The sequence below is a fragment of the Staurois parvus genome, unplaced genomic scaffold, assembly GCF_062004578.1.
Source record: "Staurois parvus isolate SC_StPar_1 unplaced genomic scaffold, SC_StPar_1.0 ptg000308l, whole genome shotgun sequence".
NCBI classification, from domain to species: domain Eukaryota; kingdom Metazoa; phylum Chordata; class Amphibia; order Anura; family Ranidae; genus Staurois; species Staurois parvus.
This window is the reverse complement of record NW_028318104.1, coordinates 650,861-795,039: the sequence shown is the minus strand read 5'-3', so window position 1 is coordinate 795,039 and position 144,179 is coordinate 650,861. Positions and strand designations below refer to the sequence as shown.

The 144,179-nt window shown below is 47.9% G+C and overlaps 1 protein-coding gene across 1 annotated transcript; it reads left to right on the top strand.

Moving 5' to 3' along the window:
* The first annotated feature begins 72,197 nt into the window (after positions 1-72,197).
* Positions 72,198-108,045, top strand: LOC149457649 (vomeronasal type-2 receptor 26-like). The gene is made up of 3 exons (XM_089683414.1): positions 72,198-72,263; positions 88,036-88,159; positions 106,640-108,045. The coding sequence occupies exons 1-3, from the start codon at positions 72,210-72,212 to the stop codon at positions 107,530-107,532; spliced, it is 1,071 nt and encodes a 356-aa protein (XP_089539540.1). The 5' UTR covers positions 72,198-72,209; the 3' UTR covers positions 107,533-108,045.
* The last annotated feature ends 36,134 nt before the right edge of the window (positions 108,046-144,179 follow it).

Sequence of the window (144,179 nt, the reverse complement as noted above, 5' to 3'; positions counted from 1 at the left end):
TCATTGGTATCAGTGGGGAGAACAGTGCCTCATCGTTGGTGTCAGTGGGGGAGGAACAGTGCCTCATCGTTGGTGTCAGGGTGGAGGAGGAATAGTGCCCCATCGTTAGTGTCAGTGGGGGAGAGGAGCGGCTGCTCCTTCTTCCAGTTTGGCCGCTCGATTTTCGCGAGGCCGCTCGGCTCCACCTCCTCACCGGTGATTGGTCGCCTGTGTGCCTTTCCAGTGCTGGCGCCCAATCACCGGTGAGGAGGCGGAGCCGAGCGGCCGCGTGACCATTGAGCGGCCAAACTGAAAGAAGGAGCAGCTGCGCTTCCTGGACCGGATCGTCGTGGGACCAGAGCCAGGCAAGGTACAGCAGCCCCTCTGCCCACCCCTGTACTTAGTGTCCATTGGAGGAGGAGGGGGGGGGGGCGGCGCCGCGCCGCCCCTCGAAAAAGTACCGCCCTGACACCGGCTCGCACCGGCGTATAAGACGACCCCCGACTTTTCAGAAGATTTTCAGGGGTTGAAAAGTCGTCTTATACGCCGGAAAATACGGTAATTACTGAAACAAATGGCAATGATATTAACTGTTAGCGATAAAGCAGTTTACATCGATTTCGATGTTATGCCCAGAAGGGTATAGGGTGCCCAACTCATATATCCATCTTGTCTCTGCCTGAGATACCGCACGTGTTTTATCCCCACCCCTCCAGTGGGAGGTAACTACATCAATTGCCGTGAATTTGAGGGAGGTGGGATCCTTATTGTGATGTATTCTATAATGGTTTGATAGGGTATGTTCCTTATATCCTTTTTTGATGTTTGCTACTATACTATACTGGTATAGACCAGTGAAGTGCCTCTATCCCCTTGTGGGATGAAGTTTCCTTTTGTTTGTTCCCGTCACCACAGATACCAGTTATGCCATTTTGGATCCTGGGCTGTGGAGCACAGAGGAGGGGCCACAGGGTGAGGGTTTAAATCTGACTCATTCTGACTCTACCTCCTCAGTAGCTGTGGCTGGCGGCACTGAGTTTCCAGAGGCTGTTACATTCAATGCCAGCCCAGAGGAACTCGGGTGTGCCAACAGACACTCTGCTGAGCAGCGGTATATTTTGGTTTTGTGCTGCCCTAGGCAAGACTAAAATTGGGCACCCCCTACATCAAAATTTGTCCCACCCTTTCATCTGCAAACCCCACCCCTTCCCCTTTAGGCTCCACCTCTTCATATTAGAGCTCTGCCCACTGACACCAATGAGGCGCTATTCCTCCCACTGACTCCAATGATGGGGTACGATTCCTCCCACTGGCACTAATGATGGGGCACTATTCATCCCACTGACACCAATGATGGGGCACTATTCCTCCCCCTGACACCAATGATGGGGCACTATTCCTCCCACTGGCACTAATGATGGGGCACTATTCATCCCACTGGCACCAATGATGGGGCACTATTCCTCCCCCTGACACCAATGATGGTGTCCCATCATTAGTGTAAGTGTGTGAGGAATCGTGCCCCATAATTGGTGTCAGTGAGAGGAATAGTGCCCCATGATTGGAGTCCGTGGGAGGAATAGTGCCCCATCATTGGTGTCAGTGAGAGGAATAGTGCCCCATCATTGGTGTCAGTGGGAGGAATAGTGCCCCATCATTGGTGTCAGTGAGAGGAATAGTGCCCCATCATTGGTGTCAGTAAGAGGAATAGTGCCCCATCATTGGTGTCAGTGGGAGGAATAGTGCCCCATCATTGGTGTCAGTGGGAGGAATAGTTCCCCATCATTGGCATCAATGGGAGAAAGTGCCCCATTATTAGTGTCAGTAAGAGGAATAGTGCCCCATCATTGGTGTCAGTGGGAGGAATAGTGCCCCATCATTGGTATCAGTGGGAGGAATAGTGTCCCATCATTGGTATCAGTGGGAGGAATAGTGTCCCATCATTGGTATCAGTGGGAGGAATAGTGCCCCATCATTGGTGTCAGTGGGAGGAATAGTGCCCCATCTTTGGTATCAGTGGGAGGAATAGTGTCCCATAATTGGTGTCAGTGGGAGGAAAAGTGGCCCCTCATTGGTGTCAGTGACACCAATGAGGGGGCACTATTCCTCCTACACTGACAATAATGATGGGGCAATGTTACTCCCACTGACACCAATTATACTTACATCGCCGTGCCGCCCCCCTGAAAAGTACCGCCCTAGGAAAATTACTTGTTTGCCTTGTGGCAAATATGCCCCTGGGACAAGTGAGGGGCAGTGGGACAAGAGGAGCACAGTGGGATAGGTGAGGGGCAGTGGGACAGGAGGAGCGCAGAGGGACAGGTGGGGAGCAGTGGGACAGGAGGAGCGCAGAGGGACAGGTGGGGGCCAGCATGACGGTGGGGCATGGGACAGGATCGGTGCAGCGAGCCAGGAGAAGCGCAGTGGGACAGGAGAAGCACAGAAGGATAGGTGAGGGTTAGTGGGACAGGAGGATCACAGTGGGACAGGTGGGGGGCAGTGGGACAGGAGGAGCGCAGAGGGACAGGTGGGGGGCAGCGTGACGGGGGGGCATGGGACAGGATCGGGGCATTTAGACAGGAGAAGTGCAGTGGAACAGGAGAAGCACAGAAGGATAGGTGAGGGTCAGTGGGACAGGAGGAGCGCAGAGGGACAGGTGGGGGGCAGCGTGACAGGAGGCATGGGACAGTATCGGGGCAGCTGGACAGGAGGAGCGCAGAGGGACAGGTAGGGGGCAGCATGACGGGGGGCATGGGACAGGATCGGGGCAGTGGGACAGGAGAAGTGCAGAGGGACAGGTGCGGGGCAGCGTGACAGGGGGCATGGGACAGTATCGGGGTAGCAGGAAAGGAGGAGCACAAAGGGACAGGTGAGGGGCAGTGGGACAGGAGGAGCGCAGTGGGACAGGTTAGGGGCAGTGGGACAGGAGGAGCGCAGTGGGACAGTTGAGGGGCAATGGGACAGGAGGAGCGCAAAGGGACAGGTGAAGGGCAGTAGGACAGGAGAAGGAGCACAGAGGGACTGGAGGGGCACAGAAGGATAGGTGAGGTGCAGTGGGACAGGTGAGGGGCAGTGGGACAGGAGGAGCGCAGAAGGATAGGTGGGGGGCAGTGGGACAGGTGAGGGGTAGTAGGACAGGAGGAGCACAGTGGGACAGGTGAGGGGCAGTGGGACAGGAGGAGTGCAGTGGGACAGGTGAGGGGCAGTGGGACAGAAGGAGTGCAGAGGGACAGATCGGGGCAGCGTGATGGGGGGCCATGGGACAAGATCAGGGCAGCGGGACAGGAGTAGCACAGTGGGACAGGTGAGGGGCAGTGGGACAGGAGGAGTGCAGTGGGACAGGTGAGGGGCAGGGGGACAGGAGGAGCCAAGTAAGACAGGTGAGGGGCAGGGGGACAGGAGGATCGCAGTGGGAATGGAGGAGCACAGTGGGACAGATGAGAGGCAGTGGGACAGGAGGAGTCAAGTATGACAAGTGAGGGGCAGTGGGACAGGAGGAGTGCAGTGGGACAGGAGGAGTGCAGTGGGACAGGAGGAGTGCAGTGGGACAGGTGAGGGGCAGTGGGAAAGGAGGAGTGCAGTGGGACAGGTGAGGGGCAATGGGAAAGGAGGAGCGTAGTGGGACAGGAGGAGTGCAGTGGGACAGGTGAGGGGCAGTGGGAAAGGAGGAGCGCAGCATTCTTAGATCCGGGCCGATACATGATGTGCAGACCTTGAGAAGAACAATGCCCACCTGGCCTGACGCGGCCTGAGGCGTTTTGCTGTCCTCAGATATTCTAGGTTTTTATGGTCAGTATAGACCAGGATGGGATGCAATGCCCCTTCCAATAGATATCTCCATTCCTCCAGTGCTGTGTTAATCGCTAACAACTCCCGATCCCCGATATCATAATTTTTTTCTGGTGGGGAGAGTTTTCTGGAAAAGACAGCCACTGGGTGCATCAGCTCCTTCACTCCTATTCTTTGTGACAGAATAGCTCCTAACGCATTTTCCGAAGCATCTACCTCCAGAATGTAAGGTAATGAAGCGTCGGGAAGACTAAAAAGAGTGTCTGTCGTGAATAGTTTTTTCAAGGCTTCAAAGGCGGTGTGTGCCTCAGGTGTCCATTGGAAACGCACCCCCACCTTAGTGAGCTGAATGATGGGAGTTACCAGGCCCGAGAAATTTTTAATAAATTACCTGTAAAAATTGTCGAAGCCAATAAATCGCTGGACCCCCTTTTTATCTGTGGGAACTGGCCATTCTAAAACTGCAGATACTTTTGGGGGATCCATCGCAACCCCGTTGGTTGAAATGATCAACCCCAAAAAGGGAATGCTGCTCTGCTCAAAGCTGCATTTTTCAGCTTTAGCATACAGCCCATGCTTGCACAGCCGCTCCAGTACACTCCTGACGTGATCTCTATGTGTCTCCAGGAAAAAATCAGGATGTCATCCAGATACACAATCACATAGATGTCCAGGATGTCCCTAAAAATGTCATTCACAAAGTGTTGGAATGTAGCTGGTGCATTACAGAGCCAGAATGGCATAACAAGGTACTCAAAGTGCCCAAAGCGAGTGCGGAAGGCGGTCTTCCACTCATCTCCCTCCCGAATGCGCACCAGATTATAGGCTCCTCTGAGGTCTAGTTTGGTAAAGATGGAGGCCGTCTTTAGTCTCTGAAATAATTTGGGGACTAAGGGAAGGGGGTACCGGTTCTTCACGGTGATCTTATTCAGGTCCCTATAGTCTACGCAGGGCCTCAGGGACTGGTCCTTCTTCTCTATGAAAAAGATTCCCGCCCCGGCTGGTGAAGTGGAGGGGCGAATAAATCCCTTCCGCAGACTGTCATCAATGTATTCTTTTAGGGCGCCCAACTCTCGTTCAGACAGCGGGAAGATTCGGCCGAAGGGAATCTCGGATCCCGGGAGCAGGTCAATAGGGCAGTCATAGGCCTGGAGTGGAGGGAGAATCTCTGCACCTCACGGGCTGAACACGCCAAGGAAATGATGGTATGCGGAGGGCACAGTCTGTGCTAGATCTGTATCTGTATCCACACACAACAAGGTTGGGGGCCCTGGTGATGACTTTAGGAGACAGTGCTTCTGGCTGTATAGTGAGTGAAATTGAACAGATCCAGTCTTCCAGTTAATTTGGGAAATCATGAGCCCGTAACCACGGGAGCCCCAAAATCACTGGAAATAGAGGGGACACAATAGCGTCCAAGCGGAGGAGTTCCTGGTGGTGGCCTGCTACTGTGGTGCACAAAGGAGGGGTCTCTCGATCTACCAACCCTGATTTCATTTGTGAACCATCAGCCAGAAAAATATTCAAACCTCGTTCTTTGTATAATAACGGAATTCGTTGCTGAGCTGCAAAGTTAAGGTCCACAAAGCAACTGCAGGCCCCAGAATCAATAATAGCCATTACCTGCATCATTCTTCCTGGGAGCTGGAACGAGATGGGCATGACTACATGAGTAGGGTCATCTACACAGGATGGAGACATAGAAAAAATGGTAGAGTACTTACAGAGCTTCTCAGGACAGGAACGCACCATGTGACCTGCTGCTCAACAGTATAGGCATAGATTATTCACTCTGCGTCTGTGGCGTTCCTCAGCCGTGAGAGATGGCCGCATTAACCCAAGTTGCATAGGCTCTGTTCTGTCCACAGGTTCAGGACTCAGATTGCTGACTGCAGGATGTGATGGGATTGGGACCCGTGGTAACATCCATGTAGGCCTTGACCCTTGAACAGACCTTTCCTGCCTTCGTTCCCGTAAACCTACTGTCAATCTGAATTGCCAGGGTGATTAATTTCTCCAAAGAATCAGGCACACCTACCCTGGCCAATTCATCCTTTAGGGGTTTGGATAATCCTAGGCGGAACTGATGGCGCAGTGTTGCATCATTCCATTGCGTATCTCCAGACCAATGCCTGAATTCCGAGGCTGCCTGGTGTCCCTGCTACAGAGAATATAAGGCTGCTTCGGCCAAAGCAGCTCGCTGAGGATCGTCATATAATTGTGCCATCGCCTTGAAAAATTCTGCCACAGAGTTCACATGCGGATGGCGAGCCTCCAATAGACGATGTGCTCAGGCCTGGGGTCCACCCTGCAGCAAGGATATCACGAATCCCACCTTCACAGATTCGGATGCAAATGTTCGAGGTTGGAGGTCGAAGTAGAGTTGGCAGGAATTCAGGAAGGCCTGAAACTTCCCACAATCTCCATGGAACAACTAGGGCATTGGGACTCAAGGCTCCGGCAGGGGAATGGAGAATACTGCTCCAGAGGAGGGTTCTGCAGGGCTACTGGTAGGAGGTGAACCGACCGGGTCTGATGCCGTAACAGTAGGAGCGACTAGGGCCTGGACGCATCCCTCCAAATGTTTATAACCCTCTTCCAGCATCTTGACAGCTTGGGTAAGCGCAGACAGATGGTGGCACATCTCTTCCCAGGGAGAGGGTCCTCCTCCAGACTCCGTCATGGCCGTATGGTTCTGTTAGGGACCAGCCGGTGGTAGCCTCTGGCGTTCCACAGACTAGAATTCTCCAGGGCGTGGAATCTAAGTTCCGACCTGCTTGTTCACCAGAGCCCCTGATGGTGGGGATGGACTTGGAGCAAGCCGAGACCAGGTCGCAACCCCTGGGTGCAACCAGCTGTGGTAGAGGCACCTGTCAGTGGTACACAACAGGTGAGAGTCTGATGTGAGGAGGTAGAGTAAGCGAGGTCAGACAGGCCCGGTCAGTAACAGCGGAGCAGGTCGGTACAAACAGCAGGCAGAAGAATAAACGGGTCACGGTCCGGGTTTAGCAACTGGAGATCAAAAGTGCAGGAGCAGGCAGGAGAATGGTCAGGCAAGCTTGGGGTCAGAGCAGAAGAAGTCAGCAGATCAGGATCAGGCAGGGTCAGCAGCAAAGTAAACTCACAGAACACAGGAAAGACCATACGGCACTTGAGCATTGCAAGAGCCGGGTTTAACCATTTCCATACCGGGCAATTTTACCTCTTCCTGCCCAGGCCATTTTTCAGGTTTCAGCGCTCTCACACTTTGAATGAAAATTTTTGCGGTCATACAATATTATACCCAAACTAAAATTTTATCATTTTCTTCACAACACTAGAGCTTTCTTTTGGTGGTATTTAATCACCGCCGAGGTTTTTATTTTTTGCTAAATTAACAAAAAAAGACTGAAAATTTAAAAAAAACACGTTTTTCTTTGTTTCTGTTATAAAAGTTTGCAAATAAACAATTGTTCTTCATAAATTTAGGCCGAGATGTATTCTGCTCCATGTCTTTGGTGAAAATAACCCAAATTAGGATGTATTATTCATCTGTAGGAAAGTTATAGAGTTCACAAACTATGGGATAGATCTGAAAATTGATCAATCCTGAAGTACTGACAGCCAATCTAGTTTCTTGAGGTCCAAGAATATCAGAACAGTACAGATATCCCCCAAATGTCAGGACAGTACAGATATCCCCCAAATGTCAGGACAGTACAGATATCCCCCAATTGTCAGGATGGTACAGATATCCCCCAAATGTCAGGACAGTACAGATATCCCCCCAAATGTCAGGACAGTACAGATATCCCTCAAATGTCAGGACAGTACAGATATCCCCCAAATGTCAGGACAGTACAGATATCACCCAAATGTCAGGACAGTACAGATATCCCCCCAAATGTCAGGACAGTACAGATATCCCTCAAATGTCAGGACAGTACAGATATCCCCCAAATGTCAGGACAGTACAGATATCACCCAAATGTCAGGACAGGACAGATATCCCCCAAATGTCAGAACGGTACAGATATCCCCCAAATGTCAGAACAGTACAGATATCCCCCAAATGTCAGAACAGTACAGATATCCCCCAAATGTCAGAACAGTACAGATATCCCCCAAATGTCAGAACAGAACAGATATCCTCCAAATGACCCCTTTTTGACAGTCCGACGTACTTCATAACAGGCATAGCGAGTTTTTTGAAGTTGTATTTTTTTGTCATAATTGTTCGGAAAATGAAAAAATGAAAAAATTATTTTCACAATTTTTTTAACTTACTGTCACCGGTGCAGTACAGCGTCATCATATAACTGGCATGGCGGTGATCAGGGACACTGACTGGTGACAGTGTGAAAAAATATATATATATTTTTTTATTTTTTTATTTTTAATTTTTTATTACATTTTTTTCTTTTTTTAAGATTTTTTTTTTCATATTTCACTATGTCCACAGTAGTACAATGTTACCATAGTTACCAACTTTTTTTTTTACACAATTTGCTTATAGCAAAGAATTACTTTGCTATAAGCAAGCATTTACCTGAATGACATCGATTCATTCAGGTTTTTTTTTTTTTGTGCTTAGCTGTGATTTGGCCACAGCTAATCACATGACATGTGCATGTGACCTGCTGTGACCATTCACAGCTAGACACTAGTATACAATGGATGGCATGAATGAAGCCATCCATTGTATACAACTGTCATGTGACCTGCTGTGATTGGTGACAGCAGGTCACATGGTACCGGCAATGGGGCAGATACTCAGATCTGTCCTCGGCCGTGTCCGAGGTACATGGCCGTTGACAGATCGCGCCGCTGCGTGGCTCTGCAAGTGCGAGAACTGCCCATGCCCGGGAGTATGCCAAATGGCGTCCACCTGGAAAGGTAAAGCATTTTGCCGGCTGCCAAACGGCTATTGGCCGGGCGGCAAATGGTTAAATAGCCCGACCGACTCCTGACAGGCACTCCTGTGTCCTAGTGCTTGCCTGGCACCGTTATTGGTGACAGGCGCGCCTGGGTCCTAGTGCCCGCCTGCCTGTACGTTTTGTCAGGATTCTACGCATGTGAAGATTCGATCGCCGTGATGATCTTCCCATTCCCTGACACACACACAGACTTGACACCCACAGACTCAACACATGGTAAGGGTACGGATACAACAGGGGGAACACTTGGGGATAAAGTGGCTTCAGCAGCCACTGCGGTGGCCACTGCCACTGCAGTGGACAGTACCTGAGGGGCTGCATCCACAGCTGCCTCCTCCGCCTCTATCCTAGCAAGCTCAGTTACTAGTTCTGACTGATTATGCAGTGCCTCAGGGCACTTGCTGTAGGCATGACCCAGATTTAGGCAAAGATTGCCCCTAATTTGATTGCAATCCCTTGCCAAATGCCCCACCTCCTGGCATAATGAACATTTCAACACCAAGCATGACGCTGAAAAGTGTCCCTTACTGCCACAACGATGGCAGAGCTTGGGCTGCTCTGCATAGAATGCCACCAGGCGGTCCCTTCCCAAAAAGGCTGAAGAGGGAAGATGCTGTATTATGTTTCCCACCAACTTCAGCTTCACTGTGGCCGTCCAACCTCCCGTCCATATCCCCGTCATCCAGAATCTTACGTAGGGGTTCCAAGACCTCTCCATACCTCCCCAATCATATCATTATGTCTGCCGCTGGTGTGGACTCATTCCTGATTAAGATGGTAACATTCTTTATCGGGCTGGTGAGAAATGACCTTAGAGAGAAGTCCTGCCCACCTAGGGGACGCTTTACAAAAAGCCTCATATCTTTGCCAGAATATGTCCAGGCTGTCTGCCCTAACAAAGGAGATGTCCTACTCCCCTGTACTCACAGGGGCAATAAACGCAAAGAAATCTGCCGCCTGAAAGCCCATCTCAATGACCCTATCTACAACTTCCTTCCTGCTTGGTGGGGGGCCCTCACCCATCCACCTTAGTTGCACCACATTCCTTCTGCTGATTGCAGTAGGTGACCCCCCACACGCATCTCAGCAGGCTTACCAACACCCTGACCTCCTCTCAGGGCTGCTGAATAGCTCAATGTACCAGCTGCGGGAGCCGAGGCTGGTCTTAACACCGGGATGGAAGGAGGAGATAGCAGGTGCAGGCGGGATAGAAGCAGCAGGAGGGACAGAGGCTGCAGGAGGGATGGGATCCATAGGAGGGATGAGAGCAGCGGGAGGGAAGGGAGCCGCAGGATGCATAGGAGCCGCAAAAGGGATGGCAACTGTGGGAAGGGCCAGAGCCATGGGGGGGACTGGAGCCACAGGGGGGACCGGAGCCACTGGGGACACCATAGCAGCAGGATCAGTAACACCGGGGGTACCTGTACACATAGGGACACAATCATCAGACAGCACAATGTCTTTAGAGTCCATACTCACTGCACACGCCGGTGCACGAGGCTCCATCCTGCCCACTTGCAGATCCATGTCAGTAATCACAGGCTCACTGACAGGTAACCTCACCCCACCCTCCAGCTCACTGGAGAGCCTGTGCAGCTGTACATACAATACTCTCTCCCTCTCCTTCGGCTTCGGGACTCACTCTCAGAATCCTCTGATGTGAAACGGAACTGCCGCCCCTGCAGAGGGGACTCCATTTCAGCCACAAAATCCAGGGAACCAGCACACTCAGCCTCCTGCACTTGAGACCCCCAATCGTGGCTCCTCTGCGGCTGCCATGGGGGGATAGGGACAGATTCCTCCACTCCCTGGGGGACTCTTAACCCGCTGAATAGATCCCACAGATACAGTAGACTCCTGCACTCCCTTACTACTCTTCTTCTTAGCTAGGCCATCCGACAGGTTTTCCAAGGATGATGACCCCACCTCCACATGGCCGCTCGCAGCAGCCAGGGACTTGCTCCTGGCAAGCTTAAACCGCTTCTCATGCTGATATTTTTCTTTAAGCAGGCCACTGGTGGCTTTCAGAGAGGCTACCAACTGGCTCTGGTTGTGTGCTTTGTGCTCAAGTGCCTCCAGCTTAGGCTTCATAGCCTGCCTTTGGTGCACCATACACGGTCATAGGAACATCTAAAATGCTTCAGCTCCAACCTCCACGCATTCAGCTTCTCCTCCTCACACCCAAGCTGGCCAATATGAGCTGCCACACGGTCTCTGTACATGCTGTAACTTTTTCCCTTCTTTGGGCCTATTCCCAGGTCCTCAACAGGTGTTGGTATGAGGCCGGTACTAGGACCCTCAGGGGGTCTCCCTCCACCGGGATCCTGCCCAGGACCGCACATCCTCCCTGGGCAGGCAAAGCAAATCTAGCCCCTGGCTTTCTCAGGCCTCTGGAAGAACTGCAGAGCTCACCACCATACGACCACACCTGAGCTGAGTAGGATAGCTGGAGATATTTTATTGAAATAAAATCTTGCAACCAGCTTGCATTTTATACAAAAATACAAAAAGAATAAATAAATACATACAGTATTCCTTTATGACCTCCATCCCAACAATATTTGTATATAAGGTCTTCCTGACCTTGCATCTTCATATTTTGGTTATGGCCTTTATGGCCTCCTTCAACCATCAAAAAAATTACATAAAGCAGAAAAAAAAGTAAAAAACATCACCAAGACCTTTATGGCCTACTTATCAGGCATTAAATGTATCCTCCTCTTGCAGGGGAAGCAACTTCCACTGAATAATAACAACCTTTATGGCTTTAAAAACACTACTTATCTACTCAACCAAAGCTAAGGAACCTAGACTTTCAGGTGCACATAACCTTTCTTCAAAAAGACTTGTAACCAAAATCTAGGGGATTGAATGAAGAGGAAAAACAGGAAAGCAACCTCACCAAGAGATCAACAGATTGCAGCTACAGGCCTGATGTTCCTCCACGCTTCTATCCAGGCCTTTCGCTGCAACCTGTCTTTCTCTAGACCCCGAATCTTCCCTACCTCACCAAGGATGTCACACACCACCACCTGAACAGGAAGGACCTTCTGCCGCAGGGAAACATGACACCGTGCATTCCATGTGTAGCAACGGGTCACTAGACAAACTAAAAAAAGAGTGTTCAAATCAAAACCAGTCTGACTTTGCAATGCCCCATATACCCACTCTGCGTAAGACATGCAGTGCAGGAAGGGGATGTCTAGAGCCCTCCCCACCTCTTTATACACCTCTATGTTGAAGGGACACTGAAGCAAGAAGTGGTCCATAGATTCCACCTCACCCCCACACTCCGTCCTCGGACAACCACGGTTATCCAGAGAACGGTACTTCAAGCTTCCCCTCGCATAGAGCCTGCCATGGAACGCAAGCCAGGCCTGATCCCTAAACTTCAAAGGAATCCTTTCCATATCGATCAAACGTAGCCCCACAAAATATGGCTTGGGCAATCCTTCAAGGCCAATGCGGCATGAAACGCAGAGGCCACGACCCTCTCCTTCAGGAGTCTCCCAGGGAGTGATCTGAACTCTTCCGCAGTCACACACCACCGCCTCGGTATCTTCAAGCACGGAGCGACATAAGCCGGGAGCTTACCATGCCTGACTCTCAAGCTTCTCACTGGCCCACCTCTCTCCCAGCAGTTCAGAAAAGGCTTAAACCAGACTTGGAAAAGGCCTACACATGCAGGCGGTCTCTCTTTGAACATGCTACCAAGATTAAGTTTAATAAACATCAGAGAGAAGAAAACAACTGGGTTGACCATACCTAGGCCACCCTCCTGCCTGGATCGATAAGTCACATCCTGCTTCACAAGGTTCAGTCTGTTCCCTCATAACAGCTGGAAGAAGCAGCTGTAAACCCTTGTGTAGAGAGACTCTGGCAAGAGGCAAACAAAACTGACGTATAAGAAAACAAGGACCGGGGCGTGTCCAAGATGGCGACCGGAGCGGCCGCATAATCCGGAGCTCCGGTGCCGAGCTTTTAGATCCGCTGCCATCCGTGCGGCGGCGGGTCACGGAGTGCCGGCGGAGGGCCCGGGTAGTATCCCTGATCCCGGGGAGTCGGAACCCAGGTGATATTTCCGCCCCTTGTGGCGGCTGACGTCCGCGGCCTGGTGTGGCCGCGCGAGCCGGGGCTCCGGTGCCGCCCATCAGCTCTCCCATCCGCACCTGCTGCCATCCGGTGCCGAGCTTTTGAGTCCGCTGCCATCCGTGCGGCGGCGGATCGCGAAGTGCCGGCGGAGGACCCGGGTGGTGTCCCTGATCCCGGGGAGTCGGAGCCCGGGTGATATTTCCGCCCCTCGTGGCGGCTGACGTCCGCGGCCTGGTGCGGCCGCGCGGGCCGGGGCTCCGGCGCCGCCCATCGGCTCTCCTATCCGCACCTGCTGCCATCCGGGCTGTGGGAGATCGCCTGGGGACATCCGCGGCGCCCTCTGCATTGCTGGGACTGGGGGAGAGACGCCACTGAGCCTTGCTGCTTCCCGCGGCCTACATCACCGGTCTGGAGCCTCCATCTGGTCACAGTGAGTGGGGGATGCGGGTGCCCTCTTATTATTAGCTCCCCCCGCAGTGACCTGGGAGTGGGCCTCACGTGCTGACCCCGGAGCCTGCCATCTCCTGTAACCACAGCCCCTGTTGGGCTCAGAGGCCTACTGGGGCCTTGATATTGCCCCGTGGAGTGTCTCCCTGGAGGGCCCTGTGCTTGGTGTTGGAGGTCCTCTGCTTCCCACTTGTCCCTCTTGTGTCCTAGATTGGGATCTGGTGCCATCATCCTGCTCCGGTGTGCTATATCTGCGTGTTACTGTGATCTATGTCCTCTCTACCCTTCCATGACTTGCTAATTATCCTTACAATATAATGTTCTCGCAGATGAATCTAACCGCATTCATGTAACTACAACCCTAAACCTATTTTGGGCATTATAGGTCCCCTGGGGTTATAATCTCCATTCATTATCCTATTTTCAGTTGATCACCCCCAGGAGACTTCCTGTATGCCGTCCACAAAGAAAAAAAAGGGACAAGCCCAGAAGTCCCTCACAACATACCTACTTAAGGCACACGAGCTTTGTAATATGTCTCCAGTCAATACAGAGCGAGCATCCCTGTCCGATCCCACGCAGGATACCACCGCTCCCTTATCGGCCTTGGTCAGTGAAAATACACAGCAACTTACAAAAGGAGACTTGGAGTCCTGCTTGGAATCTATGTACGCCAATCAGAATTGCATAAAAGCACTAATGTTCTCTCTCAGGAAATAGCCACATTGGGCTCCAGGACAGACCGCTTAGAAACCAAACACGATGAACTTAGCCTGGCCTATGGTGAACTTTCCAGAGAGCATGATCATTTACAAACGGCCTTTTTTCAACTACAGGCGCAGGTGGAGGACCTTGATAATCGCAATCGCAGGAATAATCTGCGAATCAGGGGAATCCCGGAGTCTATGTCTGACCTCTCCTTAATCGTGACCAAATTATTTCAATCACTCCTCCCGGATCGTGACCCTGGGTCTTTTGCCTGTGACCGCATCCATAGAGCCCTGCGCCCTAAACCTCCTACTGACAAGCCACCTAGGGATATTGTCCTGTGCATGAGGAACTTTTTGACCAAAGAGGAAATACTCAGAGCTGCTCGCAATACCCCTACGATCTCCTTTGAAGGCTCGGTCTTACAAATCTTTCCGGATGTTTCCCCAGCCACGTTGGAGAAGCGTAGAAAAATGAAAGAAGTCACAACGGTCCTGTTCTCAGCTCGTATTCGCTACAAATGGGGCTTTCCCTTTAAGTTGATTGTTCCACATAATGGGAGCACATATATAGCTACATCTCCTTCTGAAGGTAGAGCAATCTTGGCCAAACTGGGCCTAGCGGATGCCCCATCACCTCAACGTCCACCCTCCACCCCTCGTGTCTCTCCCATTTGGCATACCCCATCTCCACGGAGAGATAGAAGGAGAGTCAGACAGGATCCGGGTTGATAGGTCCATTCTCACTTGCCTATTACCTATTGTTTGACAGTCCTTGGTCTTGCCTATTGTCTTTTATGACTTTACCGAGAATTGAGACACAGGGATTTTGTTTCTTATATCTTACGCTGTCAGGATGTGTATTTCTATGGTTACTATTATGTTAATTTTATAATCCTGAGTAATATGTGTGTGCCTTGCATTGATAGCTGGACGAGTTAAGGTATAACAAGGGTCTTTGGTCCCTCTTAATTGCGCCCATTGGTTTATGGTTCCACAACTCTTTGACACGTTACCCCACCCTGCCTCCTGACATGGCCGGAAGTGTCGCCGCCCGATTGAGGGGTGGCAGTTCCGTTTTCCATGTTTTAGGGAGACAGGGTTTGGGCCCATTTGGCCCCTTAATATTTGAACTTTTTGTTTTATCAGGTATGACAAATTTTCATCCTGATCCATGTTCTTTAGTTACCTTATTTGTAGGAGCTCTTCAAATCTCCTCTCTATTGTTTTTTGTCTTCTCTTTTTTCAACACTTTAGTGCATGAGGATTGTGTTGTGTCGGTCTGTGGACATCATGGCCCCCATCTTGGGGCCGGGGGGTCCCCTGGGCTGGTTCTGCCACCTGTACGTCTGTCTGCTATAGACCTGCGGATCTCTATGTCTAGCCAATTAATTTTAGGGGATATCTTTGTAATGTATACTTTTATGATGATAGTAATAAGCTCTGTTTACTATGGTAATTCAATGTATTTCGCATAATGTCCAGGGTTTCAATTCGCCAAACAAGCGCAAAACGGCCTTTCTTCAATATAAACGACTGGGAGCCAAGATTATCTTATTACAGGAAACACATTTTGCAGCTGCAAAACACCCGACATATTTTCATAGATCTTATAGGCAGGGGTATTATACCCTGCATTCCTCCAAGAGTAGGGGCGTAGCCATCTTTCTACATAATTCATTCCCCTTTGAGGTTCAACATGTGTATCGTGATGCGGACAGTAGGTTTATCATTCTTAAAGGCACCCTTTCAGGTCGAGAACTTACTATTGCTAATGTATATGCACCGAATTCAGCTCAAGCTACCTTTTTTTCAAAATTTTTTGGTACTCTGGATAGGTTTTTGTCCCCTCATCTCTTGGTGGGTGGGGATTTTAATCTGGTGGCAAATCCTCTTTTGGACCGTAGTTCCCCCTCGCATTCTTCCCAGGCTTTCCCAAAATCCCTTACTAAGAAATTAGATACCCTCCAGTTGGTAGATGCCTGGAGAGCGCACAACACCGGAGCCAGGGATTACACATTTTATTCCCACCCACATGACTCTTATGCTAGATTAGACTATATATATTGTGCCCCAATTTTACTAGCTAATTCTAAGGTAGCTTGCATTCATTTGAGCCCCTGGTCGGATCACAGTATTGTGGCCTTATCTATCACATTTGTGGGATTGGCACCTACTCCTTTCTCTTGGAGACTTAATGATTCTATGCTAACCGATATCGACTCTCGCCAGGAAGTGGTTACATCTATTCAGGAATATTTTCAATCTAATTTAACCCCTGATATTTCCCCAGCCACACTCTGGGTAGCCCACAAGGCGGTCCTACGAGGCCGACTTATCTCCATGGCCTCATCCAGAAATAGAAAACGTTGGCAGCAAATACTACTTCTAACCCGAGAATTAGAAGCACACTATAGAAGCCATGTCGCTAATCCATCTCTGCTTAATAAACAGCTACTGTCCCAAAAGCGCTTGGAACTGAATGCCCTGCTTTCCCAAAAAACTGAAAAGGCCCTTCGCTGGTCAAAGGCCTCATTCCTATTACATAGTAACTCGGCATCTACCATGTTCGCAAGGAAGTTGAACCACACTCTGCGCCCCCCACACGTGTATAAATTACGCACAAATTCGGGTGCTATCTCATCTCTACCTCAGGAAGTCTTGGGTATTTTCGAACATTTTTATTCAAAACTACTAGCTTCTCCGCAGTCGGATTCTGTCCCTCTGTCTGACTCTTGGCTGGACTCTATACCCCTCCCTGCCCTTACACCCTCTCAGATTGTCACTCTTAATGCCCCCTGTACTTTAGAGGAAATAACATGTGCAATAGGTGCGCTCAAGCGCTCTACTGCGCCGGGTCCTGACGGATTTACCGCTAGCTATTATAAACATTTTGCCTCTACATTGGCTCCATACTTGATAACTTTATTTAATGATGTTTTGCAGGGGGGTAAGTTCCCTGAGGAGATGTTATTGGCTAACATGTCTCTAATACCCAAGCCACAGAAGGACCACTGTTTGCCACAAAACTATAGACCAATCTCAGTCATGAATAATGATCTAAAGATATTTAGCCGTATTTTGGCGGACCGGTTGGCCCCTGTCATCTCCTCTTTGGTCTCTCCAGACCAGTCGGGTTTTATTCCCGACAGATTTATTACTGATAACATTCGTCTCACTCTAAATGTTATTCAAGACGCCAATTTACATTCCAAAGAGGTTCTGTTGATGAGTTTGGATATAAACAAGGCCTTTGATAGTGTTCTTTGGCCCTACTTGTTCTCCTTGCTACAGAAAATGGGCTTTAGTGAGGGGTTTTTGGCAGGCATACATGCCCTGTATGACTCTCCTAAAACGAGAATTAGGCTTCCTGGCTGTAACTCTGACTTCTTTACATTGGGTAGAGGTACCCGCCAGGGCTGTCCTCTTTCACCCCTTTTATTTGCGCTGGTGCTGGAACCTTTGGCATTGGCGATTAAATCACATTCGGATATTTCTGGCTATTCATTATTAGTTTCACAGTTTAAATTGAGCATGTATGCTGATGATGTTATGCTTTTTATTACTAACCCGTTGACTTCTTTACCTAACTTGTGTGCTGTATTGAACGATTTTGCCAAAGTGTCAGGTCTCACCGTTAATTTTACCAAATCTGTGGTCATGCCTGTTAATGTTCCTGACTCCCTAAGTGCATCTCTCCGTAGTTCTTTCCCATTTCGCTGGGTCAAGGACAGGATATCCTATCTGGGGATTAACCTCACTCCCAGATACTCGGATATATTTGCGGCTAATTATCCACCATGTGTATCGCGTCTCTCTACTCTACTGAAGATCTGGCACGGTTATCATATCTCCTTTCTGGGTAGAGTCACGGCGGTTAAAATGAATATTTTGCCCAAATTGCTTTATCTCTTTAGAGCACTTCCAGTTCCGGTCTCAAAAACCTTTTTGGATCATTTTCAGCGGACTATTAATAATTTTATTTGGGGAAATAAGCATCCACGTTTTGCCTCATCCATTTTGTATCGCTCACAACGGTCGGGAGGTCTCGGTCTTCCTAACTTTTGGCTATATTACCTCTCGGCTCGCTTTGCGCAATTGTCACAATGGGCTACTATTAACTCTCAAATCCCGTGGATCAAGTTTGAGTCTCAGTCGATACGCCCTTTTTATTTACCGGGAATTTTATGGTCTACCATCTCCCCCCGATCGACTGTTTTTCATAACTCCATAGTGACTCACTCACTGACGCTTTGGTCCAAACACAAATCTAAATTGGGTTTAGTCTCTTCTATTCCCCCAGGTGTGTCATTTTTTGGGGATCCTACTTTTGTTGTAGCCTTTTCTTCCCCTCATATGTTTCGTTGGTGGTATGATCGATCTTTTATCAGATTGTCTGATTTCCAAAGAGGAGGATCTTATATTACCTTTGATATGCTGCGCGTGTTGTTTGATGTTCCTCTTCGCGAGTACCTTCGTTATAGACAGATTAGGCACTTTTTTAAAGCGCACTTTGGCCTTGCCCCATCCTCTCCGATTTCCTTTTTTGAACGTGTCAGCCGTGACTCTCCCAGGGGTAGGGGTCTTATCTCAAATCTTTATCACCAATTTTTGATCTGTCTTTTTCATGCCCCCCCTTTGTACAGACGAAAATGGGAGGAGGATTGTGGCGTCACTTTTTCGGATGAGGATTGGGATTCCATGGTGGATAATATATGCAAGAGCTCTAGATCTCTTTCGGTTCGTGAGACGGCCCTTAAAGTTCTAACCAGATGGTATTATACCCCGTCAAGACTACATGTACTGTTTCCACAAACATCCCCTCTATGTTTTCGGGGCTGTGACTGCACGGGTACTTTGGTTCATATATTTTGGGATTGCCCGACCATATCTTTGATCTGGCGTAGGATTTCTGAGGTCGCTACCTTATTGTCGGGCGCCCCGATACGATTGTCCATGCAGACCTGTTTGTTGGGGGCCCATATCCCAGGGGTCTCTGATGCCAATCTGAGATTGATACACACATTATGTATTGCCACTTTATGGTCTATTGCCCTACATTGGAGGTCTAATGTTGTACCCTTAGACTCCGTTTTACACAGAATTGACACTGTAATGCTTATGGAACGCATTCATTATACCCTACTGGATAAGCTGCACTTATACGATAAAAAATGGGAGTCATGGAGAGATTGCAGACACTTATTACATGCTTAATAACATCCCCAGTAAAAGTTGGCTGGCATGTACTATTGACAGGTGTATCACCTAACCTATTTTGTCGTTTACGTACTTCATGCACTTGTAACTTCCTCTTTTTTTTCTTATCTTCTTTGTTATGTTAATATACCTTTATGTATTGTACTTTTCAAAAGTGCCTTGTTTTTGCTGACAATATCACTTTTAAAGTGTGCTGTTGTTCTACTGTCTACTCTTGTACAATAAAATCGTTTGTAAACAAAAAAAGAAAACAAGGACCAAGTAAGTCTTGATTAGGTCAACCCTTTCCCTTAGGGACAGCCGCCACCCCTTCCAGCATCTCACTTTAAAATCAGCATCTGACAACCTGAACTCCCAATTTGTTTTGCTGTGGTCGTCAGGGCCAAATTCAATGCCTAGCACTTTTACCTTCTGTCAGGGCTCAGGGAAGGCATCCGGAAGCTCGAAGCCTTCACCTTCCCTGCCCATCCAGAAAATTTCACACTTGTCATGATTAATCTAGGAGCCTGATGCCTCCGCATACTGCTCCATCACCGAGACCATCTCCTGCGCCTCAACGGTCCCAGAGATGAATACGGATACGTCATCGGCATAAGCCACGACCCTCAAAGGTGGCTCACCAGTAGTGCCCACCGACACCCCGCCCAACACCCCGCCATCTAGCCTTCTAATGAAGGGGTCAATTGCAAAGGCATAGAGCAGAGGGCTCAGCGGACACCCCTGGCGCACCCCCAAGCCGACTTCAAAGGGCCGCCCAATCCAACCATTGATCAACATGAAGCTCTCAGCCCCTCTGTACAAAGCCTGAAGCCATCCAATGAACCTCCACTCCAGGCCATACCTGTCAAGGAGAAGCCAGAGGTACTTGTGGTTGCCCCCCGATCAAAAGCCTTAGCTTGATCCAATGCCAGCAAGTGCTTCCCACATCCATCAGCCCTGCACTGCTCCAGAGCCTTCCGGACAGCTAACACCGCTGAAAAAGTACTCCTGCCCTGGACCGAGTAGTGCTGCTGCTGTGATAGTAGACCATCTGCCACTGACGACAAGCACCAGAAAAGGATCTTGGCCAGGATCTTTCTACTGACATTGAACAGGCTAATTCTCCATCGTCGTAGGGTCCTTACCTTTTGACAGCAAGATCACAGCTGACTTCCTCATGGAGGGAGGGAGTGAACCCTCATGCAGACAGCAGTTAAACACCTCCGCTAGGTGAGGTGCCAAGCTAGATTTGAAAGTCTTAAAAAACTCCACTGTCAACCCATCTGGCCCTGGTGTCTTTTTAATGGCCAGACTGTCTATCGCTTTGGCAACCTCTTCAGCTGTGATCTCACTTGTCAAACTTGTGGATGGGGTGTTATTCTCCTAACCTGGTGTAGAGTTCAGGAAGCTTGACATCTCTGCCCGGTCAAGGTGCTTCTCTTTCAAAAGATCCTCAAAAAAAGCCCTTGAGACCTCCAAGATCCCTGACCTGGATTTTGTCAGGGATCCTGTACTATCCCTCAGACCGCTGATTGTCTTAATTGCTATGCTCCGTTTACAATTCTGGTAAGGGTCGGGTGAATGGTACTTCCCGTAGTCCCTCTCCAGAACCAAAGAGGCATGCCGATCATACTGATACTTCTTCAAGAGAAGCTTAACCTCTGAGATTGCCCCAGAATCTCCACCCTCTGAGACAAGGCGGTCAAGCTTTCTCCGTAACTACTGATAGGCAATGTATTTATCTTGTTGTTTCCTCTTACCTAGGGCCTTGAAAAACCTGCCAATCCGCACTTTGGTAAGCTCCCACCACTCCGACTTACTGCTGCAGAAATCCAGGATGGTCTCCTGAGCCTGAAGAAACTTCTCAAAGGATCGTCTCACCTCTTCATCCTGCAGCAGAGCAGAATTCATCCTCCAGACACCCCTTCCCTTCAGCGGCGTATATGAGGCATTCAAAATTACAGTTAACAAAAGGTGGTCCGAAAACTCCACCGCCTGACACTCAGGTGCTGAGAAAGTCCCCCTTCAAAAAAAACCTATATATTCTACTCTCACTTCTACCTCGCCTAAAAGTGAATCCTGTGCTTTCCGGGCTGTGCTTAATTAAGGCATCCGCCAGACCTGCCTCCCTAACTATCGCATTTAAAAAAATGCTGTCATACTCCAGCCTGTCATTGGAGCCCTTCCTGTCCTTAACCCCTTAATGCCGATGTCACACAAATATGCGGCCTCAATGATCTGGGCTTTTTTCCATGGGAGCGCATATTTGCATGCCTGTCTTTGTGCTGGGAGCGCATTGTTAGACTTCCAGGTCACATGATCACTGTGATAGCCTCTGATTGGCTATCACATTAATCAGTCACTGTGAAGCCAGCCTCTGTTGGGTTTTTTTCTCTCCGAATGGAGGAGAGAGAAACATGGTATCTTTCTCTCTCCTTGCAGAGAGAAAAATAAAACAAATCTTTGTAAACAAAAAAAAATATAAAGAAATAAATATTAATTAAAAGAAAAGAAAAAAATTAAGAAAATTACCTAAATCAAGGTTTGCTCTAGTTCAGTGCTAGGGTTAGTGTTTGGGTAAAGGTCAGGGTCAAATCCAAGGTCAAAGGTCCGGGCCAAAGGTCCAGATTTCAGAAAAAATGGTATCAGTGTCAATTTGTGTGTCAGTGTGTTTTTGGTAAAAAAAAATGTGCACTATTGTTTCTGGGCTGTAGTACAGGTACAAACAACAAATAACATGCACATATATGGTATCACTGTGATCGATAAGAGATGGAAAATTTATTTTGGGTTGTTCTTTGGTGGTAGGTTAGTAGTTAGTTAGGTAGTAACAAGAAACACACAGCTGAATTAAAATAATGATTTTTGTTTTTACTATTTTGGGCCAGTTTTCTGTTGATAATAAAAACAAATCAGGAGATATCCATTACCATTTACCACCAAATGAAAGGCCAATTTGTCCTGAAAAAACAAGGTATAATTCACCTGGATGTACAAAGTAATTGTGATATGTATGTTTTTACTAACACGTCAAAGTTGTAAAATATTACTTAGGCTTTAAGATTTGTTTTACCTTAGGCATGAAGGGGTTAAGCCTAGTGACAGTATTAAAGTCTCCTCCAAAGACAACTTGCCGGGACGTAAAAAGGAAAGGCTTAATCCTTGTAAAGAGGCATTTCCTATCCCACGTAGACTGGGGACTGTAGATGTTAATGAGCCTTAGCTCTTGCCCCTTCACAAGGATGTCCAAGACCATACACCTTCCAATCTCTACCTCAATAACCTGCCAACACGTTACCATGCCAGAAAAAAGTCCTGCAACTCCGCTGTAAGGCTCAGCCGCAAGAGACCAAAAGGACCACACCTCCACTCCCTTTTGCTAGATGGACATCAGCTAGGCTGTTAATCCTGGTCTCTTGCAAAAATAAAATGTCAGCTCCAATATTGCTGAGCAAAAATAAGGCCGTACTTCTTGCACTTACAGAACATTAATGGTTGCCACCTTTATCGGAGCGGGAACTGCCATTAAGGTAGTTGAGATGAGCGTTTCTTAACTTAGGTTTTCTCAGCTTTAGCTGGGGGTCTAGTCCTTTTAAGGGACCCTCCAGCCTCTTCCTCCTCCATGGGGGAAGAGACTCTCCAGTGTCTCCCTCTTCCCCTGAAAGAACCCCAAACTTATTCTCAAGAGATATAACCTCAACCTCCAGTCAGGAAACTGAAGAAGGGGACAGCACTGCCCTATTTCTGCTTCCCTTCCCCATTAAAGACCACACACCCTCCTTACTCTTTTTAGCTGTTCCTTCCTCTCCAAGGACTAAGCTCTCCTGCCCAGCCTTCACCTGACCCTTAGATGCCGCTGAGCCCCCTGTCCGACCTCTGCGACACTGCGGGAGCAAAACTGGTGGGGGGACTACAAATAGTTTACACACCCCTGCCCCCTTAGCTGCTTCACCCAACTTGGAACTAACAGGGGGACACACACGAGGAGGGGCAGACAACACCTGGGGGGACACAGAGACAGGGGAAGACACCACAACAGGGGGGGTTACAGGCACACTAGGGGTTACACATGGTGCACCTGGCACCAGGGCATCTGGAGCAGTTGCCCCATCAGGAGTTGGGCCCGCACCCGCCTCCTCTGCATCCATCCTGGCTAACTCCTCAGCAATACCTGATAGATTATGTAGTGCCTCAGGGCACTGGTTGTAGGAATGCCCCAAAACCTGACAGAGGTTACATTACATTACATCGAGTTTATATAGCGCCAAAGGGTTTGCTCAGCGCTGTACAATAGAGGGGGGGGGGGACAATACATGAAACAGTACAGCAACTACAAACAGCACATGAGGGGTTAGAGGGCCCTACTCTTTCGAGCTTACAATCTAGGAGGGAGGGGGTAGTGGTACAGGAGGAAGTGGCTGTGGGGGATGAAGTAGTAGGAGGAATGAAGGAGAGCGGCAGTTAGGTGAGGGTGGGGTAGGCTTCCCTAAAAAGGTGGGTTTTCAGGGAGCGCCTGAAGATGAGGAGGGAAGGTGACAGTCTGATGGATTGGGGTAGTGAGTTCCAGAGGATGGGGGAGGACCTGGAGAAGTCTTGCAGACGTGTGTGGGAGGAGGAGACCAGGGGGCAAGATAGAAGGAGGTCCTGTGAGGAGCGAAGGGTACGGGTAGGGTGGTACTTGGGAATCAGGTTGGTGAGGTAGTCAGGGGCAGTGTTGTGAATGGCTTTGTAGGTCAGAGTGAGTAGTTTGAATTTGATGCATTGGGCGATAGGGAGCCAGTGGAGGGATAGGCAGAGGGGGGTGACAGAGGTGGAGGTTGCACCGAATTTGGTTACAATCATGGGCTACGTGACCAATACCCTGACATAATGAGCATTTCAAGACCTCACAACTTGAGGTGAAGTGCCCCTTGTTGCCACACCGGTGGCAGACTTTCGGCTGCCCAGCGTAAAAGACTATTAGTCTATCCTTCCCAAGGAAGGTCGAAGATGGGAGATGCTTTACCATGTTATTCTCCACCTGCAGCTTTACAGTCGCTGTCCATCCCCCAGTCCAGATCCCACGATCGTCCAAGATTTTCAAAAGGGGGGCTAACACTTCCCCAAACCACTTTAGCCATACTATAATGTCTGCAGAGGGGATCTACTCATTCCTGACCAGGATTGTAACGGTTTTTAACAAGGGGCTGCCTAGAAACAACTTTTGGAGTAAGGCCCTCCCACCTGGGGGTCCCCTTCCACTCGTTTTCATATTTTTGCCAAAACAAGTCTAGGCACTCCGGGTTCACAAATGATACGTCATATTCCCCGGTCCCCACCGGGGCTATAAAAGCAAAATTGTCTACTGCTTTGAAGCCCATATCCAGAATTCTGTCAACAACCTCCCTTCTATTGGGGGGGGGGGGGGGGCTTCCTCCTTCCCATGGTCTTGCTACCCCCTGTTTATTTTTTAAAGCCGCTGAATAGCTCAGGGCTCCCTTGGCAACCAGGGCTGAGATGGGGCCTGCAGCTGGGGCCGAGACGGGGCCTGCAGCTGGGGCTGAGACGGGGCCTGCAGCTGGGGCTGAGACGGGCCTGCAGCCGGGGCTGAGACGGGGCCTGCAGCTGGGGCTGAGAAGGGGCTGAGACTGGGCCTGGAGCTGGGGCTGAGACTGGGCCTGCAGTTGGGGCTGAGACGGGGCCTGCAGTTGGGGCTGAGACGGGGCCTGCAGTTGGGGCTGAGACTGGGCCTGCAGTTGGGGCTGAGACTGGGCCTGGAGCTGGGGCTGAGACTGGGCCTGGAGCTGGGGCTGAGACTGGGCCTGGAGCTGGGGCTGAGACTGGGCCTGGAGCTGGGGCTGAGACTGGGCCTGGAGCTGGGGCTGAGACTGGGCCTGGAGCTGGGGCTGAGACAGGGCCTGGAGCTGGGGCTGAGACAGGGCCTGGAGCTGGGGCTGAGACAGGGCCTGGAGCTGGGGCTGAGACGGGGCCTGCAGTTGGGGCTGAGACGGGGCCTGGAGCTGGGGCTGAGACGGGGCCTGGAGCTGGGGCTGAGACGGGGCCTTGAGCTGGGATGGGGCTATGTTGGCCGAAGCAGACACTGCACCAACCAAATTGGCCTCACATGAAGAACCCATATTATTCACATTTGCATTTGCTGCAGATATGTCACAAACAACCAAGCAAATGTCCGACACATCACTTACAGTCCTCGCAGCTGGAGAGGCTGTCAACTGCGGCTTCACCGCCTTCCCCTCCTGCGATTTGCAATTGTTTTCCAGCTTGCTGGGAAGTTTTTCCCGCTTTAAAAAAAAACGATTTCTCAGTCTTTTTTGGCTTCAATGGCCTAGGGCACTTGTCTGCCTCATCACCAGTGTCATCAGATGAATATGCAAACTGCCGTCCATGCAGGGGGGATTCTAATGCAGTCATGAATTCCATGGCACCAACCTCCTCCTCCTGCTCCACCTGGGATCCCCAATCTAGCCGCTGTTGCTGAGGGGGGATGGGTTCCAACTCACCCTCCACTTTCAAACATTCTCCAGCACGCTGAGAAGTAACTTTGCTCACTTCCCCTGATCTGTCACGAGACTGCCTGAAACACTCCTCGTTCATGTATTTCTCCCGCATGAACCCGCTGGATGCTTTCAGGGCCTCCACTAGATCACATTGCTGGCGCACTGCCTGCTCCATACACTCCAGCTCCGGCTTCATAGACTGTCGCTTTGTGCTCCACACACGATCATATGATGACTTGAACTTCCGGAGGTCATTTCTCATTCTGACCAGCTTGTCTTCCTCCTTCCTGATCCTTGCCACATGGGCGGCCACAGGGCCCGATAAGCCGCATACGATTCCCCTCCTTTAGGGCCTTTTCCCAGGTCTTCAATGGCTGACAGGTCAGCCCCAGAGGTCCCTCCTCCTCCTCCTCCTCCTCCCAGATCATGGCCAGGCTCCGCCATTCTCTCCTGGGTGGTGCCAGAAATTTAGTCCCTGGCTCAGATTGAGGCCTAGCAGGACCTCACAGAGCACACACTACCTGAACAGCAGCTCCGCCCACTTCCTCCACCACAGGCTGCTGGGATAGCTGTAGGGATCCTAGAAGGGTGTGTGATTGCTAAGCTGCTCCTCAACAATTAGTGCACCAGATTGTATGTAAGATTTGTATCTGCCAGTGTGTGGTCAGCCATCTGGATTGGAGTCTCCCTCTAGTGGTGGCCAAGAGGTAGTGAGGGCTGTGAAAGTATATCTTATATACGGTTTTATATAATCAAAGTTCAGTCTTCCTTATTCCTTCTTACTCCCAGTCACGGCCGCACGTGTGCGTCTTGGTTAGCTAGTCACTATGGGCATGGCGTGGGTGAACCCATGACAGAGAGACTGATCTTTTTTCTCAACAAAGAAAATACCTGCCCCAGCACGTGAGGAAGAGGGACAGATGAACCCCTTGGTGAGGTTCTCGTTGATATATTGCTGGAGGGCTTCCAGTTCTAGTTCGGACAATGGGAAGATTTGCCCAAACGGTATTTCTTCCACTGGAAGCAGCTCAATAGGGCAGTCATATGATCGATATGGTAAAGTTCCGGCCTTCTTCTTATCGAAATGGTGGTAGGCAGGGGGAACGGATTGACTGGCATCTGAAGTAGGCTGAACTGAGCGGCACACAGGAGAATTGGTGGGTGTGGAGGTGCCGCAGTACTGAAGGCAGTAAATTAATGGAAAGGTGACTTCTTTCTTGAGCCAGTTGATTTGTGGGTTGTGAGCTTGCAACCAAGGTATTCCTAGGATGGCTAGGAAAACATAGATCTAAGGACATCGAAGCGGATGAATTCCTGATGGCCAGAGTCAGTTGTTGCTAGGATGGGAATGGTTTCTTGGGTACCAAGAGTAGTGCCATCTGCTAGTAGTACATCGAGCCTTTGTGTTTTAGGAAGAAGAGGAATACCTACGTTTTTGGAAAGGTTGATGTCCATGAAAAAACTACAGGCTCCCGAATCAACGATTGCCTGCAACTTGACTTACTTTCCAGCTACCTGCAATGACATGGGTAGAATAACATGGGTGTTTAAGGTTCCGGATAACTGGAGATATGAAGGATGAGGCTGGCTGCACTTACTTGGTCGCACTGGGCAGTTGCACAAGAAATGGCCCATGGCCCCGCAGTAAAGGCATAGGTTGCCTTGTCGTCTGCGTAATCTTTCCACTGGAGTTAAAGCAGGTCAGAGAAGGCCAATTTGCATGGATTCTACTTCAGAAGTGCAGATGAGCAGAGGAATAGGGGCAGAAGCCACTGGTCTTGGAACCCTCGGCAGAATCCACGTAGGACGAAAGGTTTGGGTACGTTCCAAACGTCTCTCCCGTAGCCATAGATCTAATTGGGTAGAGAGCTGCATTAGGTTCTCCAAGGAGAAGGGAGCTTCCACCCTAGCTAATTCATCCTTAAGGGACTTGGACAGGCCTAGACAGAACTGGTATTTTAGGGCTGCATCGTTCCACCCGGTATCAGCTGACCATTTGTGGAATTCCACAATGTAGTCCTCCACAGGCTGTTGGCCTTGTTGTAGAGCATGAAGGGTGGATTCAACAGTGGAGGTCCTCTGGGGGTCATCATAGAGAGCCGCCATAAGTTAAAAAAATGTGATCACTGAATTGAGTGCTGGTTTCTTTTGATCTAGTAGGCTGTGTGCCCCTGGTTGAGGTTTGCCAGATAGAAGGGAAATGATGAACCCCACTTTACCTGCCTCAAGTGAAAAGTCCTTGGTTGCAGTGCAAAATACAGCTCACAAGAGTTCTTGAAGGCTCCAAATTTACATTGGTCCCCAAGAAAGCATTCAGGAGTGGGAACCCTTGGCTCTGGAAGTGGTAGCACCACAGCGGGTGTAGCAGTGGAAGACGAACTGCCTGGTGCAACTGTAGGGATAGGACTAGCCAACGGATTCTGGTCTGCAGAAGTCGCAGCGGTAGTGAAGACGCCCTTCTAGCTGAAAATATCTTTCCTGCAGATCCTTAACTGCTTGCGTAGGTGCCATCATCTGTGCCTTCCTCTAATGCGGAAGCACCTCTCTTGGCCTCAGACATAATGGCTGGTTGATACTATCACATACCTGATGTTAGAGGCCAATGGAGAGAGGGCTTCCCTAGTGGCTAAGTTCCAGACTCCCCTGAAAGTGGGACAGCAGGAGTCAGGCCCAAAGTGGCACAGATCGCCTGTAGGAGTGCTCATTGGTGGTCCACCCTGGAGCACAGCTGATGCACTGAGATGGGGTCTGCAGGCAGATGGTGCCTGTACAAGATATACAAGCCTTCCAGGAAACAGAGGATCACAGGATAGCCAGTTCAAATCCAAGGTCATTTACCAGGTGGAGATCAGAGCAGACATAATCATATGGGATAGCCGAGGTAATACACAGAAGAGCAAGAGAGAATATCCATTAGCCAAGCTGAGGTCAGATCAGGGGTTATGCAGAGAAGACAGGGCCAAGAGCAAGCCAAGTCAGTATCAGGAAATCACAGATCACAATAGCACAGGAACAAGGTACTGGGAAGCCAGAGATTAACCAGCACCTGAGAGTAGGACAGGGCTTCCTTATAAAAGCCGTTTGTCACCAAATTTGAGCCAATGTGAACTTCTCCAGCCATGCAAGGTACTGACAGGGGTGTCAAGTCTCCTAACAACTGCCGAGGACAGAGCCCTGACAGCAGCTATCCACCAAAAACAACCCAAGCCTCTGATTTTCGCAAAATGGGACTTGCCAATGGTGTTGGACTTCCTCTCATCAGACACCTTCAGTCATCCTGTTTCACTATGGCATCTTACTCTGAAAACAGCATTTGTCGTGGCGATAAAATCAGCCAGAAGAGTCTCAGAATTGGCAGCCTTAGGGTTTAGAACCCTTTATGTCATTCTTTCTGGATGGGGTCGTGCTTAGACCTATGCTAGGATTCGTACCCAAAGTTGCCTCCAGGTTTCACATAACGCAAGACATTACACTCTCGATGCTCCTTTCGGAAAATTCTCAGGAACCAAGTCCATTGGCTGTCGGGCACTCATTGAGAGACTATGTGGATGCTACTTCTGTGCTCAGGAAGTCAGAGCATCTTTTCACCATCCCTAATGGTGAACAAAAAGGAAGTGAGGGCTTCTAGTAGAGTAATCGTTGCTTGGATGGTCCAGACCATCTCTTTAGCTTACAGAACGAGAGGGTTGCCTGTGCCTTAGGGGGTCACAGCACATTCCACTAGAGAGGTTTCAACCTCATGGGCAGCAGTGGGATGAGTTTCCCCGAAAACAATATGGAAAGTGGCTACATGGTCTTCTGTCCATACCTTCATGACTCATTATTGTATAGAACCTGCGGCTTTGACTACTGCTGATTTTGGCAGGGTGTCTTGGCATCTGCTTCCAGGTGAAATTAAATTGTATATGCATTACCATCCTGTGTGTGGCTAGTTAAATCCCAGCTGTGCTGACATGGAGCCATCAGGAAAATGGAAAATTGAATTCAAATACTTCCCGTAATTTTCCTTTCCTGATGAGCTCCATGGCAGCATAAATCCCACCCAGTTTAGTAGTACGCATTACGGAACGCCTAGGCTGAGGTGGGTCAAAAATTTATTGAGTTACATCCTGATCAGGCAGAGGGTGGGCAGGGCTTCACCCAGCTGTGCTGCCATGGAGCTTGTCAGGAAAGGAAAATTACGGGAAGTATTTGAATTCAATTTTCCGTTTTTCAGCTTTCAGCACTGTCACACTTTGAATGACAATTACTCAGTCATGCAACGGTGTACCCATATGAAATTTGTATCATTCTTTTTTTCACACAAATAGAGCTTTCTTTTGGTGGTATTTCATAACTGTTTTTTAGATTTTTGTTTTTAATTGTTTTGCTGAACAACCGAAAAAAAAAAATTGGCGGCCTCCGTACAGGGCTCCCCAGCCCGAAAAGTTGGGCAAACCTAAAATGTATGTACCAAAGTACCGGTAAGGCCGCAGCCGCGGAAACATAAGGGGGACGTCTGTGGGTACAGGATGTGTAGTCTTGATGGGGTATAATACAATCTGGTTAATACCTTGAGGGCAGTCTCACGGACAGAAAGGGATCTGGAGCTCTTACATATGGTATCCACCATGGAGTCCCAATCCTCATCCGAAAAGGCGACACCACTATCCGCTTCCCATTTTTGTCTATATGAAGGAGGTGTGGGAGAGGAACTGACCAGGAATTGGTGATACAAATCAGAGATAAGACCTTTGCCCCTAGGAGAGTTATGACTAATACGTTCAAAGAACGAAATCGGAGATGAAGGTATGAGGCCAAAATGTGAATTAAAAAATGTCTAATCTGTCGAAAACGATGATATTCCCGGAGTGGAACATCAAAAAGTACGTGCAGCATCTCAAAGGTAATATAAGATCCTCCTCTTTGAAAGTCAGACAACCTGATAAAGGATCTATGGTATCACCAACGAAACGCCTGTGGAAAAGAAAATGCTGTAATGACATTAGGGTCACCAAAAACGATGCACCTGGGGAAACAGAAGAGACCAGATTTAATTTAAGTTTATATCGGGACCAAAGTGTCAATGAATGGGCCACAATAGAGTTATAAATAATTAACGATCGAGGGGGCATTTTGGACCACAAGATATCCGGCAAATAAAATGGACGTATAAATTGAGATTCAAATCTGATCCATGGGATCTGGGAATTAACAGTCGCCCATTGTGATAATTGTGTAAAATGGGCTTACAGGTAGTAGAGCCAAAAATTGGGACGACCAAGGCCTCCTGTCCATTGCGACCGGTACAGAACCGATGAGGTAAAACGGGGACGTTTGTTAGGCCAAATAAAATTATTAATCAGCCGCTGAAAGCGATCTAGGAACGTTTTCGGGACAGGGACTGGGAGTGCTCTAAATAGATAAAGTAGTTTAGGCAGAATATTCATTTTGACTGCCGTGACTCTGCCCAGGAATGAGCCATATTTTCAATAGAGTAGAGAGGCACGACACACATGGTGGGTAATTAGCAGCAAACATATTTGAGTATCTGGGAGTAAGATTGATACCTAAATAGGAAATCCGATCCGTGGCCCAACGAGATGGAAAATAATTACGGAGAGATGCTCTCAGGGAATCAGGAACATTGACAGGCATAATCACTGATTTGGTAAAATTTACAGTAAGACCTGACACCATAGCAAAGTCATTCAATATTGTGCATAAATTAGGCAATGAGGTCACGGGTTGGTAAGGAAAAGCATAACATCATCAGCATACATGCAAATTTTGAAATGCGAAACCAATAATGGGTAACCAGAGATATCCGAGTGATTTTATTGCAGTTGCCAAGGGTTCCAACACTAGCGCCAATAGTAAGGGTGAAAGAGGACAGCCCTGACGGGTACTTCTGCCCAATGTAACAAATTCAGAGTTACAGCTGGGAAGCCTTATCCTTGTTTTAGGAGAGTCGTATAAGGCATGAATACCAGATAGAAACTCCTCACTAAAGCCCATTCCATGCAGCAATGAAAACAAGGCCAAAGACCACTATCGAAGGCCTTGTTAGTGTCCAGACTCAGTAACAAAACTTCTTTAGAGTGCAAATTGGCATCCTGAATGACGTTTAATGTGAGGCGAATGTTGTCTGTGATTAGTCTGTCTGGGATAAAACCCGATTGGTCTGGAGAGACCAAAGAGGAGATAATGGGGGCCAACCTATCTGCCAGAATACGGCTGAATATTTTCAAATCATTGTTCATCACTGAGATTGGCCTATAGTTTTGGGGCAGATGGTGGTCTTTTAGTGGTTTGGGTAATAAAGACATGTTAGCCAATAGCATCTCCTCAGGGAACCTGCCTCCCTGCAAAACATCATTAAATAAAGTCATCAAAAAGGGAGCCAATGTTGGGGCAAAGTGTTTATAATAATTGGCACTAAATCCATCAGGGCCTGGTTGCGGTGGAACTTTTTAGTGCGCTAATCACATGGGATATTTCCTCCAAGGTGCGGGGGGCATTGAGAGAGGTCATCTGAGAGGGTGTGAGAGAAGGGAGGGGTATAGAATCCAGCCATGAGTCGGATGGTGGAACAGAATTTGATTGTGGAGAAGCTAATAGGTTGGAATAAAATGTTTTAAAAATACCCAGAACTTCTTGAGGAAGAGAGGAAAGAGCGCCAGATTTAGTGCGTAACTTCTAGATATGTGGGGGTCGCAGAGAATGGTTCAATTTCCATGCAAACACGTCTTCAATTTCTCTTTGATACTGAGGAACGATTAAGGAGGAGAAAGCAAGTGATCTTTTGCAGCTGAAGGAGGGAGCAATCCCTGCAGGGATATCCAGCACACAAGGGGAAAGCATTGTCATTCATAGGAAGTACCCAACATCCATTCCATTTTGGCACGTTCCAGGAAATGTGAACCACAAGTGTTTATAGCCTATTTTATAGGCATAGAAGGAAGTGAGCGCACATCCTAATTGGTTGAAGGATTCACGGAAAGTCACTATTTGATGATTTCTGATCACGATATCACTATTATTGGACTATTAATTGATTGATGGAACTATTATTCTGATTATTATTTTGTCTTCAATCACATTTACAGTTTTTGATTTTAAATCGCTGTTTTGCGTTTATTTGGTGAATTGAAACCCTGGACGTTATGTGAAATACACTGGATTACCATGGTAAACAAAAATGATATCTATCAGCAGTAAAGTATACAGTGGAAAGACATCCCTTAATATTATTTGTCTAGACAGTAGAACATGCAGATCCGCAACAGACAAGGCTGCAGCCTTCAGTATCAATTTATGAAGCATCCAGGCCCCATTATGGGTGCCGGGACATCCACAAACCAGTGCAAAAACAATATCGTTGTCACAGCTGCCCCCCCTCTCAGCCCCTTGCTCTGTCCCTGGTCTCTCTGCTGTCTCTCATCCGTGCCCCTCCCCCCTTCTGCTGAGATGAAACGCATTCCTAAGACAAGCTAGAGCCACCCTACCTCCGGGCCCCCTACACCTCCCCCCGGTTGCCTAGGTGACTGGGGGGGTCCGACCAGTTTTAAGAAGCTGATGCTAGACTCCCGAGGTATTCACTTCTGTGTAGCTGATGGAAGGAGCCTGGAAGGAGCCTGAGCTGCGGCCAGGACCTTTTCCGTGGCCAGGCTCGTCAGAGACCCAAGGTTTGCTAGGACCCCCCCTTCTCTCAGAGCTGGGAAAGACTGTCTGCTAGACTCCAGGGATCCGTGAGTACAAGCCCTCTGCCTGCTTCACTTGAACTGTTCTTGTGCTGACCTCACACCAACCCCCCCTGTTGGATTACTTGCTACAGAGACTCTCCCTTGGCTCTCGGTGCTGGACTTTAATTGGGTTGGTCCTTATGTGTGGCCCTGGACTGGCGTATTCACCCTCCCTGCAAACTCCCCTATTCGGTGACTGTCATCAGTTTGCCTCAATAAAGCTTTGTGCATTTGTCACCATGTACAGTACATAAGGGGGGATATGATCTCCATGTATAATACATAAGGGGGGATATGATCTCCATGTATAATACATAAGGGGGTATATGATCACCATGTATAATACATCAGGGGGGATATGATCACCATGTATAATACATAAGGGGGGATATGATCTCCATGTATAATACATAAGGGGGGGATATGATCTCCATGTATAATACATAAGGGGGATGTGATCTCCATGTGTAATACATAAGGGGGGATATGATCTCCATGTATAATACATAAGGGGGGATATGATCTCCATGTATAATACATAAGGGGGGATATGATCACCATGTATAATACATCAGGGGGGATATGATCACCATGTATAATACATAAGGGGGGATATGATCTCCATGTATAATACATAAGGGGGGGATATGATCTCCATGTATAATACATAAGGGGGATGTGATCTCCATGTGCAATACATAAGGGGGGATATGATCTCCATGTATAATACATAAGGGGGATATGATCTCCATGTATAATACATAAGGGGGAATATGATCTCCATGTATAATACATAAGGGGGGATATGATCTCCATGTATAATACATAAGGGGGGATATGATCTCCATGTATAATACATAAGGGGGGGATATGATCTCCACGTATATTACATAAGGGGGGATATGATCTCCATGTATAATACATAAGGGGGGATATGATCTCCACATATAATACATAAGGGGGGATATGATCTCCACATATAATACATAAGGGGGGATATGATCTCCATGTATAATACATAACGGGGATATGATCTCCATGTATAATACATAAGGGGGGATATGATCACCATGTATAATACATAAGGGGGATATGATCTTCATGTATAATACATAAGGGGGGGATATGATCTCCATGTATAATACCTAAGGGGGATATGATCTCCATGTATAATACATAAGGGGGGATATGATCTCCATGTATAATACATAAGGGGGGATATGATCTCCATGTATAATACATAAGGGGGGATATGATCTCCATGTATAATACATAAGGGGGGATATGATCTCCATGTATAATACATAAGGGGGGATATGATCACCATGTATAATACATAAGGGGGGATATGATCTCCATGTATAATACATAAAGGGGGATATGATCTCCATGTATAATACATAAGGGGGATATGATCTCCATGTATAATACATAAGGGGGGATATGATCTCCATGTATAATACATAAGGGGGGGATATGATCTCCACGTATAATACATAAGGGGGGATATGATCTCCACATATAATACATAAGGGGGGATATGATCTCCATGTATAATACATAAGGGGGGATATGATCACCATGTATAATACATAAGGGGGGATATGATCTCCATGTATAATACATAAGGGGGGATATGATCTCCATGTATAATACATAAGGGGGGATATGATCTCCATGTATAATACGTAAGGGGGGATATGATCACCATGTATAATACATAAGGGGGATATGATCTCCATGTATAATACGTAAGGGGGGATATGATCTCCATGTATTATACATAAGGGGGGATATGATCTCCATGTATAATACATAAGGGGGGATATGATCTCCATGTATAATACATAAGGGGGGGTATGATCTCCATGTATAATACATAAGGGGGATATGATCTCCATGTATAATACATAAGGGGGAATATGATCTCCATGTATAATACATAAGGGGGGATATGATCTCCATGTATAATACATAAGGGGGGATATGATCTCCATGTATAATACATAAGGGGGGGATATGATCTCCACGTATATTACATAAGGGGGGATATGATCTCCATGTATAATACATAAGGGGGGGATATGATCTCCACGTATAATACATAAGGGGGATATGATCTCCACATATAATACATAAGGGGGGATATGATCTCCATGTATAATACATAACGGGGATATGATCTCCACGTATAATACATAAGGGGGGGATATGATCTCCATGTATAATACATAAGGGGGGGGATATGATCTCCATGTATAATACATAAGGGGGATATGATCTCCATGTATAATACATAAGGGGGGATACGATCTCCATGTATAATACATAAGGGGGGGATATGATCTCCATGTATAATACATAAGGGGATATATGATCTCCATGTATAATACATAAGGGGGGGATATGATCTCCATGTATAATACATAAGGGCGATATGATCTCCATGTATAATACATAAGGGGGGATATGATCTCCATGTATAATACATAAGGGGGGATATGATCTCCATGTATAATACATAAGGGGGGATATGATCTCCATGTATAATACATAAGGGGGGATATGATCTCCATGTATAATACATAAGGGGGGATATGATCACCATGTATAATACATAAGGGGGGATATGATCTCCATGTATAATACATAAGGGGGGATATGATCTCCATGTATAATACATAAGGGGGATATGATCTCCATGTATAATACATAAGGGGGATATGATCTCCATGTATAATACATAAGGGGGGGATATGATCTCCACGTATAATACATAAGGGGGGATATGATCTCCACATATAATACATAAGGGGGGATATGATCTCCATGTATAATACATAAGGGGGGATATGATCTCCATGTATAATACATAAGGGGGGATATGATCTCCATGTATAATACATAAGGGGGGATATGATCTCCATGTATAATACATAAGGGGGGATATGATCTCCATGTATAATACATAAGGGGGGATATGATCACCATGTATAATACATAAGGGGGATATGATCTCCATGTATAATACGTAAGGGGGGATATGATCTCCATGTATTATACATAAGGGGGGGATATGATCTCCATGTATAATACATAAGGGGGGATATGATCTCCATGTATAATACATAAGGAGGGATATGATCTCCATGTATAATACATAAGGGGGGATATGATCTCCATGTATAATACATAAGTGGGATATGATCTCCATGTATAATACATAAGGGGGATATGATCTCCATGTATAATACATAAGGGGGATATGATCTCCATGTATAATACATAAGGGGGATATGATCTCCATGTATAATACATAAGGGGGATATGATCTCCATGTATAATACATAAGTGGGATATGATCTCCATGTATAATACATCAGTGGTTCCTATAGTGACACTGTACTAGTAATGGGGGAGATCAGTGACCTATAGTGTGCGGGCAATCTAACACTGGCTGACCCTGGCTGGGAGGGGCGCTAACTGACCCTGATATCATCTGATGTCACTGGTGGCAGGAATACAGTGAACAGTGAAAAATTCTATATACTGACACTGTACTAATGCCAGTGGCTGGGTGACGGGGTGATCAAAGGGTTAACCTCCCTAGCAGTCTGATTATGTCCATATTTCTGTGCTCAAAGTAGTACTTTTTTTTCACGGAAATATGTATTTTTTTTATTGTAGGCCTGTAATTTTTAGGAATAACTCACTGAAATCTGTCCGAACAAGAGTCTAGTAAACATCCCGGGTAGGATAAAATTTGAAACACGAAATCATAAATTATAATTTAATAAATAATCCTAAAAAATAATAATATAATAATAATAAATTTAATTCAATAATATAATAAAACCAAAAACACTGAAATGTGAAATATAGCACCAAGTTCGCACATCGCTGAGCTCAGTCGCAGAATCGTTTTCAGTGTCTGATGAGGAATTTCCCCCACCAATCATTATCACTCAATTCTGCAAGTGGTTCTGATTTACTATCGCTGTTCTCTAGCCGGTCTAAAACCGCATCTGACCTAAAGGGACGCTTTTTGGACGCCATGGACGTTTCTCAGTTTCCAGGCAGAAAGAACAGTAAAAATGCAGGCAGGGCGCCGGACAAAGCACTCGGGACAAAATGTATGTGAAATGGTTTGATACAGGAATGTTATACTATGTGATTTTAGTGAATTTAGTGAATGTCACTTTTTGACATTTTCAAATTTCCCGCCAGTTCCGTCCCCCGTACGTCCTGACGCTCGTAGGGGACGGAACCCAGATGAGAGATGCCGGCATCCTCCGGAGGACATTGCCGGGGACACTGCAGGAGGGACATCGCGGGAGCGCAGGACAAGGTAAGTGAAGAACAGATCCCAGAGCAGCACCGCATGGTAAGCCCGAGTGTAGCTCGGGGGGGGTCACCGCTTGTGGTACTGAAACTTTACCCTGAAATAAACTCGGGAATACCGCCAGGGGAGTTAATGTGCTAATCCACCGTGTGTGTGTAAATTGTAGCGCTTTTACTCACAGTGCGGTGTTCTCTCTTCTCTCCCTGGACTGACGGGGGGACAGTGGGGGTGCAGATACACCCCAAAATAGAAAGTGCCGTAAGGATACATCGCTTTGCCCAGACCCACCACTCGCCCGCAGATTGTAGGCAGGCAGTTGGCAAGCTGTTAAAAAAAAAACCTAAAAAAAAATTAAAATTCTCAGGGCAGTATTTTTTATTTTATTTTTACATTTTTAAATATTTTTTTAAATGCAGTTGGTAACATTGTACTACTCTGGGGGGGTGATTAGTAATCTTTTTTTTTTTTTTACACTTTGCTTTGCAGGAGCAATAACAATTATTGAGTCCCTCTAATGCTCTGCACAGCCAGGCAACACGCATTTTCTTCCACATTCTGCACACTGGAGTCAGAAAACTTTCTTTGATCTTGGTTTTGTAATTTTATTTAGGGGTTTAGAACTCGGAGGGGTTGAGGGGTGTATGGGATGCCCAAGGGAACTGTGAACTTGAGGACAAACTCCTTAGCAACTATGTACATATGGGGACAAAATAGTTTCTCCTTTAAGAGTACTCCAGCTCTCTCTCCAGCTTTCCAAAAAAGGGGTCATTGGGGGGGGGGTATTAGTACTGTCCTGGAATTTTAGGGCCTCAAGAATTGAGACAGGCAGTCAACTGGACTGATCATTTTCAATGCTACATAGTATAGCTGGTAGACTCTTTCTTTCCGACTTCCTCCGGATCAACTGTGGGTGTAGGATTATAACTCTTTTTTTTTCTATGGTTGAACTGGATGGACTTTTGTCTTTTTTCTGCCAGACTAATTATGTAACTATGTAGCCTTAGAATGAGGAGTTGTAGGTGAATTAAGGGCTGAATGTGAGGGTGTAGAAGGTAAGTAGGCATTGTGTGCCGTCATCTACTTAGATCTCTTGGATATAAATTCTGGCAAGTACTTCTTTTTATTAGAACAGAGAAAATAAATATAGTTACATAGTTAGTCTGGCTGAAAAAAGACAAAAGTCCATCCAGTTCAACCATTAAAATATGATAGAGATCTTTGTGTGTCATTTATATATTTTCTTTGTTTGAATGATAATAATACCATCCCATGAAAATATCTCCCAACGTATCATCCAGCTTAGTTATCGAATCTCTCACCCTCCCCGGAGTGATGGAAGAATGTATCCAACTTTATTCCATATGACACCGGACAATCAGGCCTATTATACGGCTGTTGTACATTTCTTGAAGCATTTTGGGTGGAACTGGGTTGGAATAATATCATCATGGGATGGCAGCAGTGATGATGAGGCCCAAGAACTGAGCAGGATGATGAGCCAACACGGGATCTGCACACATTATATCTTTAAAAGCACTTCACATCTTGAAGATCATTATCGGAACGTAAAGATGATGAATGAATCAACAGCTAAAGTCGTGGTAATGTGTGGAACTTTCACAGCGTACTTTTCTCATTTTGTTTCTATTATACCCTCTACTATAGAAACTATCACATATATTTTCCCGCCGTCGTGGAGTAAATTCTTAAATGCCTTCTATGCTAAGTTTAAATCAGTCAGCTGCACCTTCATATTTCAGTGGCCACAAATGAAACGCGTGAACTTCAATCATCATGATGTTGGTGTCAACTTCTCCAGCTGCTTAACTGACCCAATACTGCAAGATATTGGGATTTCTTCGCTTTTGTGCCTTTCCCCAAATCCGGACAAAAATAAATGTTTACAACGTTACACTTCTCGCCCTCTCAGACATTGTACAGATGTAAATATTTCTATAATATTTTTTAATTATACATCTATACCCTCCTATGCATACAGGGCTGTGTATGTTCTGGCCCACGCTCTACACGGAATGTACACCAAGAAAATTCAATCTGAACAAACTGGATTCCAGCACAGAGTGAGTTGGATAATAAGTGCTTATGTTACTCGGGGGCGTATTTACCACAAGATAAACAAGGCATTTGCCTAGGGCGGAATTTTTTTAGATGGGCAGCACTGGCCCCTGGAGGAGGGACATGGGGACCAGGTGGGATCTGAGAAAGGCTGTGGGCTGCTTGATGGTGTATGCAGAGTCCCACTGTCATTCCTGGGGATAGCCAGACCTGTGAAGGTGAGTGTCTTTTTTTCTGTCGGGGGGTGTTAGTGGAAGGCTCTCGTGGGTGGGGGTGGAGCAGGGGTGTTGTTGGTCACCATCAGACTCTCTCCATGGGGGGGATGTCCAGAGTTGTGAAGGTCAGTGTCTTTTTTTCTGTTGGTGGGGTGTTAGTGGAAGGCTCTCCTGGGTGTGTGTGGAGCAGGGGTGTTGTTGGTCACCATCAGGCTCTCTCCGTGGGGGGAGGATGTCCAGAGCTGTGAAGGTGAGTGTCTTTTTTTCTGTCAGGGGTTGGGGTGGGGTGTTATTGGAAGGCTCTCTCGGGTGGGGGTGGAGCAGGAGTGTTGTTGGTCACCTTTAGTCTCTCTCCGTTGGGGGGGGGGTGTCCAGAGCTGTGAAGGTGAGTGTCTTTTTTTCTGTCGGGGGTGGGGCATTAGTGGAAGGCTCTCTCGGGTGGGGGTGGGGCAGGGGTGTTGTTATTAGTCACTGTCAGGCTCTCTCCGAGGGGGGGGTCTGGTGTTGGTTGGTGGCAAGCTCTCTTCGCCGGGAGGGGGGGTGTCCAATGTTTGTATTACCTAGGGCAGCACAAAACCTAAGTACACCTCTGATGTTACTACGATCCTATCATAGATTACATAGTAATTGTGTGACCAAAGTGAGATGGACCGCGATCTCCGACCTCCCTCTCACTGTCCGCAAAATTGCCGGCAATACAATGTTTGTTTCTCCTATACAGTATTTAAATATACACCGTATTCCAAATTATTCTGCAGATGATATTTCCTCATTTCCCTCAATAATTGATGTAAATAACAGTCGGCAGAATTCTCAGGTGACAACTAGAAGAGGACAATTCACATTTTATTGCACAAACCTCCTAATGATAACAGGATTTTTGTTCCGGATTATTCCGCACAGGAAGTTTCCATACACTTTCTAGGTTGTAAAGAACTGAAAATTGTCATTTGTTGTGTTTGCAGCAGATTTACTGAAATCAAAAGCAATTTCAATCAAACTTTTCCCAACATTGTAACTTTGTAAACATTTGAAGCGGTCACGTTACATTGTAACATAGGAGCCCTTATCTGATAGCAGATCACAAGTCTGGCATCCATTGAACTTGGGAGTTTTTGGACAGTTTCTGCTTGAATTTGTTGGCAAGATGTCAGAATAGCCTCCCAGAGCTGCTCTTTGGATGTAAACTGCCTCCCACCCTCATAGATCTTTTGCTTGAGGATGCTCCAAAGGTTCTCAATAGGATTGAGGTCAGGGGAGGATGGAGGCCACACCATGACTTTCTCTCCTTTTATCCCCATAGCAGCCATTGATGCACAGGTATTCTTTGCAGCATGAGATGGTGCATTGTCATGCATGAAGATGATTTTATTACGGAAAGCATAGTTCTTCCTTCTGTACCAGGGAAGAGAGTGGTCAGTCATTGCGCTCCCCACAACCTCACTAACACCCCCTTCCCTCTCTCTGACCACAACCTGATCACCTTCTCTATCTCCTCGTCCTCCAATGCCTACCCCTCCAAATGTCACACTACTACCAGCCGTAACCTCCGCAACCTTAACCCTGCCTCCCTCCACTCTGCAGCTGACCAACTCCATGACCACATCCTCCCCCTGTCCTGCCCCGACTTGGCTTTGACCGCCTACAACAATGCGCTCTCAACAGCCCTTGACTCACTAGCGCCTTTAACCACACGCAACATCAGACCCCGACCGCTCCAGCCCTGGCAGACTGATCACACCAAAACCCTCAAACGACAAAGTCGTGCCCTGGAGCGACTATGGCACAAAACCAAATCCCAACAAGCCTTCACCCGCTATAAATCTGCCTTCCGCACCTACACCTCCTCCCTCCATGCTGCCAAACAGGCCTACTTCTTGACCCTCATCAAGGCCCTCTCCTCCAATCCTCGCCGACTCTTCTCTGCCTTCAACTCTCTACTCTCTCCACCCCCACCTCCACCCAGCACCTCACTCACTGCCCTTGAGATTGCCAATCACTTCAAAAACAAGATTGACACAATTCGCAAGGACATTGCCGCAACTCACATGCCCTCTCAACCCGTCCCCTCTCACACAGCTACCCCCTTGTCCCCCCTCCCCCTCGACATAACCCGCAGGGACTTCGTCGCTGCTCAAACTCTCTCCAACCCCCTTCACCCTCACTCAGTTACCCCCTCATCACCCCTCTCCCACGGCCCCACCACTGCTCTGACCTCCTCTTCCACCCCACCCTACATTCCTCATACTGAAGCTCCCCCCACACTCCGCACCTTTGACCTTACTACCATCGAGGAAGTCTCCAAGATCCTCTCTGATGCCCGCCTCACCACCTGCCCCCTCGACCCTATCCCCTCACAACTCCTACGACCTTCCTCCTCCTCCATCCTACGCTCCCTCACCCACATCTTCAATCTCTCCCTCTCCTCAGGCACTTTCCCCTCCCCTCTGAAACATGCACACATCACCCCCATACTTAAAAAGCCCTCCCTGGACCCCAATGACCCGAACAACCTCAGACCCATCTCCCTGCTCCCATTTACATCTAAACTCCTCGAGCGCCTAGTCTACACCCGCCTATGCTCTCACCTCAACGACAACAACCTCCTCGATCCCCTACAGTCCGGTTTCCGTCCCCTACACTCCACCGAAACTGCCTTACTCAAACTCTCCAACGACCTGCTAACCGCCAAAGCTAATGGCCACTATTCAGTGCTCCTACTCCTTGACCTCTCTGCGGCCTTCGACACAGTCGACCACCCCCTCCTCCTCAAAAAACTACACTCCCTCGGCCTCAGAGACTCTGCTCTCTCCTGGCTCTCATCCTACCTGTCACAACGCTCCTTCAGCGTTACCTATAATGCTACCACCTCCCCTTCACTCCCCCTCTCTGTTGGGGTCCCTCAAGGCTCTGTCCTCGGGCCCCTTCTCTTCTCCATCTACATCTCCTCCCTTGGCCAACTCATACACTCTCACGGCTTCAACTACCACCTTTATGCTTACGACACACAAATCTATCTCTCAACCCCCCACCTCACCCCCTTGGTCTCAGCCCGAATCACACACCTACTGAGCGACATATCAGACTGGATGTCGCTCCACTTCCTTAAATTGAACCTCTCCAAAACCGAATTTCTTGTCTTCCCCCCAGCCCGGACACCACCCCCCATTGATTTCTCAGTCACATCCAACAACGCTACCATCAAACCTGCCCTGCAGGCCAGAGTACTGGGTGTCACTCTGGACTCCAACCTATCCTTCCAGCCCCAAGTCCAATCTTTAACAAACTCGTGCAGACTCCACCTCCGCAACATCGCCAAAATCCGCACGTTCCTAACCCCAGAAACCACTAAACAGCTCATCCACTCCCTCATCATATCACGACTCGACTACTGCAACTCCCTCCTCACTGGCCTGCCTCGCCGCTGGCTATCCCCGCTTCAGTCCATCCTGAATACGGCTGCCAGACTCATTCACCTTTCCAACCGCTCTGTCTCCGCCACCCCCCTCTGCCAATCCCTCCACTGGCTTCCGATTGAGCAAAGGAACAAATTCAAAATCCTAACACTGACGTACAAAGCTGTCCACCATACTGCCCCGAACTACATCACTGACCTAATATCCAAGTACCGCCCAACACGCACATTCCGCTCCTCACGAGACCTCCTTCTCTCTAGTTCCCTGGTCTCCTCCTCCCATGCCCGCCTCCAGGACTTCTCCAGGGTGTCACCCATCCTCTGGAACTCCCTGCCCCAACCCATCAGATTATCACCTACTCTCCTCTCCTTTAGGCGCACCCTGAAAACCCATCTCTTCAGGGAAGCCTACCCCACTCCCTGCTAACTTGCCGACCTCCTCCACTCTTCCTACCACTCCATCCCCCACAGCTATCTCCTCCTGTGCCACCACCCCCTCCCTCCTAGATTGTAAGCTCGAAAGAGCAGGGCCCTCGATCCCCTCATGTTTTGCATTGTATTGGTATTGTTCTGTCACATGTTCTGTCCCCCTTTGTAACGTACAGCGCTGAGCCAACTATTGGCGCTTTATAAATACTGTATAATAATAATAATAATAATAACTCCACATACTTTGCAGAGGTCATCTTTACACCTTCGGGGACCCTAAAGGGGCCGACCAGCTCTGTTCCCATAATTCCGGCCCAAAACATGACTCCACCACTGCCTTGCTGACGTCGCAGCCTTGTTGGAACAGGGTGGCCTTCCACCAACCATCCACTACTCCATCCACCTGGACCATCCAGGGTTGCATGGCACTCATCAGTGAATAGGACTGTTTGAAAATGAGTCTTCATGTATTTTTCTGCCCAATGCAGCCTTTTCTGCTTGTGAGCATTGGTTAGTGGTGGCCGAATAGAAGGTTTCTGCACAGTTGCAGGACTCTGGAGGACTCTACACCTTGATGTCCGTGGGACTCCAGAGGCACCAGCAGCTTCAAATATCTGTTTGCTGCTATGTAATGGGATTTTAGCAGCTGCTCTCTTGATCCAATGCATGGATCTGGCAGAAATCTTCCTCAATGTGCCTTTATCTGCACCAACCCGTCTGTGCTCTGAATCAGCCACAAATCTCTTCATAGTGCGATGATCACGCTTACGTTTTCCTGAAATATCGAATGTTTTCATCCCTCGTCCAAGGCATCGAACTATTTCACTCTTTTCAGCAGCAGAGAGATCCTTTTTCTTCCCCATATTGCTGGAAAATGGCGCTCTGCTTAATAATGTGGAACGCCGTCCTTTAGTAGTTTTTCATTCAATTGGGCTCACCGGCCAATCTAATGATCACAGGTGTCCGAGATTGTTTACAGTGATCAAAAGAGCCCTGACACACAATGACATCCATGAGTTACACTAAAACACAAAATATTTCATCTTTGTGACAAATAGAATTTGCAGAATAATTTGGAACATGGTGTCATTAAATAAATGGTTGGCTTTTAAAAGGGGGGATGTTTATTGTACTAATTGTATATGCCATGTTAAGAGACACATTCAAGTAGCCCAGATTCATATATAATCGATATACATTCTATATATATCCATATATTTATATATCGTATTTTACATTCCAAAAGATGCACCTAGGTTTTAGAGGAGGGAGACAAGAAAAAAATATTCTGAACCAATGGACTGCAGACATACTAAAGGAGATGGTCAGAGACTGTGGACATAGTACAGGAGATGGTCAGAGACTGCGGACATAGTACAGGAGATGACCAGAGACTGCGGACACAGTACAGGAGATGACCAGAGACTGCGGACACAGTACAGGAGATGGTCAGAGACTGCGGACATAGTACAGGAGATGACCAGAGACTGCGGACACGGTACAGGGGATGACCAGAGACTGCGGACACAGTACAGGAGATGACCAGAGACTGCGGATATAGTACAGGAGATGACCAGAGACTGCGGACACAGTACAGGGGATGACCAGAGACTGCGGACATAGTACAGGAGATGACCAGAGACTGCGGACACGGTACAGGGGATGACCAGAGACTGCGGACATAGTACAGGAGATGACCAGAGACTGCGGACACAGTACAGGGGATGACCAGAGATTGCGGACACAGTACAGGAGATGACCAGAGACTGCGGACATAGTACAGGAGATGACCAGAGACTGCGGACATAGTACAGGAGATGACCAGAGACTGCGGACATAGTACAGGAGATGACCAGAGACTGCGGACATAGTACAGGAGATGACCAGAGACTGCGGACACAGTACAGGGGATGACCAGAGACTGCGGACACAGTACAGAAGATGACCAGAGACTGCGGACACAGTACAGAAGATGACCAGAGACTGCGGACACAGTACAGGAGATGACCAGAGACTGCGGACACAGTACAGGAGATGATCAGAGACTGCGGACACAGTACGGGAGATGACCAGAGACTGCGGACACAGTACAGGGGATGACCAGAGACTGCGGACACAGTACGGGAGATGACCAGAGACTGCGCACACGGTACGGGAGATGACCAGAGACTGCGGACACGTTACGGGAGATGACCAGAGACTGCGGACACGGTACAGGAGATGACCAGAGACTGCGGACACGGTACAGGAGATGACCGGAGACTGCAGACACGGTACAGGAGATGACCGGAGACTGCGGACACCGTACAGGAGATGACCAGAGTCTGCGGACACAGTACAGGAGATGAGCAGAGACTGCGGACACGGTACAGGAGATGACCAGAGACTGCGGACACGGTACAGGGGATGACCAGAGACTGCGGACACGGTACAGGAGATGACCGGAGACTGCGGACACGGTACAGGAGATGACCGGAGACTGTGGACACGGTACAGGAGATGACCAGAGACTGTGGACACGGTACAGGGGATGACCAGAGACTGCGGACACAGTACTGGAGATGACCAGAGATTGCAGACACGGTACAGGAGATGAACAGAGACTGCGGACACGGTACAGGGGATGACCAGAGACTGCGGACACAGTACAGGAGATGACCAGAGACTGCGGACACAGTACAGGGGATGACCAGAGACTGCGGACAGTACAGGGGATGACCAGAGACTGCGGACATAGTACAGGGGATGACCAGAGACTGCGGACAAGGTACGGGAGATGACCAGAGACTGCGGACACAGTACAGGGGATGACCAGAGACTGCGGACACAGTACAGGAGTTGACCAGAGACTGCAGACATAGTACAGGAGATGACCAGAGACTGCGGACCTTTGGGGAGCGGGTACCCAAATTTGACAGGTACCCGCTCCCACTTCTGCTGCGATCACCTCTCTCCCCGTAGTTTTCTAGGACACATGACAGGTCCCAGAAGACTACGGGACCATTCACAAAGTGCAGCATTTCTCACGCATGCGCAGTGGGCTCCCAGCAGTGAAGCCGCAAGCTGTAACAGCCGGGTGCCCACACTGAAGATGATGAGGTGATGAGGACACAGCTGGACCGAGGAGCAGGATCTGCTGCACAGAAGAGCCGAGCGGTCGGCCCGGTATTCTAACACGGCTGTGAGGGGGGAATACCGGGGCGGACGCTCCATATTCGCTCCATAAGATGCAGAGACATTCCCCCATTTTTTGAGGGGGAAAAAGTGCATCTTATGGAGCAAAAAATACGGTATATATATATATGAGTTGAACAAAATTTTGGAAACAAGTATGGAACAAGAAGAAAATCGTCCCCTAATACGGTGTTGGACCGCGTGTGGTATCCAAGACGGCCTGAATTTCCTGGGAATTATCACATATACAGTGAAGTCTTTGATGGTGATAATGGAATCTGATATCACTCTTCATACAAGAATCCAGAGTCACCATCCTGCTCATCAAGACACAAAAACGCAGCGCTCTTCAAAGTGATATATCTGTAAACAAGTGAACACAGAAAATAGATGCCAAATAATAAAAAATAAATATGTCGCATAAATCAATAAAAATTTAATTAAAAATATTTTTCGATCAGTGAAAAAAATATGTGAATAAGTGTCCAACATAAAGTCCATTAACTTATATAAATAAATAAAAAAACTGCAAAAATTTGTGTCCATAAATCAATATTTCTTCTTTAACCACCTCCCACCCGCCATATAGTAATATGATGGACTCAAGGCGGTTCTCCCGTTCTGGGAGGACGTCATATGGCGTCCTCCCATTCTCACCGCGCATGCGCGGCTCAGGGAGCGTGCAGCGCGGCGATCGGCGGTGTGCTGTGTCCCTTGGACACAGCCGATCACGGAAATAGCCGAAGATGGCGGCTCGGTCATGTGATCAGCTGTGTCCAATCACAGCTGATCACATGTAAACAGGGAAATGCGAGTTACTGGCATTTCTCTCCTCTCGAGCTGTCACACTGACAGAGGAGAGCCAGTAATAGGCTTTCCACAGAGAGGACATGTACACTGATCATCAAGGCACTGATGATCAGTGTGCCCTGATGATCAGTGTATCCCCAGCAGTGCCACCTGTCAGTGTCCATCAGTGCCTTGTGTCAGTGCTCATCAGTTCCTCTTGTCAGTGCCCATCAGTGCCACATCAATTCCACATATCAGTGCCCATCTGAGCTGCCTTTCAGTGTCACCCATCAGTGCCAGTCAGTGCCACCTATCAATGCCAATCAGTGCCACCTATCAATGCCAATCAGTGCCACCTATCAGTGCTGCCAATCAGTGCCGCCTATCAGTGTGCATCAGTGCCACCTATCAGTGCCAGTCAGTGCTGCCTAACAGTGCCAGTCAGTGCTGACTATCAGTGCCACTCAGTGCCGCCTATCAGTGCCCATCAGTGATGCCTGTCAAAGCCCATCAGTGCCCTCTACTAGTGCCTCCTCATCAGTGCCCATCAGTGCCACCTATCAGTGTCCATTAATGCAGCCTATCAGTGCCCATCACTGCAGCCTCATTAGCGCACATCAGTGAAGGAGAAAAATCACTTATTTACAAAGATTTATAACAAAAACTAAGAAAAAATGTTTTTTTTTCAACATTTTCAGTGGTTTTTGGTTTGTTTAAGAAAAAATAAAAAACCCCGAGGTGATGAAATACCACCAAAAAAAAGCTCTATCTGTCTCAAAAAAATGATAAAAATTTTATATGGGTACAGTGTTGCATGACCGCGCAATTGTCATTCAAAGCGTGATAGCACTGAGAGCTGGAAATTGGCTTGGACAGGAAGGGGGTAGAAGTGCCCTGTAGGCAGGAAGGGGGTAGAAGTGTCCGGTAGGCAGGAAAGGGGTGTCAGTGCCCGGTAGGCAGGAAGGGGGTAGAAGTGCCCTGTAGGCAGGAAAGGGGTGTCAGTGCCCGGTAGGCAGGAAGGGGGTAGAAGTGTCCTGTAGGCAGAAAGGAGGTAGAAGTGCCCTGTAGGCAGGAAGGGGGTAGAAGTGCCCTGTAGGCAGGAAGGGGGTAGAAGTGCCCGGTAGGCAGGAAAGGGGTGTCAGTGCCCGGTAGGCAGGAAGGGGGTAGAAGTGCCCTGTAGGCAGGAAAGGGGTGTCAGTGCCCGGTAGGCAGGAAAGGGGTAGAAGTGTCCTGTAGGCAGAAAGGAGGTAGAAGTGCCCTGTAGGCAGGAAGGGGGTAGAAGTGCCCTGTAGGCAGGAAGGGGATAGAAGTGCCCGGTAGGCAGGAAAGGGGTGTCAGTGCCCGGTAGGCAGGAAGGGGGTAGAAGTGCCCTGTAGGCAGGAAAGGGGTGTCAGTGCCCGGTAGGCAGGAAGGGGGTAGAAGTGTCCTGTAGGCAGAAAGGAGGTAGAAGTGCCCTGTAGGCAGGAAGGGGGTAGAAGTGCCCTGTAGGCAGGAAGGGGGTAGAAGTGCCTGGTAGGCAGGAAGGGGGTAGAAGTGCCCTGTAGACAGGAAGGGGGTAGAAGTGCCCTGTAGGCAGGAAGGGGGTAGAAGTGCCCTGTAGGCAGGAAGGGGGTAGAAGTGCCTGGTAGGCAGGAAGGGGGTAGAAGTGCCCTGTAGACAGGAAGGGGGTAGAAGTGCCTTGTAGGCAGGAAGGGGGTAGAAGTGCCCGGTAGGCAGGAAGGGGGTAGAAGTGCCCTGTAGGCAGGAAGGGGGTAGAAGTGCCCTGTAGGCAGGAAGGGGGTGTCAGTGCCCTGTAGGCAGGAAGGGGGTGTCAGTGCCCTGTAGGCAGGAAGGGGGTAGAAGTGCCCTGTAGGCAGGAAAGGGGTGTCAGTGCCCGGTAGGCAGGAAGGGGGTAGAAGTGTCCTGTAGGCAGAAAGGAGGTAGAAGTGCCCTGTAGGCAGGAAGGGGGTAGAAGTGCCCTGTAGGCAGGAAGGGGGTAGAAGTGCCCGGTAGGCAGGAAAGGGGTGTCAGTGCCCGGTAGGCAGGAAGGGGGTAGAAGTGCCCGGTAGGCAGGAAGGGGGTAGAAGTGTCCTGTAGGCAGAAAGGAGGTAGAAGTGCCCTGTAGGCAGGAAGGGGGTAGAAGTGTCCTGTAGGCAGGAAGGGGGTAGAAGTGCCCTGTAGGCTGGAAGGGGGTAGAAGTGTCCTGTAGGCAGGAAGGGGGTGTCATTGCCCTGTAGGCAGGAAGGGGGTGTCAGTGCCCTGTAGGCAGGAAGGGGGTAGAAGTGCCCTGTAGACAGGAAGGGGGTGTCAGTGCCCTGTAGGCAGGAAGGGGGTAGAAGTGCCCTGTAGGCAGGAAGGGGGTGTCAGTGCCCTGTAGGCAGGAAGGGGGTGTCAGTGCCCTGTAGGCAGGAAGGGGGTAGAAGTGCCCTGTAGGCAGGAAAGGGGTGTCAGTGCCTGGTAGGCAGGAAGGGGGTAGAAGTGTCCTGTAGGCAGGAAGGGGGTAGAAGTGCCCTGTAGGCAGGAAGGGGGTAGAAGTGCCCTGTAGGCAGGAAGGGGGTAGAAGTGCCCTGTAGGCAGGAAGGGGGTAGAAGTGCCCTGTAGGCAGGAAGGGGGTGTCAGTACCCTGTAGGCAGGAAGGGGGTTTAAGTGTCCGGTGGGCAGGAAGGGGGTAGAAGTGCCCGGTGGGCAGGAAGGGGGTAGAAGTGTCCTGTAGGCAGGAAGGGGGTGTAAGTGCCCTGTAGGCTTGTAGTTAACCACATCCCATCCAGCCCATGTACATAAATGGCCGACGGGAGCAGTGCAGGGGCGAGTGGCTGTTTATAAATGGCCTCTGCATTCACTGCCTGTGATTGCTCCCTGGGAGAGTGCGGCACCGCTTTCTGGTGCCCACGCAGCGAAACACTGATCGCTGTACAGGACCTCTGTGTGAGGTCCCGATTCACGTGATCACTGATTGGCCAGCGAATTCAATTAAAAATATGTGTCTCGCTCCAAATAAATACTAAAGTGAATTAGAACATATTTTATCGAGCTATATATATACAATTAGTAATAAAAATATTATCCGTGTTAATACTTGTGATCCAAAAAAGCAAAAAGAAAAAACTATATAAAATAAATTCAATTTTGATAGCAAATAATAATTATAACACAAATTAAAATGTGTAAAAATAGATATTAAGTGTCCAAAAATATATTTTGGCGAATACAAAATATTATTCACTTTGTGATTGTGCTCAGAAAATCTTTGCTATATATGCGCTCACCTTAATGTAAGCCTAACGTATAATTTAGGCAAAAACAACTTTATGTCCTTATTGGATGTATATGGTTCTTCCGATGTTACTTGTATGCCAAAGATAATGGGTAGTAGGATGTAATGATGTCATTCTTCCACCAGGGGGTTCCTAGATACAGTGATCTCTGTGTGTGGACTGGATGGGTAAATCTCTCCCTCGGTCCTCCGGGGGTCTTTATGTCTCCTTCTCCTCCTCTCTTTATTTCTCCATTATTTATATACCAAGAAAGAAAGAAAAATATAGTGCCTTATCCTTTATACCTTTTATTGTGAACAAATATCTGTACACTCATATGGTAAACCATGTAAATTGCGCTTAAGATGTGTCTCAAAAAAAGCCTCCTCTGTGTGTGCACTGCACACGCTCTATACTCGCCATCTGGTATCCTGCGTGCATGATGACATCTGAGCCCTTCCCCTACGCGTTGCGCCGCCTGGTCACGTGGCTTCGTCAGGGGGATTAAATCAGGATTTAAACGATATCCTCATTCACTGCCTGTGCACGTTTCCTGGGAGCGCACGGCACCACGATCGGGGTGCCCACACAGAGAAACACCGATCGCTGTACAGTACCTCTGTGTGAGGTCCCGATTCATGTGGTCACTGATTGACCAGTGATCACATGCAGAGTAGTAAACAAGATGTCACTTCCTGACCTCATTGCTTTCTACGTGTGAAATCTGTGAATGATCTCAGAGATCACAAGGTACAGGGCTATTCACAACAGCCTTGTACCATGTGACAAGCTGTGACCAATCACAGCTCACACAGTATTTCTCTTGTTCAAACATTTTATTAACAGCGAAGCAATGTAACAGGGACAGAGACATCACCAATATAATATAGACATTGTACTGACGACAAAACATAAGAAATAGAAAATTACAACTTCAGTGTCCTTATGGTTAGGAAGGAAAGAGAGGATCACAAAAACAATACTAAGTTTCTGGTAGTTACTAGTGGGTGGGAGTTGGTAGCAATAAATGTCGTGAAGTTGGTCAGTTACGGTAATGGCTCACTGAAACATTATGGAAGGTTGTAGAAATTTAGGGGGGGATCGAAAGGGGGTGGGAATGGGGGGAAAAAGAAAAAAAAAGGGGGGGGGAAGGGGAAGGGTAATAGTAATGACTCCATGAGCGGTAAGTAGGAACCTGGCAACACCTATACATCGTATAGGGTGAAACATGGGCAGTGTCCAAGGCGTACTACAAACAAATCAGGGGAGAAGAAGAGATTCATCGAAGTTAGGTGGGAGAAAACACTCTACACAGAGACTCCAAACATTTAAGAATTTAGGGATCGTGTCAAGAATTGTGGCTTCCACTTTTGCATGTATCATAGCTTGCGTGACTCTGGTCCTAACCACTGTAATATTTAATGAGGGGGATTTTCAGGATTTCGCAATGACCTGCTTGGCTGCTGTGATGACTTGCAGAAGGAGTTTGAATTGCGAATTAGAAACGCCAGGAGGGCGTTGATTGAGTAGTGCGGTTATCGGGTTGGGTTGTAGTTTAGTAGTGCTAAGTGTGGATAACATGTTGAAAATTTCCACCCAGAAGGTTTGAGCTACTGGGCAGTTCCACCATATATGATAGTGTGTTCCTAGGTCAGTACAGCCTCTAAAGCAGTTGGGCGAGTAGTTGGGGGTGTATTTAGCAATTCTCGCTGGGACTAAATACCATCTTGCTAAGACTTTATAATTGGTTTCTAGAGCTACAATGTTTTGCGAAGATGATTTAGTATTAGTCCAGACATGGTCCCACTCAGAGTAGTCTAACTGCCTGCCTAGGTCAGTTTCCCATTTAAGGGGGGGGGACATGGTGGTCGGGGTTGTGAGGAGGGAATATAGGCATGAAATGAGGCCACGTCTGTGGGGGTCCTTGCAACATGCCCGTTCAAAGAGAGACATGGAGTTAGGTCGGTTTGTTATTGTTGTGTAGGGGGCATAAAAGTGCTGTAGCTGTAAGTATCTGTCAGGGATCTCCTCGATCCCTGCCGCGATGGTCCCGGCGCAGGCGCAGTGCACCGCCCTGTGCAGGGACACGGGCACTAGGTCCGGGCCGGCCGCGGCGTTCGAGTTCGCGCATGCGCAGTAGAAGCCGCGGCCGCCCGCTGGGCACCAATGGCAGCGCAGGGCGGGATATTTAAATGGCCCTGAGCTGTCATTCAGTGCCTTCTGGTCTTTCCTGCATCCTGTATCCTGTGAACCTGTACCCTGTAAGTTATTGACCCGGATTGTACCTGACCTTGCTGTTTTCTCCTATTCTGACCCTTGCTTTGCCTGACCTCTCTCCTGAATGCCCCTTATTGGATTTGACCTGCTGTTGCTGACCTGGCGTGTGACCCGACCATTCTATGCCCGCTGCCTTGTACCTTGCCGCCCTCTCTGTTACCAACCCGGCCCGTCTGACCTTGCTCATCCATCCATCCATCCCGTGCAGTGGGGTCTTCTGACCTCCTCACATCAGACTCTTCCCCGTGGGAGCCCCTGGCGCATACTACTACCACTGACGGACGCACCCAGTAGTCACGACCTGGTCTCAGGGAGCTCCAAGTCCATCCCCACCATCAGGGGCCCTGGTGAACAAGCACCCTGGGACTTAGACTCCGTGCGCTGGGAACGCCTATTCAGTGGAGTACTAGTAGTACCGCCGGGCGGTCCCTTACAGTACCAGAAGGCCATGACTGAGTCTAGAGGAGGTCCCTCGCCGCTGGAGGAGATCTGCAGGCACCTGTCCAATTTGACACAGGCCGTATCGGCCCTGCAGGATAGATGTCAGCAGATTGAAACTCAATTCCAGACCTGCACTATATTCGCTCCCGCCCCACAGGCCGCGGTCCCCACACCTCCAGCTGTAGCAGCCCCTGTGCTGGTGTCTGGGGCATCCGCACCACTCCCGGCGGCCAACCCCCGAGTACCCTTACCGGAACGTTTCCACGGGGACCGCACACGTTTCAGATCATTCCGCGAGTCCTGCCTCCTCTATTTTGAGCTACAACCCCGAACCTTCGTGACTGAATCCGTGAAGGTGGGGTTCGTCATCTCCCTCCTGCAGGGTGAACCCCAAGACTGGGCCCATCGATTACGGGGAAAAAATGACCCTCACCTCAGTTCGGTTGACAGTTTTTTTGATGCTATGGCCATCCTTTATGATGACCCGCAGCGGGCAGCTTCTGCTGAAGCTACTCTGTACACGCTCCGGCAAGGCCGCCGAGCGGCGGAGGAGTACGCATCTGAATTTAGGCGGTGGATGGGGGATACTCGCTGGAACGAGTTCGCACTCCTGCATCAGTTCCGTATTGGCCTATCAGATGGCCTGAAAGACGAGCTCGCCCGGGTGGAGGTACCTGAGACTTTAGAGGACTTAATAGCACTGACCATTAAAATTGACCGTAGACTGCGGGAACGCAGGTTTGAGAGGTCCGGCCAGGGTCATGGAAATCCCTGGGGATCATTTCAGGGTCCCAGTCAAACACCTAGGCCAATCATCCAAAACCGGCCCCCTGGAGACAACCCCGAACCCATGCAGCTCGGCCTGGCACGGCCTAAACTATCCCCAGAGGAACATCTGCGCAGACGATCCCAGAACCTGTGCCTCTATTGTGGCGAAGCTGGTCATATGGCACGTTCCTGCCCGCAGAAACTGAGTAAGTGCACCTCTTCTTCCTTATCCATTGGCAATGTTGGTCCATCCCAATACTTAGTGGTACCCCTTTCCTTTCAGCTTCCAGAAAGGACCGTGGAAGTATCGGCCATAATTGACTCTGGGGCATGCAGCTGCTTTGTGGATATTAATTTTGCTCACCAGCAGGGTATTCCCCTTCAATTGAAACAGAAGGGGTTCAATATTTATTTGGCCGACGGTTCCCGAATAAAATCGGGGGTAGTGAACCAGGAAACCCCCTCCATCACCACTGTCATTGCCGGCCAGCACCAGAAACTCCTCCGCCTGGATGCTATAGCTTCACCCCTCTTCCCAGTCATTCTGGGGCTCCCATGGTTACGGGCCCATAACCCCCAGATTGACTGGGAGACCGGAGTAATCACGTTCCCTTCCCCATACTGTCGGATATACTGCCGCACTTCGGGCCCGGGGGCCCCCCAAATCCTCCTGTGCTCTGAGGGGGAAGCTGAATTAAAACAAGTAATCCCTGCGGTCTACCATGGGTTTCTAGATGTGTTCAGCAAACGGGGAGCTGATACTCTACCCCCCCACCGCCCTTATGACTGCCCCATTGACCTGTTACCCGGCTCAGAAATTCCTTTTGGGCGAATCTTCCCCCTTTCAGAGCCCGAATTGGGGGCCCTAAAGGAATATATCGAGGACAGCCTCCAGAAGGGGTTCATCCGCCACTCCACTTCACCGGCGGGGGCGGGAATCTTCTTTGTTGAAAAGAAGGACAAAACCTTAAGGCCATGTATCGATTACAGGGAATTGAACAGGGTCACGATAAAAAACCGTTACCCACTACCGTTAGTACCTGAGCTGTTCCAAAGTTTAAAGTCAGCAGTGGTTTTTACCAAGCTGGATCTGAGGGGGGCGTACAACTTGATTTGCATAAGGGAGGGGGACGAGTGGAAGACGGCCTTCCGCACCCGCTTCGGTCATTTTGAATATCTGGTCATGCCGTTCGGGTTGTGCAATGCTCCGGCCACTTTTCAACACTTTGTAAATGATATTTTTAGGGACTTTCTGGATGTCTTTGTGATCGTTTATTTAGATGACATTCTGATTTTCTCCCCGTCTTTGGGGGAACACAGAATACATGTAGCAAAAGTATTGGGGCGGTTGCGGCAGCATGGGTTGTACGCCAAGGCAGAAAAATGTTGTTTTGAACAATCCAGCATTGCCTTCTTGGGCCTGATTATCTCCACCGCGGGGGTCGCGATGGATCCCCAGAAGGTCGCTGCAATACTGGATTGGCCTGAACCCACAGACAGGAAAGGCGTCCAACGATTCATCGGCTTTGCAAATTTTTACCGGAAGTTCATCAAGAACTTCTCGGGTCTGGTCTCCCCCATTACTCAGCTAACCAAGCTGGGAACCCGATTCAGATGGACACCAGAAGCGCAGGGAGCTTTCGAAGTCTTAAAGAAGCTGTTCACTTCGGCACCCATTTTGGGTCACCCAGACGCCGCTCTGCCCTATATCTTGGAGGTAGATGCATCGGAGAATGCGGTAGGCTCCATCCTCTCCCAACGAAAAGGCACCAAGGAACTGCTCCACCCTGTAGCGTTCTTCTCACGGAAGCTGACCCCAGCGGAGAGGAACTATGATATCGGTGATCGAGAGCTACTAGCGATCAAAACGGCGTTAGAGGAATGGAGGTACCTGCTGGAAGGTGCGGTGCACCCCATCTTAATATTTACTGACCACAAGAACTTAGAGTATCTGAGAACCGCCAAGCGTCTACGCCCGCGACAGGCGAGATGGGCACTATTCTTTTCGAGATTCAACTTCCACATTACGTATCGGCCGGGATCAAAGAACACTAAGCCGGATGCGTTATCACGGATGTACGAAGACGCCAAGGAGACCCCAGTACCTGACACCATCCTGTCCTCGGGTAACTTCTTGGTCCTTCAGTCGGACCTTCGTTCCAGGCTAATGGCGGCATCCACAAACTTCTCTACCCCAGGTGGAGGGACGCTCCGGAACAAGGGGGGACTCCTATGGAGGGAAGATCGAATTGTGGTGCCGGAAGAAGCCCGAACCCTGGTCTTGGGGCATTGCCACGACCACCCAATGGCGGGGCACTTTGGCCCAGAAAAGACCCTGGAACTTCTCCGACGCTCATTCTGGTGGCCAGACATGGCTAAGGATTGTAAGGGCTATGTCAGGTCCTGTGTCACCTGCCAGAAGAACAAGCCATCAAGAAACAAGGTTTGGGGTCTGCTGCGACCCTTACCTATTCCTGAACGGCCTTGGCAAAAGATCTCACTAGACTTTATAGTCGAGCTTCCGCCATCCCGAGACCACACGGCAATCCTGGTAGTCGTGGACCGCTTGTCCAAAATGGCCCACTTCATCCCGTTGAAGAAAACCCCCTCGGCGGCCGAGACCGCGCGAGTCTTCATTCGTGAGGTAGTCAGGTTGCATGGGGTCCCCGAAGACATTGTCTCGGACCGAGGGGTCCAGTTCACGTCCAGATTCTGGAGAGCACTGTGCAAAGCCCTGGACATCAAATTATCTCTCTCCTCTGCGTTCCACCCTCAAACTAACGGTCAAACCGAAAGGACCAATCAGACCTTGGAGCAATACTTAAGATGCTATACCTCGTTTACTCAAGATGACTGGCTGCCACTTCTTCCTTTAGCGGAATTTGCGTATAACAACGCCCGCCACTCAGCAACAGGGCAGTCCCCGTTCTTTGCCAACTATGGCTTTCACCCAGTCTTCCTCCCGGATTTGGTGTCGGAATGCCCAGTACCAGCAACACAAGATGTGGTAACGTTCTTCGCTGCGAACAATAAGAAGCTTCAAGTGGCCATCAGTCGGGCCCAGGAAGACTACAGGAAAGCATTCAACAGGAAACGGAGAGGAGATCTGGTATTGCGGCCTGGGGAGAAGGTTTGGCTGGCGACGTCCAATTTAAAGATGCTTTGCCCGTCAAAGAAATTGGGACCCAAATTTATAGGCCCCTTCTGCATTAAACGGATGGTTAACGAAGTAGCCTACGAACTCGCCCTCCCTGACACGCTCAAGATCCACCCGGTCTTTCATGTGTCCCTGCTGAAACCAGTGGTCCCAGATGCCTTCCCTGACCGGGAATCTAGACCCCCGGAAGCGGTAACGGTCGAAGGAGAAGAAGAGTTTGAGGTTGAAACAATCCTGAAGTGTCGAAGGAGGGGAGGCCAGACCCAATTCCTTATCAAATGGAAGGGCTATGGTCCTGAGGACAATTCTTGGGAACCAGCCCATAATGTCCATGCACCCAGACTTGTCCGGAGGTTCTTTCGCGATCACCTGTGGTGGAGAGATCGGGTGGGCATCCGGAGGCTGCCCGTAGGGGGGGGGCAATGTCGGGGATCTCCTCGATCCCTGCCGCGATGGTCCCGGCGCAGGCGCAGTGCACCGCCCTGTGCAGGGACACGGGCACTAGGTCCGGGCCGGCCGCGGCGTTCGAGTTCGCGCATGCGCAGTAGAAGCCGCGGCCGCCCGCTGGGCACCAATGGCAGCGCAGGGCGGGATATTTAAATGGCCCTGAGCTGTCATTCAGTGCCTTCTGGTCTTTCCTGCATCCTGTATCCTGTGAACCTGTACCTTGTAAGTTATTGACCCGGATTGTACCTGACCTTGCTGTTTTCTCCTATTCTGACCCTTGCTTTGCCTGACCTCTCTCCTGAATGCCCCTTATTGGATTTGACCTGCTGTTGCTGACCTGGCGTGTGACCCGACCATTCTATGCCCGCTGCCTTGTACCTTGCCGCCCTCTCTGTTACCAACCCGGCCCGTCTGACCTTGCTCATCCATCCATCCATCCCGTGCAGTGGGGTCTTCTGACCTCCTCACATCAGACTCTTCCCCGTGGGAGCCCCTGGCGCATACTACTACCACTGACGGACGCACCCAGTAGTCACGACCTGGTCTCAGGGAGCTCCAAGTCCATCCCCACCATCAGGGGCCCTGGTGAACAAGCACCCTGGGACTTAGACTCCGTGCGCTGGGAACGCCTATTCAGTGGAGTACTAGTAGTACCGCCGGGCGGTCCCTTAAAGTATCTAAAAATTTCGGAAGCTGGAAGACTATAGGTTTCCTGTAGTGAGGCAAAGGATTTAAATTTATTCCGCTGTAGGAAATGGTGTGTATGGAGCAGGTTAGCAGAGGTCCATGCTTGGAATAGGAGAGGTGTCTGCCAAGCCGGGGGAGAGGCTGGGTTTTGAAGAAACGAGAGCAAGGGGTTATGTGGTGATTGGAGGAGATAGCGGGTTTTCAATTTGTCCCATAAAGATAAGAAGTGGGAGGTAATGGGGTTGCTTATTGAGCGGCGGTCTACTGGCCTTAACCAAAGTAAGTTAGTGGTAGATAGGGGATCGCACTCTATCGACTCAAGGACTACCCACTGAGGGATTTCGGAAGTCGCATGGTATTTTGGCAACTGTGCTAAGTGTGCTGCTTGGTAGTATTTACCAATATCAGGGAGGCCTAGGCCCCCACTGAGTTTGGAGCGACATAAGGTGGGGAGGGGTATACAAGGACGGGTATTGCCCCAAACGTAGGAGGAAATGCGACGCTGCACCATACGGAGGTAATGAGAGGGGACAGGGACTGGGAGGACTCTGAACAGGTACAAGATTTTTGGGAGGATTGACATCTTTATAACTGCAATTCTACCCATCCATGCGACGGGCAAGGAGGACCACCTGGTCAAAAGAGCAGAGAGGTGATTTAGCATTGGAGTGTAGTTAGCTGTATAAAGATCTGACAGATTAGGGGTCAATTTGATTCCTAAGAAAGGAATATGGTGGTGTGACCAGGGGAATGGTAGAATCTGTTTCAGATAGGCCAGCTCATCAGGGGGAAGGGAGATGTTGAGTGCCATTGATTTGTTTGGGTTAACTATAAGACCAGAGAACGAGCCAAACGTCTCGAGGAGTCGGAGTAGGGAGAGAGAGGAAATCAGGGGGGATGTAAGAAAGAGTAAAACGTCATTTGCAAAAAGACATAGCTTGTGATGGGTGCCACCTAGTTCCAATCCCCGCACATCCGGGTTAGCTCTTATTAGTAAGGCCAGAAGTTCTATGGCCAAGGCAAAGAGCAAGGGGGACAGAGGGCAGCCCTGTCTCATGCCTCGAGAAATTGGAAACTGAGCTGACCTGTGCCCTAGATACCGAATTCTGGCCGAAGGCTCTCGATATAGCGAGAGGACCCAAGTTAAAAAGTGTGGGCCAAAGCCCCAACAACGTAAAATGTAGTAGAGATATGGCCATGAGACTTTGTTAAAAGCCTTACGGATGTCCAAGGACAGGAAACAAGTGGGAATCTTGCGAGATTTGGCTATATTTGCCAAGAGAGATGCATGTCTGACATTATCTCTGGCCTGTCGAGTTGGAATAAAGCCCACTTGGTCATTATGAATCAAGGACCCTATACACGGATTAAGGCGCGTGGAGAGGATTTTTGCTAGCAGTTTGATATCAATGTTGAGAAGAGAGATTGGCCTATAGTTGGACCACTGCGTGTCATCCGAGTTTGGTTTCGGGATCATCGAGATGTTCGCTTGCATCATTTCACGGTGGAAGGTATGGCCAGATAGTAGCGCGTTAAAAGCGTTAGTAAGGATAGGTGCAGGGAGATGGGCAAATTTTTTGTAATAAGTAGCTGAGAAACCGTCTGGTCCTGGGCGCTTGCGAGGTTTTAAACACTTAATAGCATGTTGGGTTTCAGCTGGGGTGATAGATTGCTCTAGCATGGCTAATTGGTGTTCCTACAGTGCCTGGAAGGAGATGGGGGCCAAGAGGGCATCAGCTTGTGAGGGATCAAAGGGTGCGGAGGAAGAGTAAAGCTGTGACAGATGTTTATGGAAAGTTCGTAGGATGCGTTCCGGAATACTAGTGAGGTTGCCAGTTGAGTTGCGTATTCGTATAGGTTTAGCAATCTGGTCCAGCCTACGAAGCGAGAGGGCTAAGAAAGTACTGGGCTTATTCGCCTTGGTATAATATCTGTGCCTGGATCTACGAAGTGCGAGTTCTGGTCTGTGAGAAAAAGGTCTAGAGCTAAACGGGATCGTTCTAAGGCTTCACGGTGTCAGGGCAGGGCTGTGGAACGGACAGGTAGGCCTAGTGGCAGGGTAATGCACTGGCTGACGACAACCACCACCAACAGACCGAAGTCCCTCAGGGCGCGGAGTCTAAGTCCCAGGCTGCCCTTCACCAGGGCCCCTGATGGTGGGGATGGACTTGACGCAGCCAGGAACCAGGTCGCGGCCCCCGAGACACCCCGGCTGCGGTAATGGCCGCTGCCAATGGCGTGTAGCTGGTGAGAATGACAATAGCGTAGTCAGACAAGCCGGGTCAACAACAACGGGACAAAACAGTACAGAACAGGAGACAGAGAATCACAGGTCACGGGCCGGGTTCAGCAACGGAAGGTCAGATCAAAGGGAAACACAGAGAATGGTCTTAGTCACAAGCCGAGTCAGAATACCAGAAGAGTCACGAGAGTATACACAGAGCTGTAGCAAGACAAAGACACAAGTGCAAAGAGCATGTGCAGATCCCAGGCTTATATGTACTCAGCCACACCCCTCTGGGGGATGGACCTCAGAGACCTGAAGGCATAAAAGATTCCCATCATGCTCAGCAGAAATCCAAGATGGATGCCAGCACATGGAGTAACATAACCTCTGGGAAAAGGTAGGACCTTGACACACGGTTAGCAGGTGTGGGGGTCGCGTGGAAGATTTGATGGGAATGGTCGTAGGATTGCTCCAGAGAAAGACGCTGTTGTCTTTTTGCTTTGTTTAAAAAGGATGCTTTACTAATACAAAATCCGCGTATCACAGGTTTATGTGCTTCCCAAAGTAAGAGTGGGGAAATGTCTGGTGTATGGTTAAGAGACAAGTAATCTTTGAGGGCGGTTTCAATTTCCGAGCAAAGTTCTGGATTTGCAAGTAAATTGTCGTTGATAATCCATGAGGACTCAGTAGGGGATGGGGCTAGAGAGGCCATGGATGTAAACATAGCGCAGTGGTCTGACCAGGGAATCGGGATTATCTCAGAGGTCAAGAGCCGGGAAGAGGATCCGGCTGTAATAAGGATGTGATCTATCCTAGAGAAGGTCTTGTGGGGGTTGGAGTAGAAAGTATATTGGCGCTTGGCCGGGTTAAGTTCCCTCCAGGTATCAATCATGGAATAATGTTGTAATAAGTCTTGTAGGGTTAGCTTAGAAGGGAGAGGGGAAGGTTGGGGGGACTTGTCAAGAAAAGGATATAGCGTACTGTTAGTGTAAGGGACCACCCGGTGGTACCTCTAGCAACCCACCGGTGAGGTGCTTCCAGCGTGCGGAATCTAAGTCCCAGAGCACTTGTTCACCAGGGCCCCTGATGGTGGGGATGGACTTGGAGCGCTCTGAGACCAGGTCGCAGTTACTGGCCACACTCACCACTGGTAGGGGTATCCGCCAGGGGCTCCCGCAGAGGAAGAGCCTAATGTGAGAAGGCCGGGAGATCCCGACGGGATGGATGGATGGCTGAGCAGGTGCAGGGTCAAACAAGCCGAGTTGGGAACCGTGGGGTATGCGAGGTACAAAACAGCGGGCAGAGAATAGTCGGGTCACATGCCAGGTCAGCAACGGTATATCAGAACATATATGGGGCATACAGAAGAGAGGTCAGGCAAGCCAGAGGTCAGGGCAGGAGAAGGCAGCAAGGTCAGACAATCCAGGTAAGCACTCACAATCAGAATCAGGAACACAGGAACAGATTTAGACCGAACGGCACCAAGTGACAGCTCAGGGAGATTTAAATACCACGCCCTGTGCTGTCATTGGTGCCCTGCGCATGCCTGCATCACCTACTGCGCATGCGCGGCCTCGCTGCGGCCGGCCCGGACCTAGTGCCCGCATCCCTGTGTGAAGCGGTGCACTGCGCCTGCGCCGGGACCAGCGCCGAGGCGGACCCTGACATTGCCCCCCCCCACGGGCAACCTCCGGATACCCACTCGATCCTTCCACCACGGGTGGTCACGCAGGAACTCCCGGACAAGTCTGGGGGCATGAACATTTTGGACCGGTTCCCAGGAATTGTCTTCTGGACCGTAGCCTTTCCATTTAATCAAGAACTGGGTCTGGCCCCCCCCTCTTTCGGCATTTAAGAATTGCTTCCACCTCAAATTCTTCTTGTTCTTCAATGGTTACAGCTTCTGGGGGTCTGGATTCTCGGTCTGGAAAAGGATCCGGAACAACTGGTTTCAGAAGTGATACATGGAACACCGGGTGGATTTTAAAGGTTTCCGGGAGGATGAGCTCGTATGCCACTTTATTGATCATTCGTTTCACACGAAAAGGACCCACAAACTTTGGTCCTAACTTCTTCGATGGGCACAACATCTTTAGGTTAGTTGTTGCCAACCATACCTTATCCCCAGATTGTAACATCAGTTCCCCTCTTCCTTTCTTGTCAAAGGCCCTCTCGTTATCTTCCTGGGCCCTAGAGATGGCTTCCTGAAGTAACTTGTTATTGGTAGCGAAGAAGGACAGCGTGTCTTGGGTAGCCGGAACTGCACTCTCGGTGACCAAGTCAGGAAGAAAAATGGGATGAAACTCATAGTTAGCAAAAAACGGGGCCTGCCCCGTGGCTGAGTGATTTGCATTGTTATAGGCAAATTCTGCCAAGGGTAGAAGTGTCAGCCAATCATTTTGCAAGAAGGTTGTATGACATCTCAGGTACTGCTCCAGGGTCTGGTTCGTCCTCTCTGTCTGCCCATTGGTCTGCGGGTGAAAAGCGGAGGAGAGGGAAAGTTTGATACCCAACGTCTCGCATAACGATTTCCAAAATTTGGAGGTAAAGTGGACTCCCCGATCTGAGACGATGTCTTCTGGTACTCCATGCAGCCTTACCACCTCCCGTATGAAGATTTGTGCAGTTTCGAGTGCCGACGGGGTATTCTTCAGGGGTAGGAAATGAGCCATCTTTGATAGATGGTCAACCACCACGAGGATGGCAGAGTGGCCCTGGGACGGGGGTAACTCGACTATAAAATCCATGGCGATCATTTGCCAGGGCCGATCGGGTATCGGCAATGGGCGTAGAAGTCCCCAGGCCTTATTCCTAGGAGACTTGTTCCTTTGGCAGATGGCAGAGGACTTGACATAACGCTCGCAGTCCTTGGTCATATTCGGCCACCAAAATGAACGTTTGAGCAGATCCCGGGTTTTTGCCAGGCCGAAGTGCCCTGCCATCGGATGGTCGTGGCAATGTCCTAGGACCAGTGTTCGGACTCCTTCTGGTACTGTGATCAACCCTTCCTTCCATAGGAGTCCCCCCTTGTTCTGGAGGGACACCCCGGATGGGGCTGACATGGTCACGGATGCCTCCTGTAACTTACAGCAGAGTTCTGTCTGGAGAGCCAAAAAGTTTCCTGACGAAAGAATGGTATCTGGCCTGGGCTCTTCTTCTGGGTCCTCAAACATGCGTGAGAGCGCGTCGGGCTTGGTATTCTTAGATCCGAGTCGGTATGTTATGTGAAATGAAAAGCGGGAGAAAAATAGTGCCCATCTGGCCTGCCGTGGTCGAAAGCGTTTTGCTGTCCTCAGGTACTCTAAGTTTTTGTGATCAGTAAAGATCAGAATTGGATGCGTGGCGCCTTCCAGGAGATATCTCCATTCCTCTAGTTCTGTCTTGATAGCCAACAGTTCTCTGTCGCCGATGTCATAGTTTCTCTCGGCCGGGGTCAATTTTCTTGAGAAAAACGCCACTGGGTGTAAAAGCTCCCTGGTACCTTTCCTTTGGGACAGAATGGACCCCACTGCATTTTCCGATGCGTCTACTTCCAACACATAAGGTAGTGATGCGTCCGGGTGACCGAGAATGGGGGCTGTAGTAAATAACGTCTTCAAGGCCTCAAAGGCCTCCTGAGCCTCCGGTGTCCATTTAAACAAGATTCATTGCTTGGTCAACTGCGTAATGGGGGAGACCAGACCCGAGAAGTTCTTGATAAACTTCCTGTAAAAATTTGCAAACCCAACAAAGCGTTGGACCCCCTTCTTGTCTGTAGGGGTTGGCCATTCCAAAATTGCTGAGACCTTCTGGGGATCCATTGCGACCCCGTAGTGGAAATGATCAAACCCAGAAAAGCAATGCTACGCTGCTCGAAACTACATTTGTCTGCCTTGGCATATAATCCATGTAAGCGCAAACGCTCTAATACCTTTGCCACGTGTTCCCGATGCGTCTCAAGTGAGGGAGAAAATATCAAAATGTCATCAAGATACACGACTACAAAAACATCCAGATAGTCCCTGAAAATGTCATTTATGAAATGCTGGAATGTGGCCGGGGCATTGCAGAGACCGAAAGGCATAACCAGGTATTCAAAATGCCCAAAACGAGTGCAGAGGGCTGTTTTCCATTCGTCCCCCTCCCTTATGCATACCAGATTATAAGCACCCCTCAAATCTAGCTTCGTAAAAATGGCTGCTGACTTCAGACTCTGAAAGAGTTCGGGGACCAGGGGCAGCGGATAACGATTCTTAATCGTAACCCTGTTTAACTCCCGGTAGTCGATACAGGGTGTGCTGCCTTGTATTACACAAGGCATTCTTTAGCATTCAGCAGTGTCTGTCCCTTTAAGGCTAGGGACGTCCTGTCTGCTAACTTGGGAGGAAGTGACCTCATCTCTTCAGACTGAAGAAATTCTACAATGCAAGTACATGTGGGATGCTGTTCCCTCTTCATATATGGGCTTGATTAGACCCCCAAAGTCTGTAAGTACCCCTCCTATGTACTGAGGAATGTTATGTATATAGCTAGGTAGTTAGATATGTACTCATGTCTGTTTATTCTGTTTGTATTTCAGTTTTACCACATTTATTCACGCACATTTATTCATTCTCATTATGATCACATGTTATCAGTAAAAGATCATCGGTTATCAATCATCGACTCTTTACTGTGTGGACATCAAAGGTTATACTGCCTGTAATCCTCTGTAACCCTTTCATAACTGCAGAGAAGGCAGGACAGTAAAAAGACTTACACGGTTACTTCAGAGCACATTGTGTGAAAAATCTACAGCAGGCCCCACAACACAGAGGAGACTCTTAACTGTTGGTGCAGCAGCACGTGTGTGTGAAATCCCCACAGCACAGCCAGTCTAAGGCATAGCAAAGTGAAACTAACTCAGCTTCGTGTACACGCTGTGTACTCCACTCAAGCACAATGCAGCACACAGACACAGAGAAAGATATGAAAGATATCACTAAATTAACCCTTCCTAAAATCTCGTGCAAACAGGAAGAAAATATGCACAGTACGCTGGAAACTAGGTCACAATGCAGCACGCCGAGAACTTATAACAAATCGGATCTGTCGTCATCCAAAGCAGAAACCGCCAGATCTAAGCGTTCAAGTTCCAGGCATTCAAACGTCACAGACCTATCGTCAGTCAGTGCTGGGGCAGCCAGGAGTAAGCATACAAGTTCCAGACATTCTAGTGTCACAAACTTGTCTTCAGTCAGCGCTATCGCCGCCAGGGCACAAGCCAAGGCCGAGGCCGCATGCGCCATGGCCTCCTATGCTATACAGGAAGCAGAGCTTATGAAAGAGCAAGGCTACCTAGATGGAGAGCAAAAAAGGAGAAAGGCAGAAGTGCAAGCCTCTTTGCACATACTTCAGCAACAGAAAATCGCTGCAGCAGCCATAGCTGAAGCCGAAGTTCTCGCGAGAGCTGCAGATATTCAGTTTGTAGAGAGCGATGTACTGGAAACCCCGATAACACCTCTCAGTACATTCCAGCGCACCCGTGAGTACGTGCAATCACAAGCAACCCTGTACCCTGATAAACAGCCTAGTGACGCACCGAAACCATCAAGGACCCAGTTGGGAGCAGACAGCTTTGATGTTACGCATCACTACAAGACTGAACCTGAACCGCCACGTGATAAGTCAACCAATCAGGGGCTCAGATACCAAACCGCCAACACGCTAAGAAACCAAGTAGATGGCGATATAACCTCTCCTCGTGCAAAACCAGATCTAGACTACAATAGAGGAGAGCAACCATCTGACCAAAATAGACTTAGTCAAATACCTCAACGAACCCATCAGTCACTATCAGCCAGTAGTCCCGCGTTTGTACCCAGAACAAACGCACCTGACACAGCAAGGGTTACAGACGTGTCGAAATACCTGATGCGCCGTGAGATGGTGAGCACTGGTCTCTTGAAGTTCGACGATCGTCCTGAAAACTACTGGGCCTGGAGGTCATCCTTCCTAAGCAGCACCCAAAACTTAGAGCTGACAGACAGAGAGAAGCTCGACCTACTCGCCAAATACCTAGGACCAGAGTCCTCAGAGCAGGCCAAAAGAATCAGGTCAGTGCATGTCCATGATGCAACAGCAGGACTTGCGATGGTCTGGCAGAGAATGGAAGACTGCTATGGGTCACCTGAAGTAATAGAAGAAGCACTTTTAAAGAAAATTGAAACTTGCCCGAAAATGACAAACAAAGACAATCAGAAACTGAGAGAGCTCGGAGACCTACTCCTAGAGATAGAAGCAGCAAAGACTAGTGGAACTCTGCCAGGTCTCTTATACTTAGACACAGCACGTGGAGTAGAGCCCATAATCGAGAAGCTCCCTTTCAACCTGCAAGAAAGGTGGGTCTCTCAAGCATCCAGATACAAGAAAGACTATCGAGTTGCATTTCCACCGTTTGTCTTCCTTGCTGAATTCGTTGTAGACCAAGCTAAGACACGTAATGACCCAAGCTTCGCCTTCCTGAACAAGAGAGTTGCAAGCTCCCCAAGGACAGAGAAGCAGCCGCCAGTACACTACAAAGAACGCAGAGCAACAGTGTCTGTGCGGAAGACAGAAGTCCCGCCTGAGGCTGCAGCCAATCAGGAAGACAACACAAGCAAGGAAGTTGAAGATCCAGACAAACAGTGCCCAATACACAACAAGCCTCATCCACTAAGAAAATGTCGCAGTTTCAGAAGTAAGACATTAGAGGAGCGCAAGGCTTACCTTAAAGACAATCACATTTGTTTCAGATGCTGCGCCTCAATGCGACATCTTGCAAAAGACTGTAAGAGAGAAATACGGTGCACAGAATGCAACAATGACCGACATCTGTCAGCACTGCACCCAGGACCACCACCATGGAGATCAGAAGTTCCAGCAACTCAAGAAGATTATGGTGGGGAGCAAAAAGAAAGTGCAACACCAGCGATAACTTCAAAGTGCACTGAGATCTGTACAGAACCAGGACTCTCTAGATCATGCTCCAAGATATGCTTAGTCAAAGTGTATCCCAATGGTCTCAGAGAAAAGGCAGTGAAGATGTATACAGTCCTAGACGAACAAAGCAACAGGTCTCTAGCAAAGACAGAATTCTTTGACCTCTTCGATGACAAAGGAAGTTCAACTCCATACACCTTGAAGACATGTTCTGGAGTTATAGAGACATCAGGGAGAAGAGCAAACAACTACACCATCGAGTCATTAGATGGAAAGACGCAGCTGACTCTTCCTACCCTCATAGAATGTGACATGATACCAGATGACAGGTCAGAGATTCCCACACCTGAAGTGGCACGTCACTACCCTCATCTCGTGCAAATAGCAGACAAGATCCCAACACTCAACCCAGATGCTGCAATCGTCCTTCTACTAGGAAGAGACATACTGAGAGTGCACAAGGTCAGAGAACAATACAATGGGCCGCACAATGCACCATTTGCTCAGCGTCTTGATCTTGGATGGGTTATCGTTGGAAATGTATGTCTGGACGGACTTCACAAACCCACAAAGGTGAATGTCTACAGAACAAATCTGCTGCAGAACGGTCGCACATCATGTCTTTGCCCATGTAACAACAGCATGCAGATTAAAGAGAAACTATCTAACCCAACACATCCCCAGAACATCCAGAGGTTCCTGGAAGATACAGGCTCAGCTGAAGATTCAGATCAGCTAGGCCACAAAGTGTTTGAGAGAACTCAAGATGATGACAAACTAGCACCATCTGTTGAAGATAACCTCTTCCTTGAGATCATGGACAGAGAAGTCTTCAAAGACAAAGCAGGCAGTTGGGTAGCCCCACTACCATTCCGTACACCACGGCATCGTCTTCCCAACAACAGAGTGCAAGCAGAGAAACGCCTTGCGCTATTGCAGCGCACTCTTGAAAGAAAGCCAGACATGAAAGAACACTTCCAAGAATTCATGCGGAAAATCTTTGAGAAAGATCAAGCTGAAAAAGCACCAGCACTGCATGAAACACAAGAACGCTGGTACTTGCCAATATTCGGAGTGTACCATCCTCAAAAACCAGGTCAGATACGTGTAGTATTTGATTCCAGTGCAAAGCATGAAGGTATTTCCCTTAATGATGTACTTCTCAGCGGACCAGACCTGAACAACACACTTCTTGGAGTCCTTATCAGATTCCGAAGAGAACTTGTTGCAGTAACAGCAGATGTACAGCAGATGTTCTACTGCTTCCTTGTCCGTGAAGACCACAGAGACTACCTGAGGTTCCTATGGTATGAAGACAACGACCTCAACAAAGGTATCATAGAGTATAGGATGAAAGTACATGTGTTTGGGAACAGTCCCTCACCAGCTGTCGCTATCTACAACTTGAGACGAGCAGCGCAGCAAGGTGACAGACACAACCCTGAAGCCAAACAATTTGTTATGAAAAACTTTTATGTAGATGATGGACTTGCTTCCTTCTCCAGTAGTGGAGAAGCCATTGACATTTTGAAAAGCACTAGAGACTTGCTAGCAGAATCTAACATAAGACTGCACAAAGTGGCTTCCAACAACAGCAAAGTAATGGAAGCATTCCCAGCAGAAGACCGTGCAAAAGACCTTAAAGACCTAGATCTAGGTACAGATTCACCACTCCTTCAAAGAAGCTTAGGGCTTAGTTGGGACTTGAAAACTGACAGCTTCACCTTCCGAGTATCCAGGGAAGAGAAGCCTTTCACAAAGCGAGGTGTCTTGTCTACGGTCAACAGTCTTTACGATCCCTTGGGGTTCGTAGCACCCATCACCATTCAAGGCAAAGCTCTTTTGAGAGAGATTACAACTGAGCTAGAACAAAGTGATTGGGACACACCTCTACCTGAAAAGAAAGAAATGCAGTGGAAGTTGTGGAAAGACTCTTTGCTGGAGCTTGAGCGATTTAGCATCCAAAGACCATACGTCTCTGTTTCTTTGTCTGTTACAAAACGAAGAGAGATACACGTGTTTTCAGATGCATCCACCGTGGCTATAGCAGCTGTAGCCTACCTTAGAGTCATAGACACTCAGGGACAAAGCCATGCAGGATTCATCTTGGGAAAGTCCAAACTGGCTCCAAGACCTGCTCACACGGTCCCACGCTTAGAACTTTGTGCTGCTGTTCTAGCTGTGGAGATAGCAGACTTACTCATTGCAGAACTGGACATCGAAATCCATGCAGTGAACTTCTACACAGACAGCAAGATTGTTTTAGGTTATATCCATAACGCTTCAAGAAGATTCTACACATACGTGTCAAACAGAGTGACACGTATCAGAAAGTGTACAAGTCCAGAACAGTGGCATCACATCAGTACAGACAAGAACCCTGCTGATCATGGGACTAGACTGGTACCAGCTGCTGTCCTCAAACAGACTAACTGGTTCACAGGTCCATCCTTCTTGACTGGACCAGAAACTGAAGAGACTGATCAGAAAGGAACTTTTCAGCTTGTAGAACCAGACCAAGACAAAGAGGTAAGACCTCTAGTTGCAGTTTACAAGACTCTAACCACCAGAGAAGGTCTTGGCTCATGTAGGTTCAAAAGGTTTTCCAGCTGGAAGTCACTCATCCGTGCCATAGGGAAACTCATCTGCTTGGCCAGATCCTTCAGCAAAACAGCCAGTGTTGACCAGGGTAACAATGACTATCTTGAGCGAGCCAATGTCACCATTATCAGATGTGTTCAGCAGGAAGCCTTCAAGGAAGAAATTCAATGTCTTCTCAAGAAAGAAGATCTTTCTAAACACAGCCCGCTCAGAAAATTGAACCCTGTCCTTGATGAAGATGGAGTGATGAGACTTGGAGGTCGTCTACCCGCAGCTGATATGACTATTCTAGAAAAACATCCCATTGTCATACCCAAGAATCATCATGTTGCCGTTCTTCTGACAAGACACCACCACGAGCAAGTTGCACATCAAGGTCGCCACCTCACTGAAGGAGCAGTCCGCTCAGCTGGATTGTGGATCCTAGGAGGCAAAAGACTAGTCTCCAGTGTGATTAACAAATGTGTAACTTGCAAGAAAATCAGAGGAAAACTTGAAGTCCAGAAGATGTCAGACTTACCTCCATACAGGCTGGCTTCAGATCCTCCATTCACAAATGTAGGCCTGGACGTTTTTGGTCCTTGGAACATTTCTTCTCGCAAGACCAGAGGAGGCAGTGCAGAGAGCAAACGCTGGGCTGTTCTTTTCTCGTGTATGAGTACCAGAGCAGTTCACATTGAGGTAATTGAGTCTCTATCTACCTCAAGCTTCATCAATGCCTTGAGAAGATTTTTCTCCATTCGAGGACCAGCAAAACAGATTCGTTCTGATTGTGGCACAAACTTTATTGGAGCCTGCAAGGAATTGAAGATCGTTGCAACAGACTCAGAGACAAGTAACTATCTTCAAAATCAAAGATGCACTTGGATCTTCAACCCTCCTCATGGCTCACATATGGGAGGAGCTTGGGAGAGGATGATTGGAGTAGCTCGCCGCATTCTAGATGCAATGCTTCTAAAGATTGGATCTACTCGTCTCACACACGAAGTCCTAACCACGCTGATGGCTGAAGTCATGGCTATCATGAACGCCAGACCTTTGGTCCCAGTGTCTACTGACCCAGAGATGCCAACCGTCTTGACACCGGCAACGTTGCTGACCCAGAAGATGGAGATGGTGACAGCTCCCAACGGGGACTTTGATCTTAAAGACTTGTACACCAAGCAATGGAAACAAGTTCAAAGCCTTGCCGATATCTTCTGGAAGAGATGGAGACAGGAGTACCTGATGACCCTCCAACCACGCAACAAATGGCAAGCCGACAAGCCCAACTTACAAGTTGGAGATGTTGTTCTACTAAAAGACTCTCAGGCCCACAGGAACGAGTGGCCAATTGGACTCATTGTGGGGACTGATGCTAGTAGTGATAGCAGAGTCAGGAAAGTAGAGGTCAGAGTAGTAAAACAGGGCACCCCTAAGGTGTACCTTAGACCCATCACGGAAGTCATTTTACTCCTTCCAAGAGTTTAATAGTGGCATATCATTATTATGCCAGGGGGGGAGTGTGCTGCCTTGTATTACACAAGGCATTCTTTAGCATTCAGCAGTGTCTGTCCCTTTAAGGCTAGGGACGTCCTGTCTGCTAACTTGGGAGGAAGTGACCTCATCTCTTCAGACTGAAGAAATTCTACAATGCAAGTACATGTGGGATGCTGTTCCCTCTTCATATATGGGCTTGATTAGACCCCCAAAGTCTGTAAGTACCCCTCCTATGTACTGAGGAATGTTATGTATATAGCTAGGTAGTTAGATATGTACTCATGTCTGTTTATTCTGTTTGTATTTCAGTTTTACCACATTTATTCACGCACATTTATTCATTCTCATTATGATCACATGTTATCAGTAAAAGATCATCGGTTATCAATCATCGACTCTTTACTGTGTGGACATCAAAGGTTATACTGCCTGTAATCCTCTGTAACCCTTTCATAACTGCAGAGAAGGCAGGACACAGGGTCTCAAGGATTTGTCCTTCTTTTCCACAAAGAAAATTCCGGCTCCTGCTGGAGAAGTAGAGGGCCGAATGAACCCCTTTTGGAGGCTCTCATCAATATATTCCTTAAGAGCCCCCAATTCTAGTTCTGATAACGGGAAAATCCGGCCGAAAGGAATTTCGGAACCCGGTAGCAGGTCTATGGGACAGTCATATGGACGATGAGGGGGAAGGGTATCTGCCCCTCGATTACTAAATACATCCAGGTAGTCATGATAGGCCGCTGGAATAATTTGTTCTAAATTGGGATCCCCTATTGAGCAAAGGAGAACCTGAGGAATCGTGGGGCCCGAAGCGCGACAGTGTTCCTGACAGTATGGTGAATGGAACACAACGGACTCCACCTATACGGTATGCCATGCTGCTGAAGTGCCTGCAGATGAGGTTTCATAGCCCTGCGTTTGGCAATGGTTGTGGGGCACAGGTCTTGGAATAGTTGGTAGGTGTGACCTTGAAACTGTAGAGAGTCCTTATTGCAAGCTGCTTGGAGCCGCCCGCTGTGGGTCATCATACAGGATGGCCATTGCCTCAAAAAAGTCTTTTACTGTTCCAGGATGTGGGTCTTGGTTCTCCATTAATCTGTGGGCCCAGTCCTGGGGTTCATCCTGAAGTAGCGAGATAATAAACCCCACCTTAACCGATTCTGTTGTAAATGTACGGGGCTGCAGGTCAAAAAATAGGAGGTCAAAAAAAACCCTGAAACGTGCACGGTCGCCGCAAAAGCGTTCTTGCAGGGGAACACGGGGTTCAACCACGGGTGGTGCAGCAGTGGCCCCCGTGGTTGGTGTCGGGGCCTTCCCAGCCGGGGAGGCAGAAATTGGGGCCTGCGAGGTGGTGTCAGATACTGAGAGGGTCTGGAAATGATTTTCCAGATGCATACACTTGTCTTGTAGGGCCGCGACTGCCTGCGTCAGGGCCGACAAGTGTCTGCAAATGTCCTCCAGTGGGGATGGTCCTCCTCTAGGCTCAGTCATGGCCGTTCGGTACTGTAAGGGACCACCCGGCGGTACCTCTAGCAACCCACCGGTGAGGTGCTTCCAGCATGCGGAATCTAAGTCCCAGAGCACTTGTTCACCAGGGCCCCTGATGGTGGGGATGGACTTGGAGCGCTCTGAGACCAGGTCGCAGTTACTGGGCACACTCACCACTGGTAGGGGTATCCGCCAGAGGCTCCTGCAGAGGAAGAGCCTAATGTGAGAAGGCCGGGAGATCCTGACGGGATGGATGGATGGCTGAGCAGGTGCAGGGTCAAACAAGCCGGGTCAGGAACCGTGGGGTATGCAAGGTACAAAACAGCGGGCAGAGAATAGTCTGGTCACATGCCAGGTCAGCAACGGTATATCAGAACATATATGGGGCATACAGAAGAGAGGTCAGGCAAGCCAGAGGTCAGGGCAGGAGAAGGCAGCAAGGTCAGACAATCCAGGTAAGTACTCACAATCAGAATCAGGAACACAGGAAAAGATTTAGACCGAATGGCACCAAGTGACAGCTCAGAGTGATTTAAATACCGCGCCCTGCGCTGTCATTGGTGCCCGGCGCGCGCGCGCATCACCTACTGCGCATGCGTGGCCTCGCCGTGGCCTGCCCGGATCTAGTGCCCGCATCCCTGTGTGAAGCGGTGCACTGCGCCTGCGCTGGGACCAGCGCCGCGGCGGACCCTGACAGTTAGAGTCTCCGCAGACCAGTAAGGTACCTCGCTTGTGGTGATCTATAACCGAGAGTATGTGAGAAAGAAATTGTAGGGGACTTTGATTCAGAGCATAGTATGCAGTAATGGTGACATCTACATCTAGGAGTTGCCCTATCAACAGGAGATAGCGACCCTCGGAATCTTTGACTTCAGTATATAAAGTGAAAGGTGTTGTGCGATGGAAGGCTATCAGCACCCCTCTGCGTTTGGTGGTGGCGGAGACCGTATAGACCTGAAGATAACAGGGGCCAAAAAACTTAGGGGTGGAGTAAGGGGTGTAGTGTGTTTCCTGTAGGCAGACAACGTGAGCCTTTAGTGAAGCAAAAAAGCGGAAAGCCTTGTTGCGTTTCTGCGGTATATTAAGGCCCTGCACATTCAGGGTGAGGATGTTTAGTGAGCCCATGGGGAGAGTGTGTAGCATTTGAGAAAATATGGCATTGCCAACTGGGAAGGAGCCTGAGGAGTACCGTATAAGATGGTTAGTTTACGTGAGAGATTGCACGAAGTCATGGAGTCATATAGGGGGGAGGAAGGGGGAAGGGTGTGATATTGGGAAGGCAACAAAAGAGGGGTACGGGGGGCCATTCAAGGCCTGAGAGGTGGTCCCTGAGGACACCCAACTGCAGGGTGGGCCGGGGAGCAACAGTAGCCCCAGTGCTATTAAATAGGCAATAACACAGGAGCTAGTTTGGAGCGCGCAGGTACGTGGACCGTAGGGATAACAGTGTTAAAAAGAAAAAAAAAGGTATACGGTAGTAGGATCCCAGGAGGGAGCCGATAGACAAGAACCCGGTGATTTGAGGGGTTCCTAGGCCCAGGCAGCATCGACTGTACATATAGAGCGGCATGAGTAGAAGTGTGTGGCTTCCCATGCCGCCAGAGACCAGGTTTCCATATATAAGCCTAGGAGCAGTCCAGGAGGAGTGATGCAGGATATGGCATGCGAGTTTCTGTGAGTCCTCCATGACGTAGAAACAAAGGCCGAAAAAGCCCCCTAACTTATGGGGCAACCCAAGTTCAAACAAAAGAGAGAAAGAGGATAACTTGGTGGTAGACTTCGGCGCTGGTCAAAAGGGTACACCGTCTGGTGGAAGTGGTAAAAAGAAAGTTGCGGTATATAGTTCAGTCCATGGTGTCTTTTGGGGACTAGCCTGGTGACAGGAAGCATCCCCATTTGTGGAAGCTGAGTTGGCCATCCGGTGCGCGTAGGGGGTAAGATTTCTGCGGCGAGCAGGACGTGGACCTCTGTTTAGCATTCTCCGACGGCATTGCTGGTAAATCTAGTTGTAGGTTCCGCAGAGTGACCAGTAGATCCTCAGGAGTCTTGCAGGTGAAATCTCGGGTCTGGTATCGGAAACGCACTGCGAACGGGAAGCTCCACCTACACAGTATGCCATGCTGCTGAAGTGCCTGCAGATGAGGTTTCATAGCCCTGCGTTTGGCAATGGTTGTGGGGCACAGGTCTTGGAATAGTTGGTAGGTGTGACCTTGAGCTGCTTGGAGGAGTTGCTCTTTAGTGCGGAAAAAGTGGAGCTTGGCTATTATGTCACGTGGTGGACCTTCCGCGTGTCAAGGAGCTAACGCACTGTGGACTCTATCCATCTCTAGTCATTCAATCGGGATAGCTGGGGCGAGCTCTTGGAATAGAGCTGTTACAGTCGACTGGACGTCAACGATTGTTTCCGGTAGGCCACGGATACGCAGATTAGAGCGCCTTGCACGACTTTCGAAGTCCTCCAGTTGCGTCAATAATGTTGCATTTTCATCACGTAGGAGGTCAAGGTCTTCTGTGTGTGCTCGATGGGAGGCGTCGAGACTGTCCACTCTCTGTTCTAGGTTGGCAGTGCACTGTCCAAGTTCGTGGATTTCCCTAGATAGCGTGGCGGTGATGCGGTCAGAAGTCTGTTTCAGAGCTTTATGTAACATTTTTTCAAAGCGCTCTAGTAAGTCAGGGGGTGTAAGGTCAGGTTTCAGAGCGTGTGTAGGGGTGTCTCGCTCGGCGTCAGACTCACCCTCTGAAGCGCAGGGATGGCTGGGCTGTGAGTCCCGCAGTGCTGCGAATGCGCCTGCAACCTTTTTGTTCCCACAAGCTGGGGCGGTGGCCATCTTGGTGGAGGCTTTAGCCAGGGCCTTCTTAATTGACTTGTTTGGGTGGGGGGGGGCCTGGTGCCTTGGCGTCCCCTTGACCATTACGCCATTTTCCAAAGGGGGGGGCTGTCGTGAGGATTACAGCCCCCTTATCTCCCTGTGTCCTCGTATTAGCTCCTGGCCGTGGGCGGGCCTATACACGGAGCTCTATGGGGACAGAGCCCCTGCTTATCTGAGGCATCCCGCCTCTTTAAATCTGTTAAGGTCAGGGGGGGTCCTCCTATATTACATTGTGGCCGGGATCCGCAGCTCCTCTTCACTGTCGCCCGACGGAGAGATGGAGCTCTAGTGGGACATGTCCGTCCCGTCGGCCGCGCATGCGCACTCATGGTCCTCTCACAGTATTTCTCAATGGCTGCAGGAATGCAGCCAGAGAGAAGGAGAAATGATTGCTTTTACAGCCTTTATGGGTTTAAATGCAATCAGTGTAAAAAAAAATCTTCATCACCTCCCACAAGTAGTACTGTCACCATGGTGACCCTCTACTGCTAGGTTACAGTATGTTAGAAAAAAAACAAACACATAAATAATATTAAAAAAATAATAAAAATGTATAAAAAAATTTTTGAAAAATTATATTTTTTGGTTACAAACTAATTTTGTTATTTTTTTTTTACTAAAAAGATAACTGAATACATTTTGGCCAAGATTTATGAAGAAAGATTATTTATTTGAAAAATTTTATAAGAAAAACACTTGTTTTCAACTGTTTGGAATTTTTCATTTATATAGCAAAAAAATAAAAATACCAGCGGTGAATAAATACAACCAAAATAAAGTTTTATCTGTCTCAAAAAAAATGCTAAAACATTCATATGGGTACAGTGTTGCATGACCGCGCAATTGTAATTCAAAGTGTGATAGCACTGAAAGCTGAAAATTGGCCTGGACAGGAAGTGGTTAAAGAGGTTTTAAGGGATCATCTAAAGGCGGATAGATTAGGAGCCAGCCGGACAGATTGGGGTAAGAAGTTACATAGGATGGGAGAAACTCAGGAGAAGTCCTGGAGGCGAGCATGGGAGGAGGTGACACAGGAACTAGAGAGAAGAAGGTCTTGGGAGGATTGAAGAGAGCAGTTTGGTTGATATTTTGAGACCAGGATGGTGATGTAGCTGGGGGCAGAGTTGTGGATGGCTTTGTAAGTTGTTGTCAGTATTTTGAATTTTATTTGTTGGACGAGTGGAAGCCAGTGGAGGGATTGGCAGAGAGGGGTGGAGGACACTGAGTGGAGGCCAGTGGAGGGATTGGCAGAGAGGGGTGGAGGACACTGAGTGGAGGCAAGTGGAGGGATTGGCAGAGAGGTTTGGAGGACACTGAGTGGAGGCCAGTGGAGGGATTGGCAGAGAGGGGTGGAGGACACTGAGTGGAGGCCAGTGGAGGGATTGGCAGAGAGGATTGGAGGACACTGAGAGGAGGCCAGTGAAGGGATTGGCAGAGAGGGGTGGAGGCCAGTGGAGGGATTGGCAGAGAGGGGTGGAGGACATGGAATGGAGGCCAGCGGAGGGATTGGCAGAAAGGGATGGACGACACTGAGCGAATGCCAGTGGAGGGATTTGCAGAGAGGGGTGGAGGGCACTGAGTGAAGGTCAGTGGAGGGATTGGCAGAGAGGGATGGATGACACTGAGTGGAGGCCAGTGGAGGGATTGGCAGAGATGGGTGGAGGATACTGAGTGGAAGTTAGTGGAGGGATTGGCAGAGAGAGGTGGAGGACAGTGAATGGAGGCCAGTAGAGGGATTGGCAGAGAGGGGTAGCAGACACTGAACGGTTGGTAAGGTGAATGCTCAAAGCCTCTACCACAACCGTGGTTTTAATATTGTTCAATAAAGCTTTAACTGTTTATATTTTGAGTATTGATATTCTTTTTGCTGTGGTGCCTCTTAAAGCCCCATTAGTTTTTCTTAGTTAGGGCCCGTATGTTTTCAGTGTCTTGTTAATAAGGGGTGTGGCATCAGTAAAATCCATCAACAAGGGCTGAGACCTTCACTCACAGACCTCCCTCTCCCTCTTCTCCTATGAACTCTCCATATGAAGCTTTCTCTGCCCTCTGCGGACCTCTCCTAGAGTCATAGCCTGAGTGTAATAGACAGGAAAACTGCAATGATTGGTTCTCCTGAATGTAGTGCCATACTCTTGAGAGCCGCTGGTTTTGGGTCCTCCTTTACTTCCTGCACAGCCAGGCAACACACATTTTCTACTTGTATCCAGACATGGGCTTGTTTTTTTGGATTTATTATGGAATTTAACTTAGACCTGTCCCCTGAAGACTTACCAAAAACTTGGATCCAGCAGACTTCTCCCTTCTAGGCCCTGGGGGTGTAGAGGTCCTCACACTGTCCTTGTCCTGCAGCTGTGGATAGAACTGCTTTCAGGTCTTCTTCTGGGCTGGTTTCTCTCCAAGCATTGCAGGGTGTCCTTCTCCGGGTGGACTGCAGGGCATTGAAGCTCCCTCCTTCAGCCTTCCTCCTTCTTCCAACCTAGAGACAGTCCCTCCCCCCATTCTCCTAGGCCCCCTCCAAGGCTACACAGCAGCACATTAGCAGTCCATCCAATTTTCCACCCGACTCCTCTGCTGGCCAGGTTCTGTCAAAATTTAAGGGCTGGTCTGCCACACTGCCAGGCCTCCTGTCTGGGATTGGTCAGACTGCCATAAATATGCAGATCAACCCCTCCTCACCTCCTCTTACTGACTTCTAGAAGCTTCTCCAAGCTTCTAGAGCAGGGGGGTACCATAGGACTGACCTGTAGAGCCCTCCAGCCTGGACTGAAATAACCCTCTGTCTAAACCCAGGCTTCTAGCAACTACTCTCAACAACTATGAACACCAGAGGGCGCTACATATACATAAAGATCGGTAAAGTCTGAAAAGAAAATTAATTTTCATACTTTTTATCATTTTTTTGTGACAGATAGAGCTTTCTTTTGGTGGTATTTCATCACCTCGGGGATTTTTATTTTTTCTTAAACAAACCAAAAACCACTGAAAATTTTGAAAAAAAAAGTTTTTTCTTCGTTTTTGTTATAAAATTTTATAAATAAGTGATTTTTCTCCTTCACTGATGTGCAATAATGAGGCTGCAGTGATGGGCACTGATAGGCTGCACTGATGGACACTGATAGGTGGCACTGATGGGCACTAATGAGGAGGCACTCATCGTAGGTGGCACTGATGGGCATTGACAGGCATCACTGATGGGCACTGAAAGGCAGCACTCATATGTGGCACTGATAGGCGGCACTGACTGGCACTGTTAGGTGGCACTGACTGGCACTGTTAAGCAGCACTGATAGGCAGCACTGACAGGCACTGATAGGCGGCACTGATGGGCACTGATAGGCGGCACTGATGCACACTGATAGGGGGCACTGACTGGCACTGTTAGGTGGCACTGATAGGCAGCACTGACAGGCACTGATAGGAGGCACTGATAGGCGGCACTGATGCACACTGATAGGAGGCACTGCCTAGCACTGATAGGTGGCACTGATTGGCAGCGCTGATAGTTGGCACTGACTGGCATTGATAGGTGGCACTGACTGGCACTGATGGGTGACATTGAAAGGCAGCTCAGATGGGCACTGATATGTGGCATTGATGTGGCACTGATGGGCACTGAAATGGGGCACTGATGTGGCACTGATAGGCACTGGCAGGTGGCATGGATGAGCACTGATGTACACTGACAGGTGGCACTGCTGGGGCTACACAGATCATCAGGGCACACTTATCATCAGTGCCCTGATGATCAGTGTACATGTCCTCTCCGAAGAATGCCGATTACCGGCTCTCCTCTCCTCTGTCAGCGTGACAGCTCGTGAGGAGAGAAATGCCGATAACCGGCATTTCCCTGTTTACATGTGATCAGCTGTGATTGGACACAGCTGATCACATGACCGAGCCGCCATCTTTGGCTCTTTCCGTGATTCGCTGTGTCCGAGGAACACAGCACACCACCGATCGCCGCGCTGCATGCTCCCGGAACCGCACATGCGCGGTTAGAATGGGAGGACATCATATGACTTCCTTCCAGAATGAGAGAACCACCTTGCGCCCGTCATATTACAATATGGCGGGCGGGAGGTGGTTAAGCAATGTATTCCCTCCCTGGTTATCTCACGCCTTGACTATTGTAACTCCCTCCTCATTGGCCGACCTCATCGCAGGCTATCCCCTCTTCAGTCTATCATGAATGATGCGGCCAAACTCACCCACCTTACTAACCGTTCCATATCTGCCACCCCTCTCTGCCAATCCCTCCACTGGCCTCCACTCAGTGTCCTCCACCCCTCTGCCAATCCCTCCACTGGCCTCCACTCTGTCCTCCATCCCTCTCTGCCAATCCCTCTACTGGCCTCCTCTCAGTGTCCTCCACACCTCTCTGCCAATCCCTCAACTGGCCTCCATTCAGTGTCCTCCATTCCTCTCTGCCAATCCCTCCACTGGCCTCCACTCAGTGTCCTCCACCCCTCTCTGCCAAGCCCTCCACTGGCCTCCACTCAGTGTCCTGCACCCCTCTCTGCCAATCCCTCCATTGACCTACACTCAGTGACCTCCACCCCTCTCTGCCAATCCCTCCACTGGCCTCCATTCAGTGTCCTCCATCCCTCTCTGCCTATCCCTCCACTCAGTGTCCTACACCCCTCTCTGCCAATCCCTCCACTGGCCTCCATTCAGTGTCCTCCATCCCTCTCTGCCAATCCCTCCACTCAGTGTCCTCCACCCCTCTCTGCCAATCCCTCCACTAATCTCTACTCAGTGTCCTCCACCCCTCTCTGCCAATCCCTCCACTGACCTCCACTCAGTGTCCTCCACCCCTCTCTGCCAATCCCTCCACTGGCTTCTCATTGCCCAACGGATAAAATTGAATAACATATAAAGCCATTTATAACTCCACCCCAAATTACATCACCAATCTTGTCTCCAAATATCACCCAAGCCTTCCTCTCCGCTCCTTGCACAGCTTCCTGCTTTCTAGCTCCCTTGTCTCCTCCTCCCATGCTCATCTCCATGACTTCTCCAGAGCTTCCCCCATCCGATGGAACTCTCTACCTTAATCTATCAGACTATCACCTACTCTGCTCACTTTTAGGCGATCTCTGAAAACCGATCTCTTCAGGGAAGCCTATCCTGCCCTCAGCTAATACCGGAATCTTCTATTCCTCCTATCAGTCCATCCCCCACAGTTACTACGTTTTGTACCACTAGCCCCTCCCTCTTAGATTGTAAGCTCCCAGGATCAGGCCCTCCTCCCTCTTGTATTGATCTGTATTGTTGCTATATTGTCTCCCGTTACATTGTAAAGTGCTGAGCAAACTGTTGGCGCCATAAATCCTGTATAATAATAATATCTTGGATCTAACCACTTTGTATTTTTTAATTAGACTTTAATTTCAGAACCTTTATACCTGTATATAGTAATGTGAGTATTTCTGTCTTCCATGAAAAGCTGCACAAATATGTGAGAAATGTTCATTACACCGACCCAGATGGAGGCGAGATCTACTTCAATGAGAGAAGAGAAATTCCAACCGATCTTATTGTACAGAGCTGCCTTTATTTAAGCAATATATCTTTTCCTCAAAGCAAAATTTCCGTTTTTCAAGACCCAGATTTTGTACCCAAAACGTTTGATATGAGTAACATCTTCTGGAAAAATGGCAACGTAAGAAATGACTTCAATGTTTTCTGTTCATATCATTTGCTGAGGAGGTTCATAATTAGGATTTCTAGGAATTTGTGTCCTTGTTTTAAGATATACCAGCAGATAAGTATGTTCATGAAAGGGGTCATTCTTGGAGTCGGTGAAGGTTGTTAACTGCCATCATTTTGTGCAAAGTTTCCTATAAGTGATCTATTTCCTACTTTGTGTATGTATGTGTTATGAAATAAAGTTGTCATAGAAGGTAATGAGGTCTGTAAATCTCTGACATACAGTATGACACGGGATATAATTATTACAGAAAACAGCAGCATTAAAATCAGGAAATTATTAGTAATACATCCAATTGGGCCCTCAAAGCAGTTCAGGATGTCCATGAAATGTATAAAAGAAATATAAATGGATAGAAAATAAATCTAACTGGGCAGCTCTTTGTGTTTTCCATGTTGCTGGTGAACATAAATTCCATAAGAACATTTAGAACCCCCTAGAGGTGTCTCCTGGATAAATGGTGACTGATCTAATGTGACCAAACAAGAATGTATCTTCAAGTTGGTGACAGATTATATACAGTGACATGAGTGGGTGTAACAGTTGTGATTTACACTCATCGGCCACTTTATTAGGTCCACCTGTTCAATTGCTTGGTAACACAAATTGCTAATCAGCCAATCACATGGAAGCAACTCAATGCATTTAGGCATCTAGACATGGTGAAGACATCTTGCTAAAGTTCAAACCGAGCATCAGAATGGGAAGAAAGAGGATTTAAGTGACTTTGAACGTGGCATGCATGTTGGTGCCAGATGAGTTGGTCTTTCAAAAACTGCTGATCTACTGGGACTTTCCTGCACAACCATCTCTGGGGTTTACAGAGAATGGTCCAAAAAGAGAAAATATCCAGTGAGTGGCAGTTGTGTGGAGGAAAATGCCTTGTTGATGTCAGAGATCAGAGGATAATGGGCAGACTGGATTAAGATGATGAAAGGTAATAGTAACTCAAATAACCCCTCGCTACACCCAAGGTATGCAGAATACCATTTCTGGATGCACAACATGTCCAACCTTGAAGTAGATGAGCTACAGCAGAAGAAGACCACACCGAGTGCCACTCCTGTCAGCTGAGAACAGGAAACGGAGGCTACAATTCACACAGGCGCACCAAAATTGGACAATAGAAGATTGGAAAAATGTTGCTTGGTCTGATGAGTCTCAATTTCAGCTGCAACATTCAGATGGTAGGGTCAGAATATGATGTAAACAACATGGATCCATCCTCGCATGTATCAACAGTTCAGGATGGTGGTGGTGGTGTCATGGTGTGGTGGATCCATCCTGCCTTGTATCAATGGTTCAGGCTGGTGGTGGTGGTGTCATGGTGTGGTGGATCCATCCTGCCTTGTATCAATGGTTCAGGCTGGTGGTAATGGTGTCATGGTGTGGGGGATCCATCCTGCCTTATATCAACAGTTCAGGCTGGTGGTGGTGGTGTCATGGCGTGGGGAAGATTTTCTTGGCACACTTTGGGCCCATTAGTACCAAATGAGCATGGCCTACCTGACCAAATCCATCCCTTTGTTGCTGACCAAATCCATCCCTTTATGACTCCAGTGTCCCCATCTTCTGATGGTTCCTTCCAGCAGGATAATGCACCATGTCACAAAGCTCAAGCCATCTCCAACTTTTTTCTTGAACATGACAACAAGGTCTCTGTACTCCAATGGCCTCCCCAGTCATCAGCTCTCCATCCAATAGAGCACCTTTGGGATGTGGTGGAATGGGAGATTTGCATCATGGACGTGAAGCCGACAAATCTGCAGCAACTACGTGATGCTATCATGTCAATATGGACCAACATCTCTGAGGAATGTTTCCACCACCTTCTTGAATCTATGCCATGAAGTATGAAGGCAGTTCTGAAGGCAAAAGGGGGTCCAACCCTCTACTAGTACGGTGTACTTAATAAAGTGGCCGGGGAGTGCATATTGTTCGGTGGGCAGTGACATCAGTCAGTATCACGGTTGATGGGAGATTCTGAACAATGACTTATTTTATTATGGGATAGATTTAGATACAGTAAAATGGTGAGAGCCAACCTGTCATGACCCTAGTGCTACGAGCAGTCGGGGACCTCAATATATTCATGTGCAGAATATGGAGCTATAGGAAGATCAGTGACAGGACAGCGTCATAGAAGCTCAGGTTGGGCAAGGCCAGAAAGGGAGGACTGCCCATTTCCTGGTGATCCAGGCTGAATGCAGGGATAAGGGTTTACTATGATTTTTGGTGGGATCCCATGCCATTTTGCTTACACAAAACTGTGTACTGTCCCATTTAAGAAACAATGGCATGGGCCCCCATAACATTTATACCACACCCTTATCTTGGCACGTGTGTGGGTGCAGCAATAAAAACACAGAGTCCAGTTGCAGATAAATTAGAACTTGTGTTGTAGAAAAATGTAAACTACAAACAACCCCAACAGGAGAGCGCCGCTAAGGGTAACTCTCAGAGTTCAGTTCTTGGCAGAGGGGCGGTGTGTAAAGATGCATCAACAGTATCTGTCTTTAGAAGGCAGAATGCAGTCCGGTCCCAAAAGGAAGCTGCAGATCAGGTTTGCGAGTCCCTAGTGTAGCATTACCCCCTTCACTAGTCACTAGAGATTTGGGTCCCCCTATAGTCCTGCACACCCAGGCAACATGCATTTCCTTCCAGACTTGCACTCCAGAGACAGTAACCAGTCCTTGATCTTGGGTTTTTTTGTTTTATTAGGGGATTTTGAACTTGGATGGGGTAAGAGGTGTATGGGATGCCCAAAGGAACTGCAATTGAGGACAATATTCCTGGAACTATGTACAAGTCTCTTTAAAACAAAGAATCATCTTATTGGAGAGCTAGCCAACCTCTCCTGGTGGACCACCCCAGACCCTAGATACTTCTTTATCCAGCTGTCTGAAGGAATCCCTGAGCAGGGGATCCAGTGCCTGTCACTTTAAATGTAAGGCAGTCCCGGGTAGAAAGCTAAGCACTAGAGTCCTCCTTCCCCTCTCTGGCCCAGGGGGTGCATGTCCACTCACTCAGTCCTCCTATGAGCTGGTGGTTTGGTTGATGCTCTCAGGCCTTCTGCTGGGCTGTTCCTTCCCTACTGCATAGGTGATCCTCGCTCTGGGGGCTGGTGAAGTTCTGAGCTTTCCTCCTTTCCAGGACTACTGCCTATAGGTAGGCCCCTTCCCGCCTGGACCCCCTCCCAGGCTCCTGCTCTTCAGCCTCTCACACATCTTCCACCCAAACTCTTCCTGCTGCTGAGCAGGATTGGTCACTCTTAAGGGCTGTCCTTGCCCCATGCCAAGCCTTCTGTTCAGGATTGGCCAGGATCCCTCAAGAGTGCAGACTAGCTCCACCACTAGCTGAGTTCTAGAGACTCCTCCAAGTCTCTAGATCAGGAGAGGTGTCAGGGAACTGCTCTACAGAGCATCTCAGCCCTGACTTAATTTCACCCTGCTAACTATTACACCTGGACTGCTGCTCAGCCCTCCCAACTTCCAATTAACTCCATCTACCTCTAGCTATCTAGGAGGGTGCTAGCCTGTTCCTACTCATCAGGAACCTTTCCCTTCCACTATCACTTTCCCTAATAGACGGGATGTGACAAAACATGGGGGTCACCAAAGATGGCCACCAAAGGTCACCTGGACACATAGTAGCGAACCGGAACGCTGCCTCCAGAAACAAAGAAACCATAGAAAAAAATGATTTTCCTTTGACTTATTTTCCAGGATGTGCCGGGTGCCACCTACAGTGAAGAAAGCAGACTGCACCTGCCTACAGGCATACAGCCTTGGTGGCTTGTAGGGATGGTCTACATCTTCGACTGTTCACTGAACATACAAACATCTGGGGCGTTCAGCGGGCCATTCGCCCGTATGCCCCACAGTACAATGCGCTCTGGTGACGCATTGTAATTGGCCAAAGCATTGCACCTGACCACAGGTCAGGTGCAATGCTTTGGCCAATCACAGCTGAATTCACAATAAGAGCCATGATTGGCCAAAAGTCTCAGTGACCTTGGCCAATCATGGCTCACGGCAATTGAGAGGAGCTAGCTAATAAAAAGCACTGATACTGTACGAATGGCACTGGGCAGGAAGGAGTTAACATGAGGGGAGATCAAAGGGTTAACTGTGTGCTGGGAGTGTATTACTAGGGGGCGGTGGTGTGTGCTTCACTGTAATCACACTGCTCTGGATGGCTGTGCTGTGCAGTGTGCCCGAGCTGACAGGGAGGAAGATTGTTTGTAAACAAAATAATCTTCCTCCCCATCGAAGATGCTCGGCAATCACTGGGCGGGTAATTACCGGCCAGGACCGGTGATTGATAGTCACAGACGCGAATGGCTCGACCGCGCCCCCTACCAGGAAATGAGAAATCACGTATTTATATTTCTTTATTTATTGCAGGTACTTGTATAGCACTGTCAATTTAAGCAGCACTTTACATATATCGTACATTCACATCAGTCCCTAACCCTTTTTGGATTTTTTGTATATTGTGGAATTCTGGGCCTTAAAAGGACTTTGTAAGAGTAATTAGGACTTATAAGGACTCCCTTACATATTGTTTGCATTACCATTGGTCCTAGTTAAGCGCCAGATCATACTGTTCTCTTTGTGGGGGGAAGGCCCTGCACCAATTCACCCCTCCATGTTGAGGGCATGTGCCCTGGTGTAGTTTGGGGGGGGGGAGTGTCAATCATCCCCGCCCCCTCTTTCCTGACCTGCCAGGCTGCAGGCTCAGATAAGGGTCTGGTACGGATTTGGGGGAGACCTCAAGTCATTTATTTTTTTAATTTTGGAGGGTCATTTATTTTTTTAATTATCTGTACTGTTCTGACATTTGGGGGATATCTGTACTGTTCTGACAATTTGGGGGATATCTGTCCTGTTCTGACATTTGGGGGATATCTGTCCTGTCCTGACATTTGGGGGATATCTGTACTGTCTTGACATTTGGGAGATATCTGTACTGTTCTGACATTTGGGGGATATCTGTACTGTCCTGACATTTGGGGGATATCTGTACTGTTCCGACATTTGGGGGATATCTGTACTGTTCCGACATTTGGGGGATATCTGTACTGTTCCGACATTTGGGGGATATCTGTACCGTCCTGACATTTGGGGGGTATCTGTACCGTCCTGACATTTGGGGGATATCTGTACCGTCCTGATATTTGGGGGATATCTGTACTGTCCTGACATTTGGGGGGTATCTGTACTGTCTTGACATTTGGGGGATATCTGTACTGTCCTGACATTTGGGGGGATATCTGTACTGTCCTGACATTTGGGGGATATCTGTACTGTCCTGACATTTGGGGGATCTCTGTACTGTCCTGACATTTGGGGAATATCTGTACTGTCCTGACGTTTGGGGGATATCTATCCTGTCCTGACATTTGGGGGATATCTGTACTGTCCTGACATTTGGGGGATATCTGTACTGTCCTGACATTCTTGAACCTGAAGAAATTAGATTGGCTGTCAGTACTTCAGGATTGATTGGTTTTCAGATCTATCCCATAGTTTGTGAACTCTATAACTTTCCTACAGATAAATAATACATCCTAATTTGGGTTATTTTCATCAAAGACATGTAGCAGAATACATCTCGGCCTAAATTTATGAAGAACAATTATTTATTTGCTAACAGAAACAAAGAAAAAAGTGAGGTTTTTTTTTCAAAATTTTTGGTCTTTTATTGGTAATTTATCAAAAAATAAAAACCCCAAAAGAAAGCTCTAGTTGTGTGAAGAAAATGATAAAATTTAAGCTTGAGTACATTGTTGTATGACCGCGCAATTGTCATTCAAAGTGTGAGAGCTCTGAATCCTGAAAATTGGCCTGGGCAGGAAGGGGGTGACAGTGCCCGGTATGGAAATGGTTAATAATAATAATAATAATTTCTGATTTCAGGTAACAATATCTCGATGCTCAGATCCCTGTTTACCCGGCAGCAGAAAAAAGTTTGGCTCTTCCATATATAAATGCTGCTATGAGTGTTCCCCGTGTCCAGAAGGAGAGATATCCAACATTTCCGGTACGGTTTGTATTTGTTAGTAAGTGATTGTTGGACTCGGCAGACTTTACCAATGTAGTTAACCGGTTCCGTGCAGAAATACTGCTACAGCTCGGAACGGGTGCGCACAATTACGTATATATATGTGATTTCACAGTTCCGCGTAGCACCGCCATTCACAGCCTCGGCTGTCAATCACCGGGTCCCGGCTAGTGATTACTTGCTGGCACCCGGTGATCGCCGAGTATCTCCGACAGGGGAGAGACCTGTGTATAGACAACACGGATCTCTCGCCTGTCAGCTCCTGCACACTGCTTTGTATGGCTCTGCATAGCAGAATGCTTACAGTGAAACACAAACACAGCACACAAGTAACCCTTTGATCGCCCCACGTTAACCCCTTCCTGCCCGGTGCCATTAGTACAGTGTTGGTGCATTTCATTAGCATTGATCACTGTATTGGTGTCACTGGGGATTTCAGTAACACCAAGTCAGCCCCCCCCCCCAGTGTCAGAATGCCTGTCACAGTTCCACTTAAAGTCGCTGATTGCCTCCATTACTAGAAGAAAAAAAAAATTCCAGTATATATGCCGCCATTTGTAAACACTATATATAACTTTAAACCAATTAATTTACACGCATTGGATTTTTTTTAGCAAAGACACGGAGCAGAATACATTTTGGCCTAAATTTATGACGAAATTAGATTTTTTTAATTTTTTAACTGGACATGTTTTATATCAAAAAGTCCAAAATATAGTTTTTTTTCAAGAAAATATTTTTTTTGTTTATAGAGCAAAAAATTAAAGATGCACAGGCGATCAAATACACCCAAGAAACAAACAAGAGATACCTGTGCTCAAATCCCAAAAGCTAGTACATGCATTTACCCATCAGGTGCTAAAGGGGTGTAACCACATATTAACACTAGAAATACACCCGGGCACACCATCCCACCGATGGGTCCCAACACACCATCCCACCGATGGGTCCCAACACACCATCCCACCGATGGGTCCCAACCATTCGCTTTAGCTTAAAAGTATGTGCCGCCTCCAAAGACCAACAACCGCCTCCGGAGCCAGAACATACCAAGAATAAAAAAAAAAAACCCACACACACCCCCAGGGAGGGTGGGAGGAAAGCTCGCTCCAATGATGCCGTATCCTGGACTGAATAGGATGACCCCCCCACAACCACACCCAAAGGTGCCGAAGACCCCACCCTGCACTCCCGTCACCAATCAAATAACCTGCCCATTTTCTAACTCCCACCTACTTTTCTCTTAACCCTTTCTTGTCTTTCCTACCCCCCTCTTAAGTCATGTCTACCCTGCGCTATTTTCTTTTTCTTGCTTTTTGTTACAGGCATCACTTTCCAATCAATGTTATTACCTCAGCCACTTCTCAACTACTCAACTTAACCTCTACATTTAATACAATGGACACAAGCCACCACTTACTCCAATGGCAACACCCTCAACCCCGCATTCTCCCACTTATGCACTCCCAGCAACCTCTCTAACATCCCTTTTCCTCTCTCTGACTACAACCTTCTCAGTTTCACACTTTCCCTGTCTCCTGCCTCCCATGCCTCCAACCATCAAACGGTTAACCGCAGGAAACTTGGCCACCTCAACCCTTCCCTTCTTCAACCTGCTACTGACTGCCTTTATGATAAAATGGCTCCCCTGTCCTTCCCAGACCTGGGCACTTCTGCCTACAACAACATTCTGTCATCCTTCCTGGACACCATGCTCCTCTCACTACACGCAGAACCAGGCCTCACCTGTCACAACCCTGGCAAACAGATGACACCAGAAGTCTCAAGAGATGCAGCCGTGCTCTTGAGCGAGTATGGAGTAAAACTAAATCCCTGAAAGACTTCACCCTCTACAAATCCCTCCTTCTCAAATACAGTTCCTGCCTCCATACTGCTAAACAAACCTACTACACAAGTCTCACCAAAACCCTCTCATCCAAATCCTGTCAACTCTTTTCTACATTTAATTCCTTACTTCACCCCACACTGCCTCCAGCCACCAACTTGCTTACTGCCCAGGATATTGCCAATCATTTCAATAACAAAATCAACACAATTCGTCATGAGATAGCCAGCATCCAGCTTTCTCTCCCAATCAACACACCAAGTCCAACACCACACTCCTCCTTCAACCCTGTTACCACTGAGGAAGTTGCCAAACTCCTTTCCTCTGTCCACCTCACCACCTTTCCCCTGGATCTGTCCCCTCTCAATTACTATGACCATCTTCCTGCTGCATCCTAAACTCTTAAACCCAAATCTTCAACCTTTCCCTCTCTTCAAGCACGTTTCCTTCCACGCTCAAACATGTACTGGCCACCCCCATATTTAAAAAATCCTCACTGGACCCCACCTGTTTAAATAACCTAAGACCCATCTCCCTGCTCCCATTTGCCTCCAAGCTTCTTGAATGCCTTATCCGCAGTGGTATGAGTTGCTACCTCATTGACAACAACTTTTTCAATCCCCTACAGTTCTGCTTCCTCCCCCAACATTCCACTGAAAATGCTCTATTAAAACTCACCAATGATCTGCTAACTGCTAAATCCTACGGCCATTACTCCATACTCATACTCTTAGACCTTATCTGCTGCCTTTGACACAGTTGATCACCCACTCGTCCTCAAAAACTCCACTCCCTTGGCCTTCATGACTCTGCTCTTTCCTGGTTATTCTGGTACCAGTGCACTTTTAGTGTCACATACAATACCATCTACTCTGCTCCTCTTCCTCTTTCTGTTGGGTTCCCACAAGGCTCCATCCTTGGGCTCCTCCTCTTCTCTCTCTATATCTCTTCCATAGGCCAGTTGATAATCTCCCATGGCTTCCAATGCCACCTCTATGCTGATGACACCCAGATCTATCTCTCAACTTCTCAATTCACCCCCTCAATCCCCTTACAGATCATAAATTTACTAAGTGACATATCAGTATGGATGTCACACCACTACCTCAAACGCAATCTTTCTAAAACTGAGCTTCTAATAGTTCCTCCTTCTGTATCCCCTCCCCATGACTTTACCATTGAGTTCAACAGCACAACCAATGGTCCCTCCACACACGTTAGTGTCTCACGTTCTCACTGGCCTACCCTTACACTAGCTATCCCCCCTTCAGTCTGTAATGAATGCTGCTGCCAGACTAATGCACCTTACTAACCAATCCATGGCTACTGCCCCTCTGCCTATCTCTTCACTGGCTTCAACTAGCCCAACATATAATTTCAAAATCTATGCCAGACAAGAAGGTTCCCATGTTACAAACAACCAGTGGAATTGGTACTATTTGTATGAAAATAAAAAATATGAAAAATACGTGTGAACAAGGTGTCAATCCATTAAAGTGTTCGTTCACCAATGCCAGAAGTCTGCCAAGCAAAGTAGGTGAGGAAGCTTTGTTGCATGAAGAGAACTATGATTGAATTGGTTTTGCTGAATGTTGGCTTCATTCTTCACATGACTGGGCCATTAATATTCCTGGCTATGTTCTCTTTCGGAGAGATGGGGGAAATAGGAAAGGTTGTGGTGTCTGTCTTCATGTGAGAAGTGATCTCAGAGCGAGTTTAAAAGAGGACCTAGATGATGGAGAGTGTGATGAGGCTGAAGTATTATGGGTGGAACTGCACATGAGGGGCGTACCAGAAAGGTAATCATTGGAGTTTGTTATAAGCCTCCCAGTGTAAATGAGGAGGTGGAGACTCAGCTCCTTGTACAGATGGAAGGGGCTGCAAGGGCTGGGACAGTGATAATAATGGGGGATGGTAACTACCCGGAAAGTCACTGGAGTAATGGTATTGCAGGAACAGTTAAATGGCAAACATTTTTAAACCTACTACAGCACAATTTTATGGTACAGTTCATAGAAGCCCCAATTAGGAATGATACTCTGCTGGACCTGGTCATCTCCAACCATGCAGAGCTTTTTATGAATGTCCATATAAAAGAACATCTTGGTAGCAGTGACCATAACATGATTTCATTTATTGTTAGCTGTAAACAGTGAGCACATATAAGAAAAAAAAAATGCTCCATTTCAAGAGAGCTAATTATCCAAGCTTGAGAGCTGCTCTCCAAGACTTAGACTGGGAGGGAATATTGGCATCGATGAAACCCAACATAGAAATGGGAGTTCTTCACAAAGACTGTATATGACCACACTGCACAATATATTCCCATGGGCAACAAGTATAAAAGGCTAAAAATCAAACCTATGTAGCTTACGGCCAAAGTTACAAAAGCTATAGATAATAGGAAGAGAGCTTTTATTAAATATGAAAATGAAGGAAGCGATCATCGTTTACACATTGCAAAGAATAGAACAGAATATGCAGAAAGGAAATAAAGGCACAAAAATTTAAAATGAGTGACAGATTGCAAACAATTGCAGGACCAACCCCCAAAAAATTCTTCCAATATATTAATAGTAGAGAGGTCCGGTCCGAGCATGTAGGCCCTTTACAGAACCATCTAGAGGGGGTGACTGGGGACAAAGAGAAGGCCAATATATGAAATCCCTTCTTCAGCTCTGTGTATACAAAGGAACATGGGGAGCTCTTGTCCATAATGGGCGTGGCATTGACACAGCTCCAGATGATCCACATTGGCTCACAATTGATATGATCCAGAAATATTTAGACAGAATAAAGGTGAATAAAGCCCCTGGACCAGATGGCATACACCCATGGGGCCTTACAGAATTCAGCTCTGTCATTTCACAGCCATTGTTTCTCATTTTTAGGGACTCTTTAATGACTGGCATAGTACCACTGGATTGGTGTAAGGCCAATGTGGGAATAACATTTAAAAAGGAGTCAAAGTTATAGACCTGTAAGTGTAACTTCTATAGTTGGGAAGATATTGGAGAGTTTAATAAAAGACCACATAGAGGAGTTCTTGCTGGGAAAAAATATTGTAAGCAACAGACAGCATGGATTCATGAAAGACAGAAGTTGTCAAACAAATCTGATTTCTTTTTATGAGGAGGTGAGCAAAACCTTGGACAGAAGGGTGGTGGTGGGCGTAGTATACATGGACGGGGGGGGGGGGGGGGCAGTGGATATGATATACATGGACAGAGGTGGGGGCTGTGGATATGGTATACTTGGACAGAGGGGTGGTGGTGGTGGACGTGGTATACATGGACAGAGGGATGGTGGTGGACGTGGTATACTTGGACAGAGGGGTGGCGGTGGATGTGGTATACATGGACAGAGGGGTGGAGGTGGACATGGTATACATGGACAGAGGGGGGGGCTGTGGGCATGGTATATTTGGACAGAGGGGTGGTGGACGTGGTATACTTGGACAGAGGGGTGGCGTTGGACGTGGTATACTCGGACAGAGGGGTGGCGGTGGACGTGGTATATTTGGACAGAGCGGTGGCAGTGGATGTGGCATACTTGAATTTTGCAAAAGCATTTGACACAGTTCCTCTCACATGGCTAATATGTAAGTTAAAGTCTACAGGCTTGGAAAAATCTGAATGTAAATGGATAGAAAACTAGCTAAAAGATTGTATTCAGAGAGTATTGTTTAATAATTCATACTCTGAATGGTCTGGGGTCATCAGTGGTGTACCCCAAGGTTCAGTGTTGGGGCCCTTACTTTTTAATATATTTATAAACTATATAGGATTTGGGATTATAAATCCCATTTCAGTCTTTGCAGATGACACCAAGCTGTGCCAGGGAATAACGTCCTTACAGGATGTCTCCAATTTACAAGCCGACCTCAATGCTCTGTGTAATTGGGGGACAATGGGGCCAATGAGGTTTAATGTTTATAAATATAAGGTTCTGCACTTGGGGGCTAAGAACATGCATGCATCATACATACTAGGGGGGGGTATAACTGGGGGGTCAATGGTGGAGAAGGATCTGGGGGTGTAAATGGTGGAGAAGGATCTGTGGGGGTCAATGGTGGAGAAGGATCTTGGGGGTCAATGGTGGAGAAGGATCTTGGGGGTCAATGGTGGAGAAGGATCTGGGGGTTTAAATGGTGGAGAAGGATCTGGGGGGGGTCAATGGTGGAGAAGGATCTGGGGGGGTTAATGGTGGAGAAGGATCTGGGGGGGTTCAATGGTGGAGAAGGATCTGGGGGGGTCAATGGTGGAGAAGGATCTGGGGGAGTCAATGGAGAAGGATCTGGGGGGTCAAAGGTGGAGAAGGATCTGGGGGTTCTGGTAGATAACAAGCTTAATAATAGCAGCAATGCCAAGCTGCGGGTTCTGACGCAAGCAAAATCCTGCTAGGAGAGGTATAGACTCCAGAGAGAGAGATATCATCCCCCAAACCCGGTACAAATCATTAGTAACACCTCATCTGGAATATGCAGTTCAGTTTTGGGCAACAATTTAAAAAAAAAATTAGGGAACTGGAGAAAGTACAGAGAAGGGCAACTAAACTGATACGAGGCATGGAGGAGATCAGCTATGAGGAAAGATTAGAGGAACTGAATGTATTCTCTACTGAGAAGAGGAGATTAAGGGGGGATATGATCGCCATGTATAATACATAAGGGGGGGATATGATCTCCATGTATAATACATAAGGGGGGATATGATCACCATGTATAATACATAAGGGGGGATATGATCTCCATGTATAATACATAAGGGGGGGATATGATCTCCATGTATAATACATAAGGGGGGATATGATCTCCATGTATAATACATAAGGGGGGATATGATCACCATGTATAATACATAAGGGGGGATATGATCTCCATGTATAATACATAAGGGGGGATATGATCTCCATGTATAACACATAAGGGGGGGGATATGATCTCCATGTATAATACATAGGGGGGATATGATCTCCATGTATAATACATAGGGGGGATATGATCTCCATGTATAATACATAAGGGGAGATATGATCTCCATGTATAATACATAGGGGGGATATGATCTCCATGTATAATACATAAGGGGGGATATGATCTCCATGTATAATACATAAGGGGGGATATGATCTCCATGTATAATACATAAGGGGGGATATGATCTCCATGTATAATACATAGGGGGGGATATGACCTCCATGTATAATACATAAGGGGGGGATATGATCCCCATGTATAATACATAGGGGGGATATGATCTCCATGTATAATACATAAGGGGGGATATGATCTCCATGTATAATACATAAGGGGGATATGATCTCCATGTATAATACATAAGGGGGGATATGATCTCCATGTATAATACATAAGGGGGGGATATGATCTCCATGTATAATATATAAGGGGGGATATGATCTCCATGTATAATACATAAGGGGGATATGATCTCCATGTATAATACATAAGGGGGATATGATCTCCATGTATAATACATAAGGGGGGATATGATCTCCATATATAATACATAAGGGGGATATGATCATCATGTATAATACATAAGGAGGGATATGATCTCCATGTATAATACATAAGGGGGGATATGATCTCCGTGTATAATACATAAGGGGGATATGATCTCCATGTATAATACATAAGGGGGATATGATCTCCATGTATAATACATAAGGAGGAATATGATCTCCATGTATAATACATAAGGGGGGATATGATCTCCATGTATAATACATAAGGGGGGATATGATCTCCATGTATAATACATAAGGGGGATATGATCTCCATGTATAATACATAAGGAGGAATATGATCTCCATGTATAATACATAAGGGGGGATATGATCTCCATGTATAATACATAAGGGGGATATGATCTCCATGTATAATACATAAGGAGGGATATGATCTCCATGTATAATACATAAGGAGGAATATGATCTCCGTGTATAATACATAAGGGGGGGGGGGGTATGATCTCCATGTATAATACATAAGGGGGATATGATCCCCATGTATAATACATAAGGGGGATATGATCACATGTATAATACATAAGGGGGGTATACAATCACCATATATAATACATAAGGGGTGATATGATCTCCATGTATAATACATAAGGGGTGGATATGATCTCCATGTATAATACATAAGGGGGGATATGATCTCCATGTATAATACATAAGGGAGATATAATCTCCATGTATAATACATAAGGGGGGATATGATCTCCATGTATAATACATAAGGGGGGATATGATCTCCATTTATAATACATAAGGGGGATATGATCTCCATGTATAATACATAAGGGGGGATATGATCTCCATGTATAATACATAAGGGGGGATATGATCTCCATGTATAATACATAAGGGGGGGTATGATCTCCATGTATAATACATAAGGGGGGGATGTGATCTCCATGTATAATACATAAGGGGGGGTATGATCTCCATGTATAATACATAAGGGGGGGATGTGATCTCCATGTATAATACATAAGGGGGGGATGTGATCTCCATGTATAATACATAAGGGGGGATATGATCTCCATGTATAATACATAAGGGGGGATATGATCTCCATGTATAATACATAGGGGGGATATGATCTCCATGTATAATACATAAGGGGGGATATGATCTCCATGTATAATACATAAGGGGGATATGATCTCCATGTATAATACATAAGGGGGGATATGATCTCCATGTATAATACATAAGGGGGGGATATGATCTCCATGTATAATATATAAGGGGGGATATGATCTCCATGTATAATACATAAGGGGGATATGATCTCCATGTATAATACATAAGGGGGAAATGATCTCCATGTATAATACATAAGGGGGGATATGATCTCCATATATAATACATAAGGGGGATATGATCATCATGTATAATACATAAGGGGGGATATGATCTCCGTGTATAATACATAAGGGGGGATATGATCTCCATGTATAATACATAAGGAGGGATATGATCTCCATGTATAATACATAAGGGGGGATATGATCTCCGTGTATAATACATAAGGGGGATATGATCTCCATGTATAATACATAAGGGGGATATGATCTCCATGTATAATACATAAGGAGGAATATGATCTCCATGTATAATACATAAGGGGGGATATGATCTCCATGTATAATACATAAGGGGGGATATGATCTCCATGTATAATACATAAGGGGGATATGATCTCCATGTATAATACATAAGGAGGAATATGATCTCCATGTATAATACATAAGGGGGGATATGATCTCCATGTATAATACATAAGGAGGAATATGATCTCCATGTATAATACATAAGGAGGAATATGATCTCCGTGTATAATACATAAGGGGGGGGGGGTATGATCTTCATGTATAATACATAAGGGGGATATAATCCCCATGTATAATACATAAGGGGGATATGATCACATGTATAATACATAAGGGGGGTATACAATCACCATATATAATACATAAGGGGTGATATGATCTCCATGTATAATACATAAGGGGTGGATATGATCTCCATGTATAATACATAAGGGGGGATATGATCTCCATGTATAATACATAAGGGAGATATAATCTCCATGTATAATACATAAGGGGGGATATGATCTCCATGTATAATACATAAGGGGGGATATGATCTCCATTTATAATACATAAGGGGGATATGATCTCCATGTATAATACATAAGGGGGGATATGATCTCCATGTATAATACATAAGGGGGGATATGATCTCCATGTATAATACATAAGGGGGTATGATCTCCATGTATAATACATAAGGGGGGGATATGATCTCCATGTATAATACATAAGGGGGGGTATGATCTCCATGTATAATACATAAGGGGGGGATGTGATCTCCATGTATAATACATAAGGGGGGGATGTGATCTCCATGTATAATACATAAGGGGGGATATGATCTCCATGTATAATACATAAGGGGGGATATGATCTCCATGTATAATACATAAGGGGGGGATATGATCTCCATGTATAATACATAAGGGAGGATATGATCTCCATGTACAATACATAAGGGGGGATATGATCTCCATGTATAATACATAAGGGGGGATATGATCTCCATGTATAATACATAAGGGGGGATATGATCTCCATGTATAATACATAAGGGGGGATATGATCTCCATGTATAATACATAAGGGAGGATATGATCTCCATGTATAATACATAAGGGGGGATATGATCTCCATGTATAATACATCAGTGGTTCATATATTATTATTATACAGTGTTTATATAGTGCCAAAAAGTTTGCTCAGCGCTGTACATTATAGTGGGGGACAGAACATGAGACGATACAGTAACAATACAATACACGAGGGGTTTGAGGGCCCTACTCCTTCGAGCTTAGAATCTAGGAGAGAGGGGATAGTGGTACAAGAGGAAGAGGCTGTGGGGGATGGAGTGGAGGAGATCGGCTGTTAGGTGAGGGTGGGGTAGGCTTCCCTGAAGAGATGGGTTTTCAGGGTGCGCCTAAAAGTGAGGAGGGTAGGTGACAGTCTGATGGATTGGGGTCTGGGCAGTTGAGAGGTCAGAGGAGGGGAGTGTTGAGGGGTTATCATTGGAGGGAGGCTAAGTGGGGTGGAGGATGAGCATTGGCGATGTCCCTACGAATTGCGACGATCTTGTTTTGGAAGTAGTTATCAATCTCGTGGGTGGTGTGTGAGATACTGGGTGGAGGTGGGGGGGAGAGAGTAGGGAGTTAAAAGTGAAGAGCTGGCGAGGACTGGAGGAGAGGGTATTGATGAGGGTTACGAAGTAGGCTTGTTTGGCAGCGTAGAGGGAGGAGGTGTAGGTGAGGAAGGCAGAATTGTATAGGGTGTACACTTGTTGGGATCTGGTTTTGCACCATAGTCGCTCCAGCGCACAACAACATTGTTTAAGATTTTTGGTGTGGTCGTTCTGCCAGGGTTGAAGCAGTCGGTGTCTGATGCTACGTGTTGTTACGGGTGCTAAGGAGTCTAGGGCGGCTGACAGTGAATTGTTATAAGCAGTAGCGGCCAGGTCAGGGCAGGACAGGGGAAGGATACTGTCATAGAGTCGGTCAGCTGCAGAGTGGAGGGGGGCAGGGTTCAGGTTGCGGAGGTTACGGCTGGTTATGGTTTGAGGAATGGGGGGAGGAGTTTGAGGAATGGGGAGATGGAGAACATAACGATGTTGTGGTCAGAGAGAGGGAGAGGGAAAGGGGCTTTTGTGAGGTTGTGGGGGGTGCAGAGATGAGAGAAGACAAGATCCAGGGTGTTCCCATCGGAGTGGGTGGAGGACTGTGTACACTGTGTGAGTGCAAAGAAAGAAGTTAGGTTGGATGAGTCGGGATGTAGCCAGGTTATTGACGTTGATAGGGATATTGAAGTCTCCAAAGATGATAGTGGGTAGCTCAGAGGAGAGGAAGAAGGGTAGCCAGGTGGAGTTATCATCAAGGAAGCGAGATACGGGTCCAGGAGGCCGATAGATTACTGCAATCCTCAGAGGGGAGGGAGAGAATAGCCAGATGCAGTGGGCCTCAAAGGAGGAGAATGATAGAGGGGGGGTTTGGGAGGACCTAGAAGGTGCTCAGCGGTGACAAGAGCATGCCGACCCCACCACCTCTGAGACCGCTTGGTCTGGATGAATGGGTCCAGACGAGACCTCCATAGAAGAGTGCTGCAGGGGAGGTAGAGTCGGTGGCCTGGATCCAGGTTTCGGTGACCGCTAGGAGGTTGAGGGATCGGGAGATAAAGAGGTCATGGATGGCGGTGAGCTTGTTGCAAACCGATCGGGCATTCAGGAGTTCACACGAGAATGGAGGTTTGGTTGTGGGGAGCAGGGGGACAGGTATTAGGTTAAGGGGGTTGCGGCAGTTTGTGGAAGTAGGAGGGTGCCTAGTGGGTGAGTGAGGTTGTGAGGGACCAGGGTTCGGAGAGATGTCCCTGGTGGTTAGGAGAAGAAGGAGGGTGAGAAAGGTGGCATGAGAACGGGATGAGCAAGAGCGTGTGAGTCTGCTAGTGGTGGCGTGTGGGTTGGGAGAAGAGTGGAGTATTAGGAGAAGGTGGTAAGAGCCGTAGTGGGGAGATGGAAGCAGTGAGGGTGCGATGTATAGCTGTTTTGGAGCAGTAGGGGGGTAGAGAAAGGAGATTTTGGGCATGGAGGAGAGGAGTATGAGGAGGAGGAGTACAGGTGGCATTTTAGGAAGGTAAGCAGAGTGGTGGACAGTTGAGGGAGGTGAAATGTTTCTCAGGGAGCATTGTTGTGGATAGTCCGTCGTGCAGTGGCGTATCACGTTGAAGTAGCTTCTCGTAGCAGGCATTCTAGTGATTAGGATCTTTCCGTGACAAGAGTTCTCGTGCTTGGGATCGGGATGGGTAGACGCCGGGAGGGCTGCGGGTCAGGGCTGGGTTGTGCCGGAGTAGGCGATGGTGGGCCTCACCAGGTTGAGGTCGTCCATTGGGCAGGTCGAGATCATCTGTTGGGCTCAGCAGGTCCTGGCAGGGTAGCGGCCTGGAGGGTAATGTTAGGCATTGCCAGGCTGGGCTTGTCTGGAGGGTTTGGCGGCGTAGAAGTAGGCTCACTGTGGGTTTGAGGAGATGCGAGGTGAACGTCCACAGTGGAGCTCATCGGATGGACTTCGGGTCAGGGCAGGGTTGTGCCGGGGTAGGCCTCACCAGGTCGAGGTTGTTCGTTGGGCTTAGCAGGTCCTGTCAGGGTTCCGTCGTGGAAGGCGATGGTAGGCCTCACCAGTCTGTGGTCGTCTGCTGGGTACGGCGGCATGGATGCAGGCTCGCTTCTGGTCCCTTGGCTGTTGGGGCAGCAGGAGACCGGAGGGCAGCCAGATTGGGTTCTGTAGACTGTGTGCTGGTGGCTGGATTTTGGCGCTGTGAGCCACGTGCTCTGTCAGTGCAGTATGCTGGGTGACCTGGAGTGGTCCCTGGGCCGAGGCTGGGAACTGGTTGCTGGGTGCTGGCTGTTGCAGAGTGCTGGGAGGCCTGGAATCAGCCGATGGGCTGAGGCTGGGTGCTGGGTGCTGGCTGGGTGCTAGTTGCTGGGTGGCCTGAAGTGGACCCTGGGCCGAGGCTGGGTGCAGGTTGCTGTCTGTGGCAGGGTGCTGGGTGGACTGGGGTGGGCCCCTGAGCTGATGGAGAGAGTCCCCGGGAGCAGGCAAGTCAGCAGGGGGCGGAGTGGCGGCGATCTTGGCTGTCGATCGGCGTTCTGGGTCTCAGCTGTGGCAAAAAGTGAGGCCGTGGCTTCGTAAGCCGCAAATCCCGGAGCTCCGGGATTGGGCTGAAACTGGCCCAGCACTCCTCCCTAAGTGCTTATCGGGGGCCACAGGATGGTGGGGGCCCCTTTGGAGTCCGCTGCCATCCGGATGGGGACTTGGGCGACGGAGCTCCTGACTACAGGACTACTCCGGTCGCCATCTTCGACATATAGTGAACTCGGTTTAGAGTTATTTACCCTGAGGTCATCACAGAGGACAAGGGGGCGCTCTTTACTTCTGGAGGAAAAGAGATTTAATCTCCAAACACGGAAAGGTTTCTTCACAGTGAGAGTTGTGAGAATGTGGAATAGACTCCCTCCAGAGTTGGTTGTGGCCAGCTCAGTGGATTGCTGTAGGAAAGTCCTGGATTCTTTCTTGGATACACAGAATATAACTGGATAGAACATTTATAGGGAAAGTTGATCCCGGGAATATCCGATTGCCTCTCGGGGGATCCGGAAGGAATTTTTTCCCTGCAGGAGCAAATTGGATCGTGCTTTGCTGGGTTTTTGTCTTCCTCTGGATCTATTGTGGGTGTAGGATTATAACTATTTGTTTTTTGGTTGAACTGGATGGACTTTTGTCTTTTTTCTGCCATACTATAGGGCTCTAATTACACATTGATCACTTCCATTAGCTCTACCCCCACAGTTATAACCCTGTGTACCACTTGCCCGACCCTATTAGATTGTGAGCTCTTATGTGCCGGGCCCTCTTAATACTCTAGTTTTTATTGCATTGTAACTGTATTGTCTCCCTTTATATCCCCTTAAAGATCTGTGCAAACTGTGGGCGCTATAAAAATCCTGTATAATAATAACAGGACAGCTCTGAATTTCTGACATAATAAACAGGTATTTTTTTAATTTTCATTCATTATTGAAACAAAATGTTTACAATGGTATATTTAACAGGCCAAACGGTAGGAAAAAAGAGATGTTCATTTTCAGGGTTTTCAGACAATATAAATTGAAACTCCCCATTGTCACTTTTATTGTGCATATCTTTTTTTTTCACCACATGCTAATGTGCATAATGTGCAGTCTCTACACATAGGAGTTCAACTGTGTAATTATCTATCTATCTATCTATCTATCTATCTATCTATCTATCTACCAGGCCCTACCGCTCCCACAGACACTGGACCCGTAGCACCCTCAATCGCTGGCCCGCAGCATCCGCATGCACTGGCTCACTTTGCCCACGGACGCCGAGTCCTACTGCACCTAGCTACACCTGGCCCACTCCACCTCCAGACGTCTGTCCACACCACCGCCTGACGATGACCCTTCAACACCTCCTGACGCCGGGCCCTCCAGCACCTTCAGCGCCTCCTGATGCCGAGCCCTCAGCACCTGACGCCTGGCCTCAACGTCTCCAGTCACCGAGCCGCCAGCATCACCAGACGTCGTGCCTACCAACACCCCCAGACATCGCGTCCTATGACCCCTCCGCTCGCCGAACCACCGTACCCACTCAAGACGCATCACAGCACCCACGGACGCCAGCATACTGCATCCACAGACTGCAACCAGCCAGCTGCTGACCCAGCTGCCCTCCTCTCTCACTCTCCCCCTTCAGAAGGACTCAAATGGACTCCTCCACGGCGATACAGACTCTCCACATCACCTTGCCCTGACCTGTATCCCGCCACCTCCCCGACCTGTCCAGCACTCCGCTCACCCCAACATGCCACCTGCACTCCTCCTCCTCGTATTCCTCTCCTCCATCCCAAAATTCGCCTCCCTCTACCCGCCTACCCCCCCAAACAGCTCTACATTGCCCCTTCACTTCTTCCCTCTTCCCACTATGGCACTCACCACCTCCTCCTGCTACTCCACTCCCCCGTTGACCCACGTGCCACCACTATCAGACCCACACACTCCTGCACCTCCCATTCCCATGCCACCTTCCTCACCCTTCTCCTTCTCCTATCCACTGGGGACATCTCCCCAAACCCTGGCCCCTTCACACTCCCCCCCCCCTAGGGACCCCCCTGCTCCCACCTGCCGCCGCAACCCCCTCAACCTCATACCTGTGCCCCTCCTCCCCGCATCCAACCCCCCTCTCTTGGTTGCACTCCTGAACGCCCGCTCAGTATGCAACAAGCTTACCGCCATCCATGACCTCTTTATCTCCCGCTCCCTCAACCTCATAGCGGTCACCGAGACCTGGGTACAGGTCACTGACTCTACCTCCCCTGCGGCACTCTCCTATGGAGGTCTCGTCTGGTCCCATTCACCCAGACCGAGCGGTCGCAGAGGTGGTGGTGTTGGCATGCTCCTATCACCGCTGAGCACCTTCCAGGTCCTCCCTAACCCCCCCTCTCTATCATTCTCCTCCTTCAAGGCTCACTGCATCCGACTCTTCTCCCCCACCCCCCTAAGGATCGCAGTGATCTACAGGCCTCCCGAATCCATACCCCGCTTTCTGGATGACTTCGCCGCCTAGCTTCCCTTCTTCCTCTCCTCTGAGCTACCGACCATCATCCTTGGGGACTTCAATATCCCCATCAACGACAACAACCCGGCTACTTCCCATCTCCTCCACCTAAGCTCCTCCTTTGCGCTCACACAGCACATGCAATCCTCCACCCAGATTGATGGGAACACCCTGGACCTTGTCTTCTCCCACCTCTGTACCCTCAACCAGTTCACTAACACCCCCCTCCCTCTCTCCAACCACCACCTCCTCACATTCTCCGTCTCCCCTTCCCCTAACTCCCCCTCCAAAGTGCCAAACCATCACCAGCCGCAACCTCCGCAACCTGCACCCGGCCCCCCTCCACTCGGCTGCCGACCGCCTACACGACAGCATCCTTCCACTGTCATGTCCTGACCTAGCCACCTCCACGTACAACGACTCACTGTCAGCTGCCCTAGACTCTCTGGCACCCCTAACCACACGCAACATCAAACCTAGGCCGCTTCAACCATGGCAGAACGACCATACTAAACGCCTCAAATGTTGCGCGCTGGAGAGACTATGGCGCAAAACCAGGTCCCCTCGTGCATTCTCCCTCTACAAATCTGCCTTCCTCACCTACACCTCCTCCCTCCACACCGTCAAGCAGGCCTACTTTGTAAACCTGATCAACACCCTCTCCACCTGCCCTCGCCGACTCTTCTCCACCTTCAACTCCCTGCTCCCCCCCCCCCCTCCTCCACTCAGCACTTCACTCACCGCCAACGAGATTGCCACTCATTTCCACAACAAGATTGACACAATCCATAAGGACATAGTCAACTTGCAATCTACCTCCCCACCCAGCCTCCACCCCCATCACCCCCCCCCCATCTCTCCCCTCCTCTGACCTCGCAACCGCACTGCCCCCCACCACACCCAAGGCCCCGCTTACCGTAACCCCCCTAACAATGTACTCCTTCAGCCCTGCTACCACTGAGGAAGTCACCAGGGTCTTCTCAGAAGCCCACCTCACCACCTGCCCCCTGGACCCTATCCCCTCTCAACTCCTCCAGTCACCCCCCTCTTCCCTTAACCACTCCCTCACCCACATCTTCAATCTCTCCCTCTCTACTAGCGCATTCCCCTCCCCCCTAAAGCATGCGCACATCACCCTCATACTCAAAAAGTCCTCCCTGGACTCCACTGACCCAAACAACATCAGACCCATCTCCCTGCTGCCATTTACTTCCAAGCTCCTTGAGCGCTTAGTCTACGATCGCCTAAGCGCCCACCTGACAACAACCTCCTTGATCCACTACAGTCCGGCTTCCGTCCCCTACACTCCACCAAAATCGCCCTCCGCAAAATCACTAACGACCTGCTAACCGCCAAAGCCAAAGGCGACTACTCTGTCCTCCTTCTCCTGGACCTCTCCGTGGCCTTTGACACAGTTGACCACCCCCTCCTCCTTAATAAACTTCTCTCCCTTGGCATCAGAGACACCGCTCTCTCCTGGTTCTCCTCTTACCTATCCTGACGATCCTTCAGCATTTCCTACAACGGTGCCACCTTCCCTTCCCTCCCCCTCTCTGTTGGGGTCCCCCAAGGCTCTGTCCTTGGACCCCTTCTCTTCTCCATCTACACCTCCTCCCTTGGCAAACTCATACACTCCCACGGCTTCAACTATCACCTCTACGCTGATGACACTCAAATTTACCTCTCCACCCCTCACCTCACCCCCACAGTCTCCGCCCGCATCACTCACCTAAACGACATCTCAGACTGGATGTCGCTCCATTTCCTCAAGCTTAACCTCTCCAAAACCGAGCTCCTCATCTCTTCCCCTGCCCACTCACCCCCCCCCCCCCATCCTATCCATCACTATCAACAACACCAAGATCAATCCCGCCCCGCAAGCCAAAGTCCTTGGCGTCATTCTGGACTCTAACCTTTCCTTTCAACCTCATGTCAAATCACTTTCAAACACATGCAGGCTCCACCTCCGCAACATCGCCAAAATACGCTCCTTCCTTACCCCAGACACCACAAAACTACTAGTACACTCCCTCATCATCTCACTCCTTGACTACTGCAACTCCCTTCTCACAGGCCTACCCCAGCGCAGGCTCTCCCCGCTCCAGACCATCCTAAACTCAGCGGCCAGACTCATTCACCTCACCAACTGCTCCATCTCTGCCACCCCCCTCTGCCTATCCCTCCACTGGCTCCCGATTGCCCAACGCATCAAATTCAAACTACTAACCCTGACCTACAAAGCCGTGCACAACACTGCCCCTAACTACCTCACCAACCTGATTCCCAAGTACCACCCTACCCGTACCCTTCGCTCTTCACAGGACCTCCTTCTATCTTGCTTTCTGGTCTCCTCCTCCCACACACGATTGCAAGACTTCTCCAGGTCCTCCCCCATCCTCTGGAACTCACTGCCCCAGTCCATCAGACTGTCACCTTCCCTCCTTACCTTCAGGTGCTCCCTGAAAACCCACCTCTTCAGGGAAGCCTACCCCTCCCTCACCTAACAGCCGTTCTCCTTCATTCTTCTTACCACTCCATCCCCCACAGCCACTTCCTCCTGTACCACTACCCCCTCCCTCCTAGATTGTAAGCTCGAAAGAGTAGGGCCCTCTAACCCCTCATTCACTGTTGTTGTTGCTGTTCTGTTTCTTGTATTGTCCCCCCACTCTATTGTACAGCGCTGAGTAAACCCTTTGGTGCTATATAAACTCGATGTAATAATAATAATAATAATATCTATCTATCTCCCACAATTAACTGATGGAAATCCCATTGCTAGCTGTGAGACAACACAAGACAGTTCATTTCCTCAGAAGCTCTGACCCCGATGCTCATTGTGTTTGTATTGTTCTTCCTGCAGACAGTGAAAACTGCATGAAATGTCCTGACGATGAATGGCCAAATGAGAAGAAGGATTGGTGTGTTCCAAGAGCGATGGAATTTCTCTCCTACACTGATGACACCATTGTTCCAGTATTTTCAGCTGTCTCCATCCTCTGTTGCCTTCTGACTGGTTTAATATTGGGGATATTTATATATTACCGGGACACCCCCATTGTTAAAGCTAATAACCGGAATCTGAGCTACCTTCTCCTGGTCTCCATCATGCTGAGCTTCCTCTGTGTCTTCTTGTTCCTCGGCCATCCAGTAGATGTGACCTGCATGCTGCGTGTCACCTCTTTTGGTGTCATCTTCTCAGTTGCCGTCTCTTCTCTACTTGCCAAAAGTATCATGGTGTGTATTGCCTTTAAGGCCACCAAACCTGGGAGTCCCTGGAGGAAATGGATGGGAAGCAAACTGTCCAATTGTATCATTTGTGTCTTCTCACTGGTCCAAGTCATAATCTGTGTCACTTGGTTGTCTATTTCTCCCCCCTTCCAGGATCGAGACATTCACTCTTATCAGGGGAAGATCATCATTCAGTGTAATGAGGGTTCAGTTATCGGCTTCTACTCTGTCCTGGGATATATGGGGCTTCTGGCAGCTGTGAGCTTCATTATCGCTTTTTTAGCCAGGACATTACCGGACAGTTTTAATGAGGCCAAGTACATCACCTTCAGCATGCTGGTGTTCTGCAGTGTCTGGATTGCCATGATCCCGGCCTATCTGAGCACCAGAGGGAAATACATGGTGGCTGTGGAGGTCTTTGCTATAATAGCCTCAAGTTCTGGACTTCTTGGCTGTATATTCTTCCCAAAATGTTACATAATTCTGTTCAGACCTGACCTGAATACAAAGACAGTTATCCGCTGATATGTGAGGAGCAACACTGGGTTACCTGTAGTTATGGCATTATCTCTATTATTATATATATATTTTAGTATTGTACTCGTGTTTGGGAATTTAAATATTTAATACTTACCTCTTCGGTAGATGGTGAGTCTAATTGAGTCTCTCTTGAAGAGCTATGGATGCCACTAGTATCAGATACTTTGGGTTTGTTGGAAACCTTGTCCCCTGCTGGGTGTAGTGATTCCTCCCATCAGCCGTTACATCACTACAGAACAGTGTAGTCACTTAGAGAGGAGGAACCACAGTGACCAGAGGGGGACAAAGTATCAAAAACATCCTAAAGCGTCAGATACCAAAACCACCCAAAACCACTCAAGAGAGGGAAGATTTCTGTCATCACCTTCCGTAAGGGTGAATATTAAACACGTTCTCTTAGAAGATGATTGTGATGTCATTTGTCAGTGTCACATTCATTATATTTATCATTGTATGTAGATGTATCCGACTATATCAATAAATTCATAAAGCAGTAAAGGTGTACAGAAGAATGAAGTCATACAAATTACAGGAGCATAAATGACACGAAGAAAAACCGTAATGCAAACAGCAGGTCACATAGAATTAGTAGACTGAAAGGAAGTTTACAGCCAGTAGTAATGGTGGAGAACAAATGTCTTCATCTTGGGGATGTAAGAGGGAAGGAAAAGGGAGTATAGAGAGGGAAGTTAAAGTGGAGCTCCACTCAAAAGGGGAAGCTCCACTTGAAGCCTTTGTCCCTCGCTCCTCATTAAGGATCGGCACCTTTGGGGAGTGGTTACCCGAATTTAACAGGTACCCGCTCCCACTTCCCCTGCAATAACCTGGGCAATCGGAAGTGGAAGTTGTCCTCCCCCCCCCCCCCGTAGACTTTTGTGTCACGTGACAGGACCCAGAAGACTAAGGGGCCATTCAGGAAGCGCAGCGCTTCTCGCGCATGCTCAGTGGGCACCTGGCTGTGAAGCCGCAAGCTGTCACAGCCGGGTGCCCACATTGAAGATGCCGGCGCCGGGGAGAGAAGACAGCCAGTGAAATCAGCGGTGGTGGTGAGGACATCTCTGGACCCAGGGACAGGTAAGTGGCTGTATTTTAAAGTATTTGTAGCTGCTGACTTTTATTTTTTTTCCATGTGGAACTCCGCTTTACGGTTAAGGCAGGGTAGAAGGAGGAGAAATATTGGAGGAGGTTAATCAAACACGGGAGTGGACTAACAATACAAGGAAATCGTTCCAGTCAGCAATACAAGGCAATCTAAGTACATGTCATCAATCTTATAAAGTACAATCTGCGTTATTTAGCCATATGGACCAAGGTAGAATGATTTTTTTCTGCTAATAATTTTTTTTAATTCTGGTATTTTTTCCATTTCACATTGGTACTCTAAGATTGTTGACCATACTGGACTGTGAAAGGAATTCCATATTCTAACAATGGTGCGTTCAGCTGCACAAAGTAGGTAGAGAACCACAAATGTAACATTAATGGGTATTTGTTCAGTACCTAAATTCAGTAATGCAAGGACAGTGTCAGGTAAGATCTAAGTTACATAGTTAGTCTGGCTGAAAAAAGACAAAAGTCCATCCAGTTCAACCATAGAAAAAAAAAGTTATAATCCTACACCCACGGTTGACCCAGAGGAAGGCAAAAAAACCCCCAGTGCCCTATAATATTAGAGGCTAGGAAGTAGATAGCATTCCAGTAAGGGTGCATAAAATATGGGGAAAAATCTTGTTTCTCCACATAGTCACCAGCACCTAGGGGACCATGTCAGGTATAATTTAGGTAACTTGAAGGGGGTAGAATACCAATGATGGATTGTTTTTTGGTCAAGTTCCCGGAGACTGAAACAGTAGAGCTTATATATAGTGGAGAGTGCGGCTTTCCAGCTTGCCTTGGTGAGGACTTTATCTATGTTCCCCTCGCACACATTCTTGGAAGTACGGCTCATCAATGGTAGGTGATGTAGTAACTACCAGCTGGGACTGGAAACATCCTAGGCAAACTTACATATTCATACAAAATGATAGAAAAATGCTGCGATATAGGTGGATCACCCTATAGAATTACTCTCTGACTCCTCAGCCAATATAGATGTGGGTTAATGCCGAAAAATTAGAGCATACAAAAAATAGACATCCCTGAAAAAGGGCCGTCTGTAGTAACGGTTTAAAATGAACCCAAGCAGAGTAGTTAATGGTACAAAAATGACTTTATTATAAATCTCGCATAAAAAAATGTGCAACCTTGCAAGGTGAAAAATACACATCACAATATAAAAACTTGAGCAATTCGGATTGTAAAGGCCTAATGTCACAAGTTAGCCTGCAGTTTCTTTTTTGTGTGTTCTGACCTCCTTGCTGCAGTGCTGTTCCTGATCCCTTTCACATGTGTGGACTGTCTGTCCTTCCTTTCCATCACTTCCTGGCCCGCCTCCTTGTTTGCCTGCCTATATAAGACATGCTCAGTCTAGGCCACTTTGCCTGAGCAACTTCCTAGTTGTTGGAGCTCCTGTGTGTTGCTACTGCCTCAGGGGCGGACTGACAACTCATGGGGCCCCCGGGCAATAGGGGATCATGAGGCCCCTGTGTCCTTGCCCACACTCAAAGCACACCCAAAAAAGCCTATAAAAGTTACCAGGGGCATTTCATGGGGCCCCCTACTGACCCCGGGCCCTAGGGCAGTGCCCAAGAGCTCGAATGGTCAGTCCACCCCTGTACTGCCTGTATCCTGCATTGACTACTCGTATACCGACCCCGGCTTCATTCTCTGACTGTGCTTTTTTTCCGCCCGTCCTGACCTCGGCTAGTCTATCGGATTTCCGTTTGTCTCCTCCCATTGTACTCTGCTCCCCTGAGCGGTCTCCTCATCCTCAGCTGGGCGTACCCAGCGACCGCGACCTGGTCCCAGCTTGTTGCAAGTCCATCCCCACCATCAGGGGCTCTGGTGAAGAAGCAGACTGGGGTTTAGACTCCACACCCTGGGGAACCCCAAGTTGACCATCTACAAGGGCTCACTACCACAGGAGCTGACAACTAAGGCTAATAAGTATACCATACATCATAGATAAGCTCCATGAAATAAACACAATCCAATATTCACAGAAGCGGTAAATTTCTATTATTATTTTACAGTATTTATATAGCGCCAAAACGTTTGCTCAGCGCTGTACGTTATAGTGGGGACAGTACATGAGACAATACAGTAACAATACAATACACGAGGGGTTCGAGGGCCCTGCTCCTTGGAGCTTACAATCTAGGAGGGAGGGGATAGTGGTACAGGAGGAAATGGCTGTGGGGGATGGAGTGGTAGGAGGAGTGGAGGAGATCCGCTGTTAGGTGAGGGCGGGGTAGGCTTCCCTGAAGAGATGGGAAGAAATACCACCTTACTTGGTAAATGAATTGCAATACAGTTGCAAGAACAAGTATGTGAACCCCTTGGGATTACGTGGAGTTTTGCATGAATTGGGCATAAAATGTGCTCTGAACATCATCTAAGTCACAACAATAGAAGAACACAGTCTGCTGAACATAATACTACACAAACATTAGATGTTGCCATGGTTTAATTGCACATAACATGTAAACATTCACAGTGCAGGGAGGAAAAAGTATGTGAACCTTTGGACTTAATAACTGGTTGACCCTCCTTTGGCAGCAATAACCTCAACCAAACGTTTCCTGTAGTTGCAGATCAGACCTGCACAACGATCTGGAGTCATTTTGGACCACTCCTCTTCACAAAACTGTTTCAGTGTAGCAATATTCTAGGGATGTCTGGTGTGAATCGCTCTCTTAAGGTCATGCCTCAGCATTTCAATGGGGTTGAGGTCAGGACTCTGACTGGGCCACTCCAGAAGGCGTATTCTGTGCTGTTCCAGCCATTGTTTTGTTGAATTACTTGTATGCTTTGGGTCATTGTCCTGTTGCATCACCCATCCTCTGCCGAGCTTCAGTTGGCGGACAGATGGTCGTACGTTTTCCTGCAAAATGTCTTGATAAACTCTGGAATTAATTTTCCCATCAATGACAACAATCCGTCCAGGCCCTGAGGCAGCAAAGCAGCCCCAAACCATGATGCTCCCTCCGCCATGTTTCACAGTGGGGATGAGGTTTTGATGTTGGTGTGCTGTGCCTTTTTTTCTCCACACAGAGTGTTGTGTGTTCTTCCCAAACAACTCAATCTTGGTTTCATCTGTCCACAGTATATTTTGCCAGTAGTGCTGTGGAACATCCAGGTGCTCTTTTGCAAACTTCAAACGTGCTGCAATCTTCTTTTTGGACAGCAATGGCTTCCTCCGTGGTGTCCTCCCATGTAATCCATTCTTGTTTAATGTTTTCCTTATTGTAGATGTGGCAACAAAAATGTTAGCATGTGCCAGAGATTTCTGTAGGTCTTTAGCTGACACTCTGGGATTCTTCTTTACCTCATGCAGCATTCTGCGCTGTTCTCTTGCAGTCATTTTTACAGGATGACCACGCCTAGGGAGAGTAGCAACAGTGCTAAACTTTCTCCATTTGTAGACAGTCTGTCTTACCGTGGACACTTGAACATCAAGGCTTTTGGAGATACTTTTGTAACTCTTTCCAGCTTCATGCAAGTCAACAATTCTTGATGGTAGGTCTTCTGAGAGCTCTTTTCTGCGAGGCATGGTTCACATCAGACAGTGCTTCTTGAAACCAGTAAACCCAAAACAGGTGTGTGTTTTTTAAGGGCAGGACAGCTGTCAGCAACACATTCAATATCATCACACTGATTGGAGTCAAGGTTGGCTCACTCCTGGCTCCAATTAGCTCTGGGAGAAGTCATTAAGCTAGGGCCTCACATACTTTTTCCTCCCTGCACTGTGAATATTTACATGTTATGTGCAATTAAACCATGGCAACATCTAATGTTTGTGTAGTATTATGTTCAGCAGACTGCGTTCTTCTATTGTTGTGACTTAGATGACTTTCAGAGCACATTTTATGCCCAATTCATGCAAAACTCCACTTAATCCCAAGGGGTTCACATACTTTTTCTTGCAACTGTATGTCTTTCTCAATTACAAAAATATATGTTAGATGGCATATTACCTGAGCATCAGGATGATAAGTGTTCCAATCACCCCATGGGGATTGAAATGGGATCGGGTAAACCCCAGAGGAACAAAAATAATCATACAGGCCCATGAGCAATATATGCATATCACAACATGCCAATAAAGATGATGGAACACGGCACCGTTAGCAATCAATAAGGGACAACAGATATTAGGCCATGTAAGGCTCCATGTATACGGGACACTTCTGAACGATGGAAACAGACTGCTGGAAAATGCAGGTTAAAAACCATCTGTTTAGCCGCGTTTATGCGCATTTATGTGTGTAATGGAACCGACCCCAGACTGCTCTTGGATACTTCCGTTAGACTCTGCTTCCCCATCCGAATACCGACCACAGACACCACAGCAGACCATACAAGACTAGACGACACCAGTCTTGAAGTAAACCAGGAAGTAGCCTAGTTTATTTTAACACAGATACAAGATATATACACTCAGGGGACAATCCCCCCTCCCTGCATAATGACACAGGGCGGGGCAATCTACATTTAGTAACAAGAGACACACCAGCAGACAGTCCCATCAGGAGGGAGGGCTGCTGGAGACACCCCCCACCAAGCCAATACCCATAAACACATACATCCCATAATAGTTTGCGCCCAAGCCAGACACACAATAGAACAATGGGATGCAACCACATGGCATTAAACAATCAACAACCCCCCCACCCCAATATTAGGACAGATCACCCTGTACCCCTAACAGGCATAGGGTGACTTACATATAAGAGGGATATGGGGAGCTGAGATGGGGGTCTCCCCACCCCTCCAAAGTAAGTTGAGTTCCATGGACCCCCCACTCCTGACACATAGTGCCTTTGCGTTTTGAAGTGTTTTTTTTTAAATATAAGCACAGGAGAACCTCCCAAATGCCCAGAATGCACTGAAAAGTGGTAAATTCTGAACTATTTCAGACTGTTTCAGAGAAATACAGAAAGTAGAAGAAGAGACAGCAGTATGTGTTGAGATTAACTGAGGTGTGAGTTGCTCATTAACATTTCTTTTGTTTCCAAGGGTGGGAAAGGTGGCTGGTGGAGGAAGTCATTAAGGCCACTTGGCAGGGGGTCTTCATGAGGAATTCGAGGTGTGAATGGTCATTACCATATCTTTTGTTTCCAAGGATGGGAGAGGTCTGAGGTGTGAATGGTCATTACAATGTGTAGAGAACTGAAAACAATGGGTGCTGTGGAAAATGCTCTCAGTCAAGGGATGTGATTTGAAGCCAATAGGAGTGTTCTCCGATCTCAGCTCCCTTCAGAGAGGACGGTCGTCCGTTGAATTCACACTGTTCACTTCAGGCTGGTCAAATTTTATTACCGTATTTTCCGGCGTATAAGACGACTTTTCAACCCCTGAAAATCTTCTGAAAAGTCGGGGGTCGTCTTATACGCCGGTGCAAGCCAGGTCAGGGCGGCACTTTTTCGAGGGACGCCGCCCCCCCTCCTCCTCCAACGGACACTAAGTACAGGGGTGGGCAGAGGGGCTGCTGTACCTTACCTGGCTCCGGTCCCACGACGATCCGGTCCAGGAAGCGCAGCTGCTCCTTCTTTCAGTTCGGCCGATCGATGCTCACGCGGCCGCTCGGCTCTGCCTCCTCACCGGTGATTGGGCGCCAGCACTGGAAAGGCACACAGGCGACCAATCACCGGCGAGGAGGCGGAGCCGAGCGGCCCCACGAAAATCGAGCGGCCGAACTGGAAGAAGGAGCAGCCGCTCCTCTCCCCCACTGACACTAACGATGGGGCACTATTCCTCCTCCACACTGACACCAATGATGAGGCACTGTTCCTCCCCCACTGACACCAACGATGAGGCACTGTTCTCCCCACTGATACCAATGATGGGGCACTATTCCTCCTCCCCACTGACACCAATGATGGGGCACTATTCTCCCCACTGACACCAATGATGGGGCACTATTCCTCCCACTGACACCAACGATGGGGCACTATTCCTCCCACTGATACCAATGATGGGGCACTATTCTCCCCACTGATACCAATGATGGGGCACTATTCCTCCCACTGACACCAATGATGGGGCACTATTCCTCCCACTGATACCAATGATGGGGCACTATTCCTCCCACTGACACCAACGATGGGGCACTATTCCTCCCACTGATACCAAAGATGGGGCACTATTCCTCCCACTGATACCAATGATGGGGCACTACTTCTCCTCCCCACTGACGCCAACGATGGGGCACTATTCTCCCCACTGACACCAATGATGGGGCACTATTCTCCCCACTGATACCAATGATGGGGCACTATTCCTCCTCCCCACTGACACCAACGATGGGGCACTATTCTCCCCACTGACACCAATGATGGGGCACTATTCTCCCCACTGATACCAATGATGGGGCACTATTCCTCCTCCCCACTGACACCAACGATGGGGCACTATTCTCCCCACTGACACCAATGATGGGGCACTATTCTCCCCACTGATACCAATGATGGGGTGCAATTCCTCCCACTGACACCAATGATGGGGCGCAATTCCTCCCACTGACACCAATGATGGGGCGCAATTCCTGCCACTGATACCAATGATGGGGCGCTATTCCTCCTCCCCACTGACACCAATGATGGGGCGCAATTCCTGCCACTGATACCAATGATGGAGTGCTATTCCTCCCACTGACACCAATGATGGGGTGCTATTCCTCCCGCTGACACCAATGATGGGGCGCTATTCCTCCCACTGACACTAATGATGGGACACTATTCCTCCCACTGACACCAATGATGGGGCACAATTCTTCCCACTGACACCAATGATGGGGCACTATTCCTCCCACTGACTAATGATGAGGCACTATTCCTCCCACTGACACCAATGATGGGGCACTATTCCTCCCACTGACTAATGATGGGGCACTATTCCTCACACACTGACACTAATGATGGGGCACCATCATTGGTGTCAGTGGGAGGAATAGTGTCCCATCATTGGTGTCAGTGGGAGGAATAGAACCCCATCATTGGTGGCAGTGGATGAAATAGTGCCCCATCATTGGTGTCAGTGGGAGGAGTAGTGCCTCATCATTGGTGTCAGTGGGAGGAATAGCACCCCATCATTGGAATACCATATTGAAATCAAATCTGATGTTTTTTCATTTTTAGTTGGTGTGCGTTGGAAGAGGGGTAGTCTTATACGGCGAGTATAGCTCAAACCCTATATTTTAACAGGAAAAGTAGGGGGTCGTCTTATACGCCGGAAAATACGGTATATTTGCTACTTTGTCTCACCCAATAAAGATGCACCTTCATTAAGGTGCTTGACTGAGAGCATTTTCCACAGCGCCTATTAATTCAGTTCTCTTCATCATGCAAATGATTAACAAGGCAGCAGTGGTGAGCTCATGATTAACTGTTCACATGTTTCCACCTGGAGTGGCCTCTCTGCGCTCATTTGTATCAGTTTCCCTTTCATTACAATGTGTGACAAGCTTGGTAGGAACATCCTGTGTTCAGTGTTTTGTCCATCTGAGTACCTTGAAATCGCTTTGCATGCATTTTTCATGATAAAAAAGGTTCTGGGCAGCATTGGGAACTGGAAGAGTCTATTTGCAGCATTTACAAGCATTTGCAAGTGTTTTGTGTTTGAAACGCTGATAAAATAAACTGCTAAACGCAATTTTTCTGCGTTCAAAAAAAGACTGTAAACTCAACTGCCTGTAAACGACTGTAAACGAAGATGTGTACATGGACACATAGGAGAACATTAGGGGGAGTTCAGGAACTGCTGAAAAAAAACGCTGACCAGCTGCTAAATGTGAGTTTATCACCCGCAGTGTACATGAGCCCTAATACTGAGCACATTACTGGGGTATCTACCAAGGTAGCCTCATCACATTAAGTGACTGAATTAAACTGACAAGAAGTCATCTGTGTCATATGGTGACCTGATACGGAATAAAGCGTAACATTTGTATGAGATAGTACCAATCATCCCAGAATGGGACAATTGTTAGATGGACAAGTACTAAGTCCACAAAAACGCAATTCAAACCGTCCAGCAAATGTGAAGATCAGTAATAGAGATCAACTGAAATAATGGCGCTGAAAGTCAAATGTTGCGGGAATTAACCCCGTGGATTTCCACTGATATGCAGACCTTAGTCGGTATATGCTTCAAATGGCACGGGGTATAGAAGTGCCAGCATGTAAAAAATGTGAAATACGGCATAAATCATACATTGAAAGTCAAATGTTGCAGGATAAAACCCCGGGAATACCCGGAAGTTTGGCTCATCAAAGGTGGGTGATGTAGCAACTACCAGCTGGGACTGGAATCATCCTAGACAAACGTTCACATTCACCAGCACACCATTCACTTTCTTTTGGGATGTAATCTTTTTGCAATAAAAACCTTTTTTGGACCATATTGGAGATCCATGGTGTGCTGGTGACTATGTCCGTTGCCCTTGGTGAAGAGCCGCCCATTTTGGTTTCCCATTTGTGCCTAGTATTGTATTATTTTAGATTATTTTCTTTTTTTGTGGTGCTTCTGATCATTGAACAATGACTATACAAAGGAAGGAGGTTCTACGTATTAATGGTGAGGTTTTTTTATAAAACCGTTTATCGAGATCCCAGCAAAAGGAATCCAATATTATACAAAGTACAGTAATGTGAGCGTGTTTACATAGTAGGGATTACATATAGAAACTGCAGAAAGCTTGTACAGGGATAACACAGCAAGGCCTCTCAGAATCTCAGCAGCATTCAGTATCCCAATACACTGGCCTCTTGTGGTATACTACCAGCTCTGAATGGACTGATCTGGGTAAGAAGGCCATCTATATGGGACTGAACAGAAAAGAGAGGGCGCTTAAGGTATCAAATAGCCAAAAAGAAACTTGAACGGGAGGAGAACAAAGAAGAAAATGTACTGTATAGGACCAAAAGGTAAGAGAAAAAAAGAAGAAAGGGAGAAAAAAAGGGGGGATGTGTCAAATGAGAGGGGGGGAGGGAATGGGTCAGCTCTGGTCTTCCCTTCCTACCCTCCAAAATGGTGGGGGGAGAGAAGTCCGGTTGTTTCCCTCCTGCAGACGGGGGAGCTAAGAGTCATCCCAGCGTGCAAGAAATGGGCCATGTCTAGTGTGGTATTTTATAGGTACGTTTTGTATTGTGGTGTGGTTTTAAAGTGGATCCAGCTGGCCCATGTGGTGACAAATTTGGAACTCATATGAATGACTTTTTATTATTATACATTATTTATATGGCACCAACTAGGGGCAGACTGACAACTCATGGGGCCCTCGGGCAATAGGGGATCATGGGGCCCCTGTGTTCTCACCCACACTCAAAGCACACCCAAAAAAGCCTATGAAAGAAAGTGCCAGGGGCATCTCTAGGGGCCCCCTACTGACCCCAGGCCCTCGGGCAGTGCCCGAGTTCCCAAATGGTCAGTCCGCCCCTGCCACCAACAGTTTGCTCAGCGTTGTACAATATAACGGGAGACATTACAGCAACAATACAGTTCAATACAAGAGGGTTAGGAGGGCCCTGATCCTGGGAGCTTACAATCTAAGAGGGAGGGGCTAGTGGTACAAAAGTTAATAACTGTGGGGGGTGGACTGGTAGGAGGAATAGAAGATTCCATTATTAACTGAAGGCGGGATAGGCTTCCCTGAAGAGATCGGTTTCCAGAGATCGCCTAAAAGTGAGCAGAGTAAGCGATAGTCTGATAAATTGGGGTAGAGAGTTCCAGAGGATGGGGGAAGCTCTGGAGAAGTCCTGGAGACAAGCATGGAAGTAGGGGACAAGGGAGCTCCAGAGCAGGAGGTCGTGCGGGGAGCAGAGAGTACGGTTTGGGTGACATTTGGAGACAAGATTTCTTCAATGTTGGTCAATCTGGTCAAGCATTCCCTGACCGTCGGAACGCGTGTGGAACGCCAGTGCACTGGTATGCAGAGTCTGTCAGCGGTAACCATAAATATAGCTAAGGATTTATGGTGGGATTCCTCACATAAGGAAGTGTAATATAAAAGGTATTGGGCTGGTTTATAGTCCAAAGGTAGTGCAGACACTTCTGCGGTAATCTAGTGGAGAAAAATGAGAGATGTGTAAGTAGAAGTTCTGGTGTTAGAAAATTAAATTTGGTGTATAATGTTTTGAACATTTGAAATGCTTAATTAGAGAATAGTTGGCTTATTAACTGCTTGCCGTCCAGCCACTGTATTAAAACGGCCACAGGGCGGCACCATGCGCAAAATCATTTTTGAAAACGTCATTTTGCAAAACAGATAGGGGGCATGCATGAGGCGCGTGCCCGCCCTACCCGCACCGCCGATTGTGGCAGCGGCTGTCAATCACCGGGTCCCGGCCGGTCATTACCCGTCAGATCCTGGTGATTACCGGTAATCACTGACAGGGAGCTCAGCTGCAGTGGTTACACTGCAGCTCTGCTCCCTGTCAGTTCGCAACACACTGTTCCTGAGAGCGGAGTTTAGCTCTCGGGATCAGCGTGTTCCTGTGAAGAACACACCCCCCGCCCACTAGTAAAACACTCCCCTCACACAGTTAACCCTTTCATTTAATAAAATGTTAACCCCTTCCTCCCCAGTGCCATTAGTAGTGTCAGTGTTTTTTTTTCCACTGATCACTGTATTAGTGTCACTGGGGATGTCAGTGAGCCAAAGTCAGTTCCCCCCCCCGTGTCAAAATGTCTGCCGCAGTCCTGCAGTCCCATTATAAGTCACTGATCACTGTCATAAATGTCTGATCACCACCATAAGTCCCTGATTGCCGCCATTATTATTATAAAAAAAAAATCCCAGTATCTTTCCCGCCATTTGTAGACGCTATAACTTTCATGTAAACCAATTCATTTATACGTTTGGGATTTTTTTTTAGCAAAGACATGTCGCAGAATACATTTTGGCTGAAATTTATGACAAAATTAGATTTTTAAATTTTTTTACTGGACATGTTTTATAGCTAAAAGTCCAAAATATTGTTTTTTTTTCAAAATTGTCAGCCTTTTTTTTATAGCGCAAAAAATAAAAATGCACAGGCGATGAAATACCACCGAAAGAAAGCTCAATTTGTGGGAAAAAAGGATGTAGATTTAATTTGGATGCAGTGTTGCATGACCGCGCAATTGCCAGTTAAAGTAATGCAGCGATGTAACACAAACTGCTTCTTTAACCGCTTCCTGACCGCCCTACAGCTGAAATACTGCTACAGGGTGGCATGGGTGAGCAAAATCACATATATACATATACATGATTTGTGCTCCCGTGGTTTTCACGCCCCTCCCGGATGGCGTCAGATTGCCCATCAGTACTCCAGTCATCACATCTAACCCCTTGATTGCCAGTAGCACGCTCATACACAATAAACCTCCATTGCTAGTATAGTGTCTGAACGGATCAATATCTTTGATCAGGTCAGCACTATACAAGCGTTCACATTAGTATAGTGTCCCCAAAAATGCAGCGTTAGCGGGATCAGCCCCGGCACCTGCCAGAACCTGCATTTAGCCCCTACGATTACCCCCCCCCCCTTCTCTCCCAGCAAGTGCAGTGTCAGTAGGTCACTGTCACTGATACATTGCACACAAAACCGCAGTGTTGGCAGAATCAGGCCTGATCTCTGTTAGCACTTGCCGGTAAATTTTGAGGACTCTCATATGCAGCAGAGTGCCAGTACTAGTCCCGCGCTACCTTTTGGTGAACTGGCAAGCACCAGCAGTCTAGTACATCCTGGTCTTTCGCATACCTCTTAGATTGTAAGCTCCCAGGATCAGGCCCTCCTAACCCTCTTGTATTGAACTGTATTGTTGCTGTATTGTCTCCCGTTATACTGTACAGCGCTGAGCACACTGTTGGCGCCATAAATCCTGTATAATAATAATAATACCAGCACTGCAGTATGACTTGGTGACGTGGTGAGTCCCATAAGTGCAGTACAAGCCAGAGTGGTGGTGAGCACAAGTATTGTCCTGCAACCACCAAGAATTTGCACACAGGCCTGTAGAGTTCCGAGTATCCTTCCAGATGTGCTTGCAAATCCCGATTGACAGCCCACAAATTCTGCAGCACCCGTACTTCCCCCATTCACTGCCAAACCCAGAATTCAGGTGGAAATAGCAAATTTAAATACTCCCCTTGATTTTTGGAGCTGTTTTTCACGGAAGATCTGTATGCATTTATTGTGGATCAAAGCAGTTTATATGCACAACAATTTATCGCCGCCAACCCAAATTCAAACCTTGCCAGACCATTCGCATGGAAACTCATTACGGTTTCTGTATTTACATTTTATTTGGGCCTAACCCTCAACATGGGCATTACTAAAAGAAATGAATTGCGGTTGTATTGGTCCGCAGACCCGATTCATCATATGCCGTGTTCTCTGCTGCCATGGCCAGGCATAGATATGAGAGTATAATGTGTTTTATGCATTTCAATGACAATACACTCTGTCATCCTCGGGGTGACCCTGAATTTGACCGGCTCCACAAAATTCAGCCCCTCGTAAATCACCTTAACCAAAAATTTGCAGATGTCTATACTCCCCAGCAAAACATCTGCGTTGATGAGTCCCTCATTAATTTTTCTGGCCACCTTACATTCAAACAATTTCTCCCCAGCAAGCGTGCCAGATATGGGGTCAAGATGTAGAAGACCTGTGAGAGGGCAACAGGCTATACTTATAAGTTTCGGATTTATGAGGGAAAAGATAGTCACGTGGAGCCCCCCAGATGCCCAGACTACATGGGGAGCAGTGGCAAGATAGTTTGGGACTTGGTGTCATCATTTCTCCATATGGGGTACCACTTATACATGGACAAGTTTTATTCAAGCGTGCCACTATTTAGACATTTGTACAATCTTGGAACTGGCGCATGTGGCACCGTGTGACCTAATGTGTGCCCACCATTAGAAGTGGGTGGATGCAGGGCAGTATATTCTAATGGTGGGCATACCACACACTTTTTCTGGCAGAGATTTCTTCTCTTTTTTGTCATTCAGTCCACAGGCTGCATACAAAAAGAAAAAAGAACATAGCATATATACCCAACAAGGACCAACAATGTACTGGTACATCACTGGATTTGAATGATTATACCAGGATGATGCTACAGCTGCAGGCATCATCCTGGTGTCTTTTTTTTTCAGCCGGTGATCGGCTTTCATGTAAAAGCAATCCTAGTGGCTAATTAGCTGCAAGATTGCTTTTACAAGCAGTGGGAGATGATGTCCCCCCTCCCCCGCTGCCTTCCACGGCCTTCTCGGGCAGTCCTGTGCCATCGGGGGAACCTGAGAATGCAGCCGGTGTTTCTGCCAGCTGACCATAGAGCTGATTGGAGACCAGAATGGTGCCAATCATCTCTATAGTCTAAGAATTCGGAAGCTACGAGCATTTCATCACTTCAGTCTCGCAGGATATAAACAGCGCCATTTGTAAATTGGGAAAGCATCTGATCACCGATCTTGGTGACATGAGATAATGTAAGAGCAGAGGAGATATCCAGAGTCTGATAGACCCCAGATTTCTCAAAAAAGAATATATGACAATGCCCATTGAAGTTATGGGGGATATTTGTATTCCCTGTTATAGCATTAAAAGCGATAAAAAAAAAAAAATGAAAGGTACAATGTAAAAATAATTTTAAAAAAAATCGAAATAACTGAAAAAAAAAAAATTGCCCCTCCCATGCACGCACACCTGTGTGCACAAGCCTTGACCCTGTGCCGTTACGCACCATGCATGTGAGGTATCGCCATGAACATCAGATGAAGGGCAGTAATTCTAACACTAGACCTCCTCTGTAAATCTAAAATGGTGGCTTTTAAAGGCTTTTAAAGTGCTGCCTATGGATATTAAAAATGTTTGCAGTTTGTCGCCATTGAATGGGGCATGCGCAGTTTTAAAGCATGTCATGTTTGGTATCTATTTACTCGGCATACCATTATCTTTTATATTTTACCAAACAATTGGCCAATATATGGTGTTTTGTTCATTAAAAGTAAAACAAGTGTATTTTTTTTTTTTAATTTGCTTAGAAAAATCATTGCGCGAGTACTATGTGCCATAAAAATTTGTAGCACCCACCATTGTATTCACTATGGTGTCTGCTTTAAAAAAATATATAATGTTTGGGGTTTAAATTAATTTCCTAGCAAAAAATACAGATTTTTTCATGTGAACAAAAAGTGTCATTAAAGGCTTGGTCTTCAGGTGGTTAGAAGAGTGAGTGATGTGTGGCATAAACTTCTAATGCTGGGCATAAAACGCCCCCACCCCCCAAAACAACCCCTTTTTGGAAAGTGGACACCCCAAACTATTTTCTGAGAGGCACGTTGAATCAATAGAAGAATTTATTTTTTTACCACAAGTTTTTGAAAAATGACAATTTTTTTTTTTTTTTTTACACACAATTGTCACTTAAATGATTTATTGCTCACACATGCCATGGGTATATGTGGAATTACTCCCCAAAATACATTCTGCTACTTCTCCCGAGTATGGGGGTACCACATGTGAGAGACGTTTTGGCAGTCTAGCCAACTACAGGACCCCAAAATCCAATAAGAACCTTCAGGCTTTTAAATGGCTTTATTTCCTCATTACACTTCCAGACTACCTATCACAGTTTCGGAGGCCCTGAAATGCCAGGATAGCACCAAACCCCCCCAAATGACCCCTTTTTTGGAAAGTAGACACCCCAAGGAATGTGATAAGAAGCATGGTGAGTATTTTATAGATCTCATTTGTTGCCACAAGTTTTTAGAAAATGAAGAAAAAAAACAAAAACATATTTTTTCTATTCTTTTTTTATATTGCAGAACCTTTTGAGAAAAAATTAGATCTGCAAAATACTCATCATGCCTCTTTTTAAATTCCTTGGGGTGTCTACTTTCCAGAAAGGGGTCATTTGGGGGGGTTTGGTGCTATACTGGCATTTCAGGGCCTCCGAAACTGTGATAGGTAGTGAGGAAGTGAAATGAGGAAGTTACACACCTTCAGGCTTTCAAAGTGGTCATTGGATTTCAGGCCCCTGTATGTGGCTAGGCTCCCAAAAAGTCTCACACATGTGGTATCCCCATACTCAGGAGAAGTACCAGAATGTATTTTGGGGTGTAATTCCATATACAGTGAGGAACAGAAGTATTTGAACACCCTGCAATTTTGCAAGTTCTCCCACTTAGAAATCATGGAGGGGTCTGACATTCACATTGTAGGTGCATTCCCACTCTGAGGACAGAATTAAAAAAAATAAATTCAGGAAATCACATTGTATGATTTGTAAAGAATGTATTTGTCTTGCACTGCTGAACAGAAGTATTTGAACCCCTGAGAAGATCCGTGTTATTATTTAGTACAGAAGCCTTTGTTTGCAATTACAGAGGTCAGACGTTTCCTGTAGTTCCTGACCAGGTTTGCACTGCAACAGGGATTTTGGCCCCCTCCTCCACACAGATCTCCTCTAGATCTGTCAGGTTTCAGGGCGGTCGCTGAGCAACATGGAGTTTCAGCTCCCTCCAAAGATGTTCTATTGGATTTAGGTCTGGAGACTGGCTAGGCCACTCCAGAACCTTGATATGCTTCTTACGGAGCCACTCCTTGGTTCTCCTGGCTGTGTGATTTGGGTCGTTGTCATGTTGGAAGACCCAGCCACGACCCATCTTCAATGCTCTGACTGAGGGAAGGAGGTTGTTGCTCAAAATCTCACAAAAAATGGCCCCATTCATCCTCTCCTTAATACAGTGCAGTCATCCTGTCCCCTTTGCAGAAAAGCACCCCCAAAGCATGATGTTACCACCCCCATGCTTCACAGTAGGGATAGTGTTCTTGGGATGCAACTCATCCTTCTTTTTCCTCCAAACACGATGAGTGAAGTTTAAAACAAAAAGTTCTACTTTGGTCTCATCTGACCACATGACTTTCTCCCATGCCTCCTCTGGATCATCCAGATGGTCATTGGCAAACTTCAGACGGGCCTGGACATGTGATTACTTGAGCAGGGGAACCTTCCGTGCAATGCATGATTTGAAACCATGACGGCATAGTGTTCTACCTACAGTGACCTTTGAAACTGTGGTCCCTGCTCTCTTCATGTCATTGACCAGCTCCTCCCTTGTAGTTCTGGGCTGATTCCTCACCTTTCTTATCATCAGTGATCTCCCACGAGGTGAAATCTTGCATGGAGCCCCAGTCCGAGGGAGACTGACAGTCGTCTTTAGCCTCTTCCATTTTCTAACAATTGCTCCAACAGTTGATCTATTTTCACCAAGCTGCTTGGCAATTGCCCCGTAGCCCTTTCCAGCCTTGTGGAGGTCCACAATTTTGTCTCTGGTTTCTTTTGAAAGCTCTTTGGTCTTGCCCATGGTAGTAGTTGACGTCTGACTGACTGTGGGGTGGACAGGTGTCTTTTAACAGCTCAGACAGGTGCTACTAAGTTAGATTCATGAGTGGAGTAGAGGTGGAATTTTTAAAGGCGCAGTAACAGGTCTTTGAGAGCCAGAATTCTTGCTGTTTCTCAGGTGTTCAAATACTTCTGTTCAGCAGTGCAAGACAAATAAATTCTTTAAAAAATCATACAATGGGATTTCCTGAAATTTTTTTGAAATTCTGTCTCTCAGAGTGGGAATGCACCTACAATGTGAATTTCAGACCCCTCCATGATTTCTAAGTGGGAGAACTTGCAAAATCGCAGGGGGTTCAAATACTTCTGTTCCTCACTGTATACCTATGGCTTGTGTGAGAAATAAATCATTTAAATGACAACTTTATGTAAAAAAAAAATGTTTTTGTGATTTTCCAGAAACTTGTGGAAAAAATAAATCTTCCATGCACTCAATATGCCTCTCAGCAAATAGCTTAGAGTGCCTACTTTCTGAAAAGGGGTCATTTGGGGGGTGTTTGTACTATCCTGGTATTTGGGGGTGTTTGTACTGTCCTGGTATTTGGGGGTGTTTGTACTATCCTGGTATTTGGAGGTGTTTGTACTGTCCTGGTATTTGGGGGTGTTTGTACTGTCCTGGTATTTGGGGGTGTTTGTACTGTCCTGCTGTCCTGGTATGTGGAGGTGTTTGTACTGTCCTGGTATTTGGGGGTGTTTGTACTGTCCTGGTATTTGGGGGTGTTTGTACTGTCCTAGTATTTGGGGTGTGTTTGTACTGTCCTGGTATTTGGGGGTGTTTGTACTGTCCTGGTATTTGGAGGTGTTTGTACTGTCCTGGTATTTGGGGGTGTTTGTACTGTCCTGGTATTTGGGGGTGTTTGTACCGTCCTGGTATTTGGGGGTGTTTGTACTATCCTGGTATTTGGGGGTGTTTGTACTATCCTGGTATTTGGGGGTGTTTGTACTGTCCTGGTATTTGGGGGTGTTTGTACTGTCCTGGTATTTTAGCACCCCATGAAATGTGATGGGCAGTCAGAAAGTAAAAGCTGTGTAAATTCCATTATCTCTCCCATAGTTTGTAGACGCTATAACTGTCACACAAAGCAATAAATATACACTTATTAAGATTTTTTTAACCAAAAACATGGAGCAGGATACATTTTGGCCTAAATTTATGACGGAATTTTAGTTTTTTTTTATATTTTTTACGACCGAAATGCAAAAATATTGTTTTTAAAAAAAAATTGTTTCTTCCAAACTTTTTCTGTTTATAGCGCCAAAAATAAAAAGTGCACAGGTGATCAAATACCACCAAAAGAAAGCTCTATTTGTGTGAAAAAAAGGACATAAATTACATTTATGAATCCTATTTCATGACAGCGCAATTGTCCGTTAAACTAGCACAGCGCTGTATAGCAAAAAAATGGCGTAAATTGCAGTATCTATACCATAGTTTTGTATAACTTTCACACAAAGCATCAACATTTTTGGTCTTTTTTTGTTTATAGCATGAAAAATAAAAAGTGCACAGGTGATCAAATACCACCGAAAGAAAGCTCTATTTGTGTGAAAAAAGGACGTAAATTTCGTTGGGTGCAGCATTGCATGACCGCGCAATTATCAGTTGAATTAGTGCAGCACCGAGTAGCAAAAAGAGGCGTGGTCATTAAGGGGGGTAAATCCTCGGGAGGGCGAGGGGTTAATGATATTTTACAGTCTTGCACTATTTGTTTTGTTTTCCATTGTCATCCAATCGTGGGAGTCGTTTCTGGAGGGTATTGAGTACAGAGTTCTCTGGGAGGACACGCCCAGTCACTTTCAGCTTGTTTGACTCTTTTACCATCTCAGCAAAGAGTTCACCCCATCCGGTGAGTGCGGATAGAGCATTAATCACGGATGATGTGAGCACATTTTTTGAAGAATTTTGGAGCACGGTTTCTTTTGCAATTGAGCACAATTCATATATTTAAAAAAAAAAATGTTTTTGTGTGGACTTTATATTTATTTATTACTAAAGACTGGGCCCCTTTCTGAACGTGCTATAAAAGGCCTTAATGGCAGCTTCCACTTCCATACCACCTTTCACTATAACTTGGTGAAGAATTTTGCCTAGTCACCTGACATAGTCTGACAGCTTCTCATTCTCTTGTTGTCAAGTATGCTTGGAGAGATAGATCAACTGTTTGACTCACATAGATTTCTCGAAGGCATTCAGGTGCAGTGCATCTTATTGTTCTTTAGATTCTAGATTGTGTCTGAATCTGGAGCCCGTAGGCTCTTGATCACTCTCTGACTCTTGACATTGTCAGCCCCTTACCACTCCTCGATGGCTTGAATTGAAGACCTTCTAATAGCTTCCCAAACTCAGCCACAAGAGAAACTGAGAGACCTTTAATGGTCATGGCAGGAGCGGAGGTGGTTACTTTTGGGTCAGATGTGGCTCGCCCAGAGCTTTCTGGATTTTGTCTTGGTCTGCCTAATTGGATTAACTGGACTTCAATTGAACCAGCCAGTTGGAGACTTCCCTCTTGCAGCACAGCAGGAATCCCTTTCTTCCATTCTGTCAGGACACAGGTGCGAAGAGTGTATGGATTTTTCTTCACATTTAAGGATGAATACTTGTTGGCCAGGGACCAATGCTACTGGTGTCTGTCACACCTGTTCTGCAGACCATGTGCCCCCAGGTACACTATACCAATCACCACACACTTCCAGTTACCCATTTTTTCTTGGGACCACTTATCAGCTGCTGTGGGTTCCATGGTTATCTTCTTCTGGCTCATTAAATGACTTACTGGCACATACAGCAGAGGAATCCTGGACCAGCTCCCATATGTAGTGCCTCACCCTCAGGAGCCAATGGTTGATTTTGGTGCTCTGCTCTTGTTTAGCCCTATGTGAGGCCTCAGTCCCACTGACACCACCAGTTTATCTTTCTGTGAACCTTAACAAGCACACAAGAATTAGACTTACAACTCTATGAAAGAATAATAGAATGTATTGAAAAGTTAAAGTCAACCAGCATAAACATAATAATGAGCACACAATTAGATTCACAGGGTCCCTTGCAGAGATTTTAAATTCCAGCATATACTGTGATCCCCAACGGCATAAACTGTAGCTATCACGTACCTGATGGGAGGCTGAATTGATGAGGTCGGCCTCACTTGTATCACTAGCCCTGACCCCATTGAAGTTGAAACAGAGGGCGTCTAGGGACCAGGGGAACAAGAGTGCCAGAGGTTTGCTTGCGGCTCTTGCAGATGATGACCTTGATAGGCAGGATATCCTCTGATTTGGATACTGTGGTGATATACCAGGCCAGTACAGTGGGTTGCCAGATTCACAGCAGAGCCAGGTATGCAGCCAGGACACAGGACTGGAGCGGAGTTGTAGGATATCCAGGGTCATAACAGTCGGGCAGCGCTGTACAGAATCAGGAGGAAAAGCCAAAGTCAGGATCAGAGCCAAAGTCAGGTAGGGGGGGGGGGCAGGAGAGTACTCAGAGTCGGGTCAGGAACAAGCTGGGTCAGCACCAAAGGAAACACACAGGAACAAGCAGGACACAGGGGGAGCTGAAGACCAGTCAGCACTGAATTTTGGCAGAGGCGCACCTTAAATAACCCGTCTGGAGCCAATCTTCGGCGTGTGTGTGCACGTGTGCGTGCATGTGCGTGATCGCGCATTCCTGTGCGCCTGCGCACAACTGGTAATTCTTCTGCGGGATCTCTTTCGCGCATACGCGTTCCCGATCACGATTCTTCTAGCCGGAAATCCCTTACATTGCCCCCCCCTTAGGGGCAGCGTCCGGATGACCACTAGGGCTTGTTTCTCAGGATGACGACGGAGGTAGGCTTGAACCAACCGTGGGGCATGGACATTAGTGGACGGTTCCCAGGAGTTATCCTCTGGTCCATAACCTTTCCATTTGACAAGGAACTGGGTCTGTCTGCTCCTCTTTCTACAGTTCAAGATAGCCTCTACTTCGTACTCTTCATTTCCCTCCACCAGCAGTGGAACAGGTGCCTCAGAACGTGCGGTTCTAATAGAGAACAATGAAATACCGGGTGGATCTTCAAGTTAGCTGGTAATTCCAATTCAAATGCCACAGGGTTAACCCTTCTCTTGATGGTAAATGGCCCCAGGTATCTTGGACCAAGTTTCTTTGATGGACAACTTAATTTCAGATTGGCCGTGGACAGCCAGACTCTATCCTCTTGTTTTAATTTCAAATTGCCCCTTCTCTTTCTATCAAAATATTTTTTGTTATTCACTTGAACCTCGGAAATCGTCTTTTGTAACACTTTACCTTTCCTCCTGAGGAACTCCATCCTTTCTTGTACCGCCAGAACAGCGTCCCCCACTGGTATCTCTGGAAGAAAGGAGGGATGGTATCCATATTAGAGTAAAAGGGGGATTTTTTGGTGGCGGAATGGATGGAATTATTATATGCGAATTCCACTAGAGGAAGGAATGATGCCCAATCGTCCTGTGAATACAAGGAGAAGCATCGGAGGTATTGCTCCAGAGTTTGATTTGTCCTTTCTGATTGTCCATTTGTCTGTGTATGATAAGCGGAGGAGAAGCGTAACTCGATCTCTAATGCCTCACACAGAGCTTTCCAAAATTTGGATGTAAATTGCACCCCTCGATCCGACACAATATTCAGGGGAGCGCCATGTAGCATTACGTTTTCCTGGATGAAAGTGGAAGCAGTTTCTGTAGCAGAAGGAGTCCCTTTCAAGGGAATGAAGTGGGCCATTTTGGACAGGCGATCAACTACTACCAGTATAGTGGTAAATTCCTCAGATGGGGGGAGCTCCACAATAAAATCCATGGAGATCATGCTCCAAAGTTTTTCTGGTACGGGCAAGGATTCCAACAGGCCCTAGGTCTTGGCTCTATCAGATTTGTTCCTCAGACAGACCGTGCAAGATCTCACATAAAATAAATAAAAATGACCTCCTAAACTTTATACCCAACAAAAAGTCACACTTTCTCCCTAGAAAACACCATCTCAAAAATACCTTTTTGTGTAAAAATTAAAGTACATATAACCTTCAATAAATCAACAATCCCCCAGAAAACAAAATGCAATCATAAAGTGTCCAACTCAATTACAATCCCAAATGTGTCCAACAAAGTCCAAAAGTCCAAATTCCCCAACTTCCAGCCAGTGTCAGGGCTCCCAGGTATGACCAGAGATGTGTGACTGACGCAGGGAAATGCAGACTTCAGATATGGGATAAACAATGTAATTTATTAACACTAACAATACAAACATAAACGCAGTGCACTACTAAACATAATACAGTGCAAACAACCCAAACCAACCACCCACAGATAACAGTACATACAAGCAAGCGTCGTCAGGCAGGCCGGGTCAATATCAATTGGGCAGGCAGGTACAGGGGGAGCAAGCGGAGAATGGTCAGGGTCACAGGCCAGGTTCAGCAGATAGCAAGCAGCGTAGTACAGAGGGTCAGGCAGAGGGATGGTCAAGGTCACAAGCCAGGGATCAGAACAGGTAGCAAGCAGCATAGTACAGAGGGTCAGGCAGAGGGATGGTCAGGGTCACAAGCCAGGGATCAGGACAGGTAGCAAGCAGCGTAGTACAGAGGGTCAGCAAAGGAACAGAAACAGGATGCAGGACAGATACAGGGCCCAGGACAAACACACACCAAGGCAGAGTCTGTGGGTCTGGCCATCCCTTAAATACCCCAGCATAATCAGTTACAGGTGTTAGCTGGCTGCAAAGTTGAGTCTCTGATTGCTGGGAGCACCCGCTGGCCAGCCCTGGTACTGCAGATCAAAAGGCAGGTGAGTCCCACCATTGCTGGCCAGTCCATTCCTGACAGTACCCCCCCCTCAAGGAGCGGCCTCAGGACGCTCCAAACAGTCCTAGCTGGGAAAAATGTTCCACCGCCCGGGTCTGGTAACTGGCGGGATATCAAAGACTGGCACACCTGGCAGGACTCCGGGCAGCGGTACACCGGGCAGAGGCACATTGGGCTGGACACCGGGCAGAGGCACATCGGGCTGGACTCCGGGCAGAGGCACACCGGGCAGAGGCACACCGGGCAGAGGCACACCGGGCAGAGGCACATCGGGAAGGACTCCGGGCAGAGGCACATCGGGCTGGACTCCGGGCAGAGGCACATCGGATTACCAGGCAAAGCAGCAGGCAGCGGGTCACCGGGCGGAGCAGCAGGCACCGTGCCCCCGGGCGGAGCAGCAGGCACCGGGCCCCCGGGCGGAGCAGCAGGCACCGGGCCCCCGGGCGGAGCAGCAGGCACCGGGCCCCCAGGCGGGGCGACAGGCATCGGGCCCCCAGGCGGGGCGACAGGCATCGGGCCCCCAGGCGGGGCGGCGGGCGCCGGACCCCCAGGTGGAGCGACAGGTCTCGGGCCCTCAGGCGGAGCGGCGGGCGCCGGACCCCCAGGTGGAGCGACAGGTCTCGGGCCCTCAGGCGGAGCGGCGGGCACCGAGTCACCAGGCACGACAGTGGGCTCCGAGTCAACTGGCATGACTGCTGGCACTGGGTCAGACATTGGATCGTCTGGCTGGACAGCGGGCATCGGGTCACCAGGCATCAGGTCATTTGGCTCGACCGCGGGCACCGCGTCATCTGGCAAGGCAGTGGGCTCCGAGTCAACTGGTATGACCGCGGGCACTGGGGCAGACATTGAATCGTCTGACTGGACAGCAGGCATCGGGTCACCAGGCATCAGGTCATTTGGCTCAACAGCGGGCACCGCGTCATCTGGCAAGGCAGTGGGCTCCGAGTCAACTGGTATGACCGCGGGCACTGGGTCAGACATTGGATTGTCTGACTGGACAGCGGGCATCGGGTCACCAGGCATCAAGTCATTTGGCTCGACAGCGAGCACCGCGTCATCTGGCAAGGCAGTGGGCTCCGAGTCAACTGGTATGACCGCGGGCACTAGGTCAGACATTGGATCGTCTGACTGGACAGCGGGCATCGGGTCACCAGGCATCAAGTCATTTGGCTCGACAGCGAGCACCGCGTCATCTGGCAAGGCAGTGGGCTCCGAGTCAACTGGCATGACCGCGGGCACTGGGGCAGATATTGAATCGTCTGACTGGACAGCGGGCATCGGGTCACCAGGCATCAGGTCATTTGGCTCAACAGCGGGCACCGCGTCATCTGGCAAGGCAGTGGGCTCCGAGTCAACAGGCACGACAGTGGGCACCGGGTCATCAGGTACCGGATTGTCTGGCTCGACAGCGGGCATCGGGTCACCAGGTATGACAGCGGGCACTGGGTCACCAGGCATCAGGTCATTTGGCTCGCCAGCGGGCACCGCGTCATCTGGCAAGGCAGTGGGCACCGAGTCACCAGGTACGACAGCGGGCTCTGAGTCAATTGGCACGACAGCGGGCACCGGATCAGGTACCGGATCATCTGGATCAACAGCGGGCATCGAGTCAACTGGCCTAATAGGATCGTCAGGCTGGATCAGTTCATCATGCTGGGTAGAGGCATCAGGCTGAATGCCGGCGTCCGGCTGAGTAGAGGCTTCAGGCCGAGTAGAGGCTTCAGGCCGAGTAGAGGCTTCAGGCCGAGTAGAGGCATCAGGCCGAGTAGAGGCTTCAGGCCGAGGAGAGGCATCAGGCTGCGTACAGGCATCAGGCTGCGTACAGGCATCAGGCTGAACCATGGAAGGCAGGTTCACTGGTTTGGATACTGGCAGGATGGTATTGGTTGGAAAGAATTTTCGCTTTTTTCTCGTTTTAACTACTGGAGCACTGCAAGTAAACGCAGGTCTGCAAACGAATGGAGCAGCTGGAGACAGAGAAGAACTGGAGGATGGAACAGGAGAGGGAGCAGTTGCTACAGAGGGCTTTTTTAGGGGGTTAAAGGCAGGATAGGTGCAGCGAGTGGGAACAGGGTACTGACATGCGATAGATAGCCAAGTATACTGGGCTGTAACTGGAGGAGCTGTTGGGAATACAGGAGAAGAGTTAGAAGCAGGACTGGGTTTTTGTAAGCTGACTGAGGCGGGGTGCAACAAGTCTGTCCATGTCTGCAGTATGGGTTGAACAAAGCTGAGCTTACACAAAGCCTGTCTGGTCAATGACTGCACTGCGTTTATACAATCTCTTAGTGTCTGTGGTGAACATGTGGAATAACGCTCCAGAAAGTAACCCACATCATCCTCTAATAACCACACCAGGGACTCTACCTGGTCTGCACTAAATGGTGGCAAAAATTCATCCCTGCATTCGGGGGTACCAGATGAAACCAACTCTGCACAAACCTCAATCAAAGGCTGCACCTCAGAGAACTCTGTGCCCTGATCTACTAGAACATGAGCGAGCCGTATACATTCTAGCAGTTCATCCCGGGGATACTCCTTCAGAGTTTGATAAGCATACTCCCTGTCATCAAACACTAGCAGATATAAATACACAACCTCATCCAGATCCATCCTTCCAGCAACAAGCCAAGATGGCTTCCCTGTGCAGCCACTTCTGGTCAGGATTGGCCTTGGTGTAATGTCAGGGCTCCCAGGTATGACCAGAGATGTGTGACTGACGCAGGGAAACGCAGACTTCAGATATGGGATAAACAATGTAATTTATTAACACTAACAATACAAACATAAACGCAGTGCAATACTAAACATAATACAGTGCAAACAAACCCAACCAACCACCCACAGATAACAGTACATACAAGCAAGCGTCGTCAGGCAGGCCGGGTCAATATCAATTGGGCAGGTAGGTACAGGGGGAGCAAGCGGAGAATGGTCAGGGTCACAGGCCAGGTTCAGCAGATAGCAAGCAGCGTAGTACAGAGGGTCAGGCAGAGGGATGGTCAAGGTCACAAGCCAGGGATCAGAACAGGTAGCAAGCAGCGTAGTACAGAGGGTCAGGCAGAGGGATGGTCAGGGTCACAAGCCAGGGATCAGGACAGGTAGCAAGCAGCGTAGTACAGAGGGTCAGCAAAGGAACAGAAACAGGATGCAGGACAGATACAGGGCCCAGGACAAACACACACCAAGGCAGAGTCTGTGGGTCTGGCCATCCCTTAAATACCCCAGCATAATCAGTTACAGGTGTTAGCTGGCTGCAAAGTTGAGTCTCTGATTGCTGGGAGCACCCGCTGGCCAGCCCTGGTACTGCAGATCAAAAGGCAGGTGAGTCCCACCATTGCTGGCCAGTCCATTCCTGACAGCCAGTGAGAAGGATTGCAATCCTAATGTTTTAACGAAAAACCTCAAAAAAAAGGAAACAATCTATAGTGCATTACCTTTAAATATGTAAGTATTACTCTAAATAGTGCAAATCACAAGTTAAGAAGAGTGATTTTTAGTACTAATGTAATTATGTAATTTTGAGATTTTATGGCCTGTTATGGTTTATGTACTTGTATTATGAGATAAGGTGTTACCGATCCATAAAGGTTTGGTATGGAGTGGTTTTAATATGAGAGTGGGAGAGGAACTTGTAATAGCAATGATTTTCCCTTATTAAAAATGGCGGCTGTAGCCTCTGGCTATTGAGAGGCATGAGAATATAAGGAACGGCTGAAGAGACGTCCGTATCCCTTCAGACGAAGTCTGGAAGTGACGAAACGCGTTAGGGGAGGTGACGTCAAGACGTACGCATGCTAACCGGAAGTGTCGCCGCGGCCATTTCGTTGGTTGGAAACATATGGTTTCAACCATGGTTTGTTGGATTTTACAGAGCCATTGAGAAAAGAAGCTGGAAGTTCCCTTTTTAGATGTAAGTTGCTAATAAATTTGTCCCTATAATTTTGAGATCCGTCTAAAAGAGTCTTCTTATCTTTGTGAGGACCTTGCAAGATCAATCCATGAAGCAAAAGATTGGGAAGAGTTTTGATTCCAGAATATTGAATATGTGTATGAATATGCACAGAGGGAAATAGTATTGAGCACTATTGCTTGTTGGGTCACAGTGTGTACACAGTGTGGAAATAATCACGGAATGCTCACAGTGTAAAATATATTTTATTTATTATATATATACAATTTTTTTTTTTCCCCACTATAATTGAATGGTTTGTGATTTGCACTACTTAGAGTAATACTTACATATTTAAAGGTAATGCACTATAGATTGTTTCCTTTTTTTTGAGGTTTTTCGTTGAAAAATTAGGATTACAATCCTTCTTACTGGATGGAAGTTGGGGAATTTGGACTTCTGGACTTTGTTGGACACATTTGGGATTGTAATTGAGTTGGACACTTTATGATTGCATTTTGTTTTTTGGGGGATTGTTGATTTATTGAAGGTTATATGTACTTTAATTTTTACACAAAAAGGTATTTTTAAGATCTCACATAATCCTGGCAATCCTTTACTGTGTTAGGCCACCAAAAGGAGCGAGAGACTAAGTCAGATGTTTTGCAAATCCCAAAGTGACCTGCTAAGGGATGGTCATGGCATCTCTGGAGAATGAGCGCTCAAAGTTCTTCGGGCACAAAGATCTGTCCTTTGTGGGAGTATAGGCCATCCTTCGATTACAATTGTATATCTATGGGAGGTGGAAGCTGATCTACGGCTTCTTTTATCTGAGTTACGAAATCGGTCTGTAGAAGTAGAAAGTTCTTGGCAGGCGAGATTGTGTCAGGTTCAGATTGCACAACTGGGTCAGGAAACATGCGGGAGAGTGCATTGGGTTTACCATTCTTTGATCCCAGACGGTAAGTCAGATGAAAGACGAAGCTTGAAAAGAATAGTGCCCATCTTGCTTGTCGTGGCCTGAGTCGCTTTGCTGTTCTCAGTTACTTTAGGTTTTTGTGGTCGGTAAAGATAAGAATAAGATGGGCTGCTCCCTCTAGTACGTAGCGCCATTCTTCTAATGCTGCCTTGATGGCAAGTAACTCCCTGTCTCCTACATCGTAGTTCCTTTCAGAAACACTCAATTTCCGAGAGAAGAAAGCGACTGGATGCAGGAGGGATTTGGGCCCCTGCCTTTGTGACAAGATGGCTCCTACCGCATTCTCCAAAGCATCAACTTCAAGCATGAATGCCAGAGCAGGGTCTGGATGTTTCAGGATGGGTGCGGTCGTGAACATGGTCTTCAACTGCTCAAAGGCTGCTTGGGCCTCAGGAGTCCATTTGAAGGGAATGTGTTGTCTGGTGAGCTATGTCACTGGTGCTAGGATTCCAGAGAAATCCTTAATAAACTTCCTATAGAGGTTTGCGAATCCTATGAAGCGCTGCATTGCTTTCCTATCTTCAGGGATAGGCCATTCTAAGACGGCGGACACCTTCTGAGGGTCTATAGAGATACCTTCAGGAGTGATCACCAGCCCGAGAAATTGTATAGATTGTTTCTCGAACTCGCATTTCTCAGCTTTTGCTTAGAGGTGATGCTGGCGTAGTCTATCTAGTGTCTTCTTCACATAGTCACGATGACTTTCAATGGAACATGAAAAAAACCAAGATGTCATCCAGATAGATAATCAAAAATAGGTCCAGGGAGTCTCGAAAGACATCATTTACAAGGTGTTGGAAGGTTGTTGGGGAGCTACAAAGACCAAAAGGCATCTCCATATATTCAAATGCCTTAATCTGGTTTGGAAGGTAGTCTTCCATTCGTCCCCTTGTAAGGGTGTGGAGGCATGAAATACTGATGTGTAATGTTAAACTGTAATATGCCTGCAATATGCTCTTTGGTCAGTAGATGGCAGCAAAGTACAAGAATTTTGCAGTGGTCTTGGTGTGGAAGAAGGATGGGTCCTTGCGATTCTGTGTGGATTATCAAAAGTTAAATGCTGCCACAGTAAAGGACGCTTTTCCCCTGCCCAGGATTGAAGAGTCATTGATGACAATACAGCGGGCCAAGTACTTCTCCACTCTAGACTTGGCGAACGGTTACTGGCAAGTACCTGTGGCAGAGAAGGATAGACAGAAGACAGCTTTTATCTTACCCATGGGCCTGTATGAATTCAACAGAATGCCCTTCGGGCTGACGAATGCTCCGGGTACATTTCAACGCCTAATGGAACACTGCCTGGGAGAACTGAACTTTCAGTCGATTCTGATCTACCTGGATGACGTAGTAGTCCATGCCCCTACGTTTGAAGAACATTTGAGAAGATTATGGCAAGTGTTAAGTAGGCTACGTGCTCATGGTCTAAAGGTCAAACTGAGGAAGTGTCATCTCTTCCAAACAAGCGTAGAGTATCTGGGACACGTCGTATCAGCTGAGGGAGTTCGTCCTGCGGAGAGTAAGATAGAAGCAGTGAGCACGTGGCCACAACCTAAGACGCTTCGAGAAGTGAAAGCATTTCTTGGATTGGCTGGGTATTATCGAAGATTTATCAAAGGCTTTGCGAAGACCACTGGACCACTACACAAACTCTTGAGAGAGACCGCCCAGGGTCCGAAGACACGACCCATATCATGGGGACTGCCTCAGCAGCAAGCATTCGATGTGTTGAAGAAAGCCCTGATTAGTACCCCCATCCTGGCATATGCTCGGTATGACAGACCATTCACACTCTACATGGATGGAAGTCTGCATGGATTGGGAGCAGTGCTAGCCCAAGAGCAAGACGAGTCATTGCGTATGCTAGCCGATCCCTACGGGACTCTGAACGCAATCCAGACAATTATAGCTCTTTCAAACTTGAGTTGTTGGCATTGGTCTGGGCAATGACTGAAAAGTTCTCCGGGTATCTCACCGGAGCACAATTCCTAGTAAGGACAGACAATAACCCATTGGCTCACCTGCAGAATGCGAAGCTGGGCGCCTTGGAACAAAGGTGGATGGCAAGGCTAGCAAAGTTTGATTATACCATCAAATACCGTGCCGGTAAGGACAACGCAAATGCGGATGCACTGTCTAGAGTCACCTGGAAAGTCCCAGCCGGTGAGGTGGATGAAGAGGATGAAGGGACTGAGATACCCGATCTGGGTAGAGTGCCTCAGCAGTCACCCCTTGGCCAGTTCAAGTGGGGTGGCCACCCTTAACACAGTGTTACTGGGGAAGACTGAAGAGGAATGGGCTTAGGTGCAAGAAGATGATCCTGACTTAAAGAAGATCAAACATTGGGTGAAGACTAGCCCATGGCCCAAGCTAGAAGAGAGAAGTCGCTTGTCCTCAGATGGATGGAAGCTGCTACAGCAGTGGGATAGGCTACAAATCCGAAATGGAATAATGCACCGGAGGGTGTTTCTACCTACGGACCTTGAAGAAAGGTGGAAAATAGTGATACCCAGTAGCCTGGCCTATAGAGTGGCCCTCGAAGGACATGAAAAGGGTGCCCACTTCGGAGTGGAGAAGACATACAAGTGGGTACAGAGATTCGTATATTGTCCGCAGTTGGAGCGGATTGTTCGAGAAGTGTGCCAGAAGTGCCGAACATGTGAGCTGGCGAAACCTCCTGAACAGAGAGCCCCAATTCAAGTAATTAAAACGTCTGCGCCATTGGAGATACTAATGATTGATTACATCTTGACTGGCCAGTCGGTGAGGGGTCACCAATATTGCCTGGTGATGACTGACCACTTTACAAAGTTCTCCGTGGTGATACCTACCCGTGACCAGAAGGCAGAGTCAGCTGCCTGTGCAGTGTGTCAACACTTCATCCAGGTGTACGGATGTCCGAAGCGGATTCATTCCGATCAAGGAGCTGGCTTTCAAGGAAAGTTAATGGGAGAGCTGTGTCGGTTGTATGGGATTGAGAAGTCAAGGACAACGCCGTATCACCCGCAGGGCAACGGGGCCTGTGAAAGATTCAACAGGACACTGTTACAGATGCTCCGTACTCTGGAGAAAGACCGTAAGCTACACTGGCCTGAGTATTTGCCTGAACTACTCTGGGCATATAATAATCGTGTTCATAACACTACCGGCTATACTCCACACATGCTGCTGTCTGGTCATCCAGGGCAAGAAGTTGCCGAAATGAACTTTGGGCCTCTTTCGGAGGAGTTCCCCAGGACAGCTGACTCATGGGAGAAACACCAAGACAAACTGAGGACTGTTCATCGGCTGGTCAACGAGAAGTTGCAACAGCAAAGCCCTAGGGATCACCAACCGGTGCAGACTACACCCTTGTTGCCAGGTGATAGAGTGTTGGTGCGCGCTAAACGGCCCACAGATAAATTGGATGATCGCTGGGAACCGCAGCCATATATTGTGAAACAGCAGGTCTTCTCGGAAGGCCCAGTCTACGATGTCCAACAGGAAAGCCATGATGGGCCGACTCGAAGATTACACCGTAACATGCTCAGACCTTGTCTCTCAGAGAGTCGCCCCACGACAGTTAATTCTGGAGATGCTCAGAGGAGACAATCAAAGCCTGTGGGCCCAAGAGACATAGACTGGTGGCTGATCCCTACGCTGACTTTACAAACTGACGAGTCATCCGCACCCCATATACATTACCACACACTGTTCCGGAAGATGCGCTACCACCCCGGGAGGGGTCGAGTCATGTTGCTATACCAACTACAGAGAACCCAGTCCTTCGCAGGTTGGAGCGCTCCCCTGGCAGATGTTCCCCCTCAGCGCTATGCAGCAGATGAGTTTATTTGGTAATGTTGTGGGGACGCCAATATTTTAGTGGGGTGGCATGTAAGGGTGTGGAGGCATGAAATACTGATGTGTAATGTTAAACTGTAATATGCCTGCAATATGCTCTTTGGTCAGTAGATGGCAGCAAAGTACAAGAATCGATTTTGCAGTGACTTTTACTAAGACAAGATAAATGCTTATTTACCTTATAAAGTTTAATGAACACTAATTTAGGGGCCGCGTAGGTCCTCAGAAGGGTCATAGTGAACTGTAAATGCAGGTTTGAGGCTGAAATTAAGAAATGACTTACTGCATCACAAACTCTATGGGAAGGGGAGGAGTTCCGGTGCAGATGAGGAAGTGACAGGAAGTCTGTGTCTGGCTGGTATATGCTGAGGACGTCTGGAGAATCTGTGTGGGACCTGGAAGAGGATTTACGGCTCACAGTGGAGTCTGGTGACGGCACCTAGGGAAGATTCACCACGAGACCAGGAAACAAGTGACTGTATGGTCCGGTTCTGGAGTGGATCAGGAAAAAGCACCAAGAGCCTGCCAGGGAACTGTAAGTGCGGCCGCAGCACATCGCACCACACGTGGTCAGTGACATTTTGGATATACCAGAAAGTTATAAGAGACACACTCCGCTTTCCTTTGGATTACAAATAGTATTGCGCAATACTTAGGGTGCACCCCAACGTTATATCTTGCTCAGGAACATTCAGGCGCAGCCAGGCTGCTTTCTGGACATTGGGGAAAAGTCCGCAAGTACGGGGTTAGTGTTAGACAGTATTATTCTTACTGTATGGTTATGCGCTGTTATCATTCTGTTTACGTATGCTCAGCTACATGATCACTATAACTGTTCAGTAAACGTAATTGTTTTAAAAGAACCGCTGTCTGTGTCTGTGTGGCATAGTGTACCCTCTGAATCTGTGGGCCCAGCAATCGGCTTTCCTTCACTCTTCCCGGATTCTCACCAGATTGTAAGCGCCCCTGAGATCTAACTTAGAGAAAAAACATGCTCCTCGTAACCTTTGGAATAATTCGGAGATCAAAGGAAGAAAGTAATGGTTTTTGACCGTGATTTTGTTCAAGTCCCGATAGTCTATACAGGGTCTCAAAGTGCCATCCTTCTTTTCCACAAAGAATATGCCGGCTCCTGCTGGTGAAGTAGATGGCCGAATGAACCCCTTTTCCAAGCTTTCGTCAATATACCCCCCAACCTCGGATAGAGGGCAAATTCTACTGAAAGGAATTTCAGCCCCAGGCAGGAGCTCAATAGGACAGTCATAGGGGTGATGCGGAGGAAGGGTGCTGGCACTCTTTTTGTTGAACACATCCAGATACTCATGGTATGCCGCAGGGACTAGCTTCATGGTTTCGGGATCAGAGTGGATTCTGAGAAGAGGATTTGTCACACCTGTCTCTTTGAGAGTGCAGTGAGACCGACAATATTCCGAAGATAAAGAGATCTCTCCAGACAACCAATTGATGGTTGGGTTGTGTACTTTTAGCCAAGGCATACCGAGAATAATTGGAGGTGATAATATCCAAACATAGAAATTCTTGGTGTCCTGAGAGAGAATAGCAAAATATTGGTATGGTTTCTTGTGTTACCAGACCAGAACTGATACCAGACCCGTCTTCCAGATGAACTGCAAGCCTCTGTGTTTTCATGCAGAGGGGAATCTGATTCTGCGTAGCGAAGCGAGAGTCCATAAAGCAGCTACAGGCACCTGAGTCAATGATGGCCGGGACCGTGATAGTCCTTTCAGCCAGTTGTAGTTGCAGATGGAACAAGAGGTGCGTCCGGCTTGTTTCCTGCGGATGCATCATGTAGAAGCAGTTGGGAGAAGGTTTGTGAGGTTTAATCGAGCAGGTAGCCATGAAATGTCCTGCTTCGCCACAATAGAGGCAGAAATTAGACCTCTGCCGTCGGAGGCATTCTGCTACGGATAACTGGAGTCTCCAAAAGTTCCTCCTAGCTGGATTGGTGGGTGATTCAGATGGGACAGCATTCGTAGCGAGCCCTACTTCAGGGCATAACAGAAGTTTCCCACTAGCCTTTTCATTCGACCTTTCCCGGATCCGAAGGTCGATATGGATTGTTAGGTCTATCAGACTTTCCAATCTGGTTGGTACCCCACTCGGGCCAGCTCATCCTTCAGTGTGTCAGAAAGACCAAGGCGGAACTGATAACGGAGAGCAGATTCGTTCCATTGAGTATCGGAACTCCAGATACGGAAGTCAGTGACATAATCCTCCACAGCCCTTTGGCCTTGTTGTAGCTTACTGATCATAGCTTGGCGCTGAAAGGGATCTGCATAGATCTGTGCCATTGCTGCAAAGAATAAATCTACAGAGGTTAGTGCTGGATCATGCTGTTCACGAAGATGATATGCCCAGGACTGGGGTTCATTTCTAAGAAGGGTGATGACAAACCCCACTTTAGTACAGTCAGGTCCATAAATATTGGGACATGGACACAATTCTAACATTTTTGGCTCTATACACCACCACAATGGATTTGAAATGAAACAAACAAGATGTGCTTTAACCCCTTCCTGCCAGCATCTCCCGGCCCTTTAAGAGATTCAGACGCCTGGAGGTGAGGCGGTTGGGGCATGTTTTAGGAATCATGTGACCGCCGTGATGACGCGTCACGGTGGTCACATGATCGGGAAAGGTCCCGATCGAAAGAGCGGACCGGGACCTTTCCGTGAGTACCACACTTGTGTGCTGGGAGCGCGCAGGGCGCACGCTCTCAGCACATATGTATTTAGTTACATGGACGCAAATGTGCGGCCGCTCGGTGTTTAGGCCCAGACGCCGGGAGGTTGCACATTTGTGTGCGGCCGGCGCAAAGGGGTTAACTGCAGACTGTCAGCTTTAATTTGAGGGTATTTACATCCAAATTAGGTGGTGTAGGAATTACAACAGTTTGCATATGTGCCTCCCACTTGTTAAGGGACCAAAAGTAATGGGACAGAATAATAATCATAAATCAAACTTTCACTTTTTAATACTTGGTTGCAAATCCTTTGCAGTCAATTACAGCCTGAAGTGTGGAACGCATAGACATCACCAGACGCTGGGTTTCATCCCTGGTGATGCTCTGCCAGGCCTCTACTGCAACTGTCTTCAGTTCCTGCTTGTTCTTGGGGCATTTTCCCTTCAGTTTTGTCTTCAGCAAGTGAAATGCATGCTCAATCGGATTCAGGTCAGGTGATGGACTTGGCCATTGCATAACATTCCACTTCTTTCCCTTAAAAAACTCTTTGGTTGCTTTTGCAGTATGCTTTGGGTCATTGTCCATCTGCACTGTGAAGCGGCGTCCAATGAGTTGTGAAGCATTTGGCTGAATATGAGCAGATAATATTCCCGAAACACTTCACAATTCATCCGGCTGCTTCTGTCAGCAGTCACATCATCAATAAATACAAGAGAAGCAGTTCCATTGGCAGCCATACATGCCCACGCCATGACACTACCACCACCATGCTTCACTGATGAGGTGGTATGCTTAGGATCATGAGCAGTTCCTTTCCTTCTCCATACTCTTCTCTTCCCATCACTCTGGTACAAGTTGATGTTGGTCTCATCTGTCCATAGGATGTTGTTCCAGAACTGTGAAGGCCTTTTTTTTTTTATTCCATAAAAGTTTATTTAGAAGTGACAACATGTTACAGGAAAATATAAAGAAATGCACACACAGCATCAATCAGGTCATAGATACAGCTTAAACCAAAATACAGGAAGAAACAACATGGTAGAGTGCGACACTGTGGATAACATAAGCATGGCAAATTACGGCAGAGATAGGCCTGTAGTACTCAAGGTTCAAAAATGTACAATAGAGAAGGTAATAACAGCTTACTTCCACCAAGTGAATATTGGCGTACTGGCCTATGCATGGAGGAAATGAACCTTCAGAGCCTAAACCAAAAGCAGTACGCTATCATGAGGCCAAATGAGCATCGCAGTATAAGAGAAGATGTCATGAGTACCATTGACTATCCTAGAGGAGATAAGCTAACCATATACCAAGTAATCCTGGATAAAATGAAGACTAAGCCTGACCGGAGACTAAGAGGTTGTCGAGAAAGAAAAGAAAAAAGGGGAATAGAAAGAAAGAAAAGGAAAAGAAAAGGAAAAGAATGGGAGTCATAGTAGAGAGAGAGAAGAGAAAGAGGGGGAAGAAAAAAAAAGGGGGGGGGGGAAGAGGGGGGGGGGAGAGGAGGGGGAGAGGGAGAAGGGGGGATAAGAGGCAAAAAAAAAAAAGGGAAGCAAGGGAAGCGAAAGGTCCGGGCTGCAAAGTTTGTGTCAACAGTGTTAATGGAGATCATAAATGAGAGTGTCAAGAATTTAAACACTCACCAAAGCTAAGCAGGCAAATATAAATTACCGGAAAGGAGGCCATAACCACGCAGATTATGAAAGAACCAAGGGCATAACCAGAGGTAGGGTTGAGCTCAATCAGGTATCCCGACCCATGAGAGATCCGAATTCAGGGGTAGTTACAAAGTGGGTCCAGCAGGCCCAAACATGTGAGTATTTAGTTGGCATGCCAAGTGCAGTCGCAATCAGTTCCTCCATTTCCGCCACTTTGCTTATTCGATTGAGCCAATCACGTATA

Excerpts from the sequence above, each read along its gene's own strand:
- LOC149457649 (XM_089683414.1), top strand. The coding sequence starts at position 72,210 with ATGTGGGATGCTGTTCCCTCTTCATATATGGGCTTGATTAGACCCCCA. Across the intron at positions 72,264-88,035 it reads TGATTAGACCCCCAAAGTCT|GTAACAATATCTCGATGCTC; the intron begins GTAAGTACCCCT and ends TTCTGATTTCAG. Across the intron at positions 88,160-106,639 it reads AGAGATATCCAACATTTCCG|ACAGTGAAAACTGCATGAAA; the intron begins GTACGGTTTGTA and ends TTCTTCCTGCAG.